Raw genomic sequence first — 144,179 nt, forward strand, 5'->3', positions numbered from 1 at the left:
AGGAGTCTAACACCTTACTGCACACATGTGCAAAATATGCAAAGCCCAGAGGGATAATAGATGGACCCTCATGAGGGCCATATTTGGCCCGCCCAATTGACTGGCAGCTGTACGGGTGCCCCTGAATAAATACACAGACATGTCTTACTTCTTATAACAAGTGTTAAACGCTTCCATTTATTGTAATTGAATTAAGTCAAACTAATCCTTAGTACATATGAACAATAGTACACCATTGTGCTCCTAGCAGAGGCGCTCTCTGCTAGTACATGAAAGGAACCATACATTATAGTTTTTATTCCGTCTCTTGCATTAGCATACATTTATTGTTTGCTGCCATAAGCTTAATCTATGTCCTGGGGTGGTCCCTGAGGACAAGTACATTACATTTGGTAAGTTATGGATTGCAAAGGTCTGTGAGGTCACCTTGAGACCAAGTGCATTCACATTAGATACATAAATAATCAAATGGACCCATGAGGATCACCTTGAGAATAAACTCATTGAAATATGGTAAATAAATAATCAAATATATCTGTGTAGTCACCTGAGAGCAAACACATTCACATTTGGTAAATAATCAGATCTATCTGTGCGGTCACCTGAGAGCAAACATATTCACCTTTGGTAAATACTCCAATATATCTGTGGAGCCACCTGAGAGCAAATGCATTAACATTTGGTAAATAAATATTCAAATATATCTGTGCGGTCACCTGAGAGCAAACACATTCATGTTTGGTAAATAAATACTCCAATATATCTGAGGAGTCATCTGATATGATAGGTTATTTATAACGCACTTACTACCCAGAGGTTTCTAAGTGCGGACCCGGGGATAGAACCTGTGTTTCTCCGTGACGGCTTGCTTCCAAGGTGAGCACGTTGCCCCTGAGCTATCCCCCCGAGACCTGATAAATAAATTATCCAATATATCTGTGGAGCCATCTCAGAGCAAACACATTTACATTTGGTAAATAATACTCCAATATATCTGTGTCCAGCGTCCCCTCACTCCTGGTAGTGGTAAAACATGCCTCTGGGGACGTATCCTATACACAGCACCACAAATCACCAACCAGTCAGAGCACTGGGCCATAATCTACCTCTCCCCTGCGCTAGTCAAGGCCCCGCAGACAGATTCTAGCAGGACTTTACAGTTTCCCCTACAGCGCTGGCTAAGTGCCATGCTCAGAGCTGGGTACCTCACTGCCCCCCTGTGCGGGTACCACCGAGCCCTCAGGGCCCCAACTGTGTCCTACTAAGATTTGACAAGTCACCTGATTGGGCAAACCCACCTCCAACGAGCTACTGATTGGGTAACGCCTCTCTGCTTCACTGTGACAGGAGAGGGGACTATTACCTTCCGTCTAGTCCTCCGCTGCCCTCGTGTAAACCGAAAGGCCGGAACACACAGGGCTCACGGTCCCTTTCTTACACTTTCCTTGCCCTACTTGACCGTTCATAATCAGCGTGAGCACCACTCCGCTCTCTCTTCCTCACGAACGGGGTGGGCACATATGGGTGGAACCCGCCATGGGCTCCTTCAGAACCGGCACGCTCTCTCGACCCCGGGAGGGGGAGAGAGGAATACCGGCACACAGACGGATGGCCTAAGGGTGGGAACTCGTCCCTGTCACAAAAGAGGGCCTGGCTGCCCTTGGGACAGTATGGAGCTCCCTTATCTCCTCGTCTCTCTTGGCGCTCTCCCTCCGAAGCTCCCCTCAGGCTCTTATGCCCCCTGGGACCTCTCCACTGAACTCTGCCAGCAGAGGAGCTTGCGCCGGTCCTGAGGTGAAATCACCTCAGAGATGGCCCTGCTCCCCCTGCTGGTGGAACCTACCAAGATTTCTCTGGCCCACACAGCGCGCCAAAAGCACACAGCACGGTGAAACAAACCCTGAGAAGGGTAAATAAACAAACATGCTACTCACACACCATGTGACACATAGCCCATGCACATATGGAAACCCACCAGAAATTGGGTTTACACATACATTATAATTAATTCAGAAGAATAGCTTCTGATGAATAGCTTCTGATTATCATGGGAGAGTTAGCCACCTTGGAGCTGAAACACTAAATGTCTGCTTAAAAGCTGTTAATTGCTCTTTGATAGCATTGTGCTTATGTCAGGGAAACAAGAGTAAAAAGGGCAATAAGGTGATAAGAAGAACGTGAGTGCCTGAGGGATCCAGCAAAAGGTAGCCTATTACGCATGGTTGATGACCCAAATTAAAGGCCTATGTTTCTGTGTCATAACACTACCAAATGTGGCAGCTGCTCCGGCCCCATTCAGAGACCTGGACCCATTTCATATAAAAAAAAGGTTGACAGGCCCTGATGCTGTGCCTGTTATTTACTATGGCACGCTGGCACACTGGGGGTATTACACTCCTGGTGGGAGGGATGGAGCATGACAAAAACCGAAATTGAGGTTTCATGAGCACTGTGATGGGTATGTAACAATTATATCACTAATCCGCCCACTGCATAGACAGATTAATTGCCTTAGAGTCACATAAATTACCGGCCACTGTAAAAAGCAGTAGGATCTGTCACCCAAATCTGTAGGGGGGTAGGACTGCTTAAAAAGCGGTAGCCTACTGCCTAAATCAGTAGGGTTGGCAAGTATGTTAATGATAATCAGGTAAACTGGTAGGATTGAGTATAAGGAAGACAGAGATAACGGACTGATATACTGGGAACACTAAGAACACCACTATTCCATGAAAGCATGCAGCACGAGTACTGTGACGAGGCCGAACCGGTATAGGAGTAATGAAGAGTGCTAGCCTAGTGAGTAATCTTGCCATTCATCCATCAGCTCTCAAGAGACAGCTACATCAGTTCAAGACAGTAGTTTCCTGGCTGAGAATAGTGAAAACTACATTTCCCAGGGATGTCTTTCTAATCATTGGATCCAGCGGCCCGTGTGCGCCAGTTACTTCCTTCCGCTCTGAGAACCTTGAGAAACCGAACATTCTCAGAAGTGCAACGTCCTTCTTCTGTGCCTATGATACAGTCATACCAACGACCTCCACGTCGCCTGCGTGTTTTGCGTGAGCGTGCGTGCCTGGCGGACCCCCCTGTGCGCGCGACCCGGCTTGTCATTGGCGAATGACACAAGATGCTTCCCGGGAGGTTATTTGCTCGGTTGGTGGGTGAGTATGCTGGCGCATCGGAGTGATAGGGAAGTTTTTGGCTAGTGGCTTGGTTTTAGACTGTGTCCTTGGAGGGCCGACGTGAGGTCACTTATAGCTCCTCTCCAGTTAATGAGGGCCGTGGGTACAGCCTCTTCGGACAGCACCTCCCCTGCAGGCCGGTGTCCGTGGACAGTGTGCTGCAGCACATGTAATGGATATTGCTTTACTGCTCAGTATTATGTGTGTATTTGATTCCTTTGTGCAGAGGCTCTCCCAAGTTTCCAGTAATGTTGTGTGCCCTGCACAGAGGCCAAGGAGACTGTTTGATTGCTGAAGAACCGTGACTTTCCACCCTTCAGCACGTTCCTCGCTGGACCTTAAACCAATGGCTGACGTGTATGTTTCAGGTGTTTACTACCCTCGCTTGAGACGTGTGTATAACTCAACATGTATAGTATCGATCCAATTGCACAGACTACAGAATTATTCTTGTGCATCAGTTCTGCAAAGCCTCATTGGACGAAAACTGGTGGCGCTACCAGAATAGTAGGGGCCGCTCACCCCATAGACAAAAAACGTATTGGCAATGCCAGGCACTGCTGTAGTGTTAACTGCCCATTGATGGTAGCAGTTGTGAGTGCCTGGGCATCCAATAGCAGTGGCTGAAGGCAGACCTGGTAAGACATTTTTACTACACCAGTAGCGAGTTTACAACTCCAATTAAGTAATTGTCCCACAAGACTGCTTTGAAGAAAGACTGGCAGGCACATGAGAGCAACGTTTGATGGTAATGCTTGCTTAAAGTGAACTCAATGTGTTCCCACGCTGAGGTGCTTTGGGCTTGGAAAGGCATACACTGGGTGGGAATGGTCATGGGGATTAGCATAGCTGTTAGGACCATGTTCTCTTTGAGCAATATTTCCTCCATATTCTGTCTATGAACCCCCCCCCCCCCCCAACATTTGTTTTTACATCAAGTGAAGCTTCACTCCACTTGCTGATTTATTAAGGGGAAAACTGATTAGTCGTTTAGACTTTTAGTACTTGGAAACCATGTTTTCCTTTTTACATGTTATCTGTTTGGGTGACATTTTCATGTTGCACAATGCTTCTCAGAATGCAGTGCAATTGGGGTACTTTTGTATCACCCTAGACCTACACTCAAGGTTTTTTGGCTACTTGTAAATGTGCCCAAAGACAAGCTTGTGGCAGCAGTTACAATTTTATGCTTTTGGTTGTATGTTTGGTTAGTCTTCTCGCATTTACAGGTTTTAGCTACTGACTTTGGCTCATGTCATAAGCCATGCCACAAGACTTTTCGCTTGTTCTTTGGCCATTTTGTTCTTTGACCTTCTTACTGCCTTGCCAGGTCATGAATTTCCATTCATGGTCATGCTTTTCGCTGGCCAGTGAAGGCCATGTGTATTGGAATCAAGGAAGTGGGTTGTGACTGTCTGGCCCAATCCACAAACTGTTTTCAGTGTTCCGCGAGTGATTGGATCAGTGCGGGTGTGTGTTTGTGGGGCACATCTCTCTTAGCGTGGGCACCCCAGTGCCTTGTCCTCCCCCCTCCCCCCCTCTTTAACCAGACCCCTCATGCCCCCCTCTGTCTTCTCCCCCCCTACCTCCCGGCATAAGTCATACATCACATGTTGAAGCAAATAATGACACCGACACTTTGTTTAAGATTGGAAGATTAGAATGCCTCAGCGGCTTTATTTTGCATAAAGTCTTGGAGTTATCTTACAGGCGATCCGCAATTCACCGTCACTGATATACTACTCAATGTGCGGCTACCTAGGGATTCCTTGCCCTCCCCTCCCCCCTCCCTCATCGTCCTCATCCGGTGGACGCCTCAGATTGAGCCCGGCCCTGGCTATCCACCTCTCTCTACCCCCGGCCGTTTGTGATTTGATTTCCGCCCCGTGTTTCCCTTGGCCCCCTTTTTCTCTAGGTCTTTATTTGGGAATACCCGACCCCCCCCCCCGCACACTTCCCCGTGTCCTGGTCTGGGTCTAGCTAAAACCGGCAGCCACGCGGTGCTTCGCTAATGTTCAGGTTCCTATACCGGCACCACCACAAGTGCCCCAACGTTACACATATTACATATCCGTAGTTCGGGCCGACACCGCCCTCCGATGCCGGCCACCACTTTCTGCCTGCCTAGTTGGTCATCACTTTGCAACGTCCATCTAACCTTTTCTTTTCCAAACTCTACTCTGTCCCCCCTACATCCCCCCCGTTGCTGCTGGTACTGGAATCCCGGTCCCATCTAAGCTCTGCAACCCCCAGGTCTCCCTTCCGTCTTCCCGAGCCCCCAAGAACTTCCCTGTTCCCTCTCTCCCAAGGCCCCCCCGGTGAAGCCTTACCCGGTGCCCCCCCTGCTGGTGTCATATCTCTTCCGGATACCCTGTCCCTCCTTCTTCCTTCCTTTCCCAACTGGCTCCCCCCCGATATTCTTCCCTTTCTTGAATCCCCCTCAAGCTCCCCCCCCCTTCGTGAAGACTTCCCCTTACTGTAATTTTGTCCCCCTAGCATAACCCCCCGTATTCTCCTCTTGTTCCCCCCCCAACCAGCTTCTCTTGCTGCCCTCTTTGAGTTTTGGTCTTGGAATTGGCTCCCAAGTCCCCTACATCCCTCCCCTTTTACCCAGGGCCTCCCCCAAGCCTATTGCTCTTGGGGCGCCGTACATCTAAACTCTTGGCTGATCATTCCCCTATAGGTCTGTAGGTGCTTTGTTCGGGGATTGGCCTGTGACTCCTCCAAGACTCTCTGCTGGCTGCCGGCGGCGGAGAGTTCCCCCCCCCAGCTTGCTTGCACAGGGCACTCCCTTTCTTGGTTCCATGGCATTGTGGGTGATGACCTCCGACTCACCCCCCCCTTCCTGATCCGCGCCCCCTCATACACATCCCGCGTTCTTAAGTGCTGTCATCCATTCTAAGGACATCATAGCGTGCCCACCTCGGACAGGTGGGTTCTGTCCTCCTCAAAATACCCGGGTACTTTTAAAGTGATGAGGGGATGCCAAATCCATACCACCCCCCTGCTTTTTAGGAAACTCCCCATCCGATTGTTCGTTTTCCTCCTTGCTTCCTCTATGGCCCCGTGGCGTAACGCACCCCTCCACTCCTGTCTTGTGATTATCTCGGACCACATCACCTCGCACCCCCTGAAAGTCCTCCCTATCCTGTTTAGTAAGTTTCTTAAAAGTTCTGACAAATCCTTCCTTCCCTTAGTCACCAAATCATTTCCCCCTGTATGTAACAAGATAATGTCGGGCGAAGGGTGTTGCTGCGCCGCCTGTTCCAATGTCGCCCATACGGACGTGCCTTTCAGACCACCTTTGGTGATCCAACTAATCTGTGTGTTCCGTAGGCCCAAGTTCCCGTCCCAAAACGCCATCCGTGCTCTGGCCGCTGCCCGGGCCACGAAGGAGTGGCCCACGACCCATACCCTGTTGGCTTCTGTGGAGACATGATTGGTTGTATTAGCTTGTGTGACCTATTCGTGCCCCCTTGTCCCATATGCTCCCCCGTATCCCTGGATGCCAACGCATCTACTCCGTTAGCGCACGTATAATTTGAATTTGTCAGATGTCCATCTCCCTATCCTTTTGACCATGTCCTCCCCCAGCCCTTCCCTGCTCGCTGTTGTCGCTGCACCTATGCGTAATGAGTGAGTTGAATATTGCCCCGGATCCACACCCGAACTTGCCAGGGCCCCCTCTAAGACTCACCTGAATTGAAACTGGGTGAGTGGGGTTCCGTCCTTGTGTCGGAACAAATAACCCGGTTCGCCCCCCCCTGATTGCAAAATATGCCGTCATGCTCTCAACCGGACAAAACGCCTCCTGTCCCAATCTGGCCAACACCAGCTCGCTTCCCTTGGCCTTTTGGTCTGTTTTTGATATCCTGATGTTTACTGATATCCCCCCCCTAATCTGGTGTACATCTCCCCATAGTAAGGCTCTGAGACTCTGGTCGTTCTTGGCTTTTGCCACTAACTCACTAATCCGTAGGGCCCCAAAAAAGGCCAAAGCGTAGCATGCTTTGAACATAATGCTTTCGTATTGCGAGTAACACACCCTTGTAGTTGCCATCATGACCTCCTGTAATAATTCAAAATCAATCGGTTTCCTCACTAGAGTTGAAGAGGTTGTTGCCGTGGCCATCTCGCCCCTGCTCCACCCTTTTAATGCAGCTCTAACCAGAAAACCTTTAGTTGGGTCTTGTTGGACTGCCAGCTGGTTATGAAATGCCACTGCGCTAAAATGTCCCGCCAGCCATGGTCTTGATTTTCCCATCCCTTTTGCCCAAAGCACAAAACAGTCCACCCTCTTGGCCATGCTGTCCCCCCCCCCAAATGTTTGGTGTGCAACAAAAATGTCTCATAATTGGCCTTGTATCGATTCCAGGTGCTCCCCGCTAAAGCTCTGGAAGCGAGCTTCCTCATTCCTTGACCCAACTCACTAGCTGCCATAGTTCCTTGTCGAACGGAGTCATGATGGGCTGTGTTTGGCTGTGCGCTTTCCTGAATCGTATCATCTGTGAACGAGAAAGTGCATCAGCCGCTGTATTATCCACCCCAGGTATGTGCCGCGCTTTGACGGCTGCATTCATCCCCAGACATTTGCGAACCAAATGGCGTAATAGGCACAACGTTGCCGGGCATTTTGCCGAAAGCGTGTTCTCCGCCTGTACCACTGCCAAATTGTCCGACCACACAAGTCGTTTGTTACACAGCTTGTGCGACCAAATGTGCATTGCTGCCACCACTGGGAATAGTTCCAACATGATGATGTTTTTGCACATCCCCTTCCTCACCCATGCCTTAGGCCAGTCGGCCCGGCACCATTCCTTTCCTAATATTGCCCTGAATCCCACCCTACCTGCCGCGTCTGTGAACAGCTGTAACTGTGCGCATGACGTCCAAGGGGACTGCCATATGCATACCCCATTAAATTCCTTTAGAAAGGCGCGCCACACTTTGAGGTCTTCCCTCACGCCCGCCCCGAGGCGTACCTTATGCCACCCTTTTTCGTGCCTTCCTGTCGCCGCCGCCAGACGTCTAGCAAAAACTCTTCCGGCCGGTATCACCCTGGCGGCAAAATTGAACTTGCCCAGCAAAGATTGTATGTTTTTTATAGTTGCCTTCTCCCCTTGCAATGCCCTATCTATGTCGCTAATGAATTCCTCTATCTTCTCTACCGGTAATCTGCATGTCCCTTCAACCGTGTCTATTTCTATCCCTAGGTAGGTTAGCTTGGTGCATGGTCCCTGCGTTTTGTCCCCCGCCAGAGGTACACCCAACTCCTCCGATAATACCAAGAAATTATCGAGAAAATCTGCGCAGATATTCGTGCCCACTCTTCCTATGAACAGGAAATCGTCCAAATAATGCGTATCCCTCCCACCCCCCCGCCCTCCTTTTTATTGAGTGCCCATTCAAGGAAGGAACTAAATGCTTCAAAATATGCGCAAGAGATGCTGCACCCCATTGGCATGCATTTGTCTATGTACACCAGACCCTCAAACTGGAAGCCTAGGAGGAAGAAGCTGTCGGGTGAACCGGGAGCAACCTAAATGCTGCCTCTATGTCCACCTGCGCCAAGAGCGCCCCTTTTCCCGCTGCCCGTGCTAAACTTATGGCCTGGTCGAACGATGCATAAGTTACTGAGCAAGCCTCTATGTCCAACCCATCGTTCACTGAGCCGCCTTTGGGGTGCGATAAGTTATGTATTAGGCAAAACCTCCCAGGTTCCTTCTTCGGTACTATCCCTAAAGGGGAGATGATGAGGTTGCTCAATGGGGGGCCCTGGTAAGGTCCTGCTATCCTTCCTAATAACATTTCTTTGTTAATCTTTGCCCTGGCCACATCCGCCCACTCTAAAATAGACTTGGAGTTATTCGCTGTTCTGGCCCCAATGCGTCCTTGGTAAGGAATGCGGAACCCCTCCACGGACCCCTGGGCTAAAGTGTCCCTCCCTAAGGAAGCCGGGTATTGTCCCAGCCATGTGAGCAGGCTATCAACCTTCATGGGGGGGAAAACCCCTTGCTATTAAGGCCATTACCCGGCCCCCTCTGCCCCCCCTCTTTTGTTCCCCCTGCCCCCATCATTACCATTGCTGGCTCTTGTGCCTGCTCCCGGTGCCGTGAGTGCCCTTGCCCCCTCTTCTCTTGATGAACGAATAGTCGAGGCACCTTAAAGGAAAAGTGTTTATTTTAGTATACAGTGTTTGTTTGGACGCGCAACGACCGCATAAATGACATCAATCGACCATTGTCCCAGACGTTCCCTATTGCAGCCCATCCCAGCGCTCATTTTTGTTGATCGCTTGCCACCGGCCTTCCCCTGCACCACCGTGCTGGATTACCGTGGGTCCCACACGCGGAGCAAGCCTGTCTGAATTTGCAAGTCGCTCCCCAATTGCATACCCCCTCATTATAAAATCTGCAGTAAGCCAGTGTCCTCCCGCTCCCGGTGTTCGTTCGCCCCGCCCCAGTTGGCCTTGATATTGCTTCCGGGAGGGCCGGCTGTACTGTGCCTGTATTACCCCGTACCGGTTGCGGCCCCATGTTATTGGCCCATGCTGTCATTTCGATCCTCCCCTCTCTTGGTGCCACCGGTCTGGGGGCCGTACTTGTGCTGTTTAACCCTGCCCCCACTGCCGAGCAGCGTCCACCCCCTGCCTCTGCCCAGGGATTGATGCGCCCTCCCGCCAACATGATTGTCCCATCCGCTTGCTCTATTGTCCCACTGGAAGACTCCAGCCAGTCCTCGACTGACTTATGATTCCATTTTAGTTTGGGATCATGTTCCATTCGTAAACGGAATCGCTGGTCTCTCAAAAACCAGTCATTCCCACCCTGTTGATTATATTCATGTATAACACATGCCCTGTATGCCATCAGGTGTGGACCCAGGTCTGGGTCCTTTTGATTAAGTGTCTGGGACAATATCTTAAATGCTGCAAGCCAATTTTCCAGGGTTTCTGCCGGCCTCACCCTTTTTCTGGCCTTGGCTAATTCCCTCCCACCTGTTCCCCGCAGTGTGTCATTGCCCTTTGTTTCGTGCTCCAAGAGAGATAATATGTCAGTGAACTTGCCCTTCCAAATTTCTTGTTTCACCCACTCTGGCAGAAGCCATGCTGAGTAATTGCCCCCTGTTGCTGGTGGTAATTTGGTATTTGTGCCCTCTACCCCGGTGCTAGAAGTGCCGCTGTTTGCTGGGGTGTTGCTTATTGCCCCGTCTCCCCCCTCCCCCTGCCAGACCTTGCTTGCTCCCGTAGTGGTTGCCCCAGGTGCCTTGTTTGCCATGGGGGCTGATGCGGCCGTTGCCCCTTGCGCTGCCAATACTGCCCTTACGATTTTTTGGATAAATTCTGACTCACCCTCACTGCCCACAGGCACGCTGCCTGGTACCAACCCGGCCCCCCGGTCAGGCGATGTTATCCCTTTCGGTTGGGCCTTAGGCGGCGGGGCGGGAGGCTGTGCCGGCGTTGGCACATTTGGCACGGGTGCGGGTGGTGCCGGTGTCGCCCCCAACCTAGCTTTTAAAGCTGCAAGTTCTTCCTCCAAGTCCCCTTTTGTCTTTTTTACGTGTGGGCCCCCACTTGTTTTCACAGTACGCTTCCGGGGGGGGGGCCCCCTCCTGACCCCCACCCGCAGGTGGGTTCTCGTGGCCCCCCGCCCCTTCGCCACTTGTCGTATCCTTGTTTTCTGGCACGTTTTTGCCCGCCTCTGGATTGCTTCCCGGGATGGCGACTATGTTGGTGATTGTCGGGCCCCCATCCTTGCCATGGCCGCCTGCCACCCCAAGACCTCCGTGAGGGCTAGAAATTCAGCCCAAGATTGTGCGTCCATTCCTCGCCCTGTGTTTGATGGTCCGGCCGCTTCCTCCAATGTCTGGCCGTCTTCGGATAGCACAAGCTCTACCACCTCCATGCCGGTGTTAACTGCGCTTGCCTGTACCGACATGTTGACCTATGTAAAACAAATGTTTGGGTCACTGTGGAGTACATAAAACTTGTTTTAGCTGTGCCACAATGTGCCCTGCATGTCCCTTGCCGCCGTTTATGTACCAGCTACCCCCTTATGACCCTTTAGCACCCATCCCGCGATCTGTCGGTATCTGTACCCATTCTCTTCCTTATTGCACAACACCCACGCCACTTTATACCGTGCATCCGCTACCCAAGGAGGTAATGGTACTGGTGCCCCCTTTAATTATCACACCAACGTGGCCTCTCACCCACAGTAATTGACCCTAGTCGCCCACAGAAGTTGTACCCTGAACCAACCCCACAAAGGCTCTTGTGCAATGTAAACTTTCACATTTATAGAGTACCTCATAGTTTATACGGAAGGTCATGTTTGGCCTCTCGGAGGAAAACAAGTGTAATTTACATTTGGGTAATCGTGTAAGGAAATGAGGGGCTGGGCCCTCTGATAGCTCTTGCAGTATCCCGCACGATTGAGTGGGGGAGCGCAGCAGAGCGCAGGCCAGCAGGTGTGCCCACCCACCCCTCACAACCCCGCAAACTTCGCCCCGTGCCATCACGCCAACCCATGACGCCACGGACACCTTGCCCCCCCGCTCACGTACCTCGAACCATAGCAGTGTGGCGCGATGGGCCACGCGGGAAACTCGCAAATACAACCCTTCACCAACCCCTCCCCACCACTGCGTGACGCTGCGGGCCCAACCATCCCAATAGGCATCCGTATGGCGCCATAAACCCTCATAGCTTTACAAGCAAGCAGTATTTACATGCACGCCAGGGGGGAGGATGTGTGCATAAATATGTGGAACAGAGGTAACGGGTGGTTTGCATTTTTTTTTTTTTTTTTGGGAAACCAATATGCCCGCTTTGACTCAAACCCAACAGATGCTCCCCCGCCCGCCCTCGTCTAACACAGCTATCCAGCTTGCGCACTGAAAACATTACACATTGCATGTCGATGCGGCCAGACCCGCGAGCAATAGCCTACAACCATAACTTGCCCTGCGTGATACAGGCGGGCATTGTTAAAACCTTTATCATCCATCAACCATTGTAATTACATAACGATCTTCTTTTTAGGCAGGCGCTCCAAGCATACCCCCTTCCCTAACCCTCCCGACCAACTGCGTGATGCCCCGTGCCTGAGCAACCTAAATGTGTAAAAATGTTTCTTTTTTTTTTTTTGTGGCGCTTTACGCCCTACGGTATCTGAACGCTGCATATTATTACCCACGTTGCGTGGTGCGCGTGATATGATAGGGGGAGTTCCCGTTATGGTGCTCAAGGACCTCGGCATCTAGATGGCCCAGCCATCCCCCTCAAGTCATGCAGAGCACAGCAATCCTCCGGGCCACTCCCCTGCAGTGCCCCCTGGCACCTCCAGAAATGAGGAGGGAGCAGTGCAGGGCACTCCAGAGCGAGGCGGGCCCCTCGCCGAAACCCAGTGAGGGTACCCCAACTCGTCGACACCGTGCGTCACCCCCCCGCAATTCAACAACACACAAAATAGGCGCCTCCAAAACAGGAGAGAGTTTTCCCCCCTTTTTCTCTCTCTTTACTTGGTCCAGAAACGGCAGGCAAGGTTCACTCCAGGCCACAGCCAAAACGCACCTCCGCACATGGGGTCGAAACAACAGCGTCCTGTGCCTGCTGCTCCCAGCCCCAGAGAAAAGCCACAACGGCGCTGGAGAACAAAGAGGACCCCGCTCCAGAGAGCCCACACCACGGCACCTCTAGACCCCTCCGCGCCTCGCAATGGCTGCGAGAATACAGCACACAATGGCCCCTCCCCCTCAAGCTCGGCGGCAAACAAAGCACCCTGGACCACTGGCCGGAACCAAGGCCGACCGCCGCCAAGCCCACGTGAAGGCGGGCACAACCGACACACATGAGACGGCCACACCTGGACAACCAACTGCCTCATCCCCCACCCCAACACTCTGCAACTCTCCACGCCCACTCCACTCCCAGAAACCACCGAGCAAAAATGCTTGGTGGCCACGACATGCCTCCGCCACGGCAAATGAACCGCGCACCAAGCCCAGTCCACACTGCGTGCTCAAAAATCACGTGCCCACACAATGCCCGAATCACCATCCCAGACACATCGGTCGCACACCTACATTCAGTGGTCATTCTTATAGTCTCCCAATACTCTTTGATTTTATGTAACGGCGCCGGGAAGCCATTTGGTGCTAGTTGCAGGCCCAAAAAGTTGTAAACCCCCAAAAACCACGGTAACCGTGTATGGGTTTAAAATTACCATCAAGCAACCTGCCATGCCATTTCCTTACCTCCTGCAGCAAATGACAACAAATTAGACATCCAACCACCGCACAATAGCAGAAATCTGGATCAAAGCGCCTGCGCCCGGCCACCGCCGCCATGCACCTCCCCCGCCTCGGGGTGCTTCTGCTGCCTCGCGTCCACCGCACGCCCCACGAGCATTACAGGCGGCCGGAAAGGTCACAGTGCAAGACTGATAGCATCCACTTGGAAAGCAGCGAGAGGAAACGAGCCCAGTAGTCCAACCCTGGTCAGACTGTCATTAGCGCGCCAACGCCTTTGCTGGCTGCATGTTTTGGCACGCATCCAGTTTAAGGAACTTTGTAAGAGCCATTGTGCCCTCCTGGGCCTCGACAGGCTCTGCACATATGCCAGAGCGGACGCTCTAATCTCTGTGCTATGGCGAGACGCGGTCCCGAAAACACGCTAAACACGTCGTAACAGCGCCACACCTCGCATACCCACGGAACCGTCCTTTTCGAGATGACACCCTCCCACCCCCAGCCACTACCCCCTCCTGCTTGAACACGATACCCTTCCGGGCCATATTCCGTAACGCTAGCGCCACGCCGCCCACCCCGGGCCTCTATCCCCCCCCATGCTACCCCCAACGAACCTCGTGTAATCTTGGCTGGAAGTGGAACCGAACCCCTGCAACGACAGGAAATCCCGAGGTCGATCCGTCTTCAACTCCTGGAACACGCTCGGAACGGACCGTGATGCGACGACGCCCGATGCCGACGACGCCCGAGAAGCAGGAGGCAGGATGCCGAATGCCGATGAAAGCAAAACGAAACGGAGCTCCAGTGAGGCGGGAAACCGAGGGAGAATGTGTGATTGTTCACACAAGCCCGTGCCTTTATGGGCTGGCTTCTCCCCGGTTTCCCGTCCCGCCCCACTGGTTTCGCGCGCTTCAGGGCGGCGGGCTCCGTGTGCCTCTCTTCCTCCCGCCCCCCTGACCCATCGTCCCTTGAGAGGGGGGGGAGGGCGGCTGGACCCCCCCCACTAAGGGGCGGCGCCCGCCATGCCAGCTTCCCTGGTGCGTTCGCCCGCCAATTGCAGGGCTGAGTTTCTGTGCTCACCTTCATTTTAGGAGAAGTGAGTCCTGAAGCCATTCCAACAGATCTGAAGAGGAGTCAATTATCCTGTGTAGCTGACGGAAGATGGATCCTGAGAAGGCCTGGTTATTATATAATTATTATAATTGGTTATTTATAATGCGCTTAATAACCAGAGGTTTCTAAGCACACACCAGGGGATCAAACATGTGTTGCTCCTTGTCTTGCTTCAAAGACGAGCAAGTTGCCTCTGAGCTAATCTACTCTTGCTGCTGTCCCGGTGGGGCCTTGTTTGGCTACTGATCTCAGAAATGCCTTGCTGTTGCTTCAACCCTTTCGACTGGTGGGAACAACCAGTCTCGGCGTCCTTATGTTCCTGCATCCTGGAGTCTTAGTAAGCGTCCCTGTGAAGACATTTGTTTTCTTTTTACATTACTTTGCCAACACTCGTTGCAAACACCCTCCAAAAGAGAGAATAGTTTTTACTCACCAGTAAACTTCTTTTGAAAGTCTTGTGGACTGGTCTTCGTATTCCCTGCAACATTTTCCCTGTTTCCCAGTTTATAAAAGTACTTGTGAACGTTTGGGCACAAGGCCCCATTGAAATTACAAGTAAGGGTTTCAGTTCCTGTGGACTGTTGGTGCAATTGGTAACGATTTACCTTTCCTTTTCAGGTACGGGGTGGGGCTGAAATGTATAATTCGCTTCAACTGTGACTATATTTTATTTTTATAGTATTGCGTGTTAACACTACCTGCGCTCTTCATTTTCCTAGTGTGTTTTTAGGCCTATAATACATTTTACACTTACTTGTAGACTCATTGTGGACCCCTGATCCCATTTGCCTCTCCTGAGAAGAAGCCTTGACTAGTATCAACGCTACCTTGACTTGCTTGGTTAAACTCCCAGAAGTTTTCCCTGTTCACTACAGCTAGGGTGGCCTCCTAAACTGCGTCCACCAGGTCAGATATTAGAAATCCCCCTGAACAAAGCCATGGGTGGGCACATAACCAAACACCTACAGGCTGTGTCCCATCTCATATGCCAGTCCTCCCTGTCTGTACTCTAATTAGTTTTGGCCTAGCGACACCTAATAGCCCAAACGCATTGTCAGGAAGAATCTCTGTTGCGTGACAGTCCCAAAGTAACAGAAAATATGCATTTCATTCTGGACTTTAAATGTGTCCTTTGCAGCGTGCAATTTATAAGCTCCCTTTACAGGTGCCTTTAGGGTGTCGCTTCCCTCCTGCCTTTTTACTCCAGTGTCTCAACGTTGGCCCCTTACTGACCATTAATTTTTTTAGTGGACGTTTAGTGTTTGAGCTCCGTGCTCACAGGCCGTCTCATAATAATCGGCTGCTATTAACCCTCTTGGTGTATTTCTTTGTCTCCATTATAATGTATGTACACCATGGGTGACTTAGGCTATTTTCGCTCTGAGTTAGAGGGACCCTCAACCCTTATATTATTGGCCTCCTGGAGCCGAGACGCATCTTCACAGCTGGCCCTGCCTGGTGTTACCGGTAAAGCACCAAGACAATAGAAGTGTGCTACAATGTTGTTACAAAAATTCACAACAATAAAATGTGTCTATTATATATGAGCTAGTATGTTTTAAATAGTGAAACATGGGGCGTTCAGAGTGAAAGGAGAAGATTTAATGGCCATGGCATTCTTGATACAATTGGGGACAGGTCACTTAATGCGTTGATATTGGTGGGGTCTGTTCGGTGACGCTCCCTGTTCAACCGCTTAGCAAAAATGTGTTACACAATATTCGCCCCTACATAATCACATGTAATGAAAGTCCTAATTGTGCTTCACGTGGTGCAGTATTGAAATCTGCCTTCGCTATTAGTCATTGGCTATTGATAAATTATAACCTGTATCCATGAGAAGAACTGAGGCGGACAGTGACTAAGTTATGCCTGTCTTGCAGCTTGCAACTTGATTATTTACCCCGTTATGAAAAAACTGCATGACCAAATGGCAATGGATGTGTGTGCAGTGAGTACATGCAACCTGTCTGCACTAAATGAGTAGTGCATGCTATAACCACAATCGTTCCTACTTTTTCTTTCATGCAAAATCTCCCTCCTAGGTGCTTCAGAATGTTTGCATGTATGCGTTGAATACCATAGGCTTGTCTGGATGAGGATGCAGGAATCCTTCCAATGTTGAAGAATAAGTACGATGAGGTAATCTTCATTATTTCTAATTCTACTCTGTTTTAGAAAGTTTGTTTTGGGCCCCCTTCCCTGGGGCAAGCAAGGGTGGCAGCACATGCCCCAGCAGGAAAGTGAGGCTGTTTGGAAGTTCTTGGGCAGACATCTCATTGCTGTGCTAATTCCCTTCAACCTTAGAGAGCCCCAGCTTTTTTGCTGGACTTTAGGACTTTAAGGATTGCGTGTGGACAGAGATCTCTGGGGGAGTAGTAGGGGTGGCTTTTTGTTAGAATGTTCATGAATTCTGAGTGAGAAATAGCAGAGTAAGAGGAGAGGGCAGCCGAGAAGAGGTGGGGCTGGATAGAAATAGGGAAGATGGTTAAAACTAGTTTCGGATTGATTGAGCAGTGTCCATCAATAGCAGTGTTGTTAAGTGCCAGATAGTGCCTCGCAGAGTGATTGGGAATTATGAGGGACGGGAGGTTGAGCAGCTTGGTGTCTTGAATTCTGCTGTGATCGTGTGGAGTTCCATGCTGGTGTTAAAGAGTTGTTGATCCGGATACCATAGGTTTTTTTGGCTTTTCTAATTTCCGTCCATTATGCCCTAATTTAGTCTTGCCTAGATGGTTTTGTTTTGATGTGTGGTGTTGGTTCTCGAAGAGACAAGATAGATGAATAATGTGACTATTCAAAGTAATAGATTGGGGGAGAGGAAGGCAGCTTTGTCACATCTATTCACAATACCATGTACTAGACTTGAATTGTAAAACAAATATTACAAACTTGTGTGTCATTTGGAAACACGAAAACACATGAAGTGTGCTATTAGGATGAAACCCCACCCCCGAGCACAGACCTAGGCAATAATCTAACTTCCCACAAAGCAACAACATAACAGGCGATTCCACTGCTATCAGATGCTACCAATTTTAAGAGAAAGGAACAAACTTCAAGGGCATAGCTGTAGTTTACTCACCAAGCCAAAATTAGTGGTCCTGGCCAAAGGAACGGACCACTGACAGATTGAGCATGTGTACCCTTCTGAAACTAATGTGCTTGTTTGGGATAAAAAATGCTTCTATTTGCCCCTTCTGCTAAAGAGCTGAAAATAGCAGGGTTTTAAAGTAACATTAAGGGCTGGTAAGGTACGAAGAAAGGAAGAGTTCTCTGTTGGGATCAAAAGCCCAGGGACCGTATGTCTCCAGCCCTGAAATCTCTCCACTGGCTCCTGGTGGCGGCAACGATCAAGTTAAAGACCGTCTCCAAGGCTTTCGGGGGCTGGGCCCGCACTACATCCATCTCTCTTCCAAAATACCTTCAGTCTTGAGCCCTTTCTTCAGCTACCTCCAACTCTGAGGGTCAGATGCTTCTCCAGGCAGCGAGTGGGTGGGAGATTTCTCTCCTGAAGGTGCTTCCCTCTGGAACGGCCTACCTGCCCTCCTCAAAATTGAGCCGGATCACGTGAAGTTTTCTTTCTTTCTTTCTTTCTTTCTTTCTCTCTTTCTTTCTTTCTCTCTTTCTTTCTTTCTCTCTTTCTTTCTTTCTCTCTTTCTTTCTTTCTCTCTTTCTTTCTTTCTCTCTTTCTTTCTTTCTCTCTTTCTCCCCTGCTTACCTACCTGTCTGCAACGACTGATTGCTTGGCTACCCTCAGTCTCACTGGGTCTCAGACTCCTCTATGATTGGTGTCTCCTGCCTCTGGACCTACTAGGGTTTTAGTGGACTGTAACTGTAGCCCCTACAGTCCCCTGCCTCCTTGCACTTCACCGCGCTGCCCTGGCCGCACTTACTCAGAGCAATGCTGCCCATTACAGCACCCCCTGCCCCCATCACTAGTAAGATTGTTTGTCTTGTCATGCCTAGAAATACTTGTGTACAGGTGCGTTTTAAAGGTTACTTGTGATTATGCAGAATCACAAAACTAATCCAATGACAACAACTAATAACAAAATAACGAATTTCAAAATAACAAATTCCTTTTTATTTATTTGGGGGGGGGATCCCACCCCCAAAACCCACCCTTTTTTGATTTCTAATACTTTCTCCCAACCCCATTTTTATTTTTATCCCAATTCGTTATTTTGGCATTTGTTATTTTGGATTTGTTGTAATTGGATTAGTTATTTTGTGATTCCTCATAATCACTGCATACCGTTATGACTTTTATTTAATTTTTTTAATTTATTGCATTTGTTAAATGCCCAAACCCTCGGGTATCATGGCGTTGTTAAAGACATATTAAAAAGTTAAAACGTATTAGGATTACAAACAATAAAACACTAGTACGTAGCATTGCATAGGTTAATACATTACGTGGGTTGATACATCGCATGGTAACTTTTAACTATATACAGATTCTAGTAACCGTCAACCTTGAGGAAGCAACTATCTGGGTCTAGGAAATAAACTTGAAGCGCGATTGAGTGGAAATAAATACCAATTTGTCAACCACTATATGTAGCTTACAGCGTCACTCGAAATGTATCTAGAGATCCTGGTATATTTAAAATTCAGATTCTCCTTGTTTATTTTTGTCCTCTGTCCTATTTTGGGTGTGAACCAGCTGGGCGCACCTGGCCGGATGTTCCCATTCCATTGGCCCCTGCTTGTGCCATGTTTGTAGGTAGGCCCGAACACCCTGGGTAAGTATGCCGGCTAGGCTGGGCCTGCTTCTGATAGTTCCAGTTCTGTTTGGCTCCATCACTTGCCTCATTAGTTTGACAGAGAGCAGCTGGGCAGACCAAACGGCAGTACATGCTAGTAGATGTGGTTATGCATCCTGCCCGTGCCCCTGATAATAGTGGCTCAGTTCTGGGGGTGACAGCTGCTTGTGTATATTTTGGAAAGCCTTCGTCTACAGCCCCTGCTGAATAACCTGTAAGTGATATGCACTAATGACATCAGACCTTAGCAACTGCAGTAGCATTAGTGTTGATAACATGTGCTTGTGGTGTTTTATGGGGATATCGACGTACAGGAACAAAGAACGTTCCCTCCAATCTGGAGCAACTGGCGGCAGTGCACAGGATGCTATGGTACTTTAGCCCTCAGATAGCATTAGTCTTTTTTACTTTAATCTTTCTTTATCCGGAAAACAGTAATTTCCATCAAAGAATAAACAATATGAAACACAATACAACCACAACAGTGCATGACTATAGCAAGTGGTGATTTGCAAATATAACTGTTGTCTTGTACATCAATCGACGGGAGAAAGATGACCAGATCTGTATGTGTGAAACAGTGGTGCTCAAAGTAGGTTCTGGGGAAGCTGGTAGAGGAGAACATCAGAATATACACTACTTGGTTTCAATCTTTTCCTGTACTGTACAAACATACTCAGCAGACCCATTTGGGACCATATTTGCCTCCAGAAAAATGTTACTCCCTCGGTTTCTTTCCGAAGCTTCCCACAACCAAGGGTCTTGGGAACTGATGCACTATCTCTACCTGGTTTATGGGTCTCCTTTGTGCATTCCAATCCACTCCCATCGTCCTGAGTTTGATCTATGGTATATTGGAAACCTGGTGAACGATATTGATCACTCCCTACTAGGGGTGGCACGGTATTAGTTTTATGACGGTATGATAACCTTCTTGCCAAATGACGGTATATCATGGTTATCGCGGTATAGCAGGTGGAGTTAACCATTCTTAACAAATATTTTCTAAAAGGTCATAAATTGTCAGATTTATCATCACAAACAAAACCAGGCATCCAGGGCCAGAATTGGGCTTTTCAACATACTTTCCACTGAAATGCCACCTCTTGCTTCCACCAAACACACGTGTGGAGAGGAGAAGGGGGGGAGAGCCCTGCTGTGACTGGCAAACTGAATAGCTTTTCTTAAGTGGTCATTTAGGCTTTTAGCTCCCCCACTGGCTACTGGTGAAGATGAACATGTTGCCATCTTTATAACCTGCATGCCGCAGATCAATGAAGGCTGATGGTAGTATACGATTGTGCGCATACACACACGCACGCTCATTACGTTACAGCCTTTAGTTTACTTGCAGGCCAAAAGGTGTTCAGTAATCACAGACATGTTGCCCTTTGGTATGGCAGCAGGGAATACCCACAGAGATGATTTTCGCAGTGTGACTTATGTAAATTCAATGATCGAACCAGGGAAATCCCCCATATGTTTAGCAAATATTATCCATTTTAAATATATAAACCCCAAAGTAAACCCATTTCCTTCTTGGCACTCTATTTATTCTTCTTCCTATTGCTAACATATTAATTTTGTGTCAGGCACGTGTGGTTTATGGAATGGCATTAAAAACTGCTCCAACTGAAACTACTTGGCAGATGGCACATCCAACAGTGCAAGACCAAGACTTCGCAGCACTTGTTTACTGCAGCCTTTCCAAATCAGATTGAAAAGCACACTTAAAGGTATAAACGGTATAACGGTATAAACAATGTGACAGTTATTATTGTTCAATTGAGTGGTTCACAGTATTTTTAACGGTATACTGTTACATCCCTACTCGCCAACGAGAACCTTTTTGTTTCTGCAGTTCATCTGCCCATCCCATCCCTTGATACATATGTGGGCCCCGTCCCAGACAAACCTTAGAGTGGGGGGGTGGGGTGAGTGGGCATTGGTCATTGACTGGGCTTTACAAAGGGGTGTCACACTCCATACAGGAGAGGCAGTCCAAAAGGTAGGTGTCTATGACAGTCATTGGGGTTTCTCAGCTTAACAGGTGCTCCCCAAAACTCCCAATTTGAGGAGTGTCGGTTTTGTTCTGGCCCCATTGTAACAAGTACAGTGGACAGCAATTAAGGCAATCTTGGGTTGAGAAGGAACAAAACAAGACAGACCTGATGGCTAGGTTGAGTTTGTGTGGCCAATGTTACTTGTTCCATCTGCCTTGGTGTTGCATGCTCTGCAGGGTCCCGTTTGAGCCTTGATTTCTGCCCCTTAAGAATGGCCTTTGACCAGCTCCATATTTCCAGCCAACCGTTCAGTGTTGCGGTGTGACCCTTTTTTCTTTAAGATTTCTTTTAATGTGTCGGAAGACTGCGATTCCAGGACAGTTTGCCAAGCAGCTTCAACTACAGTAGGCCATGCCATTTGCTTGGTCCTGATAACTTCAGTTGATCGCTCCCCTTTGGTGTCTTCAAACAGCCTATCACTTATGGAGGACCAGGGAAAGGCTACAATATCTTAGCTGCCACAGTACGGCCTTCTGCACCTCTCTACACAGCTGATTAATCCTGAATGCTGCAGCAAGACTCATTAAAAGACTCTGCAAATCGACCATCGTCACCCAACCATCATCAAATTGCACTGGCTCCCACTGGAAGTCTGTATCATCCTCAAAGACTGTTGCATCATCTACAAGGCTGTCATCCTGCATCCTGGAGTCCCCAAGCTACATCACTGAGAAATGCGGCATCTCCAGATGCCGACGATCCACCAGCAGTAAGGAAATGTGCCGACTTTAATTATGACGGTGCAGGAATGAAAGAACCAGAAGACAGGCATTTTCTGTCTCAACTCGAAGACTTTGGAACCTCATGTTATGAGACTTGCTCTATCATTTCTACAGTTGAGGAAAGAGCTCAGACCTCCCTCTTCAAGGAATGGCTCCTTCTTAACACCTAGGTCCACACACCATGCCTGAGACTCAGTGATTTGCTCCCCACAGTTGCATGTAGATCCAATGCCACGGAGGAACCAAAGACATTTGCTTTTGTTGTTGTTGAATGGCTGGCGGGAAGGACGGTCCTGATTACTGTACTGATGAGTAATTGGGACTGTGTAATATTACCAGCTATTAAATAATCACTATCTTGTGGGATTTATCTTGACAGCCCCACGTTCCATAGTTTCTGTGAGACTCATGTGCAGGCTGATTCACACAGCAAGCAAGAGAACCACACCCGGTGACCGCATATAGCTCCAGAAAAGTGGTAGCTAGGAAGGTGGATTAACCATAATGGAAGAGGGGCACAAACTCATGGTTTATCCATTGTAATTGGAGTGGAAAATGTTGCCAAACAAAGTGCTTAGCAATTGAAAAACATAAATGGGCAGCGGAATCCATTTAACAGAAACATCCCGGGTTGGAAGAAGAGAATGAAATATAGAAAGCCCACAGTGACCACCAGAAAGTGCAGTTCAAGCCTTCCACCTGATGAATCAACATGCATCATAGCATAATGCATTCACACTGAAAGCCAATATCAGACCACTAATGCCGACGCAGGATAGGCTAATCGCGAGATGGTGGTTGAAAGTGGGGCAATGTGAAAACCTTAAATTCCTAGTACACTACAAATATGAACAAGTCAGCCGCTGGAGGACCAACGTCAAAAACTTGAAATTCAAGTATGTGTTCTCCAAGAAACATCTGGCACAATTAAAACGCCACAAAATACACCATACAACAAAATATATCTAATAAGAAACTTTACATTATATCTGGGATGCCTCCGATCTGAGGAAAATCAGGTTTCCGTATAGCTTTGCTCATTGTTTTTTAGATTTATCGGAAAACCAGTAGTTCTAGCACAGTTTAGCTTTAGTGAGGGTGCATTGCATAATGCTAGCAACTATCCAGATTGATCACCTTTGCAGTTAATACTAAAAGAAATGCCCAAAGACTGATAAAACATACTCGGAAGACGAGCAAATACCCACCCACCTTTGATCCCAATGTTATATATTGGTCAATGCTGTCCATTGGAGATGTGGCTTGGATAACTGGGAGATGCTTGTCACTAAACCCTAAACTCGGGCATGGCTTATAATTACTGTTTATTGTGCCACCAGGACAGCATTCTCAGTTGTGTGGTTATTGGAGCAGGGGTGCATATCTTAAATGCAGCACTGCAGAGGCTGGTTGTCACTGCAGCTGTCATGAGGCCACCTTTGTTTGACACCTGAATTTGGTCTGTGGCACAAGAGAGCAGATACTTTAACGAACCATCAATTCTAAATGTTGTCCACTTTAAATGCATGGCCAGGACCCGCAGCATCTGAAAGGTTGCGGTTGTGGTAATGTGTCTAGCGTCACAGGATTTGGAAGGGACAGCAGGAAAAAAAATCCTGGCAGTTCTGAGCTGCAACTGGTGTGACGCGTCTTTAGTTAGCAGTGCCCTGCAGCAAGGGCCGAGGCCTACCCAAGGCGTACCACAGGGCCGAGCACTACAGGGGACTGCTGCATGCCAACATCACACTGGCGACAAGGGCGCAATATAGACCACGCACACTGCAATAACGTTTTCCCTGTCCAGAGAAAATATGCACATTTTTGGAAAACGCGCTGCGTTGTGCAGCATTTAAATGATTAAGGGCAAGAACGCGGGAACATTGATTCACTTGTGGGCACTTGAAGAGCTACAGTGAAGCCCACATGCACAATCCACACTGATATTAAGCCCTGGCACATGGCACTGCGAACAGCTACCCACCAGGTGAGGAGTGGCCCCAACCAACACAATATCATACCACATTAGGAAATTGGCACAAAGGTAAACATGGTCACGGTTATGTAAACGTCCAGACCAGGCACCCCATCGACAATGGCAGCATGGAAAACCTCCCCTGCCCCAGCACCACAAAATCATGGCAGTGCCACAGCAGTACTGGGACCAGTACTGATCCTTGCATCAACCCATAATCTGTAGGACCCAGATGATCTGACTATAGGAATTCAAATGGGCAGTGGATAACAAGGATGTGACGACCTCAAGGAAAATGAGGTCTCAACTACTACTGAATGTCGGGGGTGATGTGCTATACATTTTCAACTCCCTGGCCGTAAGGGATGGCACTGATGCATATCAGTCTGCCAAGGATGTGCTGAAAGCACATTTCATGCCACTCCTGAACCCTGATTCTGAGACATTCAACTTTTGCACCACAGTCCGGACAGAGGAGGAAACACTCAATGCCTACCATACCAGACTCCTGCGTTTGGCGTTGTCTTGCGAATTCGAAGGCATAGAAAAAGAGATCAGGTGCCAAATCATCAATGGCATGAACTCTGAAAAACTGTGACAGATACCTCTGAGTGAGAAGGGAATTTCCATAGCAAACATTCTTAAATATGGACGCCTGGAGGGAATTATCGCATGCCAGAACCGCTCAAATGGGCACCCCGCTGAAGAAGCTACAGCTTGCCCTGTACAAATCCTGTACCACAGTGGCACAAATCCTGAAGCGGCCAGGTATGAGCACAATGATCCCCACGCAGACAGGCAAGGATACCGGGGCCAACTAAATGTGAATGGTTTGGGGGTGCATGTTGCAGAACTGCCCAGCCCAGGGCACCGTGTGCGGCGCATGCAGTTGTCTAGATCACTATGCACAAGTATGTCATTCTTCAGACCCACCGCAGCATGCTCGAAATGCTCCCCAAGAAAAAGAAACGAGCAGACACACGCCTGGTAGTCACGGGAGACATCTCCTCTACGGATGAATCTGGGGATGAACACGGGGATGAACACAGGGGTGGGGGGGGGTTGGCGGCAGCAATTGAGTCAGGACATACAAGGAACAAAGGCAAAATCCACCACGTCTCGGCCCTGGAACAAAGCAGAACAAAGTCGAAAAAAGAGTAGAACCAAGTGCCTCATACACCTACAAGGCCAGGAAACCTTTATGACGATCGACACCAGAGCATCTGTAAACGTGATGAGTCAAAACATTTAAGCGGATGCATCCTCAGCCAGAACTAAAACGCACAGACACCCTACTGTTTGCATATGGCTGCAAAACTCCCCTTCCATTGGTAGGACGATTCAGAACAATGCTGAACAAAGGGGCCAAAGAGATACGATCAAAAGTATATGTTGTGAATGCTGGAATTGAGTGTCTATGCAGTTGGGAATCCGCAGAAGAATTGGGACTAATCAAATTCATCTGCAACATCTCCGACTCTACACACATCAGCGACATACTTGTGAAACACCCTAGCCGACATCATTAAACCAGTGTCTGGCTCGACACCATGGATGTCCCCTATGTTTAAAAAACCAAAGCAAGCTGGGAAAGTGCAAATCTGTATTTATGTGCGCCTGCCCAATGCAGCCATAAGAAGAGAACAGCGCATTACCCCGACTCTGGAAGAAATTGTAATAGACCTCACAGGTGGTGGCCAAGGATGGAGCCTACTTGTTGGTGGCCATTGATGACTACTCACGATACCCCCAGTTGGAAATCATATCGTCAACCCCAGCAGACCCGGTAATCCCAGCTCTGGAAAAGATGTTTGTCACACATGGCCTACCAAAACACATCAAGAGTGACAATAGACTGCCTTTCCAGGGGAAAGAAATAATCAAATACATTAACGACTTACACATCCGCCGCCACCACACCAACCCTGGGTGGCCACAAGCCAACAGGGACGTGGAACATTTTGAGGACCATAAACAAGGTGCCACGCATATCCAAAGCCCAGAACGGCCCATGGCGAGTTGACCTGTACTGATGCCTGCAAAATTAGAGTGACCGCACACACCTCGATGGACGTGCCCCCATGTATGGGACACTACTAAATTCATCAATAGCGCACCACCAGAGCAGCGTGGTAAAGGACCTGGATACAGAACGAACTCACGCCTAGCAAGTTGCAGCCAATGAACACATGAGCTCAAAGCGACATGCAAAGGAATCGAGTCACAAAGTGAAGGACCAAATTGTTGGTACTGAGAAACGCAACAAAGTCTAAGTGGTCAACCCATTATGACCCCACACCCTGCAGGGTGGCTTGGAGGGAAGGAACTATGAGAACCGCTATCCAGGGAAATGGACCATCATGAGGTTTCATGGTTCATGGTTCGAGCAAGTTTGGACCACATAACCATCCACAAGGGGAGAGCGATGACGCACCACCCAACCCGGGGCAACTTCACGATGGCAAAGGGGAGCGAGGCCCTGACCTTGTTGGTTGGTCGGACGAAGATGGGATGCCCCCCCGCCCCCAGTCGGAGGGTAAGCCAGAAGAGGAAGAGGAGGCCGTAGTGTCTGTAACCCACCAAAGTGGCAGTGGGTAAGACCTGAGGGTGGCCTTGAGGGCCCCGGGTAAGCTGAGAGACTATGTATGCTGAAGTGGATGTTTTCTCTGTTGGGACTAGAATGGAAGTTTAAAACGATTGGTTTATAGTTGGCAAATGTTTTGTCATTTGGAGAAAAGGAAGAATGTCATGTACGCAACGCGTCACTGTGTACGGCGGAACGTAACGCAAGGAAATAGACCCCAGATTGCCGAAAGCCTGACAGTTCGGAGCCGATGCTGCAACTGGTATGACGTGGCTTTAATTAGCAGCACCGTGCAGTAAGGTCTGAGGCCTACCCCATGACGTACCACGGGGCGGAACACTGCAGGTGACACCTGAAGGCCAACATCACACATACCACCGAAATGAATCTTTTGCTTGCTGTAAAAGGTGTATGTATTTCCTGTTTATTGTTTCACATGTAATAGACTTGCTTTCAGTTTCCTAAAATGTACATGTTCCTTAGTTTGTTATCTTTGCAACATAATTAAACTTCTAGTGCAGCATGCGTTTTTCTTTAGTTCCCATCGGATTTGATACTAGATAATCATTGACATTGTTGCCTGTGTATTTTTATACATGTAGCTTGTTTTAGAATTCCTAGAAACATGTAGTCTAATCAATGCATCAGAGTGAGCATGTTTATCAGTGCCTGGATTTCTTACGGTTATACTTTTACTTAGTCCTGATCTTCCTAGTTTCAGTACTTACCAAAGAAGGCGGGAGCTTTCACAGAGGAATACATTTCCAAACCTCCCCCATCCTCCTTGTTTCCAAGGCGATGTTCAGTTGACCAAGGAGGGATTAATGGGTATCTAAGAGACGATGAACAGTAGGGCTAGTTGTAATGAAGATAATCTGTAAGTAATTGGAGCATTACCATCACATCCCTCTTGTTCCAATACTTATTAAATAATACAGTAGATGAATTGTTGTCTAAAACCCCAAGAAAGGAGTCTGACCCAATTGTTCTACAACATGCAGTGATTTGAATTGCAAGTCATGATCAACCAAAGGAAGCTTAAAGAACAGTAGAACATAAACCACGACCCATCAACTCTAAAAGTTGTAGCTTGTTGTTGTGCATTGGTATATATTAAGCTTTCCCAGTTTGTGCATTTTACACATTGCTTGGTCTGCCTGGCCCATGCCCAGAAGGATGCAAAGCCCCTGGAGGGCCACATACTGGATGCTTCCAGGGACGAGGGATCCCAAGAGGTATAACGCCAAAGTGATATATAATTTATGGAGATGAGGTCTTGCCCCTGGCCAAGGCTTCACCAAACACAGTAGGCTGTTGGCTGAAATAAAGGAATATGAGCTGGGACCTTCTCATATCGAGTCACTGTAGAGGGATCCCTTCAGTACCAACTAGAAGATGGGGCAAAGGGGTGGGAGGAAGCCTGACACAAGGAACATTGCAACAGTCCTGGGTTCTAAATGATGGATCGCACAACCGTGTCTAAATCCATGTGCTTACTAGAATCCACATGCAGATCTGGATCACAAACCCAATTCTGCTCACAGGAATGAGGTATCTGGAGGAAGGACTAGCCATAGCACACTGCAGGCAAATTAAACACTAGGGGAGTGCTTGCAGTGAAGGAACCCCATGGCCCTCTATTGGATACTGAGAAGCACAGAGATCAGGAGTTGGCTCATTCTGCCAACATACTGGGAAGAACAACCAGGGCCTGAAAAATTCTGAGCTAAAAGGCCCACGTGGCACCATGACTGCTGAGACTCCCACCACCAGATCCTAGAGCCTTTTGGGAGTGCTCTACCCTGTGGGGCAGAGGGCTGTGTCTCGAGCATTAGCATTCCAGAAACAGGTTGCTCATGTGTTTGCCTTTGTTGACCTGGTGTTGCTGTGCTGTTATTGTGTGGTCCTTTCGTTGAGGAGTTGGGACTGTCCTCCTGGGAGATTTGTGAAACTGCAGCGCTGAGAGCAGGTGGTGCTAGAGGCTAGCCAGAGGTTTAGGTCGGCTTACCCACAGCCAGGGAATGAAACTGGAGATGAATAGGAAGCACAGATTCACTCTCTGGGCTTTTCTTTCCTTCCTGTCTCCAGTGTGTCAAATCTGGGTCTACCGGTAATGTACAGTGAGGAAGTGTTTGCCATGCAACTATCTCTATAGAGGCAACAATACTGGCTTGGTGCTGCTGCCCAAGTAGTCCTCCTTTGCCAAGGCAAAAAGTGCAGTGCCCCCTTCAAGGTAAACTTCCTTTGTGAGCCATCCACAGTGTGTACTGTATAATGGTGGATGGTGCAGAATAAGTAGGCCCCATCCTAGGAACTGTGCCCTAGGGAAAGTGTATGAATGGACGAGGGCTGCTCATTCAAGTATTTTCCCTAATTTTACTAGAGGGTGAGGGGTTATTATTATTGTATTTATTGAGTGCAGACCTGGCTTCGAGAAGCGACGCAGCGCTTTAGGTGTACAACAGTACAGATGCATAACTGAGTGCTTTTCAGAGGTAACAGAACAGATATACAGCAGTGGTCGGATACAGAGGGGTACAGCTGTCAAGGGTGACAGGGACAAGACAAGCAGGCAGCATCTAGCGAGGTGGCGCAAGGGGCGATGTGATGGTCTAGGTGTTGAGGCGGAGAGATTCCTTGAAGAGGTGGGTCTTGTGTTCTTTTCTGAATTGTAGGAGCGTGGAGGCGAGTCTGATGCTGACGGGGAGGTGGTTCTATAGTCTTGGGGCATAGGCAGAGAAGGCTTGTTTTCGGGTTCTTTTTGCAGCGGTGGATTTCAAGTCTGCATGTCCTGGCTTCTGGTGGTGTGCTGTCCCCCGGCGATGCCGAGTTTCTCTGCAAGGTAGCTGGTTGACTTGAGGACGACTGCCCTATAGATGATGCAGCAAGAGTTGAAGGTGATTTGTGCGTGCAATGGGAGCCAGTGAAGGTCGATGAGGGCTGGGGTGATGTGGTTGTATCTGCATAGACCCTTGATGATGTGTGCGGCCGCCTGCAGGACACTTCTCAAGGGCCACAAGGGAGGACGACATGAGGCTTTTAAGGTGTGCATTTCCCCCACCAGATGGGATAGAGCCAGTGCTTGAATGGTGGTCTAAAGCTGTATGGAGGGAGGAAGGGCTTGACTGTTCACAGGAGAGAGAGCTGATGCCAAGCTGTCTTGAGTTTTCCTAGCTATGTGAGTCTTGAAGGCGAGGTGTTTGTTGATGTTGAACCTGAGGGACTTGGCGCAGGAGGTGAGCTCGGGTGTGACTCCCTCAGAGTTCATGGTTGATTGCCAGGTCTGTATGTCTGGGTGTTCGGTGATGTTGTTGGTGAGGAGTAGGAATTCGGTCTTATAGGGGTTGAGCTTCATGTATGCACTGGACATCCAAGACTGGATCAGCGAGAGGCAGATTTGAGCCTATGGACGTCCTTGATGGAGTCGATCTTGAGGTATGGCTGTGTGTCATCTGTGCTCACTTTTTTTTAATTTATTATTATTTTTTTTTAAAGAGTCAAGCAAGGCATAAATAGAGCAAGCAGAAGCATGATTAGCCCTCTTTCTCAAGATCAAATTCTTTTATAAGGCTTCTAAACACCTTCCTTCAATATCTGCCTGTTCTTCATTGAAACGTATGAGCCAGAGAATGGGTTCTCCCCAAGGTTCAGGTAAGGGAAGCTGGCTGGGCCACACACAGGAGCCCAAAAACATACACTAGGGGCACAGGGTTGTACTCCCACCCATGGGTGCCAGAAGGGTATCCCATGGGTCTGTACACCAAACCAAAAGAGAGAGCTGCACTGCCAGGAGTTCCACATGAACTCCTGCGCTGAAAACAAGGCAGAACACACGATACAAAGCAGTAAAGGACAAGGATACGGATGCCCTGTCCCTCTGATGCATTTCCAGCATCACAGATGCTGCTTTTCGAGGAGAGAAAGGGTTTACAAGAATGAATAAGCTTGCAAGTGTATGATGTTGTTGAGGCTGTTGCACTAACCTGTTTGCGCAGAATCAGGGAGGAGTCTAGGTAAAAACCCAAGGTTTTAACTTCATTAGCCACCTTTATGTCATTACCATCAATGTTAAGGGATGGGTATTGGTTGCTTAGTTTCTTCATGTTGGCACCAGAGGCTAAAAGGAGTAACTCGGTCTTCTCATCATTCAGGCATAGAGCGTGCGTGGCAATCCAGCCCTGAATGATGAGGTAGATTTTATTGATAAGCGCAGGGTCCTTGTCATAGTCTCCCGTTGGGGGAAGGAGGATCTGGGTGTCATCTGCATAATTGGTGTAGGTGACCCCCAGATGGTCCAGATCATCAAACAGTGGTTTGGTGAACACATTGTACATGGTCTGTGACATGCATGAACTTTGTGGGACACCGCACGAGATGGGGATAGGATCAGCTGCTGCCGAGGCTGAGAAGACTCTCATGGGTCTATTGTTTAGGAAAGATTGGATCCACGCTGTTGCTTCTGTTGAAAAGTGGCCCGCAGTGGATAAGTGCCTGCAAAGCACCTTGTGATCTACCAGATCAAAGGCGGCCAACAAATCCAACAGAAGCAGGAGAGCAGGTCATACATCTGGATCTTCAAATCCTGGCAGTTTCTATCCCATGTTTGGGTCCGAATCCAGATTGGCGGAGTTCAAGTAGCTTATAGGTTTCTATCTGGTTGTAGGCAACCTTATCAATGATTTTAAGAAGAAAAGGGACAGTGGTGATGGGTCTGAAGTTGGTGGGGAGCTAGGGTCTAATGTGGTTTATTTTTAGGAGTGGGAGTGCCCATGAGTTCTTCAGGTTAGTTGGAACGGTGCCTGTGAGAAAGGAGGCCTTAATGAGAGTGGTGATAAAAGGGGCAAGTTCTTTGGCTGCATCTTTGATGACAGATGCTGGGGAGGAATCACCTTGGCAATTGGAAGGTTTAAGTGAAACAATAATCTTAATTACTTCTTGGGTGGATACTGATGTGTATTTGAAGTAATGGTTTCAGGAGTATAGGGGCAGGTTTGGGTGTAGTAGGTGACGGCAATAATTCACAGCAGCATGATGGGCTAGTGTGGAAAGAAGCAGAACACTATTGATGCAATAGGCTGGATTTTGTACAATTGAAGGAGTATAATCACTGTATATTCAATAGGGGGCAATGTAGCATATAAGTAAGATAATAGACTAGATGTGGGTCAGAGCAGGATATTAGCCCAACATTAGGCTAGGTGTCGTGCAGTTTAAATTATTGGAATCATAGTACTCTTAGCAGAGGGCAATGCAGCACACCATTCTCAGAAATTGGCTAGATGTAGATCAGTGCAGGATATTTGCACAGTAATAAACTAAATGTAACAAACACCCCTGTGGAAAGAACACAGAAATAGCAGAGAATGGAGATGGAGCCTCTTGAGTAATGTGAATAGCAAGAAAGTGCTACAATGTCCATTTTTAAACCGATACCTTTTGAAGAAACTGTGCAGAAGGATGGCTTATCAGTCTGGAGTGTTTCAAAAGTTGTCTGAGACCAGAGCTGCTCAAATGTACCTTAACGTCTGCTTGGTGGATCAACACAATCCAATTGGGATTCTTGGTGTTTAGTCACTGTTTGGTTTTTGGTGCCAGCGAGTATTGAGTCAAGAGTGCTTGTGCCAGCTCCCATGCTCTGCTTGTTAGTTGTAGACGCTGGAGAAGCAGGCAGTGTCAAGTCTATGGCACCGGGAGACCTGACCGCCTCGGGTGCGGTGAGCGCTTGGCTGGTTTAACACAACAATGGTGTCCTGCAGCTGTGTTCGGTGGGACCATGGCAAAACTGGAGACCAGGCAGCAGTATTGAAGTCAGGACACTGAAAGTCTTGGAGGCACTTGGAAGTGGAAACGGCATGGTGTTGAGCGACCTTGGAGATGCATCGAGGGCGTGGATGATTTTGGATACCCAAACTATCTTTGAGATGGTTTGATGCAGCTGATTCAGCTGGTGCTGAAAGTCCCACTCCAGTGATTATGGGACAAAATGTGTCCTTTTCCTCTTCATTCCCAGTGTGGGCATGCTAGATAGCAGCTGCAGGAGTCCTTTGCATCAGTGAGATGCCAGAGTACTAGTGTAGCTAGCAGGCATTGCAGTGCTTGTTCCAACAGCAGTTATCCCGAAAGTTCCTTGGAGATGCTTAGGAGATGGCTTTCTAGGAACACATGTCTTCCTCTCTTGCAGAGGTCTTTGGGAAGGACTACTCTCGCAACAGAGTCCACATTAATTCTTCTGTTCTAAAAGTACAAGACGAATCAAAGGAGGAATGGAAGCTTGTTTCCTTTTAGAAAGGTACAAATTCTGAGTATTTTATAAACGCAAACATGCTTTTACGGTTTCCGATCACCGCGTGGTGATCGGTGGCTTTTGCCTTCTTAATAATCACCTCAAAATATTAAGCAGAATCTGGAGGAGTTGGGATGGAAAGACAAGCCCACAGAAAACTGACATGGAGGCACGCTGGCTCCATTCCCTTCTGCGGTGACTATTCTAAATCCACCATGTTCCCAAACATGCAGCTTCAAAGTCACTTTGTTGTGTAAAACCCAAGTGTGAGGCTGCCCTTTTTATAATTGGTGTGCCCCTTAAGTATTGCTCCCAGAAGCCCTCCTTCTGTCCTGTGCTGGAGAGAGGTGTTTCCCAACCTACAAAAGGACCAAAGAGAGTCCTCTTTCTTGCCTATTGTCCAATTTGCTGAAGAAGAGTGTGGCAGTCTGGCTGAAAATCCACCCATAGCTTGTATGAATCCACAGGGTTGAGATGCGTATGGTACAAATCCGGTGTTTCTTTAATAATTGTTTGAACTATCAGTCCCGATACAAAGCCCCTGGTATGTCTTATTCAGTGAGATTACCCTGCCACCAAACAGTCTTCAAAGTCACTAGCTTTTCATTCAGAGGTGCATATTTAAATGCAACCTCAGTTTGAATTGACTTTGGTGTTGCAGCAGCTGTAAAGAAGGGCACCTGTGATCACTGAACCAGACCTTTGCTACTGCAGAGCAGGAGGCGTAGGTCAGGAGACTGATGCAGCAGGGCACATATGTTCACTATGCTTTTTGCATGGAGCTTTCTGAAGGGGGGATGTCTGCTTGACAGACTACCCATTTTAAAATTGATTACAGCATCATTTTATTAATACATATCTAAAAAAACTAGAGCTTCTACACCCTAGCCAGCTAGCAATCCTTCACACTTGCAGCTTGGTTCTTGCTTACAACATCTTTTTGCACGGCAGGGAGCTCTTCCATGCCTCAAACTCCTCTGTGGGCAACTACCCTCCCATGCTTCAAACTCTGCAGTGGGGATCTACTCTCCCAGGTCTTTTGTACTGACAACTTGAATGAAACAAACCCCCTCCACTCCCCCCGGTCTAGTAGGCCCTACAGATAAGTGGTGTATCAGCCAATTTTACTACCTAAAAATAGGCAAATACTCCCAAAAAATAAAAATGGGGAGTTAAACATACCCTCAACAAAAATGGGAAACCCGTAGGACCTTGTGGTCCTGCTTTCACCCACACAGCTCCATGGAGTTTATTTATTATTTTTTTGTTCATTTATAACGCGTTTAATACCAGGTGAGTGCTTTCTAAGCGTGGGATCAGGATTTGTACCTGTTGTGCGTTGTCTTGCTTCCAAGACAAATGCGTTGCCCCTTCAGCTATCCTTCCTTCCCCTACTGGATATGTTTGGTGTACATAGTATCACAGGAAGAAACTACTATTATTACTGCCTGATTGGAAGAAGTAAACGTGTATCTTTTTTTAATGTGTATGAGTAACGAGGTGCAAAGGAATAATTATTACAAAAACATTTTCATTTACCAGTTAAAGAAATCTCCTTGCTTATAAAATACTTCCATTGGGAATTAGACTTACATTTTTACTCCTAAAAAAAATCATTTTACTCCCAAAATTAAACATAGGGAGTAAAATGCTCCCACTTCAAAATCTGGCACTGCGCGTGTAGTAATGAGCACCATTTTATGGGATCAGAAGAATACGCGCTATTCCAGGGCTACCCATGAGATTGTGAAGAACCCTCAGATTCAGTTTGTTCAGTTGTGGGATCCACTAGTGATCGTCCTGACATCACAGCTTAATGGGACATACAGATCAGCCTCAATTGTTCTGCGGGACCCACTTGTGAACTTAAGTTTCCTTTTACAGCTCACGATTCTTCGCTCTGCCCTTGCCCAGTGGGAATAGAGGGTGCTCTGTGCTCTTCAGTGCCCCCAAACATGTCTGTGGGAAAAGGCTGCAGCAATGTCGGTCCTTAGCCCCCGGCCAAGCCCAGTAGGGCCAGTTCATAGATCATAAAGTGGGGAGTTTTGGGGGGTGGTGGGGCTTTGTCCATCATAGTTTTCCAAGCCCAACAGTGGAACTTCAATCCGAAAACGGACTGGGCCCTAGTTTAGGGCCCATGGTAATGTCCTATCTGGAAGAACAGGGGGAAAAAGCAGGATGTGTGACTTATTGTAGGTTTGGAAATGGGTTCCCGTGGGTAGGCGGGTAGTTCAATGATGAGTAGTGGGACCAGGAAGAGGGACGTGGTGGTTTTATAGTGTACAATGTGTTTATCTTTGGTTCCTGTCGGAGGTAGATCACCATTCCCTTTGTGAATGTTTATAAATGTGGCTTATTTCAGAATAGCTTGAAATGTGTAGTCGTGTATAGTCATCCTGAGAATCTTTTATCAATGATTATTCAAAAGGGGCGGAATGGGACCGTCTGTCACAATGTGCAGTACCAAACGCATCTTATTGTATGCCTTGTACCCTGTACTTTACTCCACTTTTTGATGTCTGGGAGGTGGAGGATGTATGCTCTACTTCAGAGTAGGAGTATCCAGGGGGCAGGATTGCAGCAGGTGGTCTGCAAACAATGGAAATAGTCCCTTTTCTTGAGGGGGATTGTGGGTCTCCCATTGTACATCCAAAATAGAAACAAGACCTAACCACTCATCTTCATGGAATCCCATTTTCCACTCTGATACCTCTACACTCGTGCTGGCAGGCCCAACCTTTAATAATGTGGGAGCAGATGGGGAACTTTTGAATCTTGCGTTTTGGCCTCTTCATGGAACCAATTGGGTGCTAATCATTGTTATAGACAGCCTTCTTTGGCACGTGAATAGCCATCTGGATATCCTGCCAAATATGTTTGCTTTATCCATCACCATCAATACCCTGGACCACCAGACTGTCTCGATTAGGTTAACATATTTTTCCAGGCTGTCACCCGACGTGTTAAGATGGTTTGCATCCTTTTTTGTCTAATCGTAGCACATATCTTGCTTAAAGATCCTGAAAATCAAAAGTACCTGCAGCAGGTTGCAGGGCTCCTCTCTCTCAAACCTCTCCAGGACCTACTTCTTGCTTTAGATGTTGGGTATCGCTGTTATGCGGATGATTTCTAATTTGGGTTGAAGCTTACCAATAGTTTCATTACTGACAATAACAAATGACTTGGGGGAGGAAGGAGGGCAATGCATTTGTCTTGGAAGCAAGACCACGCAGAGCAACACATGTTTGAATCCCGGTCCTGCGCTTAGAAACCACTCGTTGATATTAAGCGCGTTATAAAAGAACAATTATAATAATTACCGTGCGTACCTTTTTAAAGCATGGGTGAACAGAAATTGTTTGAGCTTAAATAGTGCAAAGACTGAGCTTGTCATAATGTCCACTTCAGCAAATTCAAAAAAGGCGTTTAGTAATTCCTGCTTTTTCAAATTGACAGCACAACTATGTATGATACATTTATTTACACCATCAGTTCACTATTATAAAGCAGCAGAAAACCATAATCTTAATATACTACACAACACCCAATCAATTCTGGTCAAGTTAAGCTCAAATGAAGTGTGAGCAAAATGGCACTGCAGTAATTTAAAAGGGGAGGACAGGCAAGGTTATTCAAAAATCAACACCACCAACAAGTAATAGGCAGGGCAATATAGAAAAGGCTTACTACAACTAGGATTCAAATCAATAGGACTGGGCCAATGTTAATGGTTCAGTGTCTTTGCAGAGGATCACACAGTTCAGAGTAGTTTGCGGTTAAGTCTTTGCCAAGAGTTCAAAACAAAGTTGGTCGGAAGAAAAGTTATTCAAAAGAGTAGAGAAGACGAGCCCTCGGATTGGCGAAAGATTTCAAACAATTTCACCATGGTCGGACGGAACGAACGACCGCATTTGCACAGTATCTTAGTAGAAGAAGAATGCTGTAGCTGGGGCAGAAGTTCCTGGCAGGTCCTGCAGGCTCACGGTTCCTGAAGCAACTGTCGGACTGACAAGGAGGAGGAGGATTGGAGGGTCCTTCACTGCCCAGGGAAGAAACCCGCAGCAGAGCAAAGCGATGAATGAAAGGTGCGCTCCTTAAAACCCAAACGGGGTCCAGTCCTCCTGGCTATCTGGTTCACTGCAGCGATGCACAGCAAATTTGACCAGGAGAGGGAGGCCTTGCTTGGCGTTTGGCAAACTGGTTGGTCCCACTAGCCCAAGGGGAGAAGATTCCTTGCAGATCTTCTGTCGTCTAAGTTTCTGGTGATTCGGACCAGCAGCAGGGCTTCACCAGGAGGTTCAGTAGTTGCAGTAGTCCTCTTCCTTCAGCTTCTCTTCGGTTCTCTCGATCCAGTGGCGACTCTGCCTTCCAAGTCCCAGAGACCTGCTTTTTATGCAGTTCTCCCCCCCCCCCATTCACACAGCCTGGCTGTCAATCAAACAGCAGGGTGGTTGTCCTGGCAGAACAGCCAGGTAGCCAATAAAACTAGAGTGCAACTTGGGTCTCCAAGGAGACCCTGTGCAGGGGGCCTCAAACCCCTCCCTCACATCCTGTTCACCCAGGCACTCGGGTGCCTAAGGAGGGCTTCTGTGCAGAAGCCCGCCAAAGGATGGCGACCAAAGGAACCAAACCTGGTTTGGCGTGCAGAGTAAAACATGAGAAAGACCTTTACAAAAAGAAATGGCAAACCCGACCGGAACAAAATAAAATAAAACGGGTCCAGCAGATTAAAGTTCGAGGCTACCAACATGGCCTACAGTACCAAGGCTATTGGTAGCTGCGGTAGGAATAAAATGGTAGATACCACTGCCACCAGCCAAATCTTAGAGAAAGGGGAATGAAATGATGTTCCATGAGAAACAGACGACAAAAAGGGATAACTATTAACCCTTCCAGTACTGTATAGGAAGATAGGTTGCACTGGGTCTGTGTGAATTTAAAAAGACTAGTAAAGTCAATGCCAACTTTACATGTTCTGGGAGACAGTAGTCCGTCCCAGAAAATTGACTTTAACATGGGAAGTCTGAAAAGACAGCCCTGTGTCACTGAAGATGCTGTGTCTCACACAGAAACAAGATGATGCCTATGGAGTAGGTGTGACTCCAGTCTATGAACACACAAATGTAAAACACACTGCAAAACTAATGTACGAGTGGGTAAAAAAGGCTCACACACTTACCAGGTGAAAAAAATAAATCCTAGAAATCCAGCAAAGCTGCTGAGGGACTCAGTAGGTAAGGGAAATTGGCCATTCTGGAGAATTCTCCGTAACATTGACGCACACCTTCACAAAGTTATACTGCATCGACAGGGATTCCAGGGAGGAGTCCAGAGTTAGCAAGGCTGTGCTGCTCAACCTGTTTGCTTGAAGGTGAGCCTGGTGAGGAGGTAAGAGATGCTTAATGTTGAGCCTTTGCCACCTCCCGTGGTTGTGCATGTGGCTACTGCTATGTATTCTTTATTCATGAGCATGTGAATCCATGCCAGACCCCATGCTGGAGAAGGAACAAGTTACTTACCTGTAACTGTTGTTTTCCAGCACGGGTCTGGCATGGATTCACATGTGAACCCTCTTGCCTGCCCCTCTGCAGATCTTCTCTTGGTCCTACTGCCACTTTACGTGCTACCAAATCTGAAGATGGCTGCCAGAGGAAGGGTTTAGGTAGAGGGCAGCCATTGGCTGGGGGCAGTATGGCCCAGAGAACAGTGATTGGTTGTTAGGAGAAAGACAGTTCAGAAGTGAAACTGACATTTTTTTTTTCTTTACCGAGGAGTCCCAGCCTGACAACTGGGAATATTCATGAGCATGTGAATCCATGCCAGACCCATGCTGGAGAACAACAGTTACAGGTAAGTAACTGTCATGATCCATGCCCCTGACCCCCTCAGGTATAACAGCGCCCTGGCAGCAGTGAGGCTAAAGCCCTTCACACTGTCCCCAAGGGCCTTAAAACTCCATCAGAAACATACATGGGGTCATTCCTGGTGCCTTTGGCGCCAGGTTATTATCCGGAATAAAGCAATACCAGTTTTGGACTTTAATCCCACATGGAGGCCTGTTACACAGCTCAGTTCTTTAGAACCAAGCCATGCGGTCTAGTGTTGTGGATGTGGTGGGCCTGGAACTACTTGACCTGGAACTACTTTACCTGGCTATTTAAACCACACCCAAACAGCAGAACACGCTTCGTGTTATTCTGCACTCCTGCAGCGTAACGCTCACCGTCTCCAGCTCCTGCTCATCTGCTTCTCCGGCAGCCCGATCCTGAAGCCCTAGTTCCAGATTCATCAATAACCTGGAAGAACAAGAACAGCATTAGTGAGCAAGAACACTTACCTGTGAAGTAACCGGTCTTGAATCCATCCTGCCCTTCGCTTACCTCGCCCATTTCCGGGTTTCACCGCAACCTGCAAGGGAGAAGGAACAAGGTCAGCATTAACAAAGCACTTTCCTGGGCAAGCAGCGCTTCGATCGCTCATCACTCCGGAACATCACTGCAACCTGTACAAAGAGAAGAGAACACTGGTTTCCAATTAACACCAATAAACAGCGCAGCGCTCCACGCATCAATAACTCACTGTGGTCTTTGCCATCAGCGCAGCAACTCCAAGATCACAACCGTCCCTGTGAAAACAAAAAGACATTGTTGGGGAACAGCGTAGTGGAGCAATACACCGAGAAAACAGAGAAAACGGAGGGAAAGAAAGAGACAGAATAAAGATGGAAAAGACATTATAACTCACCTGGAAGACAGCAAGCAGTGTCGAAGTCACAGCCGGTCTGGACCCGACATAAGGGCACACGGACCAAGTGAAGTAACTAGGTCCACGGAACGCCTGCAACAACCGCGCACCCCTGCAACAACCGCAGGATGGAGAGTTCAACGCACAAAAACCTAAGGTGAGCAATAACCCAAGGGAGGGGATTTGGACCAGAGGGAGGTGGGAGTCCACCCATCACAGAACCCTCCATTCTCCTGTTATAGGCGCTACCCAACGTCTGGCACATAACCAAGCAGAGAGGGGTCCGGGATAGCACTTGGACCTCCATCCAGTATCGTGTGGCACCCCCGGGGATACCTGGTGAGCGTAACAGTAGCTTGGTCCATACACCAACTTTGGCTTTACGTTGTGTCATATTATTTTTGGATAAAAGTTGTCTCAACCAGGTGATCTGATTGCTTTGGCCTGAACATCTCTGCGTTTCGATTGTTTGTACGGCAGCATGTGAAGTTGATAAGCTGAATTTGCCCGATGTTTGGAGAAAAGAAAATTGTAACCGGTATGATGTGAATCCAGCCTCTTAGGCACAAGCCACAGGGAAGAGTGTTGCACATTTTATGTTTGGAAGTTGCTTAAGGAGATGAAAGGCATGCAGGGAGAAATTCGGTGTATTCTCATGCCAATGTGTTATCTTGCAGAGGGTTGCTCTTATCAGAACATGATGGATTTATATGCAGCGTTTTGGCTTTTCTCATGGGAAACGAGGCAGAGACATGTGCCATGTTGCTTCCTGCTGAAATCTGCCTCTAAATGCTCACACCTGCTTAGAAACTGGCGTCTCATGAAACATTGTGATTGGCGTTTAGAGATGTTTTGTATATTCATACTAATGGGACTTGAGTAATTCATAACTGCGTTTTTACATATTTTAAAACCAGGATACAAAATGTGCACTCTCCACTAGCGAGTGATAATTAGTCAACACTCCCTAAGGCTCGGCAACAAGTATTTTTCTACCGCAGACCTTTCCCTCTGCCACATGGGGGTCTAGGGCATTTGGATCTGGCTACAGGGTAATAGTAAGCGGGTAAGAAATGGTGTGCTGTCGGGCCTATTCCACCAGACGCACAGTGCGAGTTCCTTAGTTTACATATTCAACAAAAGTTGCACTTGCCCCATTGCGACGGGTGACGATATTTACCAGTGCTTATTGTGGTGCACATTCAAAGTGAAATGTAGGGGTGGACGTCAAAGTTCTCTTTACCCAAAATAAGCCCACCTCTCAAGAAGTGAGTGCACGTTTTCCGTGAAGTAAGTTTGTTACAAATGGTTGGGAGGGTCTAGACGACTCCTTTAAACTAATCCGGTTCTCCTTGAACCACACAAGTTGCACTACATTGTTGCAACATTTAACACACAGCCACAGATTTCGTTACAAAGTCATCCCCTCACAAATGTGATTGGCTAACCCTGTACAAGGAAATCGAACCCCCCTGAGTTCCCCATGACTTATTGGATACATTCACCTAATCGCCATCTCCTTCAACATACATTTACATTGGCTCATATTTACAGGGAAGCCCTTTTTGGGCTCTTTCCGGAGTCGTGCTATCTTCGCATGATTACATATTCACCTACAACAATCCTAGTTTATTACAAGTTCCAGCTGGTGCCGGCCCCTTAACCCTGGGTGTGCTGTACATGGCTTTTACAAGAACACTTAATAAAATGAGGGAGAGCAATAAGGTTTCCTTTGAACCAGTGATAAACGTCTTATCCACCCAGACTTGCTGGTTTCCCTGGTATTTCCTGTTTCACGCTAATCTATTACAACTACAATTTCCACTCACGTGGCCTCTGGCCTCATCCTGGTAATTGCCCTGAGAACCTAATTGAAACCAATAAACGATTTGCCACCTCAACACTCTACTCTTAAGCGCCTCTTAAACCGGGTTTGTTACCTGCCCCAAGTTGACATTGGTCTTAAGCAGGTTTGTCACATGCAGTGTCACTTCTACATAATATTCCAGTTCATACACATTTTTAATGTATGCAAATTAAACTTAACACCCTTTTGAAAGCACACACAGAAAATAAAACTGTATTGTGAGTGGAGTAAATAATGTATGGGATAAATTGACTTGCATTGCATTTGGAAATGGGAGCAAAGCATTGAAATTGTATTCCAAACACATTTCCTTTAAGAATACAAAAATAGTGAAGGTCTGTCGGACTACATGGCTTTGAGGCTCAGTTGCCTAGGCAAAGGTTAGTTCTGAAGACCAGAGGTCAGTCATCTGCCAGAGAAAGTCATCCAGTTAATAAAATCCTTTAAGGCTGAGCTGAATACACAGATGGACGTTAAGAGCATGATCAATAGAAATGGGCCAAATGGCATTCAAATATCTTTGGTTTCACAGTTTCCTCCACATTAAAGGATAGTTCCAGGACTTTTTTTTATTGTCCCTACGGTTCGGCCATGTGTTTTTAAGCATAAATCGGTAGATCGTAGAAAACTTTCCTATGGACCTTTATCCGACTTTTCGTCCATTAACGCACTCAAAATCAGCCGCCATTTTCTGATAATCCTATCATTTCCCCCCATCGACCTGGCTCACCTGCTTTTGCGGCACTAAATCAAATCCCCCGCCCCTGAAACAGACTTTATCAAAACATTCATATTCCCCGCCTCTATCCGTGACGTGACTGTGCTGCGTAGGCAAACGCGCCCAGGCGTCTTCTACGCGACTCCACACAGAACCCGGAAATCAACACAGATCAGCTCACAACACAGCGCGCCACAATTGGGAATATGAAACTGTACTTTAAATCAAACCGCAAGATTGTAAATTTGGTAAAGTACATTTATTTGACATCAAATGTTTAGAGAATATTCAGCGATTTTCATTTTTATTTGCTCACGTTCCAAAAAGTTCGTTTTGAGGCACGCGATGTTCCTTTGCTGTACACAGGGTCTTAGATCATCTCACAATACAGCGCCACAATTCGGAATATGAAACTGTGGTTTAAAAGCAAACGGCAAGATTGTACATTTGGCAAAGTACATTTATTGGACATCAAATGTTTAGAGAATATTCAGCGATTTGCATTTTTCTTTGCTCTCGATCCAAAATAGTTCGTCTTGAGGCAAGCGATGTTCGTGTGCAGTACACAGGGTGTTGGTTTACGATAAAATAAGCTCTTCGGTCGCACTGATAATCGCATGGCTGTTCCAACAACGAGGCACTAGGCCACCACAACGGTCTGTATGTTGCATCTAGCCGTTAGTACCGCGTAAGGGCATACTTGTACTTGGCGATCGTCCCATAAAATGGTCAGGGTGGTAACGTTGTTCACGCGGAGAAGCAACTGGCGGTTGAAAAAGCCATCCGCCGGTGTCTGGTACTCGTGACACATACAATAATGAAGGATGTACCTGTTTTAAAAACATAAAAAATGAAATTAGTCTCACCATCAGATCTTTATTAAAATTATTCATTTTATATATTAGGTTGGGAAATTATTTCATAGCTAGGACAGTGCAACTGGGTATTATACGTCAAGGGGGGGCTGTAGGATACTGAGACAGTCCCCCAGTGCAGGGGTTGACAGGGAGGCAGTGCAGGTGGAGAGTGGAAGGGCCCAGGACCGAGGTCGCAGACAGTGGACCAGTTGTAGCAGGGGAGAGGGAGAGAGAAAGCAGAAGCAAAGAGGAAGGTTTTCAGGTGCTTCCATAAAAGGAGATGGTTCTCCTCAAGATAGTGCGCGGTACAAAACAATATGCCACATAGAAGAACAAGTACAACTTAACCCGTCTTTAAAGCTACTGTATAGTAATTACATGGCCGAACCGTAGGGACAATAAAAAAAAAGTCCCGGAACTATCCTTTAAGCCTGGGAGCTGGTCAGATGCAGAACAATACATCAAAGAAATGTAGTTCAAGCTTGTAAGTGATTTCAGCGAAAATGCAGCACAATCTGTTTATTTTTCTCTGTGAGCATGCGTCATTGATTTTGGAGAAAGTAAAATGTATTAACGGTCATCTGTTGAGAAAAAGAAGAAAATATGCAGAAGCCGAAAAGAAGCAATAACTTGAATATACATATAGAATAAGCCACAGCGATTTGTATATATGAATGGACGTTTGTGTGCATTGACAATTAGAGTGGAAAACCAGGCAGGTTGTTTTTATTTTTTTAAAACATTTTTTTTTGATTGTATTGAGTTGGGAGACCACCATTGGTTTTGATTTCATGTTTCAATTAAACTAAAGATTCAGATCAAATGCTGCATGTTTCTTGGCCCAGAATTTTCGGGCGAGAGTGTTGTGAAGGTGATATTAGATCAAGGGTGATATCTCCATTAAAATAAATCCTTTAAAGGTAAGATTCCATAACTCTATATATATATAGTCTTTTTTAATAGTGTTATCTTCATACCACTGGGAAAGAAACCACTATGGAACCTCCTCCCTGTCAGCATCAGACTTTCCCCCACGCTACTACAAAGAACTCGAGACCCACCTTTTCAAGGAATCTCTCCTCCGCAACACCTAGGCATCACATCATAACCTCACTCCACCGGACTAGCTAGACGTCGCCTGCCCCTCTCCTAACTGCCACCTGGTACAGCTGCACCCCTCCTCAGCGCCCCTCTGTATCCTATCCCCGCTGTATATCTGTTCTGTTGTTACCTCTGAAAGTATCTGTATTGTTGTATACCTCTGTAAAGAGCTCTGTTGCTTCTCGAAGCTAGGTCCGCGCTCAATAAATACAATAATAATAATAATAAAAGAATGGCTCAAAAGTGTTCTGCATTTCTTGCATCCTAATCGCTCATGAAAAAGAAACAAATACAGACGTAATAAAAAATGTGATGCATGGTCATTGTGACCTAATACTTGCTTGTGGTTAATTATTGGTAAAGTTAGTTCTCTTCACTTCTGAAGAAAATATTCACTTGCATACTTTTTCAATTTTAGTTCAACACAATGGAGCCAGACACTGTTCTTACCCAGCCACACGGAAGCATCTCTACATTGATAAGGACACCAAGGTCATTTGTCAAGGTTTTACTGGCAAGCAGGTACAGTACGTCCTCAATAATTTAGTTTTTATATACCTGTAAACCGTGTTGTGCATTTGTGTTGTCATTTACTTTTGTTCATTAATCTTGTGTTTTTCATGTTGACATATTTTTAAGTATATCTGCAATGCTTAGTACATATTTTTGTTTCTTTCGGATTGACTCCATTAATTTGAATGAATAAGTTTTCTTATTCTCCTGCAAATCTTCCACCTTGCGCTGTTTTTATTATTTAAACCATCATTTTGAAATTGTATAGCTATTGAAATCTCACTGCAATATTATCGAACATGTATTGGTGTGCAGTCCAATCCTTTCAGTATGTTTTTTAATTGCTGGGATTAGCACTATAAATGAGATGCAGAATTGTCACATGAACTGGCAAATACACCTAACAAAAACTAGGTTGCAAAAATACTCTCAATGAAACATTGGAAATTGATACATTGGAACTTGCCCCCCTTCCGCCAACACAGCTTCATGATATGGTTGTATTCTTTGTATGAGCAGAGTGTAGGGTAGGCCCAAAAACTGATTGATTAAAAAAAAAATCACTCCTAAGGGTGTCAATAATAAGTGCATGGTTTGCAAGGAAGTAAAGTTTTTATTATATGCAAAATAAATCTGGGAGTGTCACCGTTGGAACTGAAACTACGCTAGGGACGCCCATTTGAAGTTGCATCTTTTATATAACGGAAACCGCAAATTAGCATATGAAAAACATAACAAACAACATCATCCCATGTTCCCATTGACCAACACCTATACAGAAATCTAATTATCCACTTGTTATGGAGAATTCCTATTTCTGTGCTAATTCCCTTCAACCTTGGAGACCCCTAGCTCTTTAGCTGGACATAAGGACTTTTTAAAAACCCTGTTGTGAGTGAGCCATTTTTTTCACTCATGTGTTTTGACCTGATTTGCATTGTATGTTTCCTGACAAACTACATAGGCATCAACTTTTTCTATGGTGACACGTAGCACCTTCAGTGAAGTGTCGGAGAAATCCTTCAAATTTCTCACAAGGATTAAATACCTTTTCTTGTGTGAACATAGTAAAGTGAAATTGACTTTACTTGCCTTTTCTTTTTGTAGGTCCAGCACACACCATCTTATGTGGAGTGCTGGGGGGTTACTTAGTAGCCCCTTATTCCACCTACTCATGTAACATTTTTTGTTGCCCTCACTAATTTAAATGGCTTGGTGGCAGTGGTTTAAATTTCCTACCATTGTGCTTTTCTACGGCAAGCTGAATCCTCAGCTGCAGTATAGCACCCACGGGTGACCATTTTGTCAAAAAGGCCTCAGTCTTCTTTTTTTTGCCATTTTCTGTTTGTGAGTTCATTCTTGGGTTTTACTCTGCGCGCCAAGCCAGGTTTGAGCCCTTTGTTCATTTTGCCTTTGGCAGGCTTCAGCACTGAAACCCGCCTCTGGCTCCAGTGCATCTGGAAGGGCAGGAAGTGAGGGAGGTTCCCGAAACTCCCTCCCTTTGTATTTAGGAATGCCTGAATGCACCCAGTCCTGATTGGCTGGATGGCTGGCTGTCCTTTCAGGACAGCCATCCTGCTGTTTGACTGACAGCCTAGGCTGTGCATGAATGGGAGAAACCTGCTTAAAAGGCGAGGGTTTTGAGACTGAAGACAGTCGACCACTGGGAAGAACAACCCTACGAAGAAACCATGAATGAAACTTGCTGCATACTCCTGGACCTTTGAATTGCCCAATGAAGCCCTGCTGCTGTGCTGAAACTCCTTTTTCTGATCTACGAGAGAAGCGCCGGAAAGGATGACTTCTTCCCTTGGGTTAGTGAGACCAACTAACCCAGAGAGAACTCCACTGAACAATCTTCCTCCGACTGGCTGTACTTCTTTGCGGCTGCAGGAACCGTGTGCCAGGGGTCGAGAAATCCGTAATCTAGTGCAACGTCTGAAATCCGGCCAGAGGCTCCTTGAGTCTCCCCTGCACCCTCCCGGAGCAGGATGACCAGAGCTCAAGTCCCCTCACCAGAGTGCAGGACTTAAGGAGTGAAGGAAGCCCAACTGGTATCCAAGATCTGCGGAGGTGCTGTTTACCGAGCTCTGAAACTGCAAAGTGCTGTTGATCTGAAAAGTCTGTATCTGCTGCCAACCTCAGAATTGATGCCGCAGGTGTCCTCCATCTGTTCTCCCTCTTGTCCCCACAACTGAGGCCCAGGAACCCAGGATGTGCATCGCTGCAACCAGACACAATCCAGCTGGACCATTCTTCTTTTAACCAAAGGTATTGTTCCGACTTGGGGTACTTACCTCAGTGTCGTTAGCTTTGCTCTTCTCAGCTGAGACTTGCAGCAGCTACTTTGCTAGAGTTGATTTCAGCTGCTACATTGAATTTTCTTAAAACAAACTCTCTAACTTTGTGCAAGACTTTGCTATCTAAGAAGTGCCTCAGCTCCATAGACTGTGTTCCAATTGACTCTGGCTGTCCTGGCTCCCTGCATACTCTTCTAGTTCATTTGACTTTGATATTTACTGTCCCTCAGAGGTGATAACTTTGTTTTAAACTATTATTGCTGGGAAAAGTTTTTGTCTAGACTTCATTGAAAAATTTAAGTGCAGTAATTGCATAACCCCAGTAATGGCTGAATCTCTCACTGTTGTGGGTTTTGCAGTCCTGCGTATTGCTACGCCTTTCTGGCGTCACCTGTCTGCACTTCTTTCTGAGAGTTCTGTACTTTGGCTTTGCCCACCTTTGTCAGCTAACACTTTCAGCCTGTGTACCAAGTAATTTCTACACTGTTGTGTTGCAGATCAAAATGTTAGTCCAAAAGAAGCTACTGCAAAGGAATGGAAATGCACCAGTCACAAGGTCAAAGAACGTTTATTTCATTTGTACAAATGGCTCTCATCACCAGCGATCCATGCGCACAGACACTGGGGAGAGAGAGCGCGATTTCAGACAAAAGTGTCAACTATATATATATATACCTCCTGGATAGCATACAGAAGGCTTGCTCAGCCCCTTAATGTAATAGGGTTCATCACCTTTCATCATAGGTGAAATTACCATAGCAACATATGCACATATCCCAGTACCCACGTCATCTTGTAGATAATTTACTGCCTGGGAACAGGGCAACGCAGAGTGTGGGCATATATCTTGTTCTCTGGTACAAGGTAATATTCCTTGTCCTACTTATCTATGTTGCTCCTAGAGCCTAAGGTGAATCTGCTATCTGCTTAGCAATACGGTTTCTCCGGAGGAGCACGTTCGGATGAACATTATTATACAGACCGGAATCATGGATTTTGCATTGTCCCTCAGTATCTGTAGTGGAGTTTCATTGACACCCCTCCTAGGACGAGACTTCAATATATCGGCAGTGGAGGTAATAGAATGTTTGTCAGAGTGTTTACTAAAAGCAGTATTCAGTGTGCTGCTATTCGCAAACACAGAATATCCTAAAGGTAATAGAACCAATCAATCAAATTAATGTATGTTTGTACCATTGAAGTTACCAGTAGCACTATCATTCCATCTTCCAAAGAATAGTGCCCTAAATGATGCATAACATGCAGTGGACGGAGGGAGAGGATGAATGTACCAACCTAACCCTTTCTCACCATGTTGTGGTAGATGACAACATACCCGGCAGTTAGTTTTATTAAGAATAGCATGTGTAACATTCATGATCATGATGAGTGAGTTATGCTACCGCCCTCTATGGCTGAGATCACGTGGACGAAGAGTGTGAGTGTGCACATGTAGTGGAGACAGTGGATGCACTAACAGTTGGCAATAGAGTATTGAGCGGATGCACACCTTCCAGATAACATAGTATAGGTATCAATGCGACCATAACACAGGTTATCACCAGAATAATTATCCTTTTGGCCCTCAGGGACCATGGACCTTGGGAAGCAGACCCATCAATCGTAAAATCTTCCATGTGTTACGCTCACTTGGTTCCACGGGGACGCCAATCGGCAGTTGGAACTCGGGTATTCTTCTCTGCGGTTCCCAGGTGTGACCAGCGGGAGGGTTCTGCCTGGAATACAGGTGGGCAATGTTCAAGACTGGGCAACTGGGGTAAACGGCCCCCCACCACTCCGTATGCCCTCGGCCTCTCTGGACCCCTCCTCACCTTGTTTTTAATGCAGGTGTGTTCTCCGTCTTGCCTTCTTGGCAGGGGCGCGTTGTGCTTGGTGGGCATTGTGATCAAGTTACTTCACTTATGCCGGCCCGCTTTGAGTCTTTCAGGTAGTTCTTATTGCTGTGGTATATTGTTGTCCTTGCATGCCTTTTTGGTTTAACTAATGTCTTTTCTCTTCCTTAGGTGCATGGCAGTCCAATATGTGGCATAGACTGAATTGGGTCTTGCCGGTAAGTAGTGGTGTTTTTAGAGCGCCTTGATGCGGTGAGTAAGCGCTAAGCGCAGCGCTCTGATACCTTGCCTTTTGCTAACCTGTTGTCTTGTCTTCCCCACAGGTCGCGGTGCTCACCCGGTGCATGGAATTCCTGAGGCGATGCTGGTCGAGGAGCAGCTTGCGAGGTAAGCTTTTCGGCACCGTTCCTTAAATTGTAAAAATGTCCAATGCCTTGTTTCTTCCTTTTTTACAGATCCGTTGGTTTGGGAGGAGCGCTGGTTCCGGAATGCTGATTGCAAGAGCCGTGGACAGCTAACAATGAAATTACAGGTAAGCTGCTGCTGCTAACAATGTCCTTTTCCTCCTTAACAGATGCTGTTCTTCCGAGGTTCGCGGGTGCAGCTGAACACGGTGAGCGTCACGTTGCAGAATTGCAAAGTAACGCAAAGCGTGTTATCCCAGTCGGGTGTGGTTTTAAATAGCTTCAAGAAAGTAGTCCAGGTAAAATAGTTCCTATGGTACCACACCCAAAAACACTATACCGCATAGCTTGGTTCCAAGGAGCCAAGCTATGTGGATGCCTCCATGTTGATTGAAGTAGTTCCCAATACAAGTCCTTTATCAAGTATGAGCCTGGCGCCAAAGGCGCCAGGACTGGCCCCAAAGGCGCCAGGACTGGCCCCAAGAAGGCCTAGGCCAAGGATGCCTGGTTTTAGTGGAGACCAGAGTCAAGACCCTTCCTGGCCCATGGGCTTGCCAAGGGGTCTTCTGGATGGGGGTCATGACACCATGTCCTTGTTTCTACGAGCAGCCCCAAACACGGGCATAGTCCTTCAGGGTCAGTGAAGAAGCCTCACTGATAGGCTGTATAAGTTCATCTGTAGGTGGCACTTGACCACGTGGCCGATCTTGCTTGAAGCCTTCTTTGCCGCTCCCTTCTCCTTATCTGAAAACACAATCTATCAGGGGAATGACAAGGGAATGGCACGTTGTTGGTTTCTTCTGGGTGTAGTATTCCTACTACACTGTCCTATTCCATTATAAAATGTAATGTTCATCTCTAAACTATTTCCGTGGACGAACATTGTACCTCAAGGCTCCAGGTACAGAGTGATCAATGAACAAAGAATTGTTGATCTCCGAAGAAACAAGGTCTGAAGATGAGGAAGAAGAAAAGGAAGCTATTTCCCCAAGCCCCACGGGCTCAGGATGCAGTTTAGTCGTATCACACTTTGTGTCAATTTGGACAGGTACACAATGGGTGTCGGAATCATCAGTCCCCTTCTCGTAGGGCAAAGGCAAGGGCACTTGTTTCACGTGTGTCGCATGGACCCAGTGCCGTTTCCCAGTAACACGAACAGCAGTTTGAGTGGTTAGCAGCACCTGGTAGGGTCCTTTCCAGCGAGTTGCAAGGCACTTCCCCAAAGTTCTTCAGCAAGTCAAAGCTCATTGAGCTCCTGACCCAGGAGAAGTGTGCGGCCGTCATCAAAAGGGATAATCTGGCTTAAGAGTTTGACATCTGGAAGGTGAATTGTGAAGAGCAGCTGCTGCTGAAGGGTGAGCAACTTTGACTCAAAATACATCCTTCAAGAATAGAGGCAACAGTGAGGCTTAATGATGACCAAGGCACTTTTTAAAAATATTTTGCACTGCATTTCTACGGATTCCATACCCTCCTCCCGCCCCCACATCCCTGCTCTGTGATACCATCATGTTGACTGCTATGAATCTTTTGGACCATTGGTCTTTACACTGTGGGCTCAAATTGTTATTGCGGTGCAGGTACGATGTACTGACTGATGTCACCTTTCTGAGAAAATATTGGCTGTTCAAGCCTTTAGGGATCCACCTGAAATCATTGTATTTGCTTAAAAAAAAACAGAAAACCACTATCTAGACATCCTGCATTCCTGGGCGGCCATATATTGTAGGGCAACTGACATGGGTTGGCGGGAGGCCATATTAACACACGCATTTACACTAAATGGCTGCAAGCAGAGCATCAAAACAAGTATCTTTAAATACCAAGGAGGTGTGAAGAACAGCTGCACACTTCATCACCCAAAAATGCAGACATTTTAGAACATCGTCAGACATGGAGAAAATTAGAAGGGACCCATACTTGGATAAGCGCAATGGAGCAGTAGTCGGTTTTCCTTTCAACCACTAGTAATGCTGCATACCAGCATTATCAACATGCAGGCCTAGATTTCTACCAGCATTATCAACATCCAGGCCTAGATTTCTACCCAACTACGCTATGGAGTGTAGGAATTAATTTTCACGAATAGACCCAGATGTTCCAGCAGTTGGTGGTGTTGCTTAAAAAGACAGGACTGGCTAAAGGTGATGCTCATGTCATGGCTTGCATGTGGATGGTTGGTAGTTATTACATCCCTGTATTTCTAACAAACCAGTAAAACTGCATGTAATATAATACAAAATATAACGCAATGTGATCTGAAAAAGATGTCTGGCTTACATGTCGCATATGACTGTATTCTTCTCAGAAAGAGTGTCTTTTAGGATGCCAAGATCTGTAAAGAAATCAACAGGCCTTGAAAGATACACAGGGGAGTGAAAGATCCTACTGCACAGAACCTTAACTGGGCCCGGTGTAGAGGCGGTCTGCCCTACAGGGCATACATTGCATACAAGCAAGGTCCCTCAAACCTCATTTCCCTGTGTTAAAAGTCACGCTATAGGACAATGTAGCTCTTCACCGTTGGATGTCAAGATCACTCATGTTTAGCATCGTAGCATTAGTTGCAGACGTTCTGAAGTCCGAACCGTGACTAACATATACACTTGTCATTTTTCCTCTGCTGTCACTCGATATAGGGCAGCATAAGCAGTTAACACATTTGTTTGTGGGAGAAGGTAGTATTTTCATAACATTTGGATGAATAGTAGATTGACTGCTAAGTAATTGAATGTTATCAAGTTTGCAGAAAACAGCCAACTCTTGGCTGACCAAGTGCTCTTTCAGAAAGGTAAACATAAGCTGCATTACTAGGAAAAGCGCAAGTATCAGCATTTTCAGTCCAAGGAAAAGTGTCAAGTTGCTATTTTAAGACGGTGTGCTAATTGCAATTGTCAGTGACAGCCACACCTTTCACCCTGGCATGAATCGGTGAACACTGTATATTCTTATCTCTGCGAAACTTGCTAAGGGGTTGTGTGTGTGTGTGTGTGTGTGTGTGTGTGTGTGTGTGTGTTCGTTCCTTGAATCCTCCCTTGCCCAGTGTTTTTCATTTATTTTGTATTAAATCAGTACCACACTTACTGGCAGGAGAGGGACTGTGTTGCATAGCATGGGTCTTTATAGCCACTTAGAGGCCGTTATTATTATTATTTTCTTTTTGTACTGGGCCACCTCACCACTGTAGTCTCAAAGCGCATAAATCTTGTCCAAGGTAAGTAACGACAATGGAGCTTGCTCAAAGACCAGAATTTGCTTCAGCCAATTTCCACTGCTGCATGATGGACCATAGATGTGTACAGTCTGTTGGCAGTTGAAGCCATCATCTGATTGCCTAAAACAGGCTGCTCAAAGGAAGCAGAGCTTTTGCTAAGATATGTCTCATGGTTCAGTGGCGTAGTTATCAGGCAGAGGTGTCTTTGTAACTGTCTGCACCTCCTGTGCTGTCAAGAGATGAAAGGTCGTTTGTCCTCACTTCCTGTGAAGTTATTTTGGTTCAAGGTCAAAAACACCACTCCCTTTGATGGCTCTTGGAGGTCAAGGGATGTGTGATGTCACTTCCGCTACCCTTGGTGTTTTGGTGAAATGACATCCCAGATGAGAAGACATCATGCTTGGATTGAGAACATACAATTAGACAGAGTAGAATGGATAGACTCAGAAAAAGACAGCAGGATTTGCATATCATCTGCGTAGAAATGATACGGAAGGCCAAACAAAGTGATAATGGAGGCAGAGGGATAGTGTACAAAGACAACAGTAAAGGACCAACTGTACGATCACTATATGATGACATTCCTATGTTAGTAAACCATTATCTCCAAATTAAGCACTTTGCTCCCCTCTCTCCACAGGCCCTACATTGGCTCCTAGCTTCTCTGATCATGGGGATCCTGGTCCTAAACAGCCCCACCCACTCATGTATTTACATATACTCACACCCCCACGATTTACACACAAACTCATTGGTTGCCAGACATTTAGTCGAAAAAAATTTGTCGACAGGACATTTGGTCGAAACCATTTGGTCAAACGAAATGGTCGAATTTTTTTTATTTTTTATTTTCACTTTTTTTTAATTTATTTTTTGGGGGGTCTGCCCCCCCCCAGCCCTCTTTTTTCTAAGAAAAACATTTTTTCCATAAACTACAACCTAAAAAATATATATATTAAAAAAAAAATTACTATTTGGTTTTCGACCAAATGTCTTTCGACGAAATGACTTTCGACGAATGTCCGGACACCAAACTCATTCTTACTCTGCCTTCCCACAAGCACTCCCCTTGCTCCACCTTTGCTCTCTGAGCTATGGCTTCAGTTAAGCTTTGGTTGCTGGCATGGAGGACCGCTTACTCAGGAGCTATTACTTCGGCCAGAAGAGTCGACAAACCTCAGACTGATGAAATGACCTGTTCTTGACAAGTCGAGGTTATGGTGAAGGTGGTCTGAACTGTGTGCTATTAGTTGTGATGTTGTGTAGTCTCCCTTTAGAGAGAGAGAGAGTGTGTGTGTGTGTGTGTGTGTGTGACCGCTCCCCCCTCTCTCCATCCCAGCCGCTGTCTTTATACTGCACTTACATAGTTTCACTCTCATGGGGGGTTGCACTTACGTTCTCTCCTCTTAGGACTTCATCCTGAGCACTTCTCCATGAGCACCACAGCACCTATCCTTTACCCCCCTCCCTCTGCACTTGCACGTTCTGAACACTCACAGGGCATAGTAGGTTTGTCTACCCTCCCTTTTATTCTCGTTATTTGTTTGTACTATTCATTCAAATATTTATCATTGTTGTAATTCATTGTTTACCTTCCCTTGTCCCCACCCTGTTGGCCTGTGGGCGCTTTGAACCAGTTTTTTGGCTTATTGTATTAGCACCTAACAAATAAATAAAATAAACATAGATCCGTTAAGCCCTCTAATACTTGTCAGTCTATTTCTTTGTAACGTTGCACTAAACCCCATCAGGGTCTTGTAACTCTAAGCCTTCCTGCTCAGCATATGCAACCTAGAGATATTTTGGTTAGACGAAGTGTGGGGGGGGGAAACAACCTGTGTTCTATTTGCATGCTTTCAAAATTCCAACAATGTCAACTTTGGAATATTCCAAATATTACTGAATGGGTTTATGCACACTCTGTTGACAGGTCTTGGGATTGGCAATCTGCATGTCAGAAAATGTGGTTCAAGCTGTGTTTCATTATTCAAGTAGTTGTCTGATATTGCGCACAATGTTAAATAAACAAATGGTTTAGCCTGGGCTGTTCAATAAGCTTTGGTTAATGTTTATTCTTCAAGGTCCATCAAAGTAGTTTATTACACAAGTACTCTTAATTACTGACTTTGTTATATTAGGCTAAAGTTCCAGGGTTGTCCAGCTCCCGAGGGGCTGATCCATGCCAGGTTTTCCTGATATCCCTCAACATTCATGAGATAAAATTGAATACAATGATGCTAAATGTATGCACATTTTTCCTCATGAATATTAATGAGGGATATTCTGAAAACCTGTCAGGATTCCAACCCTCGATGCCCAGAGCTGAACAACCCTGCAGGGTAAACTATTTACATGCATCATTTTTAGGTTTCTTTCAGTAATACATTTTTGTTTTCTGGTAAATATGGGTTCCTAATTACTTTTTCTCTCTTTTCCAGGGCACCTTTCACAGCCAACAGGCTTTGGAATATGGCACCAAGTTAGTAGGAGGAGTGTCACCGGGCAAGGGAGGTAAAACACACCTGGGCCTCCCAGTCTTCAACTCTGTGGCAGAGGTAATGTATGCTAGACCTCAAAGCAAACTTGCATCCTGGCCGAGCTGGAAATCTATATTATCTTATGACAAAGTGGGCTAAAAATCAAGGCGGGTGGCGATTGGATCTAGGAATATAGAGTGATGGTTAAGCGTTAAGGAATGAAGCTTTGAGAGGATTTGTAGGTGAATGGCCTAAAACCAGAACAATGAAAAACGATTCCAAGTAAACCAAATAATCCATGCACCGTTTGCACGGAAAACAATGTTTCACTGTATGCAAAAGGTTTCACTGTAGAACCAAACTAATACAGAGCTCACCCTACCGAAAGAAGTTACAGCTTCTATAGCGAAAAACTGCAAAATAACAAACCTATGCATAATCAAGATTACAACATGATCCTGCACTCCCCATTGGCTAATATACAATTATAATTATTCCCTATAACCCATTACCCTATTGGTCACACACATTCCCCTAAACATGTGACCTACTACATTATCACTACAAAACTGAGGAGTTGATTGACAAACAACCAAGTACATTGTTATCATAAAACATTTCTCTAACGAGTAACAATTCCTAACCATTACGTGATGTGCACCCCTCCATCTGAGTCTGATCAAAGTGTGAATAGCGAGGTCAACTCTGCTTGGATAATACAATGGGTCTCCTCATTATACCAGACACTGTGGCATGCACAGACGGCTTTCTGCCTTAGTAGATACTTGGCAACACCTCTGCTTATTGACATCACCTCTGCTCCCCCGGTCCCAAATCACGTTACAGCCCTAGCACGTCTCCCCCACTTATCTCTTTGCCCATGAATGATGTGATCGGGGCACCACTCTTATGTTTGAATTTTGCATATTAATCACTAGAGTGCAGCACCTGCAGTTCAAATAGGTTGACCGCTCTTCGATTGAGGGGCAGTAGTGCTGTAACTCTTCACCAGGCCTCTTGGCATCACAGAACCCCATGCCCTGCTCACATGAATTCAACCTTCAAAGGGCTTCCCACCTACCCCGAACTACCTCCCAAACTGTTATCAACACAGCATGGCTGCCTGTGGTTTTGGCAGCATAACTGCACTAGTCTATGGATCGACTGGGCAGAGCCGCAGCTCCACGTTAGGCCTGTTTCTCATTCTTTCACAAATGCATCCTGTAATGTGCCCTGAAATCAAACATGGCAGAACTCCTGCTACCTTAGGCGCTGGATCTCGCCATTATCACAACACTTCTCTGCTGTTTTCCTGGCAGCCTTGTAAATGTCTGTCTTGGGCTGATTAAGATATGCATGAAGTAGCAGTGCCCTCTTAGACAAAGACAATATCCTTATGGGTTGATATAATTTGCATACCCACAATTCATTGCTGTTGTGACTCAGAACTGGAGGTGAACCAGCGATGGCTACTAGGTGGCGTTGTGGAATGTGTGACTTGGCTCAAATGGACTTTCCTACTTTCACATTTCATGTGAAAGATTTATTTCTGAGGCTGTGGATCTGCTTAGATCACATGCTATGCATAGTCCGACATCTAGTGGTAGTCGTGGAGTATAGCTAGATTTGTTTTGGAAACTCGAAACACGGACGTCAACGGGGCGTGTTTGTAATACTATCCCTAGTGTAACGTGTACTGTACCCATGGACCTTCACGCGTCGAGGTCCCTCAGATTGTTTTTTTTCCGCCATCGAAGTCGGCCGCAAATGCGGAGTTCTCTTCCAAGCTGATGCCTTTTAATTAATTGAAAGTACTACTAGGCTCTTCTTTCTTTCCTTATTGTTTGCTTTCGCTTTGCGGCCAACAGACTGCTCGACTGCTTTCAAAAGAAAACCTCATCATAGACTACTTGACTGATCGACCAGACGTGTCCTACACAGGCCTATTCGGGCTTCGGCCCTTACAGTAGGGAGATAGAGGGGGAGGTTCTTCATAATGATCTCTTTAGAGAATGCATGTTCTGCCATCAAATTTCCCCTTTTCTCGAAAGTCTGCCCTTGTACTAAATAACGGCCACAACTCCCGTTAAATTTTGCCCTACCTGCCACCGAAAATTCCTGTGGAAGGACATGCCATGCACCGAGTGTGCAATTACTGTCTCCCGAGGCATGACCCCGAAAAAGTTTGCAAATCCTTCAAACTTTTACTACCGAAAACTCGAGGCCTCTGTTGATATGACGGAAGTCTACAGCAAAGGCAGTATCAGGGTCCTTCATGATGCTGAAGGCAAGCAGGGGTCATCGGAACTCCAATAAGCAGGCTGGCGGCTCTGTGATGGAGAAGACACCTGGCGGCCAGAGCGCAAAGCCCAAGAACACTAAACGCATACCCCACGGCCGACTTTTGACAATACCGTTGATCATCGAAGCCCATGCGTTGTGATATCTTCAGGTTCTTCGCTGTCCTCTGGGCCATCGCGTAGGCTTTCGCTTCATGACCGGTCTCCAAAACCGGACCCCAAGGTCGGTTCGGACAACGCACCTAAAAGGGCCCTTCTTTCGTATGCTGAAAAACAGGTGCTGAAGGGCACATCTGCGTCCCCCAAGCAAACAGCGAAGATGCAAGAGCTAATAAAAACGTGTCAGTGCTACCCTACTTAAGGGTAGGTCACCGAAATAATCAAAAATGTCAACGCCTTTGGCCTCAAGAGCACACAGGCTGTAGATTCTCCTCCCCATCCCTCCCACCCCACACCTGTAGAGACACTCCCAGGGGCTATGCACCACAAAAACCAAACTCCCTCCCAGGCCACCACTATCATCTCAGGACATGTACTATGACTACGATATCTATGTAATCCAGTCGCCAGACCACCAGGACCAGCCGGTAGCAGCTTCTCCCGTTGATAACCAACTACAATACAATGAACTGCTACTAAAGGCTGCATATCACTTTAACATCGACAGCCAGGAAGCACAAGTCGATAAAGACATTTACAAAGACATTCTGGGAGACAAAAAGTCTGCCACCAAGTTTATTCTGCTCCTCCAGCAGTCTGTACAAAGACTCATCCAGACCTCCCTACTGTCGCCTAGTCTCACAAGGATAATCGACCCCATAATAGATGGACTATTTAGGCCGGCGCCCACTGACCCTCTGTATATTAGTGGTCAGCTTAAACCTGATTCATAAGTAGTCACCACTACCAGAAAGTGGGCAGACCCTTCCCTGTCGTCGGCCGAAGGCCCCGCCAGACAAAGCAAGAAAATCTATACTTTTGGGAGAAAGGTTGCCTCCTCAGCAACATACCAGAATCCAAAACAACACTACGCTTCTAGATAGTTACGGCTGCCACAAATGGGATGACCTTGAACGCCAAGTTGAAGCTGTCCCGGAACCCCTAAATTCTCAATTGTTAAATACTATTTCAGAGAGCAAGCAGATATCCAACTGCATCTTGAAGAATAACCTTGATGCAGCAGATAATGCTGGATGCATCATAGCAGAGGGCACGCTCATCAAGCACCACGCCTGGCTGGGACAATCTGGGTTTAAATTGGAAACTCAGGCCACCGTCCTAAACATGCTGGTGGAGCCTAATGTACTGTTCGGGAAGGCCGTCAATGATGCTCTTAAGAGTGCTAAGGAGGAATATGACGCTCTCAAATCCTTGGCCAGCTAACAAACGAGCCGTATGTTCAACGGGGCTCCTCAAATTCTAGAAGGTTTCGGGGCAGGATGCTCAATGTTCCTCGGGCTATACTCAAAGCGGACAATCCTCATCTTGGGGCCCATCCCAAGGACAAACTTACATTTTCAGTTTTCAAAGAGGAAATAAATGGGCCAGAGGTAGAACCTCGCCTGGGAGAGGCTCCACCCCTCCCAAACAATGACGCACCGCTACAGGTCCCCTCCAATGCCACCCTACTAGGAGGCAGAATTTTTCACTTCACCCACGCATGGGAGGGGATGACGTCGTACAAGTGGGTGTTGTCCACCGTGGCAGGCGGTTATTGTATCAAGCTGTTACAAAAACCACCCTACCGGTCGCCAAGATGGAGGAAAATGTCAACAGAAGAAAAACACTTATTGTTGGAGGTGTAAGGAACTCATGGTGACAACAGTAAAGACAGACACAAGTGATCACAGTTCAAGGGTGTTTATTGAAATATGCAGGATGGAAAAACGCCTAACCTAAATCAAAGATGGGAGCAAGCATCAACCATCAAATGAAAAATAAGGCCGTCCTAGTGGCGTGTCAAAATAATAGGGCCTATACTAAGAAAAACATGTTGCAAATTCCTTACAACTAATTACAGAGAGTGTGGGATAGGTTTTAGGTTTGTGTAGTTTTCTTTATTTGCTTATATAGCGCACTGAACCCTGGGGTATCTGGGCGCTTTTGCTTGAATGTACAATTGTTACAAAATGGTAATCTTAATACAAGTACATGCAGTAATCAAATTTGAATACAATAAAATAACCAAGTAGGCAAATGACTTGTTACAGATCAAAGTCATGACATGGCTAACAGGAAAATAATATATAGTTATACATGTTCTGAGCAGCTGTGGAAACAGAACAAGGTCATGTCATGGCTAACAGGAAAGAAATAGTTATATACAAAATTCTGAACAGAAATGGGTATGATACTGGAATAAGACTCTCATTGGCAGTCGCTTAGTGTTACAAATCTACGTGTAGGTCATTTTGAGGTACTTAATGTAAAGTTTAGTATAGATACAGAGGTGGAGTAGCATCCTTAATTAAGCTGGGATGAGAGCCACATGTTTACCTTGTTTCTGAAGGGGTGGAAAAGATGGTTCGACGCTTAGAGTAGGGGGCAGAGAGTTTCAAGTCTTATATGCCAGCACCGGGAAGCTGAACCGGCCAGCTTTATATAGTTTGAATTTGGGAATGTTGAGGAAATGTAAATAGTTGGCTCTTGTGGGTCTGAAGGATTGCCTTCTGGGAAATTTATCGACCAAGTATTTGGGAGCCGAATTGGAGAGACATTTGTGGATGATCATAAAGGTTCTGAATGGGTCTTGTATAGGAAGCCAGTTGGAGTTCCGTCTAGCTTGTGAGATGTGGTAGGAGCGAGGAATGTTTAGCAGTTCTGAGGGCATTGTTTTGAAGCATTTGTAACTGTTTTGCTTGCTGGTGCCTAAGTATAGAGTGTTACAGTAGTCCAATTTGGAAAGTATGAGTGCTCTAGCAAGTGTGATACAGCTTTGTGAGGACAAGAAGGGCCTGCACGCGTTTATTAATTGGAGGTGTACGCCATTGCTGAAGCTGTTGCATTTACTTGTCTAGAAAGGGAGAGGGTTGAATCCAAATAGACTCCTAACGTTTCAGCGTCCTTAGACACTGCTATTATTCCCTTCAATGTTGAATGAAGTATATTGGGGATCAAGTTTATTAATTTGTTGTTTGGAGCCGATAAGCAGTAGCTTGGTCTTGTCATCTTTCAGCAAAGACCATGCTTGGCCAGCCAGGCTTGAATTATGAGGTAAATTTCGTTTAGGAGTGTGAAGTCTTTGTCATACGAGCCTGGGAGAGTTCTAAGAATTTGCGTATCGTCTGCGTAATTTGCATAGGAGACGTGTAAGTGGTCCAACAAAAGCTTTGTAAAAATGTTGTATAGCGTTGGGCAAACACAGGAGTCCTGCAGGACTCCACATTTGATTGGAGAGGGTCTGCTGAAGCTGAAGGAGCGAAGACCCTCATAGTTCTGTCTGAAAGAAAGGATTGGAACCATGCAGCAGCTTTGGAGGGGAAAATGGGCTGCTCTAGTCAGATGAGTGGTTAGGATGTTATGGTCAACTAAATCGAAAGGTCAAGCAGGAGGAGTAAGGCAAGATTTCCATTTATCTTTAGCTTCATCCATCTGGATTTTTGAGTCCAAGAAACAGAACATCCCCCATACTTGATGTTGGGGATCAGTCGTCACAGGGAATCCCGTTGTCTTCAGTCTGTTGTTTTGCATGTGCATCCTAGAGCGGTTATCTGAATGTGGGACAGAGAATCCAGCTTACAAAGGAGTGCATACTTATAAATTTGGATTGTGACAGGGCAGGCACTCGGCATTTATTTTTCACTTTTTATCCATACTGCTTTGCGCAAGCTGCCTTCAGTGCAGTGTTGGAGCCACTTTGCGTCCCATTTTTCTTTCATCTAAGAAACATCCCTTTTACTTTTGTGATGTGTCCTGAACAGTTTGTAGGAAGTAAAGTAAGTTTTTGCAGTTGCATAGTAATTCACATTCTCTTTTTTTTGTTTTTGGTTTTGGTTTTTTTCTGTTTACCATCAGAATGTCATGTTGGAGTTACATATAATGGGCTGCTCCCCATGGTACACTCCCTGTTCTTTGTGCAATCTTCTTTGTTGGTCGTCTTCCACAGGTTTTTGAAAAGCCAAATAAGAGTATACGCTTTAACGGTATTAAAGCCCAGGACTTATCAGTTTTTGTGCGAGTGTACTGTTTGAAATTGGGTCTGTGGTCTGTCTGGTCCCAATAGAATATTCATCCACGGTATGTTCTGTTGCTGGGCAGAATGTGAGGTGTTAAGCTGTCCCTGATTTGATGGCTGCTACTTGTTTGAATATTGAAACTCCCTACCTACCCTCTTTCTGCCCAAGTCCCACGTAAGTTGAGGGACCTGGAGCCATTACTGATAGTCACATATATATTCAAGTATCTGATGCTGGAGGACTTCCAGAGACCTGCCAAATCACTACTGCTGGACCCTACATTGGCCACCCAGCATACTGGACTGCCTTCAAATTGTCAGGGAAGGCCGTAATCTGGTGCCTTTCACCTGAAATTTCACCCCTGCATAATAATTTTAAAGGTAGCCCTCTTAACCTTTCTACATAAACATACAGGCATTGACAAAGCCAGTAGTGCTTTCATTTGTGCAGTATTGAAAGAGATTTGTGTTGCCAAATGATTGGATAATTCTCTGGTTATTTGTATGGTATGCTTGGGTCACAATATTTGCATTTGCCACTAGCCATTTGCAGGTGATAATTGGTGAGTACAAAATTGTGTGCTGTGTAGAACTGGGGAGATTATTTACTTTTCATGGCTGGCTAGCAGCTTGCAAATCCAGTTTTGTACCCCTTGTATGCATATGCACAACCACCTTCTTCCCCCAAAGTAGTGCCATGATATACTGAGGTACTCCCAGCATAATAGTAGGTGTTGCCAGCAAAATCACGGACACCCTATTGTTTCTCTGACTTTGCCATCATGTGTCCAGTTACTTTTGTCTTCCAGGAAATGCTATATTACTAGTTGGCAGTTCGTAGATCAGGGATTACTAGTAATTACCATGTATTGCCATACTTTGCTGGTCAGGTACTTGCAAACTGCAACAGAATAATCTACTTTATGTATCTGTTACAACGAAAAACATTTCAAAATGATCTCATGATTGGTAGTAAATTGAGAAATCTAATGCAACTTTTACTTTACAGCTATTTTCTTTTCTTAAACCTTTTCGTTCATTAAATAGGTTTTCACAATTCATGGTACAAAGGATGATTAAACAAATGAAAATCCTGTTGCTACTAAACTATAGGCCTTGCAAGCAAATTATGTTCAACAGTTATCGTTCTTTGGTTTAACTTATGTTTTCACCATCACCTCAAAGTTTAAACATTTAATTTTATGGTACATACAGTAAACTCTCATTAGAACTATAGGAATTGGTAGTCCGCATTCACAGTATTTGCTGATGTCATGCATGGTCCAATTGCTTAGAACTTGTTTATACGCTTCTCAAAGCCAGGCTACTGCAAAGGAAACAAAAGGCTGATCTTAAAATAAATATTTGAATGCTTGGAAATTATAGTGAATATCCTCCTTAATGAGTCATTTCCAAAATTACATTGGCCAGATTCAATAGATGGGCACTCCAGCAGATGTTCCAGTGATCTAACAAAAATCACAAAACGACAAATGCCACCTATTGGTCATAATTGCCACACATTCAGAATAACAATTTTAAATATGTTCCTCGATTTTTCCATCAATCCTCCACTCGCACACGTTGTTACAAGTGTCTTTTCTTATTATTTTAGACTTCTAACAATTTATTATCCATGCATTAGAAACCAAATAGTTATGCAAAGTACCAATAGCGCGCAGCCGACCAATGCTAAAATAATCTATTATTGGCAAAAGTAGGAGTCCATTTCTTCTCTACTTGCCTTGGGAAGAAGATAAACTACTGAGGATTCAACACATTTCAGAGATTTGCAGCTTAAAAAGCTGGGAGGTGGGGTGCAATATATGCACCTGTGTCTTACACCTTTGCAAGACACAGCATTCGGTTAATGACCTGTGTTCCCCTGGTTGACCTTGTCCAGGTAACTGTATGCAAATAATTGATTTTAGAAAGGTAGGATGGATCGATACCCCTGTTAGTTAAGAAAAGAAGTGATGCAGTCCAACTAGTGTGGGTGACTACACAAGACCTCTCTCTTCGTATTAGGTAACCCACCTTTTAATATAGGCCTGTACTAAAAAAGTTAGTGTGAAAGAGCAGCCAGTCTTATTTTAAGAGGGGCAATGTGAGCTGTAAAGCTGTACAATGAAATCCGTAAATACAGGTATCCAAGTAAACAATTACACACTTAGTTATACATATTTATGTTTATATACAGATATTTAAAGCATTCTTTAAAAAGCAGCAACTAATAGTAACATTAATACCAAGCTAGGATTCAATTGAAAAAGAGAACAATGAAGCAGGTGAGTAATTCTTTCATGTGTTATACCTTTTCCAGCACATACTGACATCATTTGAGGTCTGTAATAACACTTATTTTGTATCACCTTTGGAGTATTGAGTTATAAGGGAGGGAAAGGTTATAGTTGTATCAGAGCATACTGGTATTCTAAAAAAACCCAGTAGATTCTCCCAGAGGGATGCAGGCAGTCTTTTATCTCAGTAATAATAGTGTTCAACAATTAAAACCTGTAAGGGGAACAAGCATTGCCAAAGCCAAAAGGTTCAGAAAGGGGAACTTTAGGGAGCCAGGACAGCCAAAGTCACTGGGTCAGTTCAAGGTCTGATGCACTTTTTTAGAAAATGTTATTAAATAGTCAGTAGTTCAAATTGAAACTCAAGAAGAGTCTCCTTGAAGAAGCACAAGCTGAAAGGCCAGTGCAAGTGAGTTGAGGTCAACTCTGAAGAGGGTAAAAAAGCACTCTCCAAAGTAGGAAGCGCCACAAATTGCAAAAGGTGGATGGTACCCAAAGCCCGACAGTACCTGTGATCTGAAGAATTTGCTCCAGCTGGATGCCTTCTGGTTGCAGTGCAGCAGACGCGTGTTCCTGCTCTTTGGTTGTGGTGACGAAAGGGAGGGCGTCTGGGGGGGCTCCTGTGGCAGCATTCAAGAGAGGGACTTGGCAGCAACTGTATGTCATAGATACAGCAGCTCTTTGTTGTTTTTGGCGCCTATTTCTCAGCGCCAAAGAAGAACAAACAGCTCTGGTTAGAAGTTACTTGATCCTTCAGTCCTGAACTCTGGTGAAGGGATGCTGGATGAATATTTCCTGCTTCTGTAGGGTCATCTGGATGCCCACAACATTTTGTCCGGATTTGCACTTCGGAAGACAATGCACTCTGCTGGTTGTGGGTCCCCGGGTATTGTGATTCTGCAGCCTTGGTAAGTCAGAGCAAGTTGGGGTTTATGCCAAAATGAAGCTAGTTGGTCCCACCAGCCCAAGGGAAGAAGTCGTCCTGTGTGGGTATTCCCAGTCGAAACAAACTGGGTCAGCACAGCTGCAGGTCTTCACCGGGCACTTCACAGTCCAGGAGGGTGTTGCTGGCATCTTCTTCATTGGATGATGTCCTCCAGACCAGTGGTCGACCCTACCTCTAGTCGCAAATCCCTTGCCGTTCACAGCCCTAGGCTGTCAATTACGCAACAGGGTGGCTGTCCTGCAGGACAGCCAGCCGGCCAATCACAACTGGTTTCACTCGGGTACACCTAGAGACAAAGGACAGGAAGGTTTTGGGACCCTCCCTCACTTTCTGCCTTTCCAGACACAATGGAGCCTGGGCGGGCTTCAGGGCTGAAGCCTGCCAAAGGCAAAATACACAAAGGACTCAAACCCGATTCAAACAGAGTAAAAGCCCAGAAGAAACTGACAAGAAATGGCGAAAAAAAAGAACAGGGGCCATTTTGGAGAAATGGTCACACTCCCTTGGGTGCTGTACTGCAGCTTTGGATTCAGCCTGCAGATACATGGCACAAGGTAGTAAAAAAAAAAATAAAAAAAAAAAAAACACTGCCACCAGCCATTCAAGTGAGTAAGTGTAACAAAATATTCCACGAGGAGTGGGATACAGGAGTTGATATGTAACTACCCTACACATAGGGTGTGTGCAGGACCCACAAAGGAAAAGGTAAGACAGACAGGGGTCATCTTACTATTATTGGGAACAGTAGTTCACCCACGATAAAATGTAGTTAAACGTTGAGAAGTCCAAGGGACGTCGCAGAGGCACTGCACAAAAGGTGCTGTCACAATGCAAAAAGCAGATGTCTATGGAGTTTACCAGACTGCATTAAACAGAAAGTAACACACAAATCCTAGTCAGAAAAAAACAGAGTGAGAAAAATGTAACCTCAAATCTGTGTACATTTATTTATTCTACTACCTTCACTAAATCAAATCCTGCTTTGGGAGTTGATCAAAGATGAGGAATACGTAGGAGGACACAATCCATTCGAAGATCAAGTTACTTAGCCGTGGCAACATTCTTTCGACTGGATGTTCCTCCCGCGTATTCCTCATCGCCCTCCCAGCCTACCCCACAATAGAATTTCCGATGCTATTACAGCTTTCGTTCCTTTAAGGATGAGTATGATCATTCCTGTAGTCATGGAAAAACTGAACTGTAGCCAACAGACGCGGCACGTGCTATATATGCCTTCGATGATGACATCCGCGAGATGGGGGCCTTCGAGGCACATCGAGTCGACGCCATTGATTCACAACGCCCTCGGCCGAAAAAAGAATTTCTGAAGCTGGATATCGTATATCAAAGATTAGGAATACGTGGGAGGAACATTCTTTCGAAAGAAGGTTACCAGGGGTAAGTAACTTGTTCTTCTTTCTGGATGAGACCTGGCCATTTCTTTCTACTGTACATTTATTGTGGACATTTTGCTGTGGTTAAAGCAGTCACCAAGTGTCTAAATAACACAATAAATGTTCCTTCTGCAGGCCAGAGAAGCGACTGGAGCAACTGCATCTGTAATCTATGTGCCTCCTCCATATGCTGCAGCTGCAATTAATGAGTCAGTAGATGCCCTTATGCCCCTAGTTGTGTGCATTACTGAAGGTATTCCACAACAGGACATGGTTCGTGTGAAGCACAGGCTACTTCGGCAGAATGTGACTCGTCTCATTGGCCCAAACTGCCCTGGCGTGATAAATGTAAGTTAAAAGTAAATAGCTGTTTTTAAAAATGCTGTTCTATTTACAATGGTATTTCAATTCTTTTGTTTAATTCTGTTAGTCTGTCAAATAAAGCGTTGAATTTGATTGAAATATAAGTTATAGTCTAACTTTTCTAGGTTAAAAACCTGTGTTCAGTGGTTAAATGTGCCTATTGAACCCTATTGAACTATGCCATGAGTAACCCCAGGTTGTTGACAGTTTGAATCTTGGAGGATGCTTCATACATGCTCAATATCCATGTATACCCTTAAAATCAGTACCTATTAATTCACAATGTTTGTTTTACAAAGTATTTATTTGTTGATAATCACTCAGATTTGCCTTTATTTGCCTTTACCTATATCATATGAAATAATGTATATTCTGAATGACATTCAAGGTTGAGGAACTATGTGTTGATACTCTGAAAGATCCCAGTGCTGGAGAAAAATAGTTACAGGCAAGTCGTTTCTTGCCTTTAGGTGTGTGATGGCTTCATGCTCTAGTCTGATGCGCTGAAGCCTAAATAACCTGCCCTGCTCCCAGGCACGTTCATTCCACCAATAGACCCCTCTGCGCCACAATTGAACCCAGGTCTGCCACCTCAGAATGGTGAGTGAAGTCTGCATCTTTCTGCTTCACGTTGCTACAAGCTCTGGATAGTAAGTACTATGTAAGTACTATGAACTATCGTTATTGCCCCACCCCCCGTTTCAAATGTAGAGCTGCTGGACACAAGTTCTTTCCACACAAAGATTCCTCCTCTTGGGTGGGATTTGAACGTCAAACTTCTGAAACCAAGTAAACTAGTAGTGGTGACTTGTAAAACTGCTTTCTTAGTGGAAGTTTTCTCTTCTTTGGAAATCGGTGAGATAAATGCACTCCATAATGGAGCCCGTTTTGGTTCCCAATGATCATATACTTTATTTGAGGACTTGTTCAGGTACTTAGCTACCTGTCCAGTCTGTGCTCGCAATCCTTATGGTGTCCATTAAACATCCGTTCACATTTTCCACAGCGTTATTATTTCGGGTTGCTACAGGAAGGCCCTTGTGTGCTTTGTCACACTCAACCCAATACAATTCTGTAATCCGCACACAAAACCTTCCATTGCATCCCTTTGTACTTCTATTTAAGGTATAGAGTACTTATGTCAAGCTTAAAGTTGCCATTTTTGCCTGAGCTGGCCTGAGACTCACCTGGTTTCCCTGCTCCAGTACCCCAGAGGTGTCCAAAGTAGCTCATGGTAGATGTTTGTGACTAACCAGGATATTCTAGGCTACACATGGAAGCAGAGCTCTCAGCAATTCGATACCTGGTGTGTTTAAAAATTGCCTTATTAGAAAAATCTCTTGTTAAGGATTTTCATGTATATATGATTATAATAGATCTCATGATGGAGAGCTATGATTACAAAAACTCTTTTTTCCCCCTCTACTTTATACATTCTTTTGTCAGCCTGGGGAATGCAAAATTGGTATCATGCCTGGCCATATTCACAAAAAAGGAAGAATTGGTGAGTACTTTCTTCCATTGTCATACCTTGTTGAAACTGTTTGCACAGTGTAATTTCCCAACAATATCCCCTCCCCCTGTGTGGAAGGATGATCTGTTATGCATGGTCCTGCAATGTTACCTTAGTCCTGATTGAAATGTGGAAGGGGGTGGGGTAATGTGTTATTTACCTTTGCACAGTTTGCGCATCCCAATGCCAGTCAGCTAGTCTAATCTGTATTTCTTTTGTTTAATAGGAATAGAGCTAAAGCCCAACTTTCTACTGGTGTTCCACATCAGACCAGCCATTTGAACAATATATTGGGTTCTTTTTTGCAAATCTTCTAACTGCACGTCTCATAACCTATGAAAGATGCCATGATTTATTTGATCACTTCCACAAACCTTATTCGGGTTCTGACCCCTCAATCGACAAGTTTAACCTGTCGCCCAAATATGTTTTTAATGACCTACCCATCCTCTCTGTAGATACACTAGCATACATATTGTGCAACCATCTACCTGTAAGAACGTTCACGGTACCTCTGAAAACTATGCATAGCTCAGAATGTGAGTGTTGACCCATGCCCCCCCTCCCAATCCCTCCAAGCATTGACTGCTCTAATTCCTGTGGATACTTTTAGTAGCAATGGGAGCAAGATTCAAGCTCTTCCACAAGACTGTCCCAGAGCCCCCTTTTTGGTACTTCCCTCTTTGCCAGGGACTTTCTCTGGAACTCTAGTGACAGGTCCAAATGGACCAGGACAGTTCTCCTGTTTCCTTTTCTTCTGAAAATAGGGTGTTAGTATGTTGCTCTGCGTGCGTGCATGTGTGATGCTGATGAGTGGAATGTTTGCACAGTGATGTGAATGTTCTGCGCATTACTGTTGGTAGCAGGCTGGCAGAGGGATGTCTGGTGGATTGTCTGCGTTCTATGTCCTTATGTAGTCCTTCCGGTATGCTGTAACTGAAGATTAAAGACGTCTTTCATTTTGTAATAGCAGGCCCTAGAGTGCTTCTTGGGACAATGGTTGCTTTTTTGCAACATTGTATTTTAAATACATCAGCGTGGAACTATTAAAGTTCTTTGGCAGTAGTTGCTTGGTGGAAAAAATCCATTTGCAATCCTGTATGGCTACTAATGTGTAAGGCAAGCCCTCCAAACAATAAAAACATTCCTCTATGGGAAAAAGATTGGTGCACTGCATTGCAAGGAAAACAAGATGTTATTTTGTATACAAAGAGGCAACAGCTATCAAAAGGTCCCATAAAACCAAACTGACACTGAGCACTCTGTTAGTTCAAAGTAGTACAAGATGTTTAAGGAAAGCAATTGTTGCTCATGATGTAACCAATGTTAGGGGAGTTTTCCTAAAGTCTGCTTGAGGTAAGACTTCATAAAACTATCCCAATTGCAAACAGGTCCCCAAAGCTTGTTCTACCCAAGGAACCTTGGTTATATGGCAGAGCAGTCAGGCATATCATAGGAGTAAGATGCAATCTGTAGATAAGTACACTGAACCCAGTTATGTATGTATGTGTGTATATATATATATATATATATATATATATATATATAGTGAAAAAACTTTGTTAAAGGGACGTTGTGGTTAAGTTGCGCTGCTAAGAACCTATGAAATTCAGTGAAAAAACTTTGTCAAAGGGACGTTATGGTTCCAAGTAAAACCGAAAAACCCTTGAAATTCACCAGTTAAGGTAAGCTAAGCAACCATAACTCGCGCCACCACCGTGCACTGCTAAGACTAACACCCAGGACATCAAAGATGACATCACAAATGAATTTCATAGGTTTTTAGTAGCACAACTTAACCATAATATCCCTGACTTCATATACATGTAACATAGAACATACTGAACCCCCACGTAGTGATTTTGATGTCCGCGGACTACCGTACTGTTGTAAACCATGCACAAACATATCTCCAAGCACCAACACCGTGACTTTTTCTACTTCTGCCATCTTCACCACACACAGTCTCTTTCAACACAAATCCACAACCTCGACATCTGATTGGCTAATCCGTACAGTCTTCTTTCCATGTTGGATTTGCTGGAAAACCCCGGATGTAGCACGACCCGTCCACGGACAGCCGCGTTGTCCGCGGACCGCGTAACTCTTCGACACCCCTTATACTATTTCCACTTTACTCTCTGATAACTGGCGAATTTCAGGGGTTTTTCGGCTTTACTTGGAACCATAACTTCCCTTAAACTTTTTTTATTAGCACGCAAACAATGTATAAAGATGTAGTGTAAACAGCAAGTTCTCACAGATGGCTTTACACAGAATGTTGCAAAGTAAGCATTTATGCTCGTTCACAGTGAAGGTCAGCTGCTTCCATTTTTTTCTCGCGGCCCCGAGAGGCCCACTATAATGGTCTATTTTTTTTTACCTTGACAGACAGAGATTGTGCTGAAAGACTTCTTTTGAAGAAGTGTAGCAAAAACGTAAGACACGATAAAGATGACATTTCTGAAACGAAACCACTTTTGTATATTATATCACTTTGAGAAAGATTGTTGGTACACGCGGAGTCGTATTTTGGGACTGCACTACACTTGGACAATGGAAAATGCAATTATAATGTAAGTAACCCTTTAGATTATTTTATACCGGAATATAATAACAATAGCTTGGCATTAAAGCCCGGTCAAGTTGTACTTGTTCGTTCAATGTGGCATATTGTTTTCTACCGTGCACTATCACCGCCAAATTGATCGCCTGTCGTTTAGAGGGCTCTGAAAAAGGCAGACGACACAGGGTGGGTTAATAGAAATAATTTAACCAGTCTTTTGGTCGATTGGGAGTCCTCTCGTCCAGTTCACCCAGGATCCTGCAGAATCCTCCTAGGGTTTCTACTCTGAAGTCCCTGGACCCTCAACTAACTTTATAAGTAGAATATTTACCTGTCTGAACAGTTTTCCTCAGGAACTCTACTGATTACGGCAACACAAGTGCTGCCATACTTGCTGTCGCCGGCCAAAGCATGGCTGGCGCATGCTTACATCAAGATTCATCTGGCGGCTATTTCCCGCCACACCAGAACACAGGGACGGTCGTCACTGTGGTCATACCGCCTGGGCAAGGAGTTCATCAAACAACTTTTTCTTTTGTTCCCGCCAGTGAAGGCCCTGGCGTGGGAGCTGAATGTGGTGCTGTAACGCTCACCTGGTTCCCCCGGAGGCGCAGGTCTTGATCTGGCGAGGATACTGTCTTCAGTGTTAGGCGCAGGGTTCGTTTTGCTCCCGGACTGGGCCCCCTTCCCACCGACAGTTTAAGCTGAAGAGTGAGATGTCTGCAAGGGTAAACCAAGGTATTAGTGTTTGGAAGGTTCGGAAAGTTCCTAGCCCCTCGCGCCCTTTCTTTCCCCGTGGAACTGGGTTGATATTGCGCTTACCTTATATAGGTAAATGCCGGGCTCTCCATCCTGCGTCTTATGCAGGGGCGCTGGATCCAGTTGCTTCACTGGATGCGAGCTCTGCCTCTTGATAGCAGAGGATTTGCTGAGAGCGAAGACGCCGTTAATGCACGAGCGTGCCTTGTAAGTATTAAAGTTCCTTTTGCCTTGTTTTCTTCTCTTTCAAAAGTCTTAAGTCTGTAAAGTCTATGTCTTTCCCTTTTCAGATGCTGTGACGATGAAGATTATCCTTCTAATGGCACGTAAGTAGAAAGACTGCACTAGCGCTGGAGAATGCTCTGTAATGTCTCTTTTGTCTTTGCAGGTGCTGAGGTGCAGCGCGAACAGATTGAAAGCGAGTATAACACAGGTAAGCAGTCTTGTAACTAAGCGTTACTAACCAATGTATCTTGCCTTGCAGGTGCCGGAATGCAGCGCGAGCTGAGTTGGAACGGACGTAACACAGGTAAGCTGAACTTGTAGTTGAATATTACTGACCGATGTTCTCTCTCTTTGCAGATGTCGGATGCCGGAAGAGAAAAGGCAGAAAAAGGCGCCTTGGATGCTGCCGTTGGATTAGGTAAGTAGATTCACTGCCTTTACTTTAGCCTAACCTGTGCCTTTGTTTTGCAGGAGCTGCAGAAGACTGAAGAAGACTGAAGATTGGATTCCAGCAGGTTATTTCGTGTTCACAGGATCTGGAGCTGGAGGTTTCCTGGAGCTGACACGGTGAGCGTCCTGCTGCAGATGCAGGATAACGCGAAGCATGTGAAACCAATCGGGTGTGGTTTAAATAGCCTTCTGTAGTGCTTAGGCGTCTCCTTCTACGGCCCCACCCAGGTAAGAAAAGAGTTCCAGATTTCTAAAAGAGTTCCTGTGTTCTGCTTCCAGGGAGTGGCTCCTGCTCCACCCAGACAGAAAAAGTAGTTCCAGGCAGAGAAGGATCAGGAGACCAGTTAGCTGGTAAGTAAGCAGCATGGTCTGCTACAGGTAGGTCCACCAATCACTCTTATCCAATATGAGCCCGGCGCTTCCTGTGCCGGGACCAGTCACCATCATGAGCCTGGCGCCACTGGCGCCAGGACAAGGTCCAGAGGGTCCCTATAGGGACTGGCTGGTTCCTGGGATCAGAGTCATAGGCCTGCTTCCAAGGTCGTGGGGCAAGTCCTGACCCCTTGGAAGCAGGGATCATGACAGGTGCTGACAAGGCTCATGAGTCCACCGTTCGAGCCTATGCATTCTACGCCACTGACATTTTTATCGTGGAAAATAGTGTTTCTTCTGGCCATCACCTCTACACGACGAGTAGGAGAGATCCAGGCCCTCCCTTGCGAACCACCTTACTTGGCGTTCCACGAGACAAGGGTGGTGCTACGGACGCCGCCCCTCCTTCATTCCCCAGGTGCTGTCGGAGTTTGATTTAAACAAGCCCTTGGTGTTAACTGTATTTTTCCCCCCCGACACCTTCGTCGCCGGTTGAGAGGACTTTGCACTCGCTGGATGTGACTAGAGCGCAGAATTTCAACGTGGACCGCACAAAGAGTTTTCGGAAGACATTGCAACTGTTTGTGACCTTTGGTCCTGTGAACCAAGGGAAGGCCCTCTCCAAGGCTTCCATTTCCAGATGGCTCTCCGGCTGCATCACCCATTGTCACCTGTTGGAAACCGACCATTGCCTGGCCGTCCGAGAGCCCATTCGACCAGAGTTTCTGTCTAGTTTGTCCCTGCTGGACATCTTCAAGGCTGCTACATGGAGGTAGACGCACACCTTCACAAGATTCTACTCCGTCGGCCAGGATTCCAGGGAGGAGTCCAGAGTTTGCCAAGCAGTGCTGCACAACCTGTTCGCTTGAAGGTGAGCCTGGTGAGGAGGTAAGAGATGCTTAATGTTGAGATGTTTATGTTGAGCCTTGCCACCTCCTGTGGTTGTGCATGTGTGTACTGCTATGTATTCTTTATTCATGAGCATGTGAATCCATGACAGACCCCATGCTGGAGAAGGAACAAGTTACTTACCTGTAACTGTTGATCTCCAGCATGGGTCTGGCATGGATTCACATGCAAACCCTCCCGCCTACCCCTCTGCGGCTCTTCTCTTGGTCCTACTGCCACTTTACGTGCTACCAAATCTGAAGATGGCTGCCAGAGGAGGGGCTTAGGTAGAGGGCAGTCATTGGCTGGGGGCAGTATGACCCAGAGACCAGTGATTGGTTGTTAGGAGAAAGACAGTTCAGAGGTGAAACAGATTGTTTCTTTACCAAGGGTTCCCAACCTGACGGGGAATATTCATGAGCATATGAATCCATGCCAGACCCATGTTAGAGAACAACAGTTACAGGTAAGTAACTTGTTCCTTCCCACTGCAGCGGTGGGGGCTGGAGGACTGGCTGTCCTGATTGGACAGCCAGCCGCCTCTTTCTGTAAACTGCAGAGAGCGTTTGCAGAGAATGTGTGGGTTCCTGTAAACTGGCCTGGATCTGGAAGACAAGTCGACCACTGTAACTGAATCCAATAAAGAGGAGATGACTGCTGTTGCTACTTCCTGTGACCAGAGATCCTGCTGTGTAACCACAGCCTATGCTGCTGCTCTGATACGACAGAGGCGTCCCAAAGAGGACGCTGACCCTTAGACTGGTGGGACCAATCTGTCTTAAGAAGACCTGCATTTCTAGCAATCCCACGACTAGTTTTGACCTTCCTGGGCTGCAATCCGCCAATACCCTGGGACCTCAAGCCTGTGGACTGTGCAGTGTCTTCCAAAGAACGAATCTCGCTGAAACTCTGGTGCACTCCTGCTGGACCTCCAGAAGCACTATTCAATTCCTTGAAGTCCCCTCACCAGTGTGCAGGACCGAGATAGCAAGGCAAATCCGTTTGACAGTACTTCATCTGGTACATTGATAAGGGGGCCAAAAATCAGAGCCTTTGAGAAGCACTGAAGAATCCTTTGTTGGGAGCCTTTTCTGTCGACTGCTCTTGCCAGTTCTAATCCAGTGTCCGTTTTACTGTTTGCCCAGGCCTAACGCTGGAAAGCCTATTGGGAACATTCTACAAAGTATCTGAAAGCTTCTGCTAACTCTAAAGTTTGATACTTATGTCTGAATAGAAATCCGCTTAAACTATGCTTTTCTACTGTTCTGCCTTATCCTGACCTGCCTACAGCTGGCTCCTGGACCACCACAGTCCCCCTGCTGCCCCATGGGAACATGCATGCCCTACAATAGGGAAGTACTTCCAATGTATAAGGCCTCTGCAAAGAAAATATAACAGGTTTTGCAAAGTACTTACTTGCTATGTGTTAGTGTTGTAACTTTGATTCCTGAAACAGAATAAGTTAGTGTTACCACTACTTGACCTTTGAATTGCTTTCTGCCATTCTGAAAAGTATACAACGTTATTTGCTTACCTTTTTGAAGTGTGTTCTCATCTTCTAAAAAGTAATGTTGGTGTTCTTAGATATTTCTGAAGTATAATAAGTCGGGTTTATTACCCAAAGGTTTTGTGGCCACCTTGAATAGCTTACTGCCATTCGAAATGTGTAATACTGAGTACTTACTTATCCTAGAAGTGCATACTGCCCTCCTGGAAAGTGATTTGTAAGTTCTTGCTTACCTTAGAATGGTCTTCCACTATTATGAAAAGTAATGTTTTAACTATATCATTCTAGAAACTAGATAAGTAACATAGTGTACTATCAATAGCGTCTACTTACCTTGAATTGCCTTGGGTCATTTTAAGAATCTACTAATGTGGTTTTACTCCTTGAATAGCATACTGCTATTCTAAATGTGCTTTGGTTTACTTACCATAAGCATTGTGTTGGTCTTTGTGTTTATAACTTCTAATACTACTTACCTTTCTGAAGAATTCTCTTTGCCTGTGTATGTATCAATAAACCTTTATATTTAAAATGCATAAGTTTGGTTTTTTTCCTTGGACCATATGTATACTTCAAGTTCTTTGTACCTTCCTGCAGCCCGCTCCTCAGCCTAAGATAAGCCTGACTGCTCTCTCCACGCTACCAAATTATAAAGTAGTCCAGGTCTATACTAAGAGTTGAAGTTACTGTATTACCCAAGGTATAGTTGTATTAAGTCCCTTGTGTGGACTTCAGAAAAATTGTCCTAACAGGCCCAAGTTTATTTCTGTGTTCAAGAAATACCCAGAACAGGGCTTATTTTTGACAGTCCCCACTGCAATGCAGTTTTTGCAGGGTAACCAGTTTCCTCCGCGCCAGTTTGTGGTTACGGCATGGAATTTGAATTTAGTTTCAACATTTCTTATGGTGTGCAGTTTGAGCCCCTTCATTTCTGTTCTATTTAGAGTGCTCACCCTTAAGATGATTTTCCTAGTTGCTCTCACATCCCTGGAGCTCACTTTCCCATCGCAAGATGGGAAAGTGAGCTCCAGGCATAGTCAGTTTTACCTCACCATTTGTTTTTTTTCCCAAAGAGAAGGTGGCTTTGAGAGTAAGACCCTCCTTTCTTTCGAAGGTGGTCTGAAATTCACCTCTCTCAGAAGATTCATCTTCCTGTGGTCTTCCATCTGGCTCACCCTTCTAAGGCAGAGCAACATCTTGGCTCACCCTTCTAAGGCAGAGGAATGACACCATTCACTGACCCAGTACGGGCCCTTAAGTTCTAAGTTTCTTGTACTAGACTAGGAAGGATGATCAGGTTTTGGTTGGTTACTCTGGTGCTTGTGTTGGTCAAACATACCCTCTCCAGGTGGATCCTTCTCTGCATCTCAGAATCCTACGATCAGGCTTGAAAGGCTGTGCTTGAGGGTATTTGGGCTTATTCTACCACTGGTCCTGGACATTGGCCAGGCGGTGACGTGGGCATGTTTGCACGCTTTTGTAAAGAATTACTGCTTGCGTTCCCTTGCGGGCCTGGATGCCTGTTTTGGTAGGGCATACTCCTACGTCTGGTCCCCTTTCCTCCATACTTATGGGACATCTCTCCGTCCTGTGGGACGGGACCGGAGCACTTGGTAAAAAACATATACATTTTTCCAAAAATGTGTCCTTCCCCTCTTTCTTGCACGGGACCCGGCACGCGGCCGTAACCCTGCCCACCCTGGCTCCGCCCCGCACATCGCTCATCGGTCCTTTTCTCCGCTCGATCGGGGCCGGACGCTCTTGCATCCTTGGAAGATTTTCTTCCCTTTTTTCCTCTCTGGCTCTCGCTAGCGTTCGTTTATTAGTCTATGTCTTTCAAGTTAGACTTTCCAGATTGTTCATCGTGTCACTGTCGCTTCACGAGGGCGGATCCCCATCCTCTTTGTTTAGAGTGTTTGGGTCCAGAACACCGTTGGGACTCCTGTTTTTACTGTGACTCCCTTTCGGTCCGGGCACTTCAATGTCGGTTGGAGCGGTGGGAGGAGGTGTTCCGACAAACTCCTCCTTCGCATTTTCAGGCGTTCATCGACGAGAAGAAAAAACACCCAGTAAATTCTTTACTTTTCAGAGCACCCTGTTCGGGGGATACCTTTCTGGGTTCCTCCCGGTCCGGGAAGGGCGTTGATCGCTCTGAGGTGCCCGTTGGGCCTAATAATTCTACCAGAGTTTTCTCCAAGGGTCTCCGTAAGGGGCCTGTGAACACCGGAGTACGCTCCGAGGCCCCTCCTGTGGGGGCTGTTTGTAGACCCAGTTCTACTGAATCGTGGGGTACCAGAGCTCGCTCTGAGGCCTCTGTCGCTTCCCTCAAAAACAAGACCGGGGTGTGTCCCGAGGCCTCGGCTGGGCTTGTTACTGAACGGATGTTCAAGGCCCGAACAGATAAGGCTGATACCGGGCCGGGGTCCGAGGTCCCTAGTTCAGAGGCTAAAGCTACCAACATTTCTGAGAGGCCGGACAAAGCCTTGTCAGTGAAAGCGGTTGCTCACCGTTCCCGCTCTTGTGGTGACACCAGATCTGTTGAGGGGGCAAAGAAGCAAAATTCTTCTTTTACTGGCAGTGCCGAGGTCCTTCCTTCGAAGGCTAATTTGGCGGTTGGTATGTCTCAAAAACATTCCAGGCCTCATAGTACCGGCTCTGCTGAGGTTCCTTATGTTAAGGCTAAGATTAAGACCCCTCATCCATCGACAGGGACCCCTGCCTCACTTCCTCACGTGCCACACTTCCCCTCAGATGAGGAAAAAATGGCGCCCGTTCCAGCCACGACCACGGCGGCCATTTTAGGTGCTACCCCCTACAACTACGCCATCGGCCTCTGGTGTAGGGCTCGGTCCCTTTGGTGATACGCTGGTGGAGGGTCCGGTGTGGCAACCTTCCCCGTTACGTCCCTGGATTTGTCCACCTCATGAGAGGCCTCCTCAGGTTCCAAAACAATCTCCTGAGGACGCCTTTTTCGGTAAATTTGAAGCGCTTATGTGCACCGACCCCATACGGGAATATTTCATAGGGCTTTTCAAGGAGATATGTCCACATGTGCCTCCGGCTCGACCCGTTCCTCCGGTGGTTCCGCCTGTGCCTCCATTGTCCCCAGTGGATAAGGCAGTGCCTGACACGGCTCAGCAGGATCCTGACCTGTGAGATGATCCTCAAGACGATCAGGACAACAAGGACCTTCCACCCTCTATCAGAGCCTTTCATGACCGGATACTGGACATGATGAGTTTCTTAGATGTTCCGGTGCCTCAGGCACCCGCTCCGCAGGAGGGCGTGCTTTCTGGGGCGTTCACCCTGTCTCCCTTGGAGTGTACCGGCCTGTTCCTGCAGAAGGACGTTCTGGCCGAGGTCCGAAGAGTCTGGGAAAAGCCACACTCAGGACTTTTTGTCAATAAGAAGATTGACATGAGGTACAGGCTACATTCCTCGGAAGAGGTGGCCCAGTTGTCTTGTCCGCCTCCCTCCTCCACAGTGGTGGCTGCAGCCACGTTGCAATCCAGACCTGCAGCATCCTCTTCCACGACGGCTACTCAGGTCTTGGGAAAGGAGGACAAGCTCCTTGACTCCTTAGGGAGAAAAAAATTGGCTAACTCTGCCTTGCAGCTCAGGCAGGCCAACGCTGAGTTGATATTAGCGGGAGCTAACATGCGGATGCGGAAAGGTCTGTCGGAGTTTGAGGAGCACATCCCGGTCGAGAAGCTGGAGGACTTCAAAGGAGGCCTTTCCGATGCCAGGGTCTTGGCCCAGGATCTCCTGGAGGCGGCGGCTCATCACGTAGACACCTCGGCTCGTGGCCTTATGCTGGGGGTTGATACCTCAGGGCAGGCGTGGCTGCATGCCACAACATTTTCTAAGGAAGTGCAAGACAAGGTGTTGGATTTTCCATTTGATGGTAAGGAGCTTTTTCATTCTTCTACTGATGTAGAGCTCACCAAGACCAAGGATAGCACTCAGACGGCTAAATCATTGTCTGTTCTGGTCAAAGCTCCTTTCAAATCCCAGAGACCATTGTCACAAAGTCGACACTCCTCTGGTTTTAGGGGCTTCCTCGACCGAAAATCCCGCAGAGTGGATACTCCAGCGGGGAATAACCGCCGTAGACAACAGCGCACGCGGTTTTTCTCTCGCTCCTCAGCCTCCTCATCAGGTTCAGGTGGCACCGCCACCGATAAGCCTACCAAATGAGGGTTTTTTGCGCTCACTTGAGAGAGGTGGGAGGACGCATTGCGTCTCATTGGGAGGCGTGGCAGACCATCACAGAAGACAGATGGGTTTTGTTGTCGCACAAGCGGGCTTCTGCTTACCGTTACCACCTACCCCACCCCTCAACCCTCCTTTTCAGCTGTTGGGCTCACCCTCCCTTGGGGAGCGAGGGGAGGGCTTCTACTCCTGGTTGTTTACGGTGCCCAAACCCGACCATGCTGGCCTGCGCACCATCTTAGACCTTTCCCAGTTCAATCTTTTCCTACCCCAAGAGAAATTCAAGATGATCACGCCCAGCCAGATACGCTCCTCCTTACAGATGGGCGATTTGCTCAGCCTTGTGGACCTTCTGGATGCGTATATGCATATCCTGATTTGGAATCCACACAGGAAATATCTCTGCTTCTCTTTGGGAGAGGAGCACTTCCAGTTTCGGGTGCTTCCTTTTGGCCTCAGCTCGGCGCCGCGTGTCTTCACGAAGATGATGTCGGCGATTGCGGCCTATCTTCGTCTACAGGGTATCCATGTGTATCCTTATTTGGACGACTGGCTCTTACACAGCCCTTGTCCGCTGACCGCAGCGGGCAACCTCCAGTCTCTCCTTCAGCTCCTGTTCCATCTTGGGCTGTCGGTGAACTGGCGGAAATCCTCCATGACGGTCTCACAGGACCTGATTTTCCTGGTTTTCGTTGAAACACGATCGACTGCAGAGTGTATCTGACTGGGGACAGAATGGCGGATCTGTTAGCCACGTGCCAGATGTTTGCGCAGTCGGAGAGCATGTCGGCCTGGTGGTTCCAGAGGCTTCTGGGCCTCATGGCCTCGTGTGTACTGGTTCTTCGGAGTTCCTGGCGTCAGGCTGTGGTGCCGGATTCCAAGCAGATAATTCCGGATTCCATGAGAGTGGACCTGGATTGGTGGTCATCTCTCAGCAACCTGTCGGGGGTGGAGGAGTGCGGGGCTTCAGGACCCAGCCCCCACAGTGACAATCACGACAGACACCTTCCTTCTGGGGTAGGGTGCGATGTTAGATCTTCTTCAGGTCTCGGACCTCTGGTCGCCTCAGGACAAGCTCCTGCACATAAATCAATTGGCGCTCCTGGCGATCTTCCTAGCGCTCAGGGCATTCAGACAGCTCATTGTCAACAAGGTGGTCCGCATACGCACGGGCAACGTGCTGTCAAATGTATTACATCAACCAGCAAGGGGGAACGAAGTCTCCCCTCCTCGTGGACCTGTCTATCCAGATTTGGCAGTGGGCCGTGCTTCATGGTGTCTGGCTGCTTGCAGTGCAAATCCCGGGCCAGCTGAATGTCAGAGGATGCCCTCAGCCGACAGACAGTGGTCAGCTACGAGTGGGAATTGAAGGCAGAGGTCCTCTCGGATTTTCTTGCGTTGGGGCACACCGGAGGTGGACCTCTTCGCTACTGCGGTGAACAAGAAGCTTCCTCAGTATGCCTCCAGAGGGGGGCTGGGAGCCTCCTCTCTGGGGGATGCTTTAGATATTCCATGGCACAACATGAGAGCTTACGCCTTCCCGCCTCTTCCTCTAGTTCACCGTGCAATTTGGAAGTTGAAGAACTCGGTGAACTGTTCCCTTCTACTCATAGCTCCATGGTGGCCGGCCAGGTTTTGGTTCTCAGAACTTCAACACCTGTCGGTGTATCCGCCGATCAGGGTACCAGTAACTCCCGATCTTCTTCACCAGGGGGAACAGCAGATGTGGCATCCCTCCCCACAATCACTCAGCTCGGCGGCATGGTGCCTGAGTTCAAGTCTTTAGAGCATCTGAATTTGTCTACGGATAACATGCGCAGTGCTCCAGATAAGATTTTGAGGTGGGAGTATTTTACGCATGATTTTTCAAATTAGAGCGTAAATGCAATTTCAAGAGAGTAAAAATAAGTTTTCTCCTCTGCAAGAGAGTAAAACTTATCCAACACATACGTTATGGGTATGAACACATTTTAAAAGGGTGCATGCTTTATTGTGTTGCTCGCTTAGCTGTCACAGGTTTGGTCTTTCAGTTGGAAATTCACCATTATGCATAAGAAGGGTATGCTGCTGACAAAAGAAATGCTACAGTGCCATCTAGTGGTGGAAAGTATGTTTTTTTTTTAATGAATAAATTGAAGCGTACACGGTACGCAATATAAAATTAAATGATACGCATTTGCCATATTTACATGCGTGAAAGGGCAAGATACGCACGTTAACTGGTAGGCTGAACATGCGCATTATCCAGGCAGCCAGGAAACCATCGACCAGATCTCAGTACAAGAGTAAATGGCTCAGGTTCTGTCATTGGTGTTTGGAGAAGAAGTTGGATCCAAGGGTGGCCGTGATTGACACAGTGATGTCCTTTGTGTCCTTCCTAGCAGAGTCAGGGGTTCATGTTCTGTCATGCAGAACTTACCTTTCAGCGGTTTCCGCTTATCTTTCTACAGACCAGTGCTCGTATTCTCTGAGTAACCCAGTGGTTAAGAGGCATTTTGCAGGTTTGACACGCCTCTACCCTCCAGTTCGTAGTCCGCACCCGCCGTGGGACCTAAATGTTATCTTGACGGCGCTGTGCCATAAACCATTTCAACCAATTGCTACGGTGGACCACAAGTACTTGTCTTAGAAGGTGGCCTTTTTGGTCGCCGTTACGTCGGCAAGGAGAGTGAGTGAGCTCCAGGCATTGTCGGTGGAGCATCCTTTCTTGGTCTTTCACAAGGACAAGGTAGTCCTTCGGACCAACCCGGCCTTTCTACCGAAGGTGGTGACGGAATTCCATCGGAATGAATCGATCTCCCTACCGGTCTTTTTTCCGAACCCTGCCTCTGAGGCTGAGAGGGTTCTACACTGTCTTGATGTCCGAAGAGCTCTTAAGTTCTACCTGCACAGGACTTCTGAGCTTAGGAGTTCTTCTCAACTTTTTGTGACCTTCGGTAACACCCAGGGCAGGCAGGCGTCTAAGGCAACTATTTCTAGGTGGATCACCGCCTGCATCACGTGAGTCCTTCACCGTCCAAGGACTGAAACTTCCTAAGGGTATTCATGCACACCTGGTGCAGGGTAAGGCAGCTGCGGTTGCTTTTCAGTAATATGTCCCCTGGGAGTCCATTGCTAGGGCAGCTACTTGGGCCTCCCCATCTGCTTTCTGTAAGCGTTACTGTCTTGACATGAGCTCAAGAGCTGACGTTCAGTTTGGTCAGGCTGTACTGAAAAACCTGTTTTAGTAAGGGGTATTTCCATCCACCCATAGTTCCTGTAAGGAGTACTGGTGAATCTCCCATAAGTATGGAGGAAAGGGGACGGGACGTAGGAGTATTACCAGGTTACTCACCGTATTGACACCTTACTCCTAGTCCATAGTCCCCTTTCCTCCATACGCCCGGCCCGCCGTCCCCTCTAATAAGGTTCCTCTGTTATTGCTAATGGGTCCTTGACCTGGTGATAGAAAAGGACTGATGGCCGATGCGCGGGGCTGAGCCAAGGTGGGCGGGGTTATGGCCACGTGCTGGGCCCCGCGCAAGAAAGAGAGGAAGGACACATTTTTAGAAAAATGTGGATGCTTTTTACAAAGTGCTCTGGTCCCGTCCCACAGGACGGAGAGATGTCCTATAAGTATGGAGGAAAGGGGACTATGGACTAGGAGTAAGGTGGTCACTAAGGTGAGTAACCTGGTAATTCCTTCAGAGGTTTATGGTTTAGGTGGTGTCCTTGCTTTCCTCCCTTCTCCAAGTTATGTACTGCTTTGTGAGTCTATCATACATGAGGAATCCATGGCAGGATAGAATCCATTAGAATAACAAATTACTTGGCCCTCAGTAATGTTCTTTCTGATGGATGCTCCTGCCACGATTCCTCATCGCCCTCCCTAACTCCCCCCTCCCTAACTCCCCCTCTTGCAAAAAGCTAGAATACCATTGGTTCTACGGTCCCTCAGAATCAAGAGTGCTAGGTAAAAAGGGTGGAACTGTGGTTATGGGGCATGGCACCGCTAATTATTTTGGCCCCAAAGTCATTTCTGGTATGGGGCCTAGAGGCGTCGGATGGTCCCGATGCTGAGCCGTGCAGCACCCCCTTCTGGCGGAAAAGTTTCCAGAGAACAGCTGCGCTGGGATATGGATTGCATAGATGAGGAATCTGTGGCAGGAACATCTATCAGAAAGAACATTACCGAATGGTGAGTAATTTGTTCATCTAATCTCTAACCTCTTCCTACAATTGTTTGCAATGATATTTTAAATACTTTAAAAACAGTGCCTAATGTTGAATATATTTCATTAGAATTTTCTTTCCCCTCTCAGGTATTGTGTCAAGATCAGGTACACTGACCTATGAAGCCGTCCATCAGACAACGCAAGTTGGATTGGGACAGTCTCTTTGCATTGGTATGTTTATTTTTCTTTTTCCTTTTTGTAAAGTGAGCGGAAAGTAAAAGCTAAGATTCCGATCAACTTTTAAAACTGTTTGTCTGTCAATGGAACATTTTCAGAAGGAATACAACGATCTTAAGGAGCTTCAATAAACCAGGCAGGGAGCTTTCCTCACTCTCTGGGAATGTGACGGGAGACTTAAAAGCCTCAATCACCAGCTAAGAAGCCCATTGTGGTGTTTAGATTGCTGTTACGTAGTTTAAACCAAAGTTTGCTTCATGCTGATTTTTGTTGTTGGTTTAAGATTCTCTTTGAGCTTTGTAACCTTCTCTAAGAAAAAGACACAACTTTAAATGAGATTCAGGATAAATATTTATTCATTGATTGCCAGAAAGTATAGGGAATGTGTGAGGAATTGCCATCTAGCAATGGTGTGGAAGCCCTGGGCTTTTTTTGTTTATATATTTTTTTAATTAGTTTATACAATGATTCAGGCAATTAGTTTCAGGAAGGGAAATCTGCTGATCGGATACCACTACTAAGCTCCATGCAAAATGTAAACCTGTGCCTTGCTGAATCAGTACCCTGATTCTATTGAGAAGGGCAGGGGGCAGGGTTGGTGTAGAAAGATTGGTGCTCTTACAGCTGGAGGAAGCTTCCACCATCTTGTTTCTCTCTGCCTCTTTTCTTCCATTCCCGCCACTTCTGCAGCACAAACCACTTGTGATGTCGGAAGGCAAAGTCCACTTGTTCCAAGGACTCGGATTGGACCCTTAAAGCAGTCTTCCTTTGACCAATAACCTCTAGACTTTTCGTCTTTAAACAACATAAATACAGGGGTGGGGGGTCTCTGACTCCCTTCTCTGTACTTCAAAACCTTAGAGAAGATTTTGCTGGCTCCTGTTGGTATAGCAGTCCTTTACAAAGTCCTCCAGTTGTGCGGTGAAGGCAAGTTTTGCAAGGCAGAGGCAAGCATTCTTCTCCAACCATCCCTAGGGACCATTGGGATCTAAATTGCTGCTGGCGGACCTGCATGTCTGCCAGCAATGTTGCTGCCCAAGACCTCACCATGCTGAAGGACCCCTGAAGGTGTATGTCAGCCTCCCTCGTGTTTGGAAGCATGAGAAAAGGACTCCTCTTCCCCTGCAATGTCTCTGTCTAACCGATGCAAGCCGTGATTCGACCCAGTTCAAACTCAAGTTTCGAACCGCAGTTCTGTCACCAGCGCAACAGAGCGCACGTTCAGGAGGATTTACTTTTTGATTGTGATAATAGTGAATGGAATCACTCCCCACTTTACCAGAATAAACTCAGAATAAACTACATATCCCAGTTGGGAATGAGACCAGGAGAACAGATTTCGAGTTTGCCAAAGGTTTATAAGATTCGGCATCCAGATTCTGCTGCCCTGTGAGCGCTCTGGCAAACATTACACTTACAATGCATTATAAAACAAAAAGGCATCATCAGTGATGTCCGCTATAAGGATTACAAAAATGCAGTACTATTGGTTACAAGGCGACGATGCAGAGGTGCCTGTAGGTGCTGCTTCCTCAGGATTGGCTGCTCCGTTGGTGGGAGGGTGAACCCCACGTGGATCAGCTGGACTGGTCCGGGTCGGGTGTGTCGGGTCTGGCTGGTGAGGCGGCTGAACTAGCTAAACTGGCATAGGTACTAAATCTTGGCATACAATAAACACTAAGCATCAATATACCTTTGAGTAAATCTTGGAGGCTTACATGTTGTACATACATCACTACATCATTTTACATTGGGTCATTCATAAGGTGAGAGGTGTGGGGGTTTTACTTTATGCGATGACCTGGGGTTTGGGCTGGTCTGGCACATCTGGGCGAAATGGGAGGTGGAGTGACACATGTTAGTTTGGGACAGGATATACAGCGACAGATGTCTGAGTTTATTGGGGGCACTCTGGGGTGATCAGCACAGTGGGGGCACACTTCTGTTACATCAAGGGAATACCTTAGGAGGGCACAGGGTTACACAAGCAGTAATTTTCCACCACCGAGGGTGAGGGATTGTAGGAACAGGTTTGTGTAGATAAATGAGCTACAAGGCATGGTTCAGGCTGGTTCACACACACAGCAGTGATCTCAGCGGAAGAATGATATGATACCTAATGTTAATTGTTGCAGTTAGCTTCAGTGCATCCATGAGAAAGGGACTTGGGCCGCACAGAAAAGGTGGGGGCGGCTGGTGCTTGCTGTGCGCAGCTCTGCAGAGTGGAGAGGAGACTTCGTAGTGCTGAATCACGGCCTAGTCCAAACATGGAGTCGAGGGTACACAAAATGGAGTCCAAGTGTGTCTTGCAATAGTCCCACCTCTGCTCCAGCTGAGGCATTATCCTCAGGGCAGCAGAAGGGCAATGGAGGCATCCCCCACTAGTGCAAGAGCAAGTGGTTCATCTCATGTAGAATGTATGGGGGGGCTAATTCAACCCTTCCTTCCTTACATCCCCCCCTTTTATTACATCTAAAGTAACACATTATTTTTATCATTGTTTGCATTCCGGTAGAACTCCGCCTCATCCCAAGCAGGTGTCCATTTTATTGGCAACCAGGCCCTGCTTACCCCTCCTAAGATTTGGCCCTTTCTAGCATATTCATTAGGGGTGCAGGTCATGTATAGTCACCCATACCCATCCATATCCACCCATACCTCCTTGTACCATTGTAATTCCCTTGGTTCCTTTATTGTGGTGTGATATAAATTGTCCACCCTGTCCCCGGGGTATTGATAACACTGCTGTCATACGGTATTTGTGGGGATTAGACTCTCCTGTCTGTATTTGGGTGTCTTTCATTGTTTGCATCCTTGTTGGTTGCCCCATCATCCCCATCATCATGGCGGAACCAGGCATTGATTTTGCACAACAACGGACGCCTCCCTGACACACACGCACACAAAATTAGTAACAGGAAAACGATGAGTGGGACAAACATTTTCATCATGCTGAACCAGGAAGGGATCCAGTTGAACAGGTGATCGAAACAGTTGTTTGGGGGTGATTCCTCTTTCTTTTCTCCTCCTTTCACCCAAGTTATGCACCGCCAAGATCACATGGGGCAGGGTCCCATTGTCTGCATCTGCCGAGGATACAAATGTACAGCAGGCACTCCCTATTTTTCCTCAACACCGCCGTCCATTGCTGTAAGGAGATCTAGGACGTATCGGTTTTGCATGGTCATCAACTCGCAGGGCGCGAAGTTCCACTTTGATCACATTAAATCCTTCTTCTGTGTCGTTGGCTAGCTGGATCAACTTCCAGTGCACGATCTGCAGCTATTTTGCATTTGTTCATGCCTGGAGCCCTGGCATGAGGAGTGAAGCAAAAAATGTCTGCGGAATTGACAGCTTGTACTGATCCGGAATTTCTGCCAGGAGGACTGAGGATTCATTGGAGATATAGTTTGATGTTCCCTGCTTGTGGGATTCTCTGTCCTGCAATTCGTCTTCGGTCAGGATGTCATAAGTGGAAGGCTCTTTGGTTGCTGGCAGGGGTGCCGGCGATGTTAGGATTGGCACCTTCCCCCCTTGGACAAGGCTCTCCGGAATCACCATTAAGGCTGAGTGTAGCATTGCCATGGCACAGGTATCTCTCCATGATGGCGGGAGATGCATGTATGCTTGTTTGCCACACACCTAGTAAGTGTCCATTAAGGCTGCTGTTCCTTTTTTCATATCTCGCAGGATGATTGTCTTGTTGCTGTGTTTGTTGGAGCCCATTCGTACCTTCCCCGCCCCATGGGAGCAAAGTTTGTACTCAATCTCTTTTTGTATCTTGATCGGTTTTTCAAGCGCTGTCACACATGTGAGCAATGTGCTGGGACCAAGTTGCAGTGCAATTTGATTTACCCATTGAAAGTTATCTTCTGTCAGTCCTCACAATGCTACCGCTTTACAAGTGATTGTCTCATCTTGCCATTTGTTTTCTGTGAACATTGTCCCTTTGATTATAAAAAATGGTTCAAACATATCACTCCTTGAGGTTTGCTTGTGCAAGTTTTTTCATTTTGCAGCATTTGTACTGTTACCGTGTGTGCCTGGAATGTACTTCGTATTCTACATAAGGCTAAATGGATTAGACACTGGGCATCCAATATGGGTATCTCTTGAGGTATAAGTACCTTGGCCGTGCCAGAGGCTTGGGGTATGAGAGCGATCAGCTTGTTTCACAACATGTTCTCCACATCTTCGGAATTTTTCCAGGTTTGTTCCAGAGGAGAAAAAGGAGGGTTTCTTGTATTAGCGCCGCAAGTCAAAGACAGACTGTCTTTTCAGTTCCGCTGCTGGATGACATTTGGGAAGAGGGCTTGTCTCTCATAAAGAACCCTTCCACGGCCCTGGCACGCTACGACCGGGAGTTGTGTTGCTAGATCGCTCCCCTTCTTGACTTCCTTCCCGACAACAAGAGGTCAGAAGCATTGGAAATTCTGCAAGAATATGAGGTGGCGTCGGACCATGCCCTCACAGTGGCCACGGACATCACCGACACAGGCTTCCGCCAGATGGGCAACATCATTTGTCTTTGTCGTTGGGGCCGACTCAAGGCCACTAATTCGTTCAGTCGAGGGAGTTGGACATGCCCTGTCAATGAGGACAATTTGTTCGGGAAGGCTGTAGATGAGTCTCTTCAAGCCATCAAAGCAGACCCAGAGACGGCCTGTGCCTTGGGCATGCTTCAGCAGCGACGGACGTCATTTTAGACCCAAGCCAACAAGTCCCAAGAATCTTCTAAAGATTTTGGCGGGGGTTCCTCTTCCTAATGTCAACCTTCTCGTTCTTTAGCCCAGGATACCAACGGGGGCAGTGCCAAGAATTCGGAAGGCAGACGTCATCGCTAGGGTCCCCAGAGTGGCCCTTCCACATCCAAACTGGCTGTGGCGTCGGGCCCCCACCCATGCACCCTGTTGTGACCTCGTTTGGTGAACTTCGTCAGCCTTTGGAAGACCATCTCCACTGACCGATGGGTGCTGGATGCTCTCGCCCACGGACACACCCTAGAGTTGACTGAAGTGTCCTGCAATACCACCCGTCTCCCGACAGGAAAACCACGTCCCTCAGCTGCTGCTGGAGGTACGGGCCATGGTAAGGAAAGGCGTGATAGAGCTCATCCCAAAGAGGAACCGGGGCTCCGGAATGTACTCGGGTACTTCCTCGTGAAAAAGACCAAAGGCGGCCCATCCTAGACCTCCGCCGTATGAACAAGTGCATCAAGTTTCAAAAGTTTCGGATTGTCACTCTTTAGCACGTGCTAGGATACCTGGAAGAAGGGGACTTCCTATAGCTGCTTGACTTGGAGGATGCATATTTTCACATCCCCATACACAAGAAACACCGCAAGTTCCTGCGCTTCGTAGTTCAAGGGCAACATTACCAGTTCAAGTCCCTTCCCTTCGGATTGAAGTCGGCGCCAAGGGTTTTCACCAAGTGCCTGGCGCCAGTGGCTGCGCGGTTTCGTCTGAGGGATCCACGTTTACCCTTACCTGGACAACTGGTCATCCGAGCAACATCGAGGGATGTCTCCGTCGAACACACAGCGAGGACCATCCAGCTACTGACGGATCTGGGGTTCTCGGTGAACTATGCCAAGTCCTGCTTGATGCCATCGCAGGACCCACAGTTTCTGGGGTCCCGACTCAACACAGTGTTGTGCCTGACGTCTCAGTCGAAGGAGAAGATAGTGGCCATCTTGGGCAAGGTGCAACAGCTATTGACTCTGAAGCTCGCAAGAGTGAGGTCCATCAAGTCCCTACTCGGCATGAGTAGGGACTTGATGGACCTCACTGTGGATGTCATTGTGGATGTCATTGTGCATATACCTCATTCAGCTGTGCCGATTATGGATGCGTCCACTGCAAGAGTTCCTCGACGCCCGTTGGATTTAAGTGTCAGGAAGCTTCCAGGACAAGATCACTCTCTGCAAGAGTTTCCGTTGAGCGCTACGGTGGTGTGGAGTCCGCGCTAATCTGTCTGCAGGCACAGATTTTCAGACCTCATCTCATCAGGGGACGGACGCCTCCCTGGAAGGATGGGTGGCTCACACCAGAAGTCTTCACGCAAGAGACCTGTGGCTACCAGAGGAGAAGACGTTGCATATGAATGTGTTGGAACTGCGGGCAGAGTTTTGGGCCCTCAAGTTCTTCCTTCATCCCTCAATGGCAAGGTTGTACGGGTCTTCTAATACGGGTTTCAGTCATGATCCATCGATACCTCAATTTGATTTTCATCCCATTATGAGTGAACTTCAAAAAATCCATTGAACATATGAAACCCTCTCAATGCAGAGGAGATGCTTGCTCCTCTATGATCATAAAGACATGTCCCCCACGGCTCCTTGACGCAATATGTATATTCATAAACATTTCCTTAAAGGAAAATAGCGTCCCAGACGAGATTAAATCCACTATGGTGTCTCCCATTCTCAAAAAACCGGGCTTGCCAATGGACAACCCGCTTAATTTTCGACCGATATCTAATACTCCTTTTCTATTGGAAATCTTAGATAGGGTGGCATACGGCCAATTGGCAGAACACTTGGAGAAATACCCCATTCTCCACCCCAAGCAGTCAGGCTTTCGAAAACATTTTGGGACTGAAACAGCTCTTTTGGAGCTTAAAACAAAACTCTTGGGAGATATGGATAGAAGGGGTTTGTCATTAATAATCTCCTTGGATCAATCAGCAGCTTTTGATTTGATTGAACATTCCATTCTTATTCCCAGATTACAAGATGTGGCCAATCTCTCGGTCTCGGCAGCTCAGTGGGTTCAGTCCTTCCTGGAGCATAGAAGTAGCAGAGTCTGCTCGGCCTCGGCAGAAGCCACTCCCATATCAGTGCTATATGGAGTTATATATAAGGGGCTAGCATGTCACCTTGTTTATATTATCTATTTATGGCACCCTTTTTTCTTCATGCTTGAGGAGGAGGGGGTCATTTTTTTCAAATGATGCCGATGACCCTCAATGTGTCATCTCGTTAACAGGACATCACAAGAGGGACAAGCTTGAGGTAAATAGAATCTTCATCTTAATTGAAAGGTGGATGTTAGAAAATCCTTGTTCTGAAACGTAGCAAGACAGCTTCTGATCATTGGTAGTTCAAGGGCTCTAAAAATTTTTGATACAGCATATAGCTCCTTCAAATTAGGAGATGACATCATTTCTCCTCTACCGAAAACAAAAATCTTAGGGGTTACCTTGGATTCAACTTTGAGTATGAAGGCTCATGTTTCTATGGTAGTGGCGTGAGTAGCATATTATGTTAAGCTTCTCTCTCACCTAAGGCCTATATCATCTCAGGAATCCGCCTAGACTATTGCCAGGGCAATAATCGGGGTAAAGTTGGACTACTGCTGCAGTCTTCTGCTAGGCATTAATCACCTTGAATTACGCAGATTGCAGGTCGCTCACAACTGGGCGGTCAGAGTAGTTCTCAGACTCCCCGAGTATAGTCATATAACAGAGGCTAAGAGATCTCTTCACTGGCTTCCGATAGAAGCCCAGATAGTCTTCAGAGTGCTGGTAATCACCTTTAAATGTAGGCAACAAGTTGTGCCTATTTATCTACAGAAACAAATAAAAGAGAAATCTAACCAACGATCCCTCAGATCTGGAACACATAACTTGATTGTGCAGCCCAGAAGCAGGACTGCTAAGGCAGAAATTGGGGCTTTGAACGTTAGGGCTCCTTCTCTGTGGAATAAACTTTCTGTCAGATTAAGGCAATAGAACTCCTTGCAAGTCTTTAAGAAAGAACTTAAAACTCATCTCTTTGCCTAATTAAATAAGAGAAATCCTTGTTATGACCTCTCTCTACCATTACCTAGCATTTGCGATCTGATATCTAGGGTTGACTCTGCTGTACATACTCTGGCTGTTCCCTTTTGCCTCTTTCCCTCCCGTCTCTGTGAGGAAGATGTGTCTTGTGTCCTACTGTTGTATATTACTCGTCTGTCTTGTCTGCGCCTTTATGCCTGAGGGCCAATAGTGCTCACTACAAATGTCTTCACGGAGAACGCCACCACAATGTTCTACATCCGCAAGCAGGGGGGCACGGACCTATGGCACTGGGCCGTTGCCCACAGGATGTTTCTCATCCCATTTCATCTGGCAGGAGGGAAGAACACTGTCACCGACTCTCATCCGGGAGCTGCGCTCTTGGCATGAATGGGAGCTCCCGCAGGACCAAGTGGATCTTCTGTTCGGACGATGGGGCAATCACCAGATCAATCGGTTTGCGACGTTGACGACCACCAGTGGCAGAGGTTCACCAACAGGTTTCCCCAGCCGGGGAGCGTGGGGGACGCTTTCGCCTTCCCCCTGGATGGCCTGTTTCTGTACGTGCTCCCTTCGTTGCCATTGCTTCTTGGACTAGTCAATCAACTCAGACGGTCCCGGTGCAGGATGATAATCGTTGCATCGGTGTGGCCGAAACGGTTATTGTACCTCGGACCGTCTGGACATGTCAGTGCCCTCCAGTCAAGCTTCCGGCTGTCACAGATCTTCTCGCCAGAGAAGGAGACAGAATTCTGCATCACGACCCAGGGTCGCTGAACTTTCAGGCCTGGCTCCTGCAGCACTAGAGTTCAGTGGATACGATCTCCCTGTGGGCTGCAAGGAGGTGCTTGCCAAGGCCAGGGCTTCGCCTAAACTGAAATGTTATGGACATAAGTGGAAGAGGTTTGTCGTTTGGTGCCGTGCACAGAAGATCGACCCTCTACGAGTCACAGCTCCGCAGATACTGCCGTATTTGCTGTCTCTGGCCAAGGCGGGGCTGGCCCATGCCTCCATCAATATTCATCGGGCGGCTATCTCCCACTACACCAGAGTTCTGGGATGGTCCTCGTGGTTGCACCGTCTGGCTAAGGAGTTCATTAAAGGACTATTCCGTTCATTGCCGCCGGTGAAGGCTCCGGCCCCGGCGTGGGAACTCAATGTGGTGCTGACCAGGCTCAAGGGTCCTCCGTTCGAACCTATGCAGGTGAGGAGGTGAGCCTGGTGAGGAGGTAAGAGATGCTTGATGTTGAGATGCTTACTGTTGAGCCTTGCCACCTCTCGTGGTTGTGCATGTGTTTACTGCTGTGTATTCTTTATTCATGAGCATGTAAATCCATGCCAGACCCAGGCTGTGGTTCTCCAGCATAGGTCTAGCATGGATTCACATGCAAACCCTCCCGCCTACCCCTCTGCGGCTCTTCTCTTGGTCCTACTGCCACTTTACGTGCTACCAAATCTGAATATGGCTGCCAGAGGAGGAGCTTGGGTAGAGGACAGTCATTGGCTGGGGGCAGTATGACCCAGAGACCAGTGATTTGGTTATTAGGAGAAAAACAGTTCAGAAATGAAACAGATTTTTTCTTTACCGAGGATTCCCAGCCTGACGACGGGGAATATTCATGAGCATGTGAATCCATGCTGGAGAACAACAGTTACAGTTAAGTAACTTGTTCTGTATCCGTCAACACAAACCTAACTCTGGTAAATGTCACGCTTGCAATGTGCTACTGCTTCCTAGGAGGTAATTGTGCGTATTGCCTCTTCCGTTCACCATTGGCTGTTCAATCTCTGTTAAGATGTACTAGGCGCTTGTTAACGGATCCGTTGCATCCGATGTTCGATTTTCCGTTCCCATTGGGAAGTTCTCTGTCCAGCCACTTGTGCGCTTCTTCCAGAGTATCAAAGAAAACCACTTGGCCGTTTCATATGATCTTTAGCCTCACTGGATAAAGCAACATAAGATTGGCTTCTCAAAGTCTCTTCTTCACTGAGGTGAAGTGCATCCTTTGTTTCTGTAACTGAAGGGTATAGTCGTGGTACGCCGTTATAGTCGCCAATATTTTCCGTATCATGCTGCCTTTCCTGAAGTGTTCCAGGATCTTTTCTTTGTCTTAATAATTCAGTATCCTGGCTATGATTGGCCGCCGGGTGCCCCCGATGGCAGCCTCTTAGCCAGGGATCTGCGCGGCCACTCGACTGTAAAACCTTGGGAGGGGCGGCATAGGCCAATTTCGTGCAGTACATTCGCGACGAAGTTCGTAGGATTCGTGCCTTCTTTGCCGTCAGGGAGGCCTACGATTCCAACATTGTTTCTTCTTGCCCATCCTTCTGCTTCTTCGACCATTCCTTCCAGATTCCTCATTTGCTGCTGTAAGATTGTTATGTCTGCTGTGGATTCCTTCAAGTCTCCCGTATTCACTGCAACCTGTTTTTCCAGGGTCCCCGTTAGTTCGGCTAGTGATCTGACGTCTTGCCTCAGCAGGTTCACGTCTATGCTGAGGGCATCCATTTTGGCTTCTAATGCACTTCTCTGGGCTGCTATAGCTGATGGAACTACCTTGTCTAAATTCCCTTTCTTCGGCTCTCTGCTGCATTGAGTTCATTGGCATGATTGTGGCACTTGAGCTTGCTGGTTTCATGAACATGTCCATCATGGGCTGCTTGGATTTATTTTTGGAAGCTTTGGCCACCATATGTGCCTTTTCTGTTTATAATATAAACTCCACTGCGTTTGCTTACTGTTGTCTGGCATGTTAAAGACTACTTTGGCTACTGCTTGTTATTCAGCCTACTGTTGGGGCAACAGCAGCGTGGTGCAGATCAGGTGCACCTCAGTGGATCGCAGCATGTGCCCGCAGTGCCATCGTGATGGCACACAGCTGCATACTCGTGTTCCATACTGTGACTTGTTGCCCACTCTGTGGGCCTGCTCCTGGGTGTCCCTACGGGTATAGTGTTATTTGCTTTTTTGTAGCTCATCAGGTCGAAAATGTCCTGTACCCATGCACAGGCTGCGTGGCTGCATCAGTTTACTTGTGTTGAGGCCCCAGCATCTTGCTCTACGTTATTATGGCAATCCACTCCTCTGTGTTATAAGGGCCCAGAGTGGGTTTTTGCACGTGTGCACTTTATAGGGACCCCCACCCCCAGGTGTGCTCTGAATATGCAATAGTGCGCTTCTACCCGCTGCTTTTTGTAATGTTGTCCTCTTTCATAATGGGGCCGATATAGCGTTCCAGCGCTGTGCAATAGTTACTGTTGTGTCCTATGGCTATTGCTGACTAATTTCTGCCGCGGTGCACAGTGGACTCCAGATACAGCTTCTTGTCGCTGTCTCACCAGCTGTTCCCCTAGGCACATATGCTGCACCAGAAACTCCACAGGTAAACAAAATGGAGAAACTGTGAGATGTCGGTTGGTGATGCATGGGTGTGGCACTGCCGGGTGCGTGAAGGGAAACGTGGGCTTACTGAACCTCATTCTAAAAGCCTTAAAGTCACAGCACCTTCCTTTGGAGAAGCTTTGTTTCCGTTGTTTCCTGTCCAGGGCGCCTGTGCAAGTTGTGAAGGAGGGAGAGCAAATTTAAAGACGTTTTCATTTTTCCGGCATCTCAGCACCAGCATAACAAAGTTATCTTCTGTAACTACGAATGAACCCACCACTATTTTAGTACAAATTGTTTAATTTCTACACCCACTATGTAACTTGGCCTTTTCGTCAGTATGTTATTTTTTACAAAGAAATTAAAATGGTTCATTAGATTCTGAATGGGAAATGGCAGTCCGCCCTGGGCGTGTACTCTGCATGCTCCTGGACTCTCAGAAATGTGTATGCAAGTATTGATTCATATGCTTTGGAAATAATAGAAGGCACCAGAGGTGCTATGGTGGGTTACTTGGGAAACCATAAGCCAATGATAATTTTACATCAGGTAAATTAAGCCAATCCTTGCACATTGGTTGTGTAGCGAACCATAGACCTTTGTTGTTGGGTGTACTGATGCTACAATATTGGAAATATACAAGGTTGTTAAGCTGAGGCATAATAGTCAACATAGAGATATTTAGCAGAGTGGTTGAAGGGGTTCCAGATGGAGGGAATAATGGGTCATTGGTGAAGCATTTCAGTTTTTGGAAACCGTCTTGCATGGATACGAATTACCAATAAAAAATAACTCTGGAACTTTGCATGAAATGTGAAAGAAACTGAATGTATTCTAAATTATTTGTACCCGTTTCATTATTTTTTTAGTTCTACCCACTGTTATTTTTTCATACTGACATATTACTACTTTTTAGGCATTGGTGGTGACCCCTTCAATGGAACAAATTTTATTGACTGTCTCGATGTCTTCCTGAAGGATAAACATACAGAAGGAATCATATTGATTGGTGAAATAGGTGGCAGCGCTGAGGAAAATGCAGCAGCATTTTTATTGGAACATAATTCTGTAAGTGAATTGAGAGATCCATTTTGGTAATATTTACATCTCTTGCTCAATGATTTGTTCTTTTATCTGTGGCAGGGTTTCTTTTTTAGCGCTGTCTGTATTGATCATTAAACACAGAAAGGGTAAGTATGTTTCTTCTATTGAGATCGTAGATATACTTGGCGCTTGCTATATCTAGTTTTCCATTTGCGAAATATGATGATACTATTATAAATGTAAGGCACAATATTACTTTTTGAGATTTAGCTGCATCCTGGATTATCACGTACACCTGCAGTACGAAATGCCAAATAAATAAACCAGTTATGCCCACCAGATTATGGGGTACTAGATTATGTATTTGGTGCATGTAGTGACTAATTCATTAATAAAATCTACTGTACTCTACCCATTCTACGCATGTGCAAAATTAACCTGTCAACTAATTTACAGTGATTATATTGGGAGCTAATTTAGCATTTGAGTGGTGTTAATGTAGACACTGTAAACTAGATATGGGTATCCTCGATTGTGTACAGAAAAGTCCTGGGTAGTTATATAGGATTATAAATGTAATTTCTGATGCTTGTGAATCTGCTTAGGATCACATGTTGTGCATATAGTCCGACATCTAGTGGTAAACGCAGAGTATTGCCTCTTTCTGTCGAAGATCGAAAACTGACATCGACAGGGGCGTGACTGTAACACTATCCCTAATGTGACTTGTAGTGTACCCAAAATCCTTCACTCGTCAAAGTCCCACCTTTCTGTCGGTCGCTTAATGTGGAGCTAGTCTTTGAGTTTATATTGCTACTTGTTGCATTGTGGCGTGTTCACCAGACATCTTCTGCCTTTGCCCGCTAGCCAAGCCTTACAATGGGGAGAGAGGGGCACATTTCTATTGACTTTTACCTTGAGAAAGCCTTTTCTTTGGCCCCCTCTCCTTTTCTCCTTTCGTCTGGCTGCTTTTTCTCTTCAATATTGAGTGCACTCCTTTTTGAATTTTGCCTGTCGTGTTACAGCAAATTCCTTTGGAAGGATACTCATTATGAGTGCAATCGTTGCCTCCCTCGTGACCACAACAAACAGTGTTGCAAGGCCTGTAAACTTTCTGCCCAAAACTCTTAAGGACATGCGCACCAAGCAGTGGGCGGCGTACGCCATGAAGGCTGAGAGTCACTCTCCCGCCGGCACCGCAGACAATGAGTCTGTAAGCCGCCAAGGCTCTGCTTCAGAGCCGTGGCGTTACCGTGGAATCTACTTTTCTCCAGCATAGGGTCTGGCATGGATTCACATGCTCATGAATATTCCCCGTCGTCAGGCTGGGAATCCTCGGTAGAGAAAAAATCAGTTTCAGTTTAGTTTCTGATCTGTCTTTCGTAGTAGTAACCAATCACTGATCTCTGTGTCATACTGACCACAGCCAATGACTGTCATCTCCCTAAGCCCCGCCTCTGGCGGCCATCTTCAGATTTTTACCGCACGTTCAAGTGTTGGGAGTCCTCGTGCTTAGCTCTCGAGCTTTTACTGCGTGTTTCGCGCTTTTTCAGGTGAATTTTCACATTTTTTCGGTTAATCGAGCCTCAAGCTCCACCGTTTCTACTCCCGTTAACGGGTACCCGTTGCAGGATTTTCCTACGCCCCTCAAGGGTGAAGATTTTGTCGAATCAACCTCTTGAGGATTCCAGAAGATTCGCGGCCTACTTCGAGATGGCCCAGGACGCGAGTTTGTCACCAAGACCCAAGCTGTTACGCAGCTGCCCTGGATGCGGGCTGCAGAATGTGTTTAAGGAGGACGAACATTCGCGATGCCTCTACTGTCTTCATGGGGACAAGACTCATGTAGAGAAGGACTGCCAGTTCTGCAAGAACTTGTCGGAGCGGACCATGAGGGACCGTCGATCTCGTCTCGCCAGCTGGTTGGAGAAGGGCTCAACGGGTGAGAAGAAGAAAGGGTCCGGGCGGGCTTCTAAGTCCTGTGCGGGCGCCCCGGCGACGGGGGCCCAACACCAGGCCAAGCGCTGCGAGTCCGCTGGCTTCGGGAGCGCCGAAAGGTCGGGCTCTTCGGTCGCCAGGTAGGGCGCACCTTTCCCGGCACCGTCAACAAGGGAGGGTGGGATACGGTAGCCTCCTCGAGCTCGGGGTCAGCCTCGGAGGAGGAACTGACCGAGGTCACAAGGAATCTCGAAGTTCAATTCGAGAAGGTTCGGTCCCGCAAGGAAGATCCTCGGGAGATAAAGGAGGAAGACGACGATGGTGAGGAAGAGCAGCCTTCCCTTCCGGCGCAGCCGGAACCTAGGCCTCAGGATAGCTCGGTGGCTATTTTGTCTGCGATCCAGTCCTTATGCTCTGAGATAAGGATGAGAGGACCACGGCCCAGGCCAGAGGACCCTCAACCTGGCCCGTCGGGAAGTCCTCAGAACAGAGGACCCAACCCTCTCCTCCGCTCGCCCCCGTAAGGCCTGCAGTTCCCTCCTCATCCTCCCACGAGTCGGGAGATGACGGGTTCTGAGGGCAACGACAACGGAACGGGTCTCCCGTCGCACGGGCATCTCCGCCCGACGAGATTGGCTCATTCCACGCCATGATCGCCAGGGCGTCTGAATTGTTCCAGCTCTGCCCGGAGGAGCAGAAAAAGGAAGGTTTCCTCGATCAGCGCCGGGAGGCCAAGAGGAAGACTGTCATTGCGGTGCCACTAATCGATGACATCTGGGAGGAGGGCCTGTCGGTCCTCAAGAACCCCTCCACGGCACCAGCCAAACGGGACCGGTACGAGAAGAAGTACCGGGTCCCCGAAACCGCTCCCCTGTGCCTCAGGTCCCAGCCAACGCCAGACTCGGTCGTCTCGGCGGCGGCGAAGAAGAAAGCGGCAGGGTCAGGAGCCTCAACCTCGAATTCCCCTCCGGACGGCGAGGGAAAGAAGTTGGACACCATGGGGCGACGGGTCATTTCGTCGACGGCGATCAAAGCGGCCAACGCCCTGGCGATCGTGGTCCGTTACGACAGGGAGCTCTGGTTTAAGCTGGCCCCCATATTGGACTTCCTACCGGACGACAAGAGGTCCGAGGCCCTGGAAATACTTCAAGAAGGCGAGGTGGCGTCGGACCACGCCATAACGGTGGCAACCGATATTGCCGATACTGGGTTCTGCCAGCTGGGCAACAGAGTTTGCCTACGACGACGGGGTTTGCTCCGGGCGACCGACTTCCGTCAGGACGTCCAGACCAGGGTGTTGGACATGCCGTTAGACAGCAGCAACTTGTTCGGGAAGGCGGTGGACGAATCCCTCCAAGCCATAAAGACGGACACAGAAACGGCCCGCGCCCTAGGAGCCCTTCAACAACGACGGCCCTTTCGGAGTTCCGGAGGCAGACAGGGGGCCTCCAAGGGATCCAGCGGTGGCTCGTCGTCCTATCGCCAGGTGGCACGCTCCTCGTCTCAGGAGGCCTACAGGGGTCGCGGCAAGCAGGGAGCGCCTCGCCGCCATCGGCAAGGTGGCCAGGGCGGCAAAGCCACCACCTCCAAGCACGACTGAACCGGCCGTGGCCTTGGGGCCCCCACCGAAGCACCCCAGTGGGAGGCCAGCTGACGAAGTTCGTCAGCGTGTGGAAGTCCATCTCCACCAATCGTTGGGTGCTGGATACCCTGGCAAGAGGAGACACTATCGAATTCCTGAAGAAGTGCCCTCATATTCCACCTGTGGCCAGGAAGGAAAATCACGTCCCGCAACTGCTGTTGGAAGTACGGGCGATGCTCAGGAAAGGCGCCATCGAGCCCGTCCCGAAGAGGCTCCGGGGTGTACTCAAGGTACTTCCTCGTCTGGAAGAAGACGGGCGGCTGAGCCGCATCATGGACCTTCGTCGTTTGAACAAATACATCAGGTCACAAAAGTTCAGGATGGTCACCCTCCAGCACGTGCTGGGACAGCTGGAGGAAGGCGACTTCCTATCGTCGCTGGACCTGGAGGATGCTTACTTCCACGTTCCCATCCTCAGAAGTCACCGATTCCTCAGGTTTGTCGTCCAGGGACGCCACTACCAATTCAGAGCACTGCCGTTCGGATTGAAGTCGGCCCCCGGGGTCTTTACCAAGTGCCTGGCACCTGTGGCGGCACGGCTGCGCCTGCAGGGGATTCATGTCTACCCCTACCTGGACGACTGGCTCATCCGCTCAAGGACGAGGGAACTCGCCGTCGAACACACTGCGAGGACCGTCCAGCTACTCACAGACCTGGGATTCGCCATAAATTACCCAAAGTCCCACCTGGTGCCGTCGCAGGTGGCCCTGTTTCTGGGAGCGAAGCTTGATACAGTGAGGCGCCTGGCGGCACCGTCAGAAGAACGGACGAAGACCATTCTGGGCAAAGTGCAGCGCCTGCTAGTCACGGACGTGGCCAGGGTGAGGTCCATCAAGTCCCTCCTGGGGATGATGTCCTCTTGCATCTACCTGGTGCGCCTTTGCAGACTACGGATGCGTCCTCTTCAAGAATTTCTCGACGCCCGTTGGATGCAAGCGACGGGCACCTTCGAAGACAGGGTCCCCCTCAACGAGGTGTTCCGGCAGGCGATTCAGTGATGGGGCTTTCGAGCGCACCTCACGGCGGGCAAGGACATTCAGACGCCGGCGTACCAGGAGACGGTGATGACGGACGCTTCCCTGGAAGGTTGGGGCGCCCACACCGGAGATCTCCACGCAAGAGGCCTCTGGCTCCCGGAGGAGAAGCTCCTGCACATCAACATCCTGGAACTCCGAGCCGTGTTCTGGGCTCTCGAATCGTTCCTCCCGTCGCTCAAGGGCAAGGTGGTGCGGATCTTCACGGACAGCACCACGACAATGTTTTACATACGGAAGCAGGGAGGTACCAGATCCCCAGCCCTATCCAAGGAGGCACAGGATCTGTGGCACTGGACGGTCGCCCAGGGGATGTTCCTGGTTTCCTTCCACCTGGCAGTAGAAAGAAACACCATCGCCGACTCACTCAGCAGGGAGCTGTGCGCGTGTCACGAGTGGGAGCTGCGCCAGGATCAGGTGGATCAACTCTTCCGACGATGGGGCAAACCCCAAATCGACCTGTTCGCAACAGCGACAAACTCAAAGTGCGAGAGGTTCGCCAGCAGGTTTCCCCAGCCGAGAAGCATGGACGATGCGTTCTCGTTCCCCTGGGACGGCCTATACCTGTATGCGTTCCCTCCGTTGCTGCTTCGACTCATCAACCAGCTCAAGAGGTCCCGGTACAGGATGATCCTCGTCGCACCGGCGTGGCCGAGGCAGATCTGGTTCCCGGACCTTCTGGACTTGTCAACGTCCCCATCCATCAAGCTGTCGGCGGACGCGGATCTCCTCTCCAGAGAAGGAGGCGCCACCTTCCACCACGACCCGGCGTCGCTGAACCTGCAGGCTTGGTTCCTGCAGTGCTAGAGTTTGGAGGGTACGATATACCGGCCAACTGCAGAGAGGTTCTTGCAAAGGCCAGGGCGCCCTCAACTCTCAAATGCTACGGTCACAAGTGGAAGAGGTTCTCTATCTGGTGCCGAGCACAGAAGATCAACCCCCTACGGATTACGGCCCCTCAGGTGCTGCCGTACCTGCTATCGCTGGCAAAGGCTGGGCGAGCCCATGCCTCCATTAAGATTCATCTGGCGGCGATCTCCAGATATACCAGAACCACAGGACGGACGTCCCTGTGGTCCCATCAACTGGTGAAAGAGTTTATGAAAGGACTGTTCCGGTTGTTCCCGCCGGTGAAGGCCCCTGCCCCGGCGTGGGAACTTAACGTGGTGCTGACTAGGCTCATGGTGCCCCCATTCGAGCCGATGCACTCCGCACCGATGAAGTTTGTGTCGTGGAAGACTGCATTCCTGGTGGCCATTACCTCCGCACGACGAGTGGGAGAGATTCAGGCCCTATCCTGCAAAGCACCGTACTTGACTTTCCATGCCTAGAGGGTGGTGCTTAGGACGCACCCCTCCTTTATGCCCAAGGTGCCGTCGGACTTCCATCTGAACGAGCTCCTGGTGCTACCTGTTTTCTTCCCGTCTCCTTCGTCGCCGGCCGAGAGGACTTTGCACTCGCTGGATGTGGCTAGAGCGCTGAAGTTCTACGTGGACCGCATTAAGAGTTTTCCGAGGACATCACAGCTGTTTGTGAACTTTGGACCTGTGAATCAAGGGAAGGCTCTCTCGAAGTCTTCTATTTCCAGATGGCTCTCCGGAAAGTGGCAGATTTCAACAGGGAATTCATTCTACGGGCAGATGCTTCACACATTGGCTTGGTGGGCAGTTATTTCACAATATCATGACTGCATTGAGCATCCTATTCTCTATATCGGTACGAAATTGTTCCCACAAGATAAAACATATGCCACTATTGAATTAGAGGCCCTGGCGATAAAGTGGGCCATAACCTGTGTCAAATACTAGCTAACCGGTAGGAAGTTCAGGCTGATTAGACACAAATGCAAGAATCATGCGCTGGTTCTTTGATATACAGCCCTACTATTTTACAGTGGAACACAGAAAAGGAAGAGAACAGGGTAACCTGGTCACCTCACAGTGGTGAGTGGGTATTGTCTCCCTCTGGTTCCCTTCATCTGTTCCTCCTTCTGTTTACCAACATGCTTAGGCAGATTTCAGAGCTGAATTGGCCAGATTCTCACCTCTGACATATCCTTAGTCTTTGAGCATTGACAGGTGATATTTGTCTCTATGCGTTAAGACATTAACAAACAAAACACTTTACATTTAATGACAAAGGAATCGATGTTGGGGGATTAACATTGTGAGAGTCTTTCAGCAGAGAGCTACCCGTACATCAAGGTAGTGTGGTGGCAGCCATCACTAAATGGAGTCTTCCACCCATGTAAATTGTTTTTAAATGATGTGTTGAAATGTTACATAAAAACACATGTTAGTAAAACTGTGTAAAAAAGAATAAAATGTACCATTTGGTTTTGGATGGGTTTGCAGGGGGCACTTGAAACACTCAAATAGACGTCAACTCGCTGCCAGTACACGAGGCAAAACATTTTCATACTGTTTGTGTTCAAAGAAAACCACATACGTGCTGGCTCAACCTTTTTTATGTCGGCTTTCACCCTATAAAACATGTTCATGCTGTCTGGGCCATGTCCTTGTAAGAAGGTGCACTAGTGAACTTAATACACATTCTATAAAGAGCAGTTGTGTTGTTAGTACATTGAAATGGACATTTCACCAGGTCATTTTTCAGTTGTGGTGTGGTAGTAGCTACACGTTAAGGATAAACATGGTTATTTTCTGTTTTGTCTCAACAGGGCCCTGATGCCAAACCAGTTGTATCTTTCATTGCTGGTCTAACTGCCCCTCCTGGTAGAAGAATGGGTCACGCTGGAGCTATCATTGCGGGTGGAAAAGGTGGTGCTAAAGAAAAAATTGCTGCTCTCCAAAGAGCTGGTGTAGTCGTCAGTATGTCTCCAGCTCAGCTGGGTAGCACTATGCACAAGGTACATTAAGATATTGCAGTATCAAACTATTTTCTGTATAGTTTATATTAAAAATGTGCATGCGTTCCTTAAACAAGAAAAGTAAGGTTTGCATGCCTAAAATTGGCCAAATTGTTTAACCCACTTATATAATTATGCAATTTCTAGGGCAATTTTCCTTTGACCCTTGTTAAACTGGATTTCAAAACTCTGGTCTGGTGGACAGATGTTTAAGAGGCCAACATAGTTCTAGTGAACAGGGGGACTCTGGTAGCTTAGCCAAACCATCAAGGTATCATGGAGAGTGGTCCAGGCCGAGTCGCAGGAGAGGAGAGTATGGTATGGAGTCCACAGTGAATCCACACAATGAACAATCGAGGATTACGCTTAGACAGGTAAGTACAAATATACTCTTTATTACTGGCCAAAAACTCACTATGAAAAATGACTAATAACAGGTAGTAATATTACACAAAACAAAAAGTTAGGAGGATGGGCCTGTGGATGTGAAGAAGGTTCCAAAAAGTCAAAAGATATATACTAGTGAGTAAGACTGTTCCTAGCTTTTGAAGAGCTTTCAGCAACAAGTATTGCCAAAGCCAAACAGTTGTTTGGCTTTGGCCTTGGTCTGTTCTGAGCGTTTGGGTCAGTGGTTCCAGCGATAGTGCAAACAATATTGCCGAGAGGGGGCATCCTTGCCTCGTGCCTCTGCTCAATAAGAACCAGCGAGAGTACTGAGAGTGCACTGTTACGGATGCTCGGGGCGAGGTGTATACTTCTTTGATTCCTTGCCAAAGCATTTTCTTTAATGTTGCTTCCAGAAAGTGCCATTCGACTCCATCAAATGCTTTCTCCATGTCAATTGAGAATAGTGCAGGTGTATTTGGTATTTTCTTAGCTTTGTGTATAAGGTGGAGGGTCTTGCGAGTGGAATCTGCTCCCTGTCTCCCAAGGATAAATCCAACCTGGTCGTTGTGGATTATGGAGTGCATGTGTGTTTCCAGCCGTGCAGTGAGGACCCTCGTGTACATTTTGGCGTCTATGTTTAGGAGAGAAATTGGGCAGTAGGATGCGCATTGCTTGGGGTCTTTGCCTTACTGTAATTAGTGCTTTGGAGAAGGATTAGGGTGCGGAACCGGTCTGAAGGATGTGGTTAAAAAGCTCAACCATAAAACGGGAGGAGGGGGTCAATGAAGGTTTTGTAGAACCCCGCCATGTAACCATCGTTTCCTGGGGCTTTCCCTGTTGGGAGCCTTTTGATAGCGTCTTCTCTTTCTTTGTCAGTGATGGGGGTGTCGAGTGCATCTGCTATTTCCTGGGATAGACTTGTGATAGTTATCCCGGTTATATATTCTGTGATTACCCCCTCATCTGGTATGACATCGGAGGTGTACATTGTTAGGCAGAATCCTGTGCAGTTCCCTTAGGGAGTACTACAGAAGATTAAGACTACAGGTATGAGCATTAAATCCCCTTTGGTATCAGTCTGTACCACAAAGATTTAGTTGGTAGCTGTGGCTAAGCCGTCAGACTTATCTCAAGAGGGAGATGAGCAGTATTCAGGGTTTACACAATAGGGCTACAGTACTATGGCACAAGGAAACACACAGTTCAACACATTAATCACAGTCAATAAATCAAGTTAAAATCAGTCAAGAAAAGTATACACAACTCCCTAGTTAAATTGTAGACAAGTTTGAGCAAGAGTGAAAACTGAGCAAAATGTCACAGTGAAAACCAAACACAAAGGGCACTCTAGCAATTTCTCACAAGGGAGGGAAAGCACAAGTTATACAGGAATATCTTCTTACACACCCTAGGAACACTTCCCATAAGTTTGTGAATAAGTTTAGGCAAGGCAGTACCTTAGCATAGAGAATACTTAAATGAAAACCGAGCAAAATGGCACTCCACAAGTTTTAAAATGAGAAGCAATCTAGAGAGGGCAGTTCTAACAAATTTAGCCAAAGTCAATAGGCTTGTGCCAGAGTCAGTGGTACAGGGCAAAGGGCCCAGGAGCAAAATGTTCTTGTAGCTGCAGTCAAGTCTTTGATTAACAATTCGAAAAGGTGGATGCAAAGGTGAAAGACAAAGTTAGAGGATAGGGGCGGCCAACCCACCAGGTAGGTAAAGGATTTAAAACACCTTTAGCACTACCACGCGAAAAGGGTGGCCGGTCGGAACAATGTACCTTAAAATGAAAAGGCTCCTGCGGTGGTAGTTGTTCCTGGTAGTTCCTGCAGTTCGGGGATCCAACAGAGGAAGAGAGGCTCTCGTGGAGGAAGGTTCAAGTTACTGCACTACCCAGGGATGAAACAAGACGCGGTGCTGCCCAACAAATAAAAGGTACGCCACTTTAAATCGCGGTCCGGATGGACGGTTGCCTGGCTATCCGGTCTCCGAGTACGGGGTACTGGCGATTCGCCCAGGGCAGGTCCAGGAAGACGATTGGCGAACTTGTTTCCCCACCAGCTCAAGGGAAGAAGGCTCTTGCAGATGAAGATCTTCTCTCGTCGTGTGGAGAAAAGTGGTGAGACGCTGCAGCAGGGCTTCACCGGTGGTTCAGTCGTTGCAGATGTCTTTGGCTTCTTTACTCTTCGGCGTCTTAGTTCCAGTGGCAACGTCTTGCTCTTCTAGTCCTCGGGACCCTGCTTTTATGCAAAAAGATCCCCATTCATACAGCCTAGCTGTCACTCGCACAGTGGAGTGGTCATCTTGGCGGGAGACCCTACAGCCTATCGGGGCTAGTGCGGCATGGGTTGCTGAGGCAACCCTGTCCAGGGTCCTACTCCCCCTCCCACACAATGGATCCAACCCAGACTCAGTGGCGCCGAAAGGAGGGCTTCTTGACAGAAGCCCGTCAAAAGGACAAACAAAGGATCCCCAACCTGGGTTAGGAGTTTAGAGAAAGACACGAGAAAGAATTTATATTAAAGGTCTGGCAAATAAAACATACCGGAGTAAAGTTAATAAAATAAACCGGCGGTATGTTAGAGGCTGTCAATGTGGTAGCCTCGAACAATGGGAAAATCCCATAGGGAAATTTTCGCGGTCGACTATTTTTGGTAGTAACCACTGCCACCAGCCAGAAACTTGAGAGCGGGACTGTACGGTACCCTCTCAAAAATGAACATAAGGGAAAAACTATTAACCCTTCCGAGTACCTCCATAGTAAGATGGGTTGTACTGGTTTAGTTCATAAAAATTGAATAGTAAAGTCAGTGGGGACCTTACATGCCCTGGGAGACAGTAGTCAGTCCCGGGGTATGGGGTCTATGTTTGGCGGTCACTGTGACACCCCTGTGTCACTGCACGGAGGGTGCTGTGTAACACGTGTATAAAGATGGTTCCTATGAGAGATAAACCCCATAGACATTAAACACAAAAAAATAGCCTCGAACACACACAGCAAAGATGCCTAAGAGTGGAAAAAAGAGTCACACTATTAGCAGGAGAAAAAAACAAACCAATCCAACAAAGCTCTTGGGGGACTCTATTGGTAAGGGAAATTAGCCATAGAATGAGAATTCTCCCTAACACTCGCCCCCCAACCTCCCCCTCCAGACTAAGGGACATGAGGATCTAATCCACTCCTGGATGAGTCTATTACCGCTAGTCGGTTATAAACATCCTAGAGAGACCATCAGCATTTTGGTGGTGACATCCTGACCTGTGCTCAATGGTAAAATCAAACCCTTGGAGGCAGATTGACCATTGTAGCAGTTTTGGGTTTTCCCTTTTCATTATGAACCATCTCAAGGGTTGGTGGTCTGTTTGAATAATGAAATTAGATCCATACAAGTATGGTCTAAACTTCTTCAAAGACCACACAATGGCAAAACATTCTCTCTCAATAGTTGCCCACCTTGTTTCAGGTTCCTTCAGTTTTCTACTGATGAAGCAAATGGGGTGCTCCCTACCTTTCTCATCCAGTTGACTGAGGACTGCACCTATACCTATATTAGAAGCATCTGTCTGCACAATGAAGGGTTTGTGGTAGTCAGGAGCTCTGAGTACTGGATCTTGACAAAGGGCTTTCTTCAGGTTTTCAAAGGCCTGATTGCACTCTTCATTCATTTTGACCTTTTTAGGGAATTTTGGAGAGGAGATTACATTCAGAGGAGAAGCTATAGATCCATAGTTCTCAATGAAATTCCTGTAGTACCCAGTGAGGCCTAGAAAGGCTCTCACTTGGGTTTGAGTAGAAGGGGTTGTCCAATTTTGCACAGCTTCAATCTTGCTGAGCAAAGGCCTTAATTCACCTCCTCCTACCTCATGCCCAAGGTATTTGCTTGCCTTTATGGTCAGATGGGCCTGTTCAAGAGCCTGCAAAACATATCCTAAGTGGTCAACATGTTCTTTCCAAGTAGGGCTGAACACTGCAATGTCATTCAAGTATGCCATGCAGAAGTCCTCCATCCCATTCAGAACCTGATTAGCCATCCTTTGGAATGTAGCATGTGCATTCTTTAGTCCAAATGGCATAACCTTAAACTGGTATAGGGGGCGTGGCTAACCGCCATGTAGAGCGGACGTGTCTCGTGTGAGCTCTGAGTTGATGTGCCACTATAAGCTGTTTCTACTTAATTTTAACTAATTTTGGAACCCGGCAAGCGGCACCGTCTGTAACGGAACCCCATCTACATACACCCGAACCATCTGCCAGTCGACCGAAGACTACGAACGCCGTTGTTAGGCGGACGAATTGTGCCGAGCAGAGTGTGCCAAGATGGCGGCTCCCGCGTCCTAACGTCTGGAGGACCGGAGCTCGCCTGCACTGCAGAGGACGTAGCCCGCCGAGACAAGCGGCGGACCCGGAGCTGATGGCCCACGCTGGGATCGAGGGAGAGGAGCGGCGCGGAGGTGCGATCGGGCCCCTGAGCCCACCGTTGAGCTGCGACCAGCCTGGGGAGAGCAGCGGAGCCCAGCTGAGCCAGGAGGAACGCCAGCGAGACCCGTGGCCGGCCGGCCGGCGCGGCGTAGGTAGGCGGAAGGGGGCTGACCCAGCCCGAACTGGGATTCCGTGTGTGGTGGGAACGCGGGGGTGGCCCCCCTAGAGCCACCGGAGCCCTTGATCCCGACCCTGCGCCCTGGATTGACTACCCGTCCGTTCCCTGCAGCGCCTCCGATAAGAGGCCTCAGCGCTCCCCCGCTGCCCGGGTTTGCCTGCGCCCGTCGGCTGGGGGGTTCTCGCCTGGTGTACAGTGTCCCCGCAGGCATCCGGGCGCCCGGGGGCGCTCTCAGTGAACTGGCCGCCTGGCTTGGTAGAATCGAGCCGGCATCTGCAGGACAGGAAGCGGGCGTTCCCCCCGCCGCTTGGTGCGCCACGCTCAAGTGGGGCCTCATCTCTCGCCAGGAAATCCTGCTGGAAAGCCCCCTAGGCTTAGTTTCATACATAAAGGGAACCCATTCGCCGCACCCACGCAAGGCTGGCCTCCCTCGAGGCACTGGAGCCGCAGCTCCCCACCCTACGCAATTGTATGATTTAGCAGTCTGGACTGCCCACCCGCTCCCTACAACCCCTCAACAAGAGGCATCAGCGCTCCCCCACTGCCTGGATTTACCTGGCACCCTGCACCCGGCGGCCGGTGGGATCCCGCCTAGAACGCAGTGCCCCTACATACACCTGGATGCCCAGCGGCACCCACGACGAACTGGCCAACCTGCTTTGCCATAACATAGGCCTGCATCCACTGATCTGAGGGATTGCACTGCGCGCCTCCCTGACCCCCGCCACAGAAGTCTCATCCTTTGCCCAATAACTCCGCTGGAAGGCCCCCTCGGATCATTTACCACTGGAGTGGGTGCCCAATCACCACAACACAGCGGAACTTCGGAGCATCACCACCTCTGGGCAACCCATATCAGTGAACTGCGAGCTGCCTCCACCTGCCCTCTTGAACGGACATTGCCTTCCCTCCCATATTACCGCCCCTCTGCGGCGACCCCCGGGTGCCCCCAGGACACAAAGACACCTCCAGATCTTCGCCTCGGTCCCGGGTGGCGCTGCCGGGTGGGACTTGCGGTGTCAGTGAGAGGTTCCCCTCTGCAGCAGGAATCTGCGGACTGCCGCCTGTGCTCTGGGCGCCTCCGGTGCTGGACCTCTGTGCATCCCCGAGATGGCTGGTAGAAACAGCAAGCCCCGACAGCGGCAGACAACCATGGATACTTACACAGCCAGCCAGTCAACAGGCCTCGCGGACCTGAGTGGGGGGACCACAGACCATCATTCAGACCCCATAACTACAACGCCTACCGAGCCCAGCAACACCCAGATCCTGGAAGCCATCAGGCTGCTTCAGGCGACAATGGAGCATAAGATAGATGCTGTTGCTACAGACCTGGGCCTCCTAAGACAGGACGTCCGAACCCTGGCTGGCAGGACGGAGGTGCTCGAGACACAGGTCAGGGAAAACACTGAATCTAAAACACACCTCCTCCGGGACGTAGATGAACTCCAACAAAGGGTCAAAAACTTGGAAAATAGAGCAGAGGAAGCAGAGGGGAGAGCCCGAGGCAATAACATACGCCTCCTCGGGCTCCCTGAGGGCTCCGAAGGCTCAGACCCCACAACCTATGTAGAAAACCTCCTCTTACAGGAAGTGGGCGCCGGGAAACTCTCCCAGGGCTTCACGATTGAACGGGCCCATCGTTCCCTCGCTAGGAAACCACCACCTGGGGCCCCACCAAGACCTGTGATAGCTAAAGTTCTCAACTACAGGGACCGTGAAGTAATCCTGGCTTTTTCCCGCACAGGCAGCCAGATAATACGTGACTCTGCCAAAATCGCTATTTACCCCGACTATACCTTCCAGGTTCAAATGGACAGAGCCCAGTTCATACACACGAAGGCCAGACTGAAAGCCGCCGGGCTGCGCTACATGCTCCTGTACCCGGCAAAACTTAAAGTACTGCACAAAAACAAAGCACACTTGTTCGACACCACTGCACAGGCCAGGGACTGGATGGACGGTCTACAATTACCGGATATTGAAGAAAGGAAACGGAAGCCTAGATGATTGCTCCCCATTAACTTGCTGGGAACTGCGCGTTCTTCACCCACTACCGGTGGGTGCACTGAAATTCCATACAGCTGAAAGGATCCTTCGCTAGGAGACGCACGAGTCAAGGTTCACTCCAACCCCTTGAAAGTTCTTTTTTTTTGGGTACATATACCCTCCCGTAGGGCACCTGGAGCCAATGTACGGTTCCAAGGAGCAGAAACGGGTTTGTCATAACGAGGGAGACCTTGCTGGGCTAGTTCTATGTTTGACTTGTTTGCAGTTATGGGGGGGGGGGGGTGGGACACAGGGAATAAAGGGGAGGGAGCAAAGTGGGGTGTACATCCATGTTGGGAATTTTGTTCAACAAACATCGAGATCACTGGATAACCTCACAACAGATCCACCATTAATTGGACCTTGCTCAGGGCTGGAGAGAAGTAACGGACACCATGCCACCTATGGCTGACGGAATTAAAGTTATGACATGGAATGTCAGAGGCATGAATAGCTTCGTGAAGCAACGCCGGATTCACACATACTTGCGACGCCAGAAGGTCGGAATCGCCATGCTGCAAGAAACACACCTAACAAGGGAAAAACTCAAGGCGCTAGCCAAAAAGTGGCAAGGAACCCTCATTGGCTCCTCCTATTCCTCATTTGCAAGAGGGGTCCTGATATGGATCGACCCGTCCGTCCCCTTCAGAGTAATGGGTTCCAAGACGGACGATCAGGGCAGGATGGCCCTTGTACGGGGCACCGTGGAGGGTAGAGACCTGTGCCTGGTTAGCACTTATGCGCCCAATCACGATGCCACGGCTTTCTTCAACTCCCTATATGCCAGACTGGGCCCTCACACAAACAGCATTATGATTTGGGGAGCAGACCATAATTGAACCCTAGACCCGCTCTTAGATAGGTCAGATACTAAACACTCACGCCCGTCCCCCCCATCTAAAATATTAGCTAAATTGATAAGCCACTTTTCACTCTGTGACCTGTGGAGGGAATTGGGCCCGGAGCGGCGAGAATACTCCTTCTTCTCCCCTCCACACAATGTCTAGACTAGACTATATTCTAGTCAGCCATGGGCAGCAAGCCATGTTCCATGACGCACATTATTTACCAAGGGTATTGTCTGACCACTCCCCCGTGTTGGCCACCTGGGAGGTGTACCCGCCTAGACCCCCGGTTCCCACGTGGAGACTTAGAGCCGAGGCCCTGCTCGATGCGGCCTTCCGCGACCACATACAAGACAGTACGGAGGAATACTGGCAAAATAAGTTGGATAGTGTAGAATATATCAGCACCGCATGGGAGACATATAAGGTGGTTATGAGGGGGGAAATGATAGCCACGGTGGGGGGTGCCCAGAGATCCATCGTAAATTCCCTGGCGGGTGCGGAAAAGAAGCTGGGAGAACTGGAGAGCGAGGCAGACTCGACTCCTGAACATTTGCAGGAAATAACCAAACTACGACAAGCCTGTCTGTCGCACTGGGAGACCCTTGGGAAATTAAGTTATGCTAAGCACACGGAAAGGACTCATGCCCTGGGAGATAAACCTGGGAAACTCTTAGCGTGGCTGTACAGGCGAGAAACCCCCAGGACCCCCATTTGCCACGTACGCAGACCAGATGGTACTACTGCGCACACCCAGGCAGAGATTAACTGTTTTTTCCGAGTTCTATCGTGACCTTTACTCTTCGACCCTGCCTCCACCCGACTCCGGGATCGAGGATGCCCTGGACTGCATAAGGCTACCCAAACTAGATACACAGATGGCCGAAGTCCTAGATGATCCGATCACCCCTGAGGAAGTGGTGGCAATAATTAGAACACTACCCTCTGGGAAGGCGCCGGGCACGGATGGCCTACCAGGGGAATTCTATAAGACGTACGAGGGGACCCTTGCCCCACTGCTAGCGCAGGTATATAACGAAGCCTATGAACAAGGCACGCTCCCAGACTCCATGAGAGAGGCAGTTATTATCCCCTTGCTGAAACCTGGGAAGGATGGGACGGACTGTGGGTCATATAGGCCACTTTCTATGTTAAATATAGATAGTAAAATACTGAAGGGCACTCCTCGCTAACAGATTACGCAGAGTGATTCCTGTGCTGATTCACCAGGACCAAACTGGTTACGTGCCAGGGCGCTCCATTACCGAAAACTTGCGTAGATTACACCACATTATATATAGCACCGAGCGAGGGCCCCAGAAATACGCTGTAGCGTCACTGGACGCCACCAAGGCCTTCGACTCGGTGAGATGGGAATGGTTATATGCCACTATGGCTAAGATGGGGATTGGACCCGCCTTCCTTAGATGGACCCAATTGATCTATACTAACCCCACCGCCAGGGTGCGCACTAACAAGACTTACTCAAACAAATGGCCCCTCTACAGAGGCACACGGCAGGGATGCCCTCTCTCCCCCATGCTATACATTATTGCTGCAGAACCGATTGCTGCATATCTCCGCCAGGAATACGGAGACGGAGGCATTGTGTTGGACGGAGTGACCATCTTATTTCCATGTACGCAGATGACATGCTGCTGTACCTACATGACCCTGAGCACCTCCTGCCCCGCATTCTGGAGACTTTAGATTGTTTCCACAAACACACAGGCATTCAGATTAATAAAGACAAGTCTTGTCTCTACCCCCTCGCTGCGCTATATAGTGAGGAGCACAGATCCCTGCCCCCCCTGGACCTTCAGTGGCAGGTGACATCCTTTAGATACCTGGGCGTTACCATTCACCGTAACCCGAGTACCGAACACATCCTCAACACAGTCAGGGCAAAAGATGCACTGGCTAAGTCCATGGTTTTTTGGGGTAAGCTCCCTCTCTCTGTCGCTGGGCGGGCAGGTCTCCTCAAAATGGTGGCACTCCCCCGCCTACTGCATTGCTTCACCAACATCACCTTTTGCATCCCCCCCGCCTTTTTCAGGGAGCTGAACAAACTCTGTAGAGGGTTCCTGTGGCAGGGTGGCAGGCACAGGGTGGCGCTCGACACTCTCCAAAGGCCCTATGAAAAAGGGGGATTGAAAGTCCCTAATTTCGAACTGTACTACCTGGCCAGCCAACTGAGACATGTAACACATTGGATGGCAGACGAAGCCACTACAGACACCCGACTACTTCAACCCGCCCTGCCTCGACTGCTACTCCGAGACCTGCTGTGGGTGGAACAGGGGGCGTTAAGACAGTATCCTTACCTGATTAAGCTTGGAACTCAGCTCTGGAAGAGAGCCTGCAGAACAGTGGGACCGCCAGACCCGTACTCCCCGCAGATCCCCATTGCGGCAGTCATGGCTAAATCCTCATGGGGACACACAGAAACACGCACCCAGTGGGAACCCTATGGGGTGGCAGTGCTTGGGGACCTTGTTCACAATCGGGAACTCATGACATTCACGGACCTCAGTGAATCCACAGGCCTGCCCACAGGCCAGTTCTTGCTCCACAGAGCAGTGACACAGGCCCTGAAGATTAGATGGCCGGAGACTACCGTCCAAATCATAGAAAATGAAATCGTTGAGTCAATACTGGATACTGCTGAAGGCGGCCACGAAATCTCCAGAATATATGAGGCCCTTCTGCAGGGCTTGACCAAGAATGAACTAAAATGCAAAGGGAGGTGGGAAAGAGAAATGGGCCTTGAATTTGAAGACAAAGCATGGGAGAAAATAACCCATTACCATAGAAAGATTTCCAGGAATGCCTGTCTTCAACTCATCCAGCTGTACATCACCAATAGGGCCTACCTTACGCCCGAAGCTATATCTAAGTTCAAAGGCGCTACAACCCAGACATGCCCAAAATGCCACGAGCCAAGGGCAGGAATGACCCACATGTTTTGGGGCTGTCCGACGATCCAGAGGTTCTGGGCCCAGGTGAAGGAGAGGGTGGCGACTGCGGGGATTGAAGTAGAAATACGTGAGCCGGCAGCCTGCATATTGGGGCAATACAAGCGAAGCAGCAAGAATAAGCCCCTGAATAGACTCACTGACTTGATCTACATCACCGCGAAGAGGCGCATAGCTATGAAATGGAAGAGCGCCAGAGGTCCGACCGAGGCCCTTTGGTGGGGTGACCTCAGGAGATGGATAGCTGCTGAGACTGCAGCGTGGGAAACAGCGATTCACGTGCAGCGCCTCGACTCCAGCGCTGATTTGCTCAGTTGGGTGGCGCTTACGGTGCCACTACTCCACCCGGAGGCGCAGGACTGTGCCTCGGACAAAACGAACAGTCCCGGCCCGGCACGAGAGCCTAAAGAAGACTGAGGACTTTTCGGTGGTCTCGGTTGAAAGGGGGAAGGGGGAGGGAAGGGAGGTTTGGGAAAGTTACACAATGTTGTTCTTGAGTTATGCATACCACATTGTCTATCAATGAGTTAACTGTGTCAAAAACCAATAAACACATTAACAAACAAAAAAAAAAAACTTTAAACTGGTATAGGCCAACTGGGGTGGAGAATGCAGTTTTCTCCTTAGCATGGTAAGTCAGGGCTATTTGGCAATAGCCTGACACGAGATCAAATGTGCTGAGGAATTTGGCTGAACCAAGTCTGTCCACCATCTCATCTGTCCTTGGCAAAGGATGGGCATCAGTGTTAGTGACTGTATTTAGGGCTCTATAGTCCACACAGAATCTCATCTCCTTGGATCCTGCCTTTGGTACTAACACAACTGGGCTAGACCATGGACTAGTAGAGGGCTCTATTACCCCAAGATCAAGCATCTTGTTGACTTCTCCTTTGATGTGGGTTCTTACATTCTCTGACATCCTGGAACCCCTGCTTTTGATAGGTAAACAGTCACCAGTATTGATATCATGCTGGCCCCAAGGGTTCAAGCCTGGTGCTAGAGAAAACAGAAGGGCACATTGATTTAACAAAACTTTGCACTCCTCCTGTTGCTCAGGAGTCAGATTAGAAGAGAGATTAACTCCTTCTACTTTCTCATCTAAAGGTTTGCCTCTGAGGAGGTCAGGTAGAGGTTCACTCTCCTCCTCCTCTTGAGTTGAAGCTAGAAGCAAAACTCCCAGTTCTGGTCTCGAGACATAAGCTTTTAGACGGTTGCTGTGAAAGCCTCTAGGAGTCTCCTTAGGGTTGCTTAAGTCCATCAGATAGTTCACCTCTCAAGTTTTTCCCACAATCTTGAAGGGTCCCATCCATTTGTCCTACAAGGCCCTCTGCCTTGTTGGTACCATAACAAGAACTAGCTGGTCTTGAACGAACTCGACCATGTTGGCCTTCTGGTCATGCCAATGCTTCACCAGAGCCTGACCTGCTTTCAAGTTATCGCTTCAGCCATCATGTGTGACATTCTCCTCCGGAGTCCTATCACAGTCAGTAACTCTGACTGGTGTGGGGGAAGGAGCACTCTCCAACCCCTCCTTGATCAGGGCCAATGGACCTCTGACCGAATGGCCATAGAGAAGTTCAAAAGGACTGTAACCCACTCCATCCTGAGGGACTTCTCTATATGCAAAGAGAAGGCATAGCAGTAGGAGATCCCACTTTTTCTTAAGGGGATCCTCTTAAGCTCCTATCATGCTCTTCATGGTTCTGTTAAACCTTTCTACCAACCCATTTGTCTGAGAGTGGTATGCTGTTGAGAACTTGTAGGTAACTCCACAGTTTTTCCACATGGCCTTCATGTAGTGGGACATAAAATGTGACCCCCTGTCGGATATTATCTCCATAGGAAACCCAACCCTGGTAAAAATACCAAGGACGGCCTTAGCCACAGCCTGCGTTGTAACAGTCCTCGTAGGAATTGCTTCAAGGTATCTAGTAGCATGTACAAGTATAAACCTGTTGCCTGAACATGTTGGAGGATCAACGGGACCAACAATGTCGATTCCTACCCTCTCAAATGGTACTCCACCACAGGGAGAGGCACTAAAAGTGCCACGTTCTTGGAGCCACTTTTACCAGAAGTTTGGCAAGTGTGGCAACTCATGCAATACTTATCTACTTCAGCCCCCATTTTAGGCCAATAAAAGTAGAGCGAGCCTTTCCTTGGTCTTCTTGAAACTCAAGTGACCAGCCAAAGGTATCTCATGGGTTAGTTGCAAGAATCGGAGTCTGTTTTCTTGGGGCACTACAAGTCTCTTGTAGTCTCCACGGATTGACTGTCGGTTCACTATAGAAGAGGCCATCTTCTCGGTGTAACCTATACTTCCCAGGCTCTTGCCCTTCAAGCAGAGAAGCTGACTGGTATCGAAGACCTTCCAGAGTTGGACATTCTCTTTGTCCCCTACTGAAGTCTGCCCTGTTGGGGCCACCTTCTGCCAGTAAAGACTGCAGCTCAGCATGGTCCACAGGGTCAAGGTCTCCAATGAGTTCCTGGCCTTCTACTAGATCTGAGTCCTCTGGCTCTAGTTCAACCACACAGGGTTGTACCTCACTCTCAGCCTCAGCTGGAGGAGGAATCACAGGTGTGATTTTTCATAACCTAGGAGATTTCCTGGTTGGAAGCACTGGAGTGCTTTCTGCTGGTTTCTTCTTTGAAGTCTTGGTTTTCCCTTTTGCTTCTGGTTGCTTTGAGATAGCAGTTAGTAAGTCCAGTGGAGTAGGAGTGATTTCTTTTTCTATCGTCTCCTCAGGAGAGCCCCTCAAGGTCCTCTCCCTTGCAGGACTGGTGAGCTCCTGCAATCTTTTGCTGGGGGTCTGGGAGTACTTGACAATACCCCCAGTTCCTTAAGGTCATTCCCTAAAATAACCCGTCCAGGTACTTCAGATTGCACACTAACGGATATCCTCACAGTCATTTCATTGCACTGGATGAGAGCTGGTAATTGGGGAAGCTTCTGCACAGGCCCTCCAGCTAACCTGGTGAGGCATTTGGGTGCTTAGAAACATCCTCCACCTTGAAAAAAGATTCATCCACCACAGTTCTGCTGGCCCTGTGTCTCTAATGGCAGGGGTCTCCTGACCATTTACTAGGACACTGTCTTTATAATATTCTTTAGTATTAGGAGGGATAGAATTATACACATCTAAATTCTGTTGTTCCCACAACCCTAGGGATACTAAAGATATATTAGCTGAGACTCTGATGCGGTCTTCAGCTAGTAGTTGAGTTTCCACTGGCCATATGTACTTCCTCCTCTGGAGCGAAGGCTAAGGAGACAGTGTGGGCCCCTGAAGGTTTACCCTTACATCTGGGATCCCCTTTCACATGATCAGTAGAGCCACAAACATAACATTTCCCAAATGTCTTTCTTTATGAATGGTGGCTTATTCTGACCACCTTCTGGTCTGGAACCAGAAGGTACACTAGCCTGATTAGGTTTCCCTCCGGGTTTACCCTTAGAGTTTTGTTTGAGCAGGCAGAGGGCCAAAGGGGGTGACATTGTTCTCCTCTTCCTCATCTGCTTCAACAATAAGATTTTCAACATTATCATCCTCAATGTTTGCTACATTTGCTGGAGTAGTGGGCACTACAGCACCACTATCCAGACTTTGTTTTTCTATCAGTCTATCAATCATTTCTGATTTCTTGTCTTTGACAGGAAGACCTTTCTGTCTACACAGATCCCTTAAATAATCAGCAGTATTAGTAAGAAGGGTCTCCTGGATGTAACTTTCCGTACTTTGACTTTGTTTAAAATAAACTTTTTGTGATTGTTAGCCTTGTTAATTGAACCAAGGCACTAGCAGCACACTAAAATGTAAATCCAATACTTCTATCCTCACCGCTGTAGGCAGAATCCTGTGCAGTTCCCTTAGGGAGCACTACAGAAGATTAAGACTACAGGTATGAGCAATAAATCACCTTTGGTATCAGTCTGTACCACAAAGATTTAGTTGGTAGCTGTGGCTAAGCAGTCAGACTTTTCTCAAGAGGGAGATTAGCAGTGTTCAGGGTTTACACAATAGGGCTACAGTACTATGGCACAAGTAAACACTGACCAAAGCTGTGTATTAAAAAGAATATATATATGTATTTTACATACTTCTAGTTCAACACATTAATAACAGTCCATAAAGAAAGTTAAAATCAGTCAAGAAAATTCTACACAACTCCCTAGTTAAATTGTAGACAAGTTTGAGCAAGAGTGAAAACTTAGCAAAATGGCACAGTGAAACCCAAACAGAAATGGCACTCTAGCAATTTCTCACAAGGGAGGGAAAGCACACGTTATACAGGAATATCTTCTTACACACCCTAGCAACACTTCCCATCAGCTTGTGAACAAGTTTAGGCAAGGCAGTACTTTACTTTTACTTCCCCTCCCTCCCCTCAGTGTTCTTCAATCTAATACCCCTTTCCCTCTGCCCTCATTTTCCTTCTTTACCCTTTCTGTCGGGAGCTTCCATCTTTGATTGGTGGCGTCCGATTTGGACTGGGTGAAAACTGTCAGTCCAACGTCAGACCACCGGTGGGAACCGTTACCTAGGGTCCTTATTGCAAGCACAATCACTTTAACATTTTGAGCCCCCTTCCCGCCCCTCCTCCCTCCCCCAATGCTTAGAACTCAACAATAACTTTTGTAAAAGGATATAGAGTGGTACATGCAGTTTGGTGATTCATCGTCAGCTGATCATTCTGCCCCTCCTTCCAAGGGGGATCTCGCCTAAGAGATTCCCTGGATTCCCAGCCTGACAGGGAATATTCATGGGCATGTGATTCCATGCCAGACCAATGCAGGAGAACAACAGTTACAGGTAAGTAACTTGTTCCTTGTTGGTGAAAAATGAAATGAATATAGCAGTACTTGTCGTCTTGGGTATCCGGTCATTGCATCGACAGCCATACCATTTTAGATGGTAAAGGGTTTAGTTTAATAAAAATGGGTTTTAAAGTTTAAAAAAAGGGGGCTTGGGAGTCCCTCCATTTCAAAAGGAAAAAATGCATTCAATGCTGTTTTTTTTTTTTTAGATGGTATGGCATTAGATACTTTGGCTGTCGATGGAATGACTATAAACCTCTTCTTGGTGTAGCTTTACAAGTGAGAAGTTTGGGTAAAACTTTGGAGTGCAGATATGACTGCCAGAACGTCTCTTTGACCCTGTTAACTGCAGTAATCTTGTGACCTGCAGGACAAATTTCAGGAGAACCAAAAATAGTTTTGATATGTAATGTTTTTCACCACTATTGTACTAATGCGCAGAGGGTGTTGGTGCAGATCACAGTAATGTGTGCAGAGTAGGATCATTTATCTTCCATTTGTGAAAAACAGACCATTTCCTGGCCAGGGAATGGGGCTTCAGGAGTGCCTGCAGTGTGATGGTTATGATATGATATGGCATTTGTAACGCGCCTATACACAAGTGTTTCAAGGCGTGAAATTCAATATAGGTTGAATATATATATAGGCCTGTTGAAGGGGATGCTACATATCTGTCTTAGCTGCAGATGGGTACATCACCAGATTTTATTTTCTGAAGAGGACTTCTACATGCTTTCACTAAGCACTATTACATAAAAGCAATAGTAGACCATCAGATGGGACAAGAAGTGAGCAGAAATGTATGCAACTCTGTAGCTTCTGAACACCCTACATCCGAAAGCGAAACTGCTTGCTCATCTGTGCATTGCATGTGAATCTATTACATGATTCACAAGCTGAAAAATGGCACTTTCAAATTTGATGAATATATTTTGCCATTTTTATGTAAGTCTTTGCAAGGAGGTTGCGTAAGAGAGTGAATCTACAACAGGTACAAACTTACACAATTCTATTAGTGGTAACATTTGTTTTATAGCTCATAGCTGTGCACAGTGATGGTCTAGGTTGAGTGCTCAAAAGGTGATAGTTGTTGGAGCCACTAGTACGTGTGTAGAGGATTGTGGCTGCAGAATTGGATAGGATCTGCTGATTGTCTGATGGCACTGCATGCTGTAGGTTAATCATAATTGAACTGCAAGTCTATTAAATATATTATACAAGAAGGATTTGCTTTCAATTGCATTTTGATGTGTGCTTCTATATTTTGCCAAGTGGCAATAGAATACTGAAGTTATATGTATTAACATTTATTGTGCTCTATGGTCCATTTCATTTTCTTTGCATCAGTTGATAAGGTTTTATCCTAAGTAAGCATTGTTGTGCTGCTTGTTCAAAACTAAACAAACGTAAAACTTAATGCCTTGTTTATATACACTAATGTTTTATTTTTTATTTTAATACCAAAGGAGTTTGAGAAGAGGAAAATGCTGTAGAAAACTACTGAATGAAAACTCCAAGAGAAATGGCTGCATAGCCCTGGTCTCCACGTCCATGTTATACACCTTATCGTTTGCATCGTGTGATTGGCAAGATGTTGCTGTGTTTCGCCAGCACTTGAACAATACAAAACTCTACCTTGCGATTCAGCTAATTTTGAATCCTAGCAATTAAATAAATATTTTTTTAATTTTGATTTGTGGTTTAGTGGATTTTGTTTTACTTTCACTACAGAAATTATTTTGGAAACACGGATCTACATGCGTAAACATGCATTTTATGTATATAGCTATATTTTCAGGAGATTGAGTTTCTGTATACACGGCAAATTAGAAATATCAGTTACTCCGATGCTGTGCAGTTTCTTGCTGATATAATTTGCAATCTCCCACCTAATTTGTGTCAATTGGAATTTTCTTTTCAATTTGATTCTGTTAAAACAAAGAATCTCATTCTGGTAAAATTCTTTTTAACATGAAACGGTTACTGGCTTCTGTTAAATTGGTTTCACAATACACTTACAGAAGCCGACTCATGTTAGATGGATACTCCTGAAACGTTCTTCACTTCAGTTGTTCAAATGTAACTATATTGGTGCCATTTTGAAGATTTTCCAGACTTTTGTTTTGCTTCAATACTGATTTTGGTTTCTTTTTTTTATTTGCCACATGTTGCCCTCTGGTGTTAATTGCACTAGTCCCTAATTGTATAAGTTTATATTTACCAAAAAAGTGATCCATATATTTCTTCTAAATGAGCCCAACCTTGAACATTTGTTCTATATGTACCTAAACACTAGTACTCTTAAAGAATATGGCTTCTATTGCCTTAACTGAAAATATACTGGTGAAACCACATTTCTCATTGTATCCTAAATAAAATATTTCTCTGTATTTGTGAATCATATTCCTTGTTCATTCATTTCCACCATAGTATTATGTACAGAGTAAATTAGGAGGTACTCTTTTTTTCTTTTTTGTTTGTTATGATAATGAATCTACAAGGAATGCTCTGACTACCTCCAAGTCAGCTTAGACCACCTGCAAACATTTACAGATTGTCATCGGGTAATGCCAGATGGACTTCTATGCACTCTGTTAATCAGACTTTAGTCAGGACTATCTTTTACCTTGCTCTCATCTGTGTTATTAAAATAGCTTTTTGTTTCCTTTGACTATCCCCTGAAGTTAGACCAAACTCACAGGTAAGCATGGCTGAGTATCAAGGTGTAGTGACAGCCGACCTAGACGGCTGTGTTGGTGCCTGTGGTGTTGGTTTAGCGTGATTCTTCTCATGTTTGTGTTTGGATGTTTCGGCGGCCGTTTTGATGTATCAATCTGCTGTAGACAGGTGTTTATGGACGGCAACTCATTTTTCTTTTGATTTAGAGTCCTGCTGCAAAAGTGCAGCGGGCTCCGATCAAGGTTCGATCACTTTCGACGAAGCCTTCAACTTAAGTGTAGTTGCTGTGAAGCCCCTTTCGACGATCCCATCAAAGGTTGGTTTGGGGTCATGTGTTTGAGTGAATGCATGTGTGTCCCACTTTCCATAGTGGGCTTCCCCATAGCAGAGCTTTTGGCTCGCCTACTGGTGCTGGGGACAGACACATGGAAGTCTACCACTTCTCTTGTAAATCTTCGGCTTCTGAAACAGAACGTAGCTGCCAAGCTCTTCCTCATCTGAACCAGCAGCGCTGGTGGGAGAATGGGATTCGACCTGCATGGCGTAGGCCATTTAGTGCGCCTGTCTTTAGGTGTTTTTGGCTTAAAAATCTATCGGAATCGCAACGCTGTTCAGCATCGCAAGCAATTGTTACACACACTGTTTATCTTTCCAGGGACATTTTCTATTACAGAAAGCACAGAATTTAAAGGGTTCTGTGCCATAATTTTGTAATAATTTAGCAGCAGCTAGACCAATTTCAATAGAAAGGAAAGCGGAAAAAGGCATTCTATGAAAGGAATGTAAATGTGGAAGACCCCCAGCTTTCCCTACTGCAAAGGCCGGAGCCTGGTGAAGGCCGCAGCCAGCCGTCGAGGGTGACCTTCGTTGAAACTTCAGATGGTAGTCATTAGACATTGGAGAAACGTTAAAGACTGTTAAAAGATAACAATATTAATTATTTTAAAACTGCGATCTTATCTCTAGTAGCAAAGCTACAAGCTCTGAATGTGTGACCAACCATGATGGCAGAAAAAAGACAATTGGAGGGACCTCGACGTGTGAAGGATCAATGGTACAATACACATCACACAGGGGTACTATTACATGCATGCCCAGTCAATGTCTCTTTTCCACACTCAAACAGAATGCAATACACTGCACCTACCACTAGATGTCGGCCTATCTGCAGCACGTGAATCTAAGCAGATACAAGCATCAGAAATAGGATTACGGTAAGTAATGTTTAATCAAGACCACATATGTCGAAAGTACTATAGATTTATTTATTTATTCATGAAATTTGAACAGGGGAGGATTTGCTTGTGCCTTTTTTACAGCTTTTTTAAATTGTCCACCTGTGTAATCGGTGTTGATTTATTCAATCAATGATTACATGAAATCCATCACAATCGGATGTACAGCTTTATACACAAAGGTGCATAAAGCTGTGTAGTTTTGTTAATGCATAAAGCCCTACAGGTGTTTCAAGCTTCAGTTATTTTAATGAACATTTAATTACACGACAAACCCTATTATAACAACACAGCTTAAAATCAAAGTTGCCACTGGGGTAAACAACTAGGTAACATGATGGGGGGGAGGGAAGACGTGACAAAACATATTGATTAGTGTCCCATTGCGTTACCTTGAGATCATTATTGTATGATAATGTCTGTACATTAAAAATACTTGTGTGTTGACAATACCGGAGGGTAAACCAATTAAAGTAATTTTGATAATCCCCAAGTGGCGCTGTTTAGCGCCACCTCACTGACTAGGCCCAACCAGGCCCAAACACGTGTCTGGGGTTGTTGTTGGTACTCTTGTACAGGAAAAAATTGCTTGGCATTTCATTGCTGGACTGCTCTTGGGCAGGACAAAGAGTGCTGATATGTAGTGGAAATTTCTCTTCTGTGAAAGGATGATGAGCTAAAGACTCTGGTTGAGACTCTAACCGGGGATATAGGCTGGTAGACAGGCACTGCCAGGACCCCTTCACCCCCCTTGTTTGTGCCATGTTAAATATGTAACATTTTGTAAAATGTCTAATACTCCATTAAAAAAATGAAGCCCTCACATATGAAACATGTTTGTGAAAAATAAAAGTTATGCAAGATGTCAGTCACTGGTTTGAGAGGAATATAACATTACTCGCTTAGAGTTTAATAGGATAATGTTAATAGGATGGATACGGTTATAGTTCAATGGCAGGTACGTTTTCAATTGCAGGTTCCTGTAGAGAAAAAAGACAGCTGCATATCTTGTGGACAGAGGGACCACACTGCAGATTTGTATTTCGAAGGGATTGTGTCCTCCGACGTATTCCTCATCTTAGATATCTCATTCCAGCTCTGCTGGCCTCGGAAAATGTTTTCTCTCTAGAGGGCGCTGCGCGTCGACGTCCTTCGAGTCGATGTCCCTCGACAGCCGCCGTATCGACGGCGACGTCATCCTGGCTATGAAGGCCGCGCGCAGCGCCCGTTGCTCAGTTCCGTTTTTCCGCGCTTACTCAGTGCCTCGGAATACCGTTGCACAGTTTTGTCAGATTAAACCTATTTACCTCGAGTTATTCGATCCGTACTCGATGGCTTCTTCGTCGGAACTGACAACTCCTCGATCCGGCTTAAAAAAATGCCGAGATTGTGGGAAAAAGATGTCGCTGACTGACCCTCACAGAGTTTGTCTGTGGTGTTTGGGAGCTGAACACCATTGTTCGGAGTGCAAGGACTGTATGTCCATGACAGCTTAAGGCGCGTAGGGGGAAGCTGGAGAAAGGTAAGACTTTTAAAGCTTCTTCTTCGTCGACGAAGTCGAGACATTCGTCTCCTCGTCACCATTCGCGCTCCAGATCTCGGAGTGGGTCTCATCACTCCTCGAGATCGAAGCACTCGAAGAGGAGACGTCGAAGATCCCCTTCTCCGTCTTCCTCTTCTGTTTCGCCAAAGAGAATCCCGTGCCCCACGAAACATAGTTCCCGGGCTGAATGGGAGGAATTCCGCAAAAATATGATGAGCGTCTTCGAGAAAGCGGCCTCGACCCCCTCGAAGACTGCCGAGAGCGATGCTCTGGTCGAAAGACCCGAAGGTCAAAAATGTTGCGAGTCGCAGTACCCGGCGAAGGAAACCTCTCGAGCGCGTCACAAATCCTCAAGCAGGACTATGACCTCCAAACCTTCCTCGAAGGTTCCGTCGACGCCGTCGACGAAAGTTCCTTCGAGGTCGATGTCTTCGACGCCGTTGTCGAAGGGACCTTCGACACACGAGTCTGTCGACTCGACGCCAGCTTCGACTCCGGTGTCGACGCCAAGAAAAGTCACGGTTACGACACACCCAGTGACTATCCCCAGGTCCTCGACGTCGATGGCTTCGAGATTGTCGAGTAGAATCCCAATTCTGTCGAGATATTCGAGGCCTCCGCCTTTGTTTTCGACGCCACGCTCGAAGCCTTTGACGTCGGCGTCGACAACATCAACGTTTTCGAGGCCTATTATGACAAGTTCGGCACCCTCTGCCTTGGAAATGGGGTTTACACCCTTTGAGTTCAGAACAATTGAGAACTATGTCCTGAATATTATATTGGAAGAGGGTGAATTGTCTGAACTGGAAGACACATTTGAGTTGCAGGGACCTGTAACCTCAATTAGAGAGGAATTTTCCTCTGAAGAACGCAGGTTAAAGGATCTTCATGATTCCTTACATGAGGCAAGTGGGTTAGACACCTCCCCTGAGGTGGAGTTTGCTAGGCCAGACCCGGGGGAACATGCTGAAACCCCCTATAGAGCCTTAATGGCCAGGATCACAGAGTTTATGGGGTGGTCTGCACCTTCACAATCTTTCCAACAAGATGACCTCACGGATATTCTTGACAAAGGCCCACAGGAGGATCCTGTGGTGCCTTTTCATAAGGCTCCTCAGAGGAAGATCATGACAAACTGGGAAACCCCAGATGTCGTACCAGCAGTAAATAAAAAACTGTCTACAAAGTACAGGGTATCCTCTACAGACCCGGAGTTTTTGTCTAAACACCCATCCCCAGAAAGTCTGGTGGTACAGGCAGCATCCTCTTCCGATGTCAAGACGGCTTATCCTACCGTCCCACAGGACAGGGACGATAAAAAATATGATGCTATGGCAAAGAAAGTCTTTTCGGCATGTAGCATGGCGTTAAAATCTCTTAATGCTACTTGCACCCTTGCTAGATTCAGCCATACACTTTGGGAGTGTGCTTCTACAGCGGCTGACTGCATCCCGGAGGGAGAAGAAAGGGATGCGTTCCTGAATATTATACAGGACGGTAAAGACGCTATGTGCGAATCCCTCCAGACGGGCATTGATTCAGCTGACAGTATCAGCAGAGCAATGGCGGAAAGTACAACAACCAGGAGATTCGCTTGGTTGAGAAAGTCTGGTTTTGCCCCAGATGTGCAAGCCAGGCTCTTGAACATGCCATTCGATGGCTCTTCTTTGTTCGGGAAAAAGGCGGATGACAGTTTAGAGAAACTGCAAACTTCAAAAGCAGCAGCAAAATCCCTAGGAGCTGCAATCCGTCAGACACCTTTTCATCCCACAGGAACCTCTGCGAGGGGCAAGTCCTTTCGCTTCTACTCCGCATTCGGAAGAGGTAGAGGACGACCGGCTCAAAGGGGACAAAGAAGAACTACCCGAGGTGGACGAGATGGATATTCAAAAGCCGCAGCAACAGCAGGTGCCTCTTTACCATCGGCATCTGCATCAGCCGCCCCAAAACCACTCTGAGGACTTCCCTCACAGGACACCTGTAGGAGGCAGGTTGACTCAACATCTGGCGGTATGGCAGGCTATCACGTCAGATGCTTGGGCATTGGAAACAGTTGCCCAAGGTTACTGCCTACCTTTCCTACGTATACCTCAGAGTCATCCACCGGGGATCAGCTCTCAGAAAGCTCCAGATCCGCTCCTCTTGTAGGAAATTTTGGACCTGCTAGAGAAAGGTGCCATAGAACCGGTACCTGTAGCGGAGAGGAACAAGGGCTGGTACTCCCCTTACTTTCTCATTCCGAAGAAAGACTGAGGATTGAGACCCATCTTGGACTTGCGAGAATTGAACAAATTCCTCAGGAAAGACAAATTCAAGATGGTCACTCTTTCTCAGATCCTCCAGGCCCTTCAGTTCCAGGACTGGTTGGTATCTCTGGACCTTCAGGACGCTTATTTCCATGTGCCTATCCCTCTCAAACACAGGAAATACCTGAGGTTCGCAATTGGCAACTCTCACTATCAATTTCGAGCGCTGCCATTTGGGCTGACCTCCGCCCCGAGGGTCTTCACCAAGTTAATGTCGGTAGTGGCGGCAAGTCTAAGGAGGGAAGGGATTCACGTCTACCCCTACCTGGACGATTGGTTGATCAGGGCTGTTTCTTCGGAACAAACTCAGATCCAGCTAAATCATGTGTGCCACTCCCTTCACAGACTGGGCTTCTCCCTCAATTTAAACAAGTCACAAATGATACCATCGCAGAGACTCCAGTTCATAGGAGCGATCCTGGACACTTCCCTGGGAAAAGCCTCGCCACCAGAGGTGAGGGCTCAAGATATTCTACAGATGGTTACCAAGTTCCAACATGCCCAACGTCTCCCAGCCTTCGACTTTTTGAGGTTGCTAGGCCACATGGCATCCTGCATTTTCCTAGTGCCGGAGGCTCGCCTGAGAATGAGATCCCTCCAGTGGGCACTGAGGACTCAGTGGTCACAATTCTCAGGGAGAATGACAGATCTTCATCAGGTTCCAGACAGAGTAGCACAAGACCTTCAGTGGTGGGCCTGTCAGGAGAACATTCTGAAAGGAGAACAGTTTTGGCAACCCTGGCCGGAGATAACAGTAGTCACGGATGCCTCACTCACGGGGTGGGGAGCCCACGCCAACAACTTGACCATCAGCGGTCGTTGGTCTCCATCAGAGTCCAGACTACATATCAACCTGTTAGAGCTGAGAGCCATCAGACTTGCGCTGAAGGTGTTCCTGCCAGCTGTATAAGGGAAAAACGTCCTGATAATGACGGACAACACGGTGGCCATGCATTACCTCAACAAAAGAGGAGGCGTAGGATCACTACCCCTGTGCAGAGAGGCGATGCAGCTCTGGTTTTGGGCAATCCAAGAAGGAATCTCTCTATCGGCAGTTCACCTAGCCGGAGAGAAGAACTTGACGGCGGACGCTCTGAGCAGGCAGAGCACAGTCTCCCACGAGTGGGAGCTAGCTCAGGAAGTCCTTCAAGAGATCTTCGCCCTTTGGGGAACCCCTCAGGTAGATCTGTTCGCCACCAGCCTCAACAGGAAGTGCGATCTGTTCTGCTCAAGGGAATTTCCTCCGAGAGGAGCTCTGGGAGACGCGTTCATAGTGGACTGGGAGTTTCCGCTTCTGTACGCGTTCCCACCGGTCCCTGTCATTCCTCAAATGATCAGGAGGTTGAGAAGATTCCGGAGAACCATGATCCTAATTGCCCCGGATTGGGCCAGGAGAACGTGGTACCCGGACCTTCTAGACTTGTCCATCTGCCCTCCAATTCGACTTCCACTCAGAGAGAACCTACTCTCACAGAAGGGAGGTCAGGTTCTCCATCCAGACATCAAAACCCTCACGCTTGGCTTCTGAAAGGCTGAGGTCCAAGGATTGGGACCTCCCTGATGATGTTATGGAGGTGTTGCTTTCGGCAAGGAGGCCAGCAACAAAGTCTTTATACCGCTGCCGTTGGAACAGATTTTTCCCATTCTTTAGCCCAACAGCGGGCTTCATTACAGCCAATTCAGCCTGCCGCAGAGGTGTCTAAAGAGGCGTGTTTAGTGGATTTCTCTCCAGCACCTAAGGAAATCACAGGTGCCTTTAAAAATAAACTGATTTGGAGGTACCCTCTATAGTTAAAGTGCATTTTGAACCCCCTTCTTGTGATGAGGTACTAAAGGTAGCTCATTGCTCAAAGCAGGCGAGTAGCAGCTATAGCTCCCTAACTTCTCAGCCTAATTGATACTGTCTTATCAAATGGACAGGATATGTCTGATCCTCCTCTGCCCCAATGAGATAACAGCACCCCTTTAGAACCAGTCTTTGAATCGAACGAGAAATTCGACCTGCAACATAGTCCTTGGTCTTGGCCTGCAGACCATTGCTGAACATTCAGTATGACTTAAGTCTGCGAGCGGTAATGGCCATTTTTTCTGATGTACCTCTGTTAGTGCATATAGCTTTGTCCGATATATAGCTGGTCGAATTCATAAATAAGCCAAACGAAACTCAGTGAAACTGCACTCACGTGTCATTCAGAACACCATTTGGGCTGTGAAAAATCAACTCTCTAGTTTAGGCTTCGAGGTCTTCATAGAAGGGTCAACGCAAATGAGAAGTGTGCCTCAATTGAAAAACAAAACTTTGCATAAATCCAGCACTATGAAATCTAGCCTTCAAACCTCTAGTCCTGCCTAATGTACAAAATGTAACAATGAATATAATCCATGTAAATAACTAGCATCTCCAATAAAGTCACATGAACTTTCTCTTTTGAGTTGGAACACAAGGGGGTTTCGTCACCTGCTAAATAATGATGATAATCATATTGGCAAATACGCTGTAGTTCTCTTGCAAGAAACGTGGATGCTAGTCCCCCTCACTCCCCCCAGAGTTGGATGATAATGAAATGCATCTCAATCCTGCACTTGGAGCAACCCTGGGAAGCCCCCAATGCATATATGCAGTTGGTGAAACTTTCTACACAGTCATCATCTGTTACTTTGATCAATCTTTATTGGAACACTTTGGGAATCTCAAATACGAAGTTCAGTAATGATTTGAATGACCTAATGTATTTAATTGTTTTGGATGCTTCTGTGGTGTATATCATATTAGCGATTGATCTCAACTTGCAATGTATGATAGAGGATGCCGCTTCTAATAGAGCGAGGCTGCAAATGTGGAGGAGCTTTGTTGAATCTCGAAGTCTGTATATGTTGAACGGAACATGGGTGTCTGATTCCCCTGCACATTCTACGTAGCGCATAGGTAAATCTGCTTCCATTTTAGACTACATCTATGTTAATCATGCATTGTCATCAAGTGTCTCTGATTTTCGTGTTGTAGAAACTAATGAAAGCGATCACGACATGCTTATAATGAGATGGATGTCTGGAAGCACAGGTATGGTCAGTAATGATATCTTCACTCGGGGTAATATTTTGGTGTACAACCAGCAAAACAGACTATGATGGTTGGAGCACACAATCAAAGCTTTTGGTTCTCTTCTTTCCTATGAGTTAGACAAACATGGCCTGGGAGGAGCACTGCATAATTTTGCATATAGTGACATGATGCTGATGTTCCAATGCCATACACACGCCAAAGCTGGACCCAAACCAAAGCTGCATGTTTACAGTCCAGATGAGAAAAACCCTATATAGGCTGCAAAAACGACAAGTCTTAAAATACCCAGTGGAGCTAAAGGCACATATGCTAATATGATTACGTACCAACTATAAGAACTAGATACGCAGCCAAAAGGCTTCCCTTTATCAGGCTGACGGTGCTCAAATGTTATACGCTCTTGAATCTAAAAACACAGCAAACACATGGGCAATACTAAATTATTCTATTCATGGTTCCCAAGTAATTGTTCAAGCAAATGGGGTACCTGAAGCAAAGTGGATATTGCATTTTGGCCAACTATACTCGCTGGTTTCAGGGGGCGGCAGTTTGAATTCAGCTGTTGTGGCCAACTCATTTCATCTGGAATTCCAGTTTTATGATATTCGTTTTCACATTGATAGAATAAGTAGTTCGAGAGCTCCAGGACCTGATGGTCTTTCTAACTTCATGTTCAAGCAACATCCGGAACTCTATTCTTCTTTGGGCTTCTATTCTGTTTGACATTTTCACACTCATAAACCGAACACAAAAGCTGCCCCAATCCTGGAAGCACTTGATTGTCGTATCGGTACATAAAAAAGGGGATCGACTCTTAACTTTGTAGGATTTCCCAGAACATCCAGCATTGTTTCTAATCTTGTAATTCAAGTTTATTTGAGGCTTAACCTAATTTTGGAAAGTAGTGATTACACCTTAACATTAGATGGTTGCAAAGTGGCCTGCCTTGACAGCACGTCATTTATTACCAGCATACAATTTAAGGAAGGAGGAAATAGTTAACATTTACTCTTACTGGAGAACATGATATTCTGCAGCATTGGCTCTTGCATGGATTCACATACCCATGAATATTCCCCATCGTCAGGCTCGGAATCCTCAGTAATATGAAAGCAGTTCAGCTGTAAAGCGTAAAAATGCTTGTCACTTATATAGCATATTGTTGTCACTTTGGGTCATACTGTCTTAGCCAATGACCATAGTCCTCCTTGGCTCCATCCCTGGTGGCCAGATTCTGACTATACATTTACATGTTTCGCTCCTCGAAATAGCGACTTTTGAAAACGACTTTTGAAAGCGGCAAACCAGTACAATACCAGGCCCCCAAGGCCAGCGTTCAACAAACGGGATATCAGAATAGAATGATCCACTATGTTGAACACGGCCGACAGATCATGCAGGAGTAGAGCTCCCACCCCGCCTGGATCGACTAGGTGGGTCAGATCATCGAGCACAGAGTTAAGAACTGATTTGGTTCCTCTCCCTGGTCAAAAACCGGACTGGACTGCATCTAAAAACCCAGAAGTTTCCATAAATGATGACAGAAGGGGAGAAACAAGATCCTCAAGAACTTTCATCAGGGATGGGAGAAGAGAAATGGGGCAGAAGTTTGGCTGGATCCAGAGAGGGCTTCTTCAATAGGGGAAGCACATGTGCATGCTTCAACGAACTCTGGATAAGCCTCTCATGAAAAGACAAATTCACTGCCGTTGTAATATGAGTAATCAATTCTGCAGAGATATCTTTAAGCACATCCAATGGGTTGGTATCAGCTGGCGAGGCTGATTTAAGACCCTGAATGGCTTTGGTGATATCCTGCTCTGAGAATACAGGAAAAGAGAGCCATGAGGTATTAGGAATAGACAAACATCACTTATCACCAACGTACCCTGTAAGGTGCGCGCCTGTGCGGCCGCGCACCTTTGATTTGGGAGCCGCGCATATTGCATATTTTACCGCGCACATGCTCATTTTGCTGCAAATCATTAAACATTTTTTATTTTTTTATAAAACAAATTTCTTTTTTGGGGACCCGTTGGCTGGGCTGGTAATGTGCTGAACTAGGAGGATGGCCCTTGCCGAACTAGGAGGATGGCCCTGTCAGCACAGCAGCACTCAGCACTCGGCATGAGTCTGCTTCGGTATCTACCTTCAGGAAGGGGCCTGCTGGGTGGAGGAGGTGGAGTTTGCCAGGGCCTGGGAGGTGGAGTTTGCCTGGGCCCCGCGTATGGGCTGGGCTGCTTCACCATGCTTGGAGGAGGTGGGGTTTGCAGCTTGAGGAGGTGGAGTTTGCCCGGGCTCACTGGAACATTCCAGAATTCGCGAAGGCACATGAAACCACCTCACTGACGGTGTCAGAGACAGTTGAGCAGCACTCCATTCGGGACGGGCACCATTAAAAATCCTGTTGCCAGTGCTGTGCCAAGGATTTTAAAAGGTGAGTGAGCACTGAACACCCCCCCCCCCCACACAGGACCGCTATATTGTTTTTCTTCTTCCCTTCCGTTCTTTCTTTCCCCCTGTCCGCCTCCGTTCTGTCCTGCAGGCCGCTTCCCCCTTTGGGTACTTACTGTGACGTGACCCCGTTCTTTCTTTCCCTCTGTCCGGTCCGCCTCCGTTCTGTCCTGCAGGCCGCTTCCCCCTTTGGGTACTTACTGTGACGTGACCCCGTTCTTTCTTTCCCTCTGTCCGGTCCGCCTCCGTTCTGTCCTGCAGGCCGCTTCCCCCTTTGGGTACTTACTGTGACGTGACCCCGTTCTTTCTTTCCCTCTGTCCGGTCCGCCTCTGTTCTGTCCTGCAGGCCGCTTCCCCCTTCGGGTACTTACTGTGACGTGACCCTGTTCTTTCTTTCCCTCTGTCCGGTCCGCATCCGTTCTGTCCTGCAGGCCGCTTCCCCCTTCGGGTACTTACTGTGATGCACGTGACCCTGTTCTTTCTTTCCCTCTGTCCGGTCCGCATCCGTTCTGTCCCACGGCCAAGGGCTGCTTATTTCCCCTTTTTCTGCGAGAGTAAGGAAGTAACACAGGGCGAGAGCATCTCTGCACCATAAAGGGACGTGCACCAGAATTAAGAGAAAGATAGGCCCATGCTTCAGCAAAGAAGGCACAGGGTGTCCCCAAAGAAGGCGCAGGCGTGTCCCCAAAGAAGGCACAGGAGTTTCCCCAAAGAAGGCATGAGAGTGTCACCAAAGAAGGTGCAGGCATGTCACCAAAGAAGGCGCAGGCATGTCACCAAAGAATGCATAGTGCATAAAGCAATATTAACTGTGGCAGCTGGCATCTTACTCCATGTCATCCAGTCCTGTATTTTCTTGAAATTTTGATTCTTGATTTTTTTTTTCTTAGCCATTTTAAACTAGAAGTCAAAGCGAGTAAAAACATGCATGGCTGGCGTTCTCTTTCACGGCAGGGAGAAACTTGTGAGCTCTGTGAACTTTCACAAAAAAACGTTGTACACCGTGACCTGACCAATGTGATCACTGCTGGAGAACATGTCATATTTTATGTTCCTGCGTACTTACATTTGGCACTGCAGTATTTGTCTAATTTGCCTAGCAAAGAAAGGTGTGATTGTGTGCGCGCGCCGATTCTTGCATGTATGTGCAGGTGAGGGCATAGGAGTAACGTGGTCTCTGGGTGCAGGTCGGGATACCCGAGGTCCGACTCCCAGTCCCGAGCGCCCAGACTGAATGAACAATTGCTCAACGCATAAACGTAGACGGTAGTTTTAATATGGCACATGTTCCCCTCTTGCCCTGTCCATTTCAGGGCAAGTTTTAAGATTGGTATATAAAACACAGCGGGTGGAGAGGGACGGAATGGACGAAAAGTCTCCAGTCTGCACAGCTGGATTCGTGTTTACATTATAGTGGCACTTCAGCATCAGATAGTTTTCATGTTGTTGAAAAAAGAAAGATACGATTCTCGGACACAGGAATGGAGGTAGTTTTTCTTTTTCGTTAGTGCTTGCCTTGCCAGGCGAGTGCCATGCAAAATGGTGTAGGCTGGATGTTGCACTATTATGCCATTATACGAGTGGTGCAACAAGATAAACGTGTCTATGTCAAGTTGTGGGAAAGGCATGGGATTTACACCAATGCACAGCCATGTTAGTCTTAGTCCCTGACTGTCCCTGGGCCCAACAGGGCCATCACAGAGGACATTAAGAACAGAGCAAGAATAATGCCTTCATTCCCCTAAAATCCGGCAATAATAGACTCCCATAATCTGGTAATGGGTAGACTACTTCTTCTGGCCGTATCTTTTTCAATGAAATGTAAATCGATCTATAGTCCATGGGAGGCGCTCTCCTCCATTGTACAAGGATATGTTTTCCTACACCTAACATTTTAAGTTTGCATGAATGTTGAGACACTGTGTAATAGGTCGAATGTACACGGAAACAAAATAGGGAAGGGAATACACGATTATACTGCTCTAAATCTTAATCCTGTGATGATTGGTAAAAAAAAAAAATTGACAAAGTAATCGCTACTGTGTGATTGGAGGAGATTCTTCGCAGCCGTCACCCTTAGTGAACCACTGTTTCTATACAGAGGAATAATGGCTGCCCACACCTTTATGCTTTGCTGATTATTATCTCAATATGACTTGTTGTGTCTATCCGATTGAGTATATCCTCTTCATTGCATATAGCGATCTACAAGGAGGCATTGGTGTACCTAAGTCAAAATGTTGGGGGGAGGAGGTCTAACCCTTTAAATGTGTGAGAGGTGCCAACTTCATAGATTGTGGGGTCAGAGCAAACTTATTTGTGTGGGGTCCTCCATCTTCTTCACACATTATAATGAGACTATTCTAGTGCAGCTTCAATGTTACTAGCAGTTAACTCTCTCCTTCACATCTGAAACCACACAGTAAAGGAGTGCTGTGAGAATGAGCTGTTTCCTGCCCCTTAGCACCCTTCTAATCACTCCCCCCCCCCCCCCCCCCCAGTCCCAGCCCTGACACTAACCCCATCAATTGCCTAAAAACGCATGCATATGAATGGGGTTGCTAACAATGAAACCCTTTACATTAGTAATTGCAGAGCCTTTGTTAACTGTGCAGCTGCGGAGAGCACGGTTTTTCGTCTGTGCCCTGCCTGCCAAAGGATCTGTAGTGTACGTCAGAAAGGTAATGCCAACAGACTCCGACTCACCATAACCCAACATTTCAGGGGGTGAGGGAGGGGGAGGGCTGAATCACAACCTGGCCACTTGACATGGGTGTGGTGGTGGACTGATGGTGGTCTGGGAGGACAACCAACATTAGACATTTTCAAGCGCAACAGGCAGTGGTACTGCAGTTCTAGCCAGCCTTGTCCACACAGTGCTGCCCTAGACCAGGTTGTTATAGGCAGTCAGTCAAGTCCAACTGAGAGGTGTAAGGTGCTCATTTAGTCATCAAGTGTTCTGTAGCTCATATTAGATAAGCATTTTGCTACTTGTACTTGTGTGGCTGACTGTGGGTAAACAATTCAAGATGCAAGCGAATAGCCAGGCATAAAAGCATCTGCCCTTGGCCTGGGGTGTGATGAATACAAGTTCTCCACTTGCACATAGACAGCAGAAGCACATTACTTTGTTTCAGTGCAAATAAATGCTATTTCTTTTTTAACCAGATAATGGATAAACTCTTCAACTTCAGAAGATCCAAGTCTTCTTCATCAAAGGAAGGGAAAGGGAGCGCTGCAGCAACTGCTGCACCAACACCACCTAAGAAGAAATGTTGCGCTGCTTTCAAAGAAGATTGGTTAAAGAAAATAGTCGAAACAGAGTCCCAGAAATCACAACTTGGAGAGATTTTTCAGTACAATGCTGATGTGGGCCTGATTTGCATAGTATGTGTGGAAGCTAAAGTTACTGGAGAATTTTCTACAGGAAAGAAATGGGCCGATGGTTGGAAATTGGACTACATGAAACGCCATTTAGTTGGAAAAGTTCATGGCTCTGCTGTACAGGCTGTCGGGCGCAAGAATTCAGCAGAGAAACTGGGGTTTGGATTGCGTAGTATGCTGGCACAAACGTCAACTGAGAGAGGTAATAGATTGGCCATGGTTGAGCGACAACGGTCCAAGCCTGAAGAGGTGAAAGTTCTACTGCACAATGTTTTGCTAGCTGTAAAATTAAACACTTCCATGCTATCTGTGCAAGAAATCCACAATCACATAGCGCAGTACACCAAAATACCAGATAGCTGGAGAAGTAAAAATTATGCGTTTGAATTCCTGGAGTCCATCAGCAGCGTAATAAAATCAGAAATCTTGGCAGAGGTTCGCAATGCTCCATTTCACACTCTGATTGGTGATGAAAGCACTGACATTTCAGTCAGCAAAATGCTAGTTATTTACTTTAAAAGCAGATCTCTTGCGCCAACAACACCACATTCAATGTACAAAACTGTGTTCGATGGGATTGTCAAGTTAACATCTTGCAATGCAGAAGCTGTCACTTCAGCAATTACTGAATTTTACTCTGCCAATGGTCTGAGTCTGCAGAACATGGTGATGTTCACATCAGATGGTGCATCCGTTATGCTTGGTAAAAACAACGGTGTTGCTACAAGGCTTAAACAATGTGTTCCACTTTTAATTGAGCAACACTGTGTAGCTCACCGTGAAGAATTGGGCATCGGGGATGCTTGGAAGAAGGTGCCAATGATTAGGGAAGTAGAAACCTTGCTAAGGACTGTTTATTCTGTGTTTTGCAGATCTCCATTGAGAAAATCTAAATTTGAAGAAATGGCATCCGTCATTGAATGTGATGCTTTGTCATTTCGACCCCTCAATGAAGTGAGGTGGTTATCAAGGCATTTTGGAGTGAATGCATTAATGCGCAATTATGAGGTGTTGCTAAAATACTTTGATCAGGAAATGAAGGAGGAAAATGATCCTATAGCGAAATACTGTTTCAAGAAACTGTCTGACCCCACTTATCACATTTCTTTGGCAGTGTTAAATGATATTCTTCGCGATCTAGCGGACTTGTCCAAGTTACTCCAAAAAAGCAGTCTTACCCCAATTGAAGCCATGCAGTTTGCATGCGGCAAGATCAATCAGATCAGGGGACAGTACCTTGGTCCGGAAGTGTTCTGGAGCAGCACAGTTAGAGATCTGATCTCAACATACTCTGACAATGAAAAGGACTTCAGTCCTGTTCCTGTATCTATTCTGAGTTTTATTGGCTTAGTGTGTGAACATATGGAGAAAAGGTTTCCTGAAAACGAACTGAAGGACTGGGCCAGTTTTGATTTTGATTCACTAGCCACTCAACAATGCAGCTTTGACTTTGGAATAGAAAATGTTAAGCATCTTGTTGAAAAATACAAAGACATTTTAGATTGTAAGGAGGTGGACTGTTTAGAATCAGACCCTACCATGCTTGCGGTGGATTCCATCGTTACGCAGTATAATGCCTTAAAGTACGTGGTAGCAGAGAGGAACAAGTGTGGTTCTTTAAAATGTTTTCAAGACATGGTGAATTTCACACTTCAACATGCCATGGAGTACAATGTAGTGGCACAGCTCATGGACATCTGCGCCACATTTCAAGTCTCAAGCGCAGAGTGTGAGCGAGGGTTCAGTCTTATGAACAGCATTAAGACCAAATCAAGGAATCGACTGGAAGAAAGTCACCTGGACATGCTCATGCGAACAAAGGTGTACCTATTACACAATGAAGTAAATCTTGATGATGTGTATCAGCACTGGAAGAGCGGCAAAGACAGAAGAGAGAAGCATGTGAATCAGGGGGAGTCTGACAGGACCTCAAAAGACTCAAGTTTCAGTAGTGCTGCTATGGCGGGCAGTGCACTGCCATTGGCGAGTGGTAACACCACTGAAATGTAGATACAGACACCGTCAACTTCTCATCAATGCCATTGCCAATGCTGACACTTTGTTTGGCCTGACTTCTCACTTTTTGGCTTTTAGAGCTTATTGATGCTTTGCTCACCAGAGAGAACTTTGACATTTAAAAACAAAAGCATATTAGAAAGAAGCTTTCAATGGAAACTTGTTTATGCTGTTGAAATGTTCCAACTTTAACGAACAGCAATTGGTATGTATGCCATTCACATATCCCTTCATTTAAATGAAAATGTTTAGATTTGTATTTTTTCTTGTATTAACATGTCATCAGCTTACAATATATGGCAAAACTGGTGGTGCTCTCTGTCCTGTTGTGATGACATTTGTTTTCTGTGTTATTTATATAATAGTTTAATTTATTTTCTTTATTGATTGTAAAACAATTTATTTTGTTATGTGCTACCTGGCTGCTAGTGCACTGTACCGGTCCCAGAGTCCCCCATGAATCCGATCCCCCAGTTCCTTCATCTTTATATGTATTGTTCATGTTGAATAAAATAGTAAACATAATATAAACCCTTCCTTGTTAGAGTGTTGCCTCTTGCTGTACCTCTGATTTGGTTGCAGACAGTCCTCTGATGCTGTACTAGTAGTCGTATAGGCACCCTTTTATTTGAAGACTCTGAGACTGTCGGGTTAACTAGTTCCAGGACAATCATCTAAGATTACATGATTACATAATTCAGTGCTTTTTATTTAACTGTCAGAGTCCAATGTCCATTCATACCCCCCCTTCTATTAAGTCTTCTTTGTCATTAATCATGTTCATGTACTGTTTATTCATTAAACCAATAGAAAGCATTTCTTTATATTCCATACATTTAGTGAATTTGTGCGGCAGAATCTGTGTTCCACTACAAGAACCCCTCTGTTCTTGTACCAACCCATCATAAAACGAAAGATCTTGCTAATGTTTAGAGAAGTAAAGGGACACATTTCAGATGAGCTAAAGTCTTGGGAGGAGAATAGAGCACCCAAATGTCCCTTGAAGTAAAGCTTTTTGTGCCGCAAATTCGCATTCCTCGCTTGCACACTGTGGAATCTGATCACTAAGCCTTGCTCACTGGTGGGGCGCTGCGCCGCCGCACTGCCGCTGACCACCACCGGTCTGGCAGCGCATCACTCAGTTGCGCACATGACTGAAAAAAAAAGCCCGCACACAACTATTCTTTGGCGCACACAGCCCAAACAAATTAGAGGGAACATTGCTTATCACAGATGTGGCTGTCAAAAAATTCAGATAGGATACAAATGTAGCAAATGGAATAATGGCAACTAGAAGGAAAAACATGCCAATAGGATTTCATGTGCCACTTTAACGATAATTGCATCAGAATAGCTTCCCCACAGAATATGATCAGAGTTCCCGGGCATCTGCTTACTATCCATGTTACATTGTCCTGTGAGTTGTGACAACATTTCTCAAAATGAGCCTTTACAGCTAAGAGGCATATACCCCATGTATGTGCCATGGACTCTAAGCTCATCCTTTTTGCATAGACTTGCCTAATAGCCTGGCACTTAAGGGGTTAAAAACAGGAAAAGGTGCCCTACAAAAAACAGGAATGCATGAACATATAGGAGCCTACCCCCTGCTTCTACCCATAAAGCTCCACTAATATTTTTTCGAATCCGTGACCAGTAGAGCAGTAGCATTGTTAAGCACTCTGATATTACTGCTGATTGGAAGAAGAATTTTAAGGGTAAAGAACATATTTGAATAAGCATGAAATATCCCTATTGGCAAAGCAAATTACTTTCTTACACCTGAAAAAAATCATTTGATTCAAAGTAGGGAGTTAAATAGTATCAGAGCCTTGCTCGTAACCCTGACTAGGTGAACAAACAGGGCACATAATACAGCGTTTAGTTTTGCCCAGCCTTCCTCACCATAGCCTAGATCAAATTCAACAAGGGCCTTACTGAGGTTTCTTTTGGAGCGCCGTTGAAGAAAATCATATATATTTACTGTTCAATAGCAGCAATGCTCACGGGTACAACAGATTGAGTGCCTTCTTCTGTAGGTAGGGACCCCTTTTCTCAAATTCGACTGTTATCAGTCGAACAAGGTACCTGGGAATGCTAGAGGCAATAAACACAAACACATGATCATATTGAAAAGCCCTCAGCAGCAGAGTATAGAAAGAAACATAAGGTGCAGTTTCCCAAACTGTTTCTAGAATTTCATAGCCTTTAGCAAAGAAGCACATTTCCTTCACTGTACTGCCAAATCTTCTGATTTGGTTTTTGAAAGTTGTAGATTTGTTCTTCACCCTGGCGGAGTGTTCTCCTGTGCCCTTCCACTGTACCCATCCACGGCTCCTGTGCTAGCCTCCAAAAATAGTTGACAGGGCTCTGTAAAAGTGAGGGATTGTAGCATTAAAACACTAACTGGGCTATTTGCATGCCAACAATACTTTGCAAGCAAAACATATTTAAAGGCTCACCATGATATTATGAGCAGTCCAAGGAAATGTCATGCATCTGCGTGTGAACAATTAAGTGCATACAATATATTTTGCAACGTACCCCCACCTTTAAATTGTTGGTTTGGGTTATACGAGTGCTCAGTGAAACTGTTTTTGTATAGCAGCATGTTAACATAATTTGTTAGTCTATGCCCCATGGAACTATGAAAACATGGAAAGGATGCAGATTGTGTAAAAAGCAGTCCGGCTATCTTAATATCCATTGCCCTAATACTTTATACAATCAATAGCGGACATAGTCCATACCAGTTATCCCTTGCAGGCCAAGTAAATGATATTGCAATGTTGCTCTCCACTTATAGGGTAATGTTTGTGACACCAAAGTAGAAGACTATGAACATGACATGTGCCTACTCAAACTCCTTAGTGGGTAAATTAATATTTGAGTTTTATAAAATAGGGCAATTTACACAGTAGAACAAGAAAACACGGAACAGAGCTTAGGTGTAAAGATATATAGTTATTTATTTATAAAAACACATCTATGAAAAACACACTGGCACTAATACGGCAAACAACTTCAATTACAATTACTATAAGTATCTCACTCCTCTAACAATATGTCGACAAGTCTAGGCTCAATGGCACCACTTATTTGCAGACAGGTGAATGCTTTAACCTAGATGGCACTCTAGTATTCGTTAGAACGGGAGAGAAAAGGCAGGGTATGAAATCAACTCGGTACCAACACTTTTACGAACAAATGCAAGGCAAGTAAGGCAGGGTCTACTGTAGATCGCAAAGTTCAGAGGCCAGGCCCACTCGGAGAGAGGCAAGGCGATATGTCCCAAAAAGTATCACAGTGGAAATGCACTTCGAGTCTTTGTCGCAAATTATCACAGAAAGATTGGACCAGTTCAGAACAGAAAGTTTAAGAAGGCTTGGAGGCAACCCAATGGAGAGGCGAGGATTAAGACACCTCACGCTAACCGTCACAAGGGAAGCCAGGTGGACACGGTACTTTGTATGTGGAGAGACAGCTCCGGCGGGGGCAGTTGTTCGTGGTGGTGGATGCAAGTCAGGGCTTTGCCAAGAGAAGAGATGCTCTCGTCGTCGAAGGAAAGTTGAAGATCGTTGCACCACCAGGGAAGAGACCAGCCGTGGAGTGCTCCGTCACAAGGCACCACCTTTTGGTCGCGGTACGGGTTAGTGGCTATCCGGTTGCCGGGGTGCTCAGCACGGGCAATTCGACCACTACGCCGTGGAAGCGAAGAAAAAGCAGAGAGGACTGGTTGTTCCCACCAGTCAGGGAAAAAAGACTCTCCAGCCGGAAGATCTCCTCTGTCGTTGGGAAGTGGTGAGTCGGTTCAGCAGGGCTCCACCGGAGGTGTCGTCGTTGCAGGTCGGCTCAGCTTTACCCTCGTCAGATTCTTAGGTCCTGTGGCGACTTCTGAAGATCCAGTCCCAAAAGCCCTGCTTTTATGCAGAAAACCCCCATTCATTCAGCCTAGCTGTCAATCAAAACACGCTAAGTGATGAGCGGGGTGGCTCACCACTTGGGCCAATCACACCAAAGTGCGACTTGAGTTGGCAAGGAAACTCAGTCCAGGGTGCCTAAACCCCCTCCCACACCCCCTGTGGTACCCAGACAGAATGGCACCACTTTGGAGGGCCTCTGTGCAGAAGCCCGCCAAAAGTGGAACAAAGGGCTCAACCTTTGGTTTAGGAGTCACAGAGACGAACACAGATACCATTTTAAAAACAGAGTTCTGGCACAAAATACCAACCGATAGATTTATTTAAGATAAAGAAACCGGTGGTATGTTAGAGATCAATGAGAAAAATTATTAACCTCCAACAATGGGAAGAATCCCATAGAGTTATATTCGGGGTCGAATATAACAAGTAGTTTCCACTGCCACCAGCCAAAACTCGACAAGGGGGGGACGGGACAGTGCCCCCTCGAATAACAGACCCAGGGGTAATCGAATTACCCCTACTAGTACGTCCACAATAGGATGGTTTGTACTAGTTCTGTTAGTAAATTTAGGTCTAGTAAAGCCAATGGTGACTTTACATGCCCTGGGAGACAGTAGTCAGTCCCAGGGTATGGAGTCTATGGTGGGGATCCTCTAGGACGCCCCAGTGTTACGGCACGGAGGGTGCGGTGTAACACACATAGAAAAACATATGAAACCCTATGGAGTAAAAGACCCCATAGAACACATTGTCATTCAAAGGAATTACCCAAATTCATGCCCAAGAGTGGGAGAAAAGAGTCTCACTCTTGGCAGGATGGAAAAAAGCAAACTCCAGAAATCCAGCAAAGCTGCTGGGGTACTCGCTAGGTTAGGAAATTCAGCCTAAACAGAGAATTCTCCCTAACAAGGAAGTACCACCTTCTGACTCAAATGAAATTCAGACACTACCTTATGAAGGAAGGAAAGGCGCACCCTCCGTACAACCCTATCCTCTGGAACACAGTAAAGGGTGGCTTAGATGAAAGTACCTGCAACTCACTCACTCTGCGAGCAGAAGTACTGCAACCAAGAAAATCGTCTCCAAGGACAACCGTCTCAAAGGAAAAGAGTGCAAAGGTTCAAACGGAGCACCCATCAAGAATTTCAAGACTAGGTTCAGATTCCAAACCTGCACCTGAAAAGGGGACGCCAGGAACTCATTCGTGAGTCCTTTTAGAAACGGAGTAATCAAAGGAATCTTAAAATAAGAACGGTCTTCATACACGCGTTTGAAAATAGACCGCGCCGCCAGCTAACGCTTAATGTTAATGGTACCTACTTGAAGACCCTTGTGGGCCAAAGAAAGTCAGAAAGACAGAACCATGGGAATGGAACATTAAAAGGATCGACATTGTGGACCCTGCACCAGTCGCAAAACTTGCGCCAATGGTACCGAGATTTGGTCCCTGGCCGAAAGCAACACCTCCATCACGTCATCCGGGAGGTCCAAATCCTTATTGTAAAGACTGGTAGGGGGTGTCTGTACTTCCGCTCTCTATATGGTAGAGGAGAGGCACAGAGGACCCCAGCCAAGATTCTCTATAAGGTAGCAATGGACGAGCAATCAAGGCCTAGCTTCTCAGGAGGTGATGCAGGCTGGTTCTTAAGTACAGTGTAGTCCCCGAACCCTCACAAAAGAATGTCCACACACTGTATTACTGAAAACAGTCTTTATATAATTAATATTCAAAGGTATGTACACAATCACAATAACGCACTTTGTACTCGGAAGTCAATAATGATAAATATATACAATTCTAAAGTGGTACCACCAATGTTATCAAATCTCCTTAAAGTGCATCAACTGTAAGGTTAAAATGTCAGACACAGATCAATAACGAGGAAACCAGCAATAGAGATAGGAAGGAACGCAAGATGGTTGAAACAATAGGCAGAATGCTGACCCCTACCACTAGGCACAGTTCTGTGTGGAGATCCCCCCACCTGGGCAACCTGTAAATAAAGATATATAACACAAGCCTGGTCCATATATTGTTCAATAGTCTAAGTTCCTCCTATTAAGGTTTTATCCCCCCAATGTACCTGGTGGAGTAGAGTTCTCCGACGATGCTTCGACCGATCCTTCTCGAGTGACTCCCTTTAAGGCAGGAGCCACGGACCGTCGATAGGTGTCGAGGAACTCAGCGTTCGGTGTTGGGGAATCGACGGCCCTTCTTGAATGCCCTCCCTTTAAGGCAGGTGTCACGGGTCGTCGAACGTCTGATGGAGAACAGGTTGAACTACGGCAGGGAAGTGGCAGCTTCCTTCCTAGCGGTGCTCATCGACGACAGAGCATTGGCGTCCTGCAAGGAAGAGGTGTGCGGGGCACCTCGGTGACGATAGTTCTGGACCGCAAAGAGATGATGAAGAACTGTGGCCCAGCAAGGGCGTTGAGTCGTCGGCGTCTCTGTGCTCTTGACGTGGAGGGAAACCCACCGGCGGATGCTCCTCGGCGCATCGACGGTCAGGCCTTCTCCAGCGGGTGACGATGCAGACGAGAGCGTCCGATGATCAATTGAAGTTCTTAGGCAAACGGGAGCACGGCGGCTCCGGTTGGCGACGGCAGTCGTCGACAGTGGCAGACAACAGTCCGAGTGCTTCTCTTTGAGATTCCGTGGCAGTCCCTGTCTCGGGTCGGCAGCCTGTCGCAGTTCTGTCTACCAGGGAGCTTTGGCAAAGATCAGCTGTGCACGATGGTCCTCATAGCTCGGGAAGAGGGCGCCTTACCAGGTACTCTGTGTCAGTCCTTGGAGGCACAGCAGCTTTCAGATTGTGAAGGAGAGCAACAGCAATTCTTCTCATCCAGCAGGGCTTCAAGGTCAA

The 144,179-nt window shown here is 46.9% G+C and overlaps 1 protein-coding gene across 1 annotated transcript; it reads left to right on the plus strand.

Annotated features, from left to right (window-relative positions):
- The first annotated feature begins 2,921 nt into the window (after positions 1-2,921).
- Positions 2,922-121,109, plus strand: SUCLG1 (succinate-CoA ligase GDP/ADP-forming subunit alpha). The gene is made up of 9 exons (XM_069632212.1): positions 2,922-3,164; positions 44,648-44,751; positions 54,952-55,068; positions 66,240-66,452; positions 67,914-67,971; positions 83,261-83,344; positions 95,428-95,579; positions 102,850-103,038; positions 120,178-121,109. Exons 1-9 carry the CDS (start codon positions 3,131-3,133, stop codon positions 120,202-120,204), a joined length of 978 nt encoding a protein of 325 aa, XP_069488313.1. The 5' UTR covers positions 2,922-3,130; the 3' UTR covers positions 120,205-121,109.
- Positions 121,110-144,179: the final 23,070 nt, after the last annotated feature.

Source organism: Ambystoma mexicanum, chromosome 6q (assembly GCF_040938575.1).
Source record: "Ambystoma mexicanum isolate Mex_15411 chromosome 6q, UKY_AmexF1_1, whole genome shotgun sequence".
NCBI classification, from domain to species: domain Eukaryota; kingdom Metazoa; phylum Chordata; class Amphibia; order Caudata; family Ambystomatidae; genus Ambystoma; species Ambystoma mexicanum.

What these genes read in the sequence shown, in the direction of transcription:
- SUCLG1 (XM_069632212.1), top strand. Translation starts at nt 3,131, where the DNA reads ATGCTTCCCGGGAGGTTATTTGCTCGGTTGGTGG. An exon ending in GTTATTTGCTCGGTTGGTGG is followed by an intron (nt 3,165 to 44,647) that starts GTGAGTATGCTG and finishes TTTCAATTTTAG; the next exon opens with TTCAACACAATGGAGCCAGA. An exon ending in TTTTATTGGAACATAATTCT is followed by an intron (nt 95,580 to 102,849) that starts GTAAGTGAATTG and finishes TTGTCTCAACAG; the next exon opens with GGCCCTGATGCCAAACCAGT.